Consider the following 130,419-nt stretch of genomic DNA (forward strand, 5'->3'; position numbering starts at 1 on the left):
AATAAGTGGAACAACAAATTGATATTTCCCTCTCTCTTTCTCTCTCTCTCTCCACCCCATTCCTCTGTCTCTCTAGAATCAATAAATAAAATTAACAAAATTTAAGAAGATTATGAAATAAAGGGGAGGGGGGGAGAAAACCGGAACCCACCACTCATTTTAAGACCTGGCAAGGAGTGGAGAATCACTGCTAACATTTGGCCAAACTTCTTAACTATTGACCTTCTCAAGATCAGAGTCTATATGAAGAAACAGAGAAATTCACAATTAAAATGTAAGATTATCAGGAAAATCTGCCCTGGCTGGTGTGGCTCAGTGGATTGAGTGCTGGCTTGCAAACCAAAGGGTCACCGGTTCTGTTTCCAGTCAGGGCACATGCCTGGGTTGCAGGCCAGGTCCCCAGGAGGGGGTGCATGAGAGACAACCACACACTGATGTTTCTCTCCCTCTCTTTCTCCCTCCCACCCCCTCTATAAAATAAATAAATAAAATCTTAAAAAGTAAAGATTATCAGGAAAGTTCAAACTGCCTGGAAATTCTTCAGAATAAATAACCCAATGTTTTCAGCCTATAAATGGCAAAAAGAAGAAAGAAAAAGAAAAAAGAAAGAGAGAAAAAAGAATAGAAAGAAGAAAGAAAAAGAAAGAAGAGAAAGAAAGAAAAAAGAAAAGAAAGAAAGAGAAAGAAAGATGCAGGGGGATGCCTTGTATTAAAAGACATTCAATACCAGAATGTGGATTCATTTGGATCTTGAGTTTTAAAAATTTGAAGAAATGTGTAATGTTTATGATTATGCTTCAAGTGTGATCTGAAGACCCCTGGGTTCTCCAAGATGCTTGCAGGGGATCCCAGAGGTCAATATTATTTAGTAATGATAACAATGCTTAGACATGATTTTCCTATTTCATTGACTGGACATTTGCGTGGAATGGTGCCAGAGCAGTTGGTGGGGGAGCCTGCCGGTGCCACAGCAGCAACCCAGACAGCAGCGCCAAGCTGACCTAGCAGTCACTGCGTTCCGTACTCGTGTGCAATGGCAGAAAGAAGTGTTTCTTTTGTTTAAGAATGATCTTAATGGAGCAGTCAGAAGTTCTTCATTGTATTAAGTCTCAGCCTTGAGTGTGTGTCTTTTTAATATTCTATCTGATGAAATGAAGAGCTTGCACAGAGCACTTGGGCCATACACAGATGCGTGAAGGTCGCTCCAGGAAAGTCACGTGTTTGAGTCGAGAGCTGATTGACTGCTTTCTTGTGGAACCCCATTTTTACTCGAATGGCTGACAGTCAATGAAGGATGAACGTTGGGCAGACGTTTTCTCAAAATGAATGCAGTGAGCTGTTACTTCCAGGAAAACAGCTGATTATATTTGTACGCCCAATGATAAAAGGAGCTTGCAAGTGACAAGTAAATTTTGGCAAAATCTACTTCCCAATACTTAAAGCTTTTCTGATGAGATCAATGGTGATAGTATTGTCATCCTTTGATACTATGTAATAAATGTCTCAACATTAGGAGATGTCCATGAGTCAGCCAGTATTTTTCAAATGACCAATGCATGATCCTGCAAAAATACATGATTCATTCCGAGTACAAGAGAGAGCAATGTATTTTAATGTAACAGAGTACAGAAGTTCATGATGAAGTCCCACGTTGTGACATGTGGACTATGCTCCACGGCAATGCCATTTAAGCAAGTAAACAAAAATAGAAAGGTTTTGTCAGCATCTGTTGTTGGGAACTGCCCTGCCTGGTATCAGAAGTTGTAACCCCCACCAAGGCTAAGGCTGAAGGAATGACCTTGGAATTGTAAGCCAGCCAAGGAGGACAAAAGCTTATCTTCCTGGTAGGAGCTCCGCTTCTGCTCCTTTTACTTCATCCATAACTGGCCCTCAATGCTTGGTCGCCTTAGCCAATGATGGGTAAGATTCCCCAAAGGGGGGAATGATCTAAGACAGGCACGATCATGTGGGAGACCCCCAAGGAAGGACTTGGGGGCTACAGCAAAAGGGGGTGATGGACCCTCACCCCTCAGCTTTGACATAGCCTGAGTCCTCATGTCTGGGAGAAAATCTCCTTATCCCTTGGCTGCCTTACTTCCCTTGCTCCACCTAAGCCTGAAACAATGACAGGGTGGTGCAGCTCTGTGCTGAAAAGGGCGGGTTCCCCAGGTGATCAGGCCTAAGAAAGAATACGTAAATCCTGTGAAACCTGCTTTGTTTAAAATGCTCTCAGTTGAATGATGAGGGTCCAGGGAAGGAGCAAGTTTGTTCCTTAAAGTTTTACAGCTCTTTGACCCTGACTCAAAATAGGCCCTCAGAGTTCCTTGTTATCTATTGTTTGATCCTTACTTCCTAGCAATGAGTAATAAGCTTTACCTGAATTCTAATGCAAATGAACCCAATAAAAAGCCTCTCTGGCAGGGGCGGGCACTCTCCCCAACAGAAAGAGTGGCCATTCCGTTCCTACTTCCCCACAGGACCTGGTGTCTCTATGTATGTTTTTCTCGTGTGTTGACGAGCCATCCAAAGCGTTCCGAGGTCACTGCCGGCCAGTGATCGCGACAATCTGTGACCAAGCTGCACTGTTACCTTATGTGCTTTGAGATACTGGCTCTGCTTTCAACAGTTACTTTTATTACAGTTAAATCTCCCTACATCCTGTAGCCACGCCATCCAAGCACGTACTCAGCATTGGCATGGTGCTTGTGGGACGGGTAGTGGCTATCACCACAGGTGTGGGAGGCTCTGCTGGGTAGCCGACTGAGAAGCAGTCACTCTGTGAAACCTTAGTGGAAAGTCAAAAATGAATAGCAATATTTTAATAAAAATATGCAATTTTTTTTCAAAACATTCTCTACACTTTTCTTTATTCTTTAGGGGAAGTTAATAGAAAATAATGTAGTTTTTGAATTTTGCAGGGTCTTCTGAACCATTTTTTGTACATCTCAGGAGTCTTTTCAAACTCATACATAATTTTTACAAAAATGAGGTCACATTTTATCTACTCTTGTGTGGTCTACATTTTTTATTTCTGAGTGTATTATATACCTACTCCATGTAGTTAATATACACTATCATTTTCATTGTCTTTCCCCACCTCCTATTACATATCACACAATTTGTTTACTTACATCTATTAAAAGATTTTTAGATTGTCCCCAATGTTTGGCAGATATAAGCTGCGATGTTAGACTATTATGTACATGCATCTTTGTACAAGATTAAAGGTTATGATAATTTAAAGTTTTGATACAAGGAAGCCTTCAGAAAGATTTTATGTATTGTAGTCCCATCAGGATTGCATAAAAAATATTATTCCAAATTGTACCAGCTTTGGGTATCATTATATTGCCAAACTTATAGGTCAAAATGATATTATATGTTGTAATATTGATCCTCTTCGATTTTAGTAAAGAGAAACATTTTAAATAAATTTATTGTTTTATGTATTGTTTTTTAACTTGGCTATTTATAACCTTAGCTTATTTTTCTTATTGGGGTTAAATTAACTTTTAAGAGTTAATAAACTAAGACTGTCCTTTTTTTGCATACATGTACCACATATATTTTCCCAGTTTGTCTTTAACTTTGTTTATAGTCTTTTTTTTTTCAAAATTAATTTTTTCCTATAGTTGATGTTGTCAGTTATTTCCTTTAGGAATTCTGTCCTTGGTGTCATACCTTCTCCCTCAAAGAATATCAAAAACATTCCCCTATTATTTCTTTATAACTATTTTGATCATTTCCACTGTAAAATTTAACTTAATTGTTCTAATGTAAGTCTGAGGAATCCAACCTTTCTTTCCTCCGAGTTGTCAGTTGCCCAGGAGCGGTCATGGAACGCTCCAGCCTTTCACCAGTGCTGTGAAAACAGACACTAAATTAATGCATATTCTAAGTTCTTTTTTAAAAAGCTTTCTTTTTTTTAAACAACACTTTTTAAAAAGATTTTATTTATTTATTTTTAGAGAGGAAAGGGAGGGAGACAGAGAGAGAGAAAGAGAAACATCAATGTGGTTGCTGGGGGTCATGGCTGCAACCCAGGCATGTGCCCTGGACTGGGGATCGAACCTGTGACACTTTGGTTTGCAGCCCAAGCTCAATCCACTGAGCTACGCCAGCCAGGGCAAAAGCTTTCTTTTTTTTTTTAAACTTATTGATTTTTTTGAGAGAGAAATATCGATTTGTTGTTCCACTTATTTATACATTCATTGGTTGATTCTTGTCTGCACCCTGACCTGGGATCAAAACCATAATCTTGCTGTTTTGGGGTGATTCTCTGACCAACCAAGCTACTGGGGAGCGGCCATACTGCCAAGTCTTTCTTTCTTTTCTTTTTTTTCCCTTCCTCCCTCCCTCCCTCCTTCCCTCCCTTCCTTTATTCCCAAAGCCAGTACTAAAAAGTTTTCATTATTTGTAGCTTTGTAATACATTTTTGTATCTTATAGTTATTAGTCTCTCTTTTTTAATTTGTTTTCCTTTCTGATGAAGTATGGAATTACTTCATCAAACAACAAGCAACAAAAAAACCCTAAACTATACAAACGATAAATAACAAAAATACCTTGCTGAGACTTTGATTTTTTACTAATTTACAGAATTGTGCAACTATCACTTCAATCAAATTATTATGTTAGACAATTCTGGTGAAATACACATGACATGAAATTTACCATTTTTAAGTGTGCAGTTCAGTGGCATTAAATGCACTAGCAATGCTGTATAGCCATCAGCACTGTCTCTTTTCAGAACTGCTCATCATCCCAGACAGAACTTTTTCGTCATCCCATGCCTCCCTCCCTCCAGTCCCTGGTGTCTCTATTCTACTCTCTCTTCTATGAACTTGCTGTACATGGAATCAGACAATATTTGTCCTTTTGTGTCTTGCTTATTTCACTTAGCATATTCTCAAGGTTCATCCATGTTGTAATATGTATCAGAACTTCATTCTTTTTTGGCTGAGTTATATACATCACATTCATCTATCCATTCTTCTGTTGGTGGACATTTGGATTGTTTCCATTCACCTTTTGGCTGTTGTGAATAACGTTATGAACATTGGTGTACAAGTACCCCCTTTTTTAGATAAGAGATTTGTATTTATTTCACCAGTGACATATTTACAATTGAAATAAACTAAAGCCCGTTGCACGTTAACACCAGGTCCTTAGTGTGGTTCAGTCAAAGGGGTGAGACCCTCAGCTGGCTCACCAGAGAAGTATCCACTCTTTGGCCCAGCTTTTGTAATTTTATCAGCCTTGAGCTCCTCAAAAATTTCTCCAATATCCTTGGGCTTCAGGTCCTCATAGTAGTTGTCATTTTGAACCATTGGTGCATTTACACCAGTCCCTAAACATGCCACCTCTATAAGAGTGAAAAGTTTGTCAGGTATCGTCTCCCCATCCTTTATTCCAAGATGATTCTGTATGGCCTGCAGGATGCTGTCAGCGTTTTGAAACATGCAAGGTTTAGTGGTACAGACCTGAAGGTGGTACTTTCCAACTGGCTTTGGATTGATTATACATTGTATAAAAAGTTGCTACTTCACGTACTCTCATTGGAGGTACTCATAAAACTTCTGCAACCTTGCTCATAGCTGAAACAGGCAGCCATCCATTCTGTCTTTTGGATAAACCCAGGACTAGAAGCACAGCTGCTGCTTTATGCCCTTCTGGGTACCTTCTGCATGGTTTTTATGATTGCCTTTCTCCTCTTCTAGTTTTCTGGTGTGAAACCAAATGGAGTATCTGAATTATTCTCAAAAGTATCTCTGTGTACAAGAAGGGCTCTTCCAGCTCCATTTTGTGTGACTGTCTTATGCCAATTCCTTATATGTCTCTCCACCCGGGTGGTGAGGCCAGCCTCCCAGCCCAGAGCTGGAGCACCATGAAGAAGAGTACAAGTATGTTTTTGAGACTACATATTGCTTTTTTTAAAAAGTAAGATTTTTAAAATTTCTTTTCAGAGAGAGGGGAAAGGAGGGAGAAAGAGAGGGAGAGAAACACCAATGTGTGTTTGCCTATCACGCACCCCCTACGGGGGACCTGGCCCTGCAATCCAAGCATGTCCCCTGACTGGGAATCGAGCCGATAACCTTTTGGTTCACAGGCCAGTGCTCAATCCGCTGAACCACACCAGCCAGGGCTGTATATTGTTTTAATTGAAAGCTAGTTGCTACCACTACACACCTATTAGAATGGCCCAAATCCACAACACTGACACCACCAAATGCTGACAAGGATGTGAAGCAACAGGAACACTCATTCTTTGATGGTGGGAAGGCAAAATGGTATGGACACTTTGGAAGACAGTTTGGTGTTTTCTTTTGTTTTTTAAGCAAAACTAAACATATTCTTATTGTATGATCTAACAATTATGATTTTGGTATTTACCCAAATGAGTAACTTATTTCATGTCTACACAAAACCCTGTACCTGGATGCTTATAGCAGCTTTATTCATAACTGTCAAAACTTGAAAGTAACTAAGATGTCTGACAAGTGAATGGATAAATTGTGGTACATCCAGACAATGGGATTTTGTGTGTGTGTGTGTGTGTGTGTGTGTGCAAGAGATATATTGCTCAGTTGCCTCTCACATGCCCCCTACTGGGGACCTAGCCAGCAACTCAGGCATATGCCTTGACTGGGAATCCAACCAGTTTGTTTGCAGGCCAGCACTCAATCTACTGAGCAACACCAGTCAGAGTGGGATATTTTCAGTGCTAAAAAGAAATGAGCCCTGAAAAAGACATGGAGAAGCCTTAAATGCACATTACTAAGTGAAAGAAACCAATCTGAAAAGACTACATATGGTATGATTCCAACTATTTTATATTCTGGAAAAGGCAAGAACTGTGAAGAAAATAAACAGATCAGTGGTTGCCAGGGCCTCGGGGAGAAGGAGGTAGGAAAGAATAGATGGGCACAGGGGATTTTTAGGCCAGTGAAACTATTCTCTATATATAGTGATGGATACATGTCATTACATTATTTGCCAAAACCCATAGAATGTACCATGCCAGGAGTGAACCCTGATGTAGACTACAGACTTTGGGTGATGGGTCATATACATTCAATTGTAGCAAATGTGCCACTTTAGTAGGGATGTTCATAGTGGAGGAGGCTCTACATATGTGGGGTCAGGTGGTATACGTGAATTCTCTGTACCTTCTCAAATTTGACCGTGAACCCAAAACTACTCTAAAAAAAGAAAAAGAAAAAGAAAAGCTGTCGCAGCACATGATATGTTTATGGCCAATTTTATTTTAAGGGTGTGAATTTAACACAGTTATCTTTGAAAAGTGAGATTATGGGTATTTGCTTTCCTTTGCTTTATATATATAGTCTGTTTTAAATACAAGCATCATAAATTACCTGTGTAATATTTAAAAAACAGGTTTTTGTATTGAGAGGAGATAGTGATTGGAAATCATACTCTGATCTGGGGAAAACGGATAGTCTTAGCCAAGGGAATATCTTGGCCAGGGTTCAGCTGAACCGCTAAACAAGGCGAAGACTTTCCTGAGAGTCCCTACAGCATGGCCCCGCAGGCTTATGGGAAATGTAGTCTCGAAGACCTGATGGACCACTCCTCGGAGGACCCTGGGACCGCGAGCAGTCCCTACGTCTGCGCATGTGCAGGCTGCGAGCGCGCCGGTGGCCGCCCTTCCCCCACCTCTAGCCGCGAGTGGGTCAGTGGGCCCGGGTTTTCGTGCATCTTCGCTGTCCCGTGCTGTGACCCTGCCTGACACTGAGTCACGAGTAGAGACTGCCCCTCTAGGTATGAGGGGGCGCTGCTAGGCAGCTCCGCGGGGCCGGGGGGCAGAGGGAAGGAGATGAAGGATGGGCTCGTGCCCGCGCAGGGTGGGATCCCAAACTTCGGCGACTCATTGGAGGCGGTGACCCTCGGGGCTGTGTCGGGGGGCTGCTAGCGCTCTTCTCGGCGTGGGGTTGGCGGGGCTCCGCCAAGCCGGACGTGCAAAGGCGGGGACGGCGGAGGGGTTGGGCGCGTCTGCGAGTCTCGCCTTCCTCCCTTTGTCCCGGGAAGTGCCTCCGACCTACGGCGAGGGTCCCGCAGGACTGGAGGGAGTCCGGAAGTCCGTCCGTGAGCGCGCGTGGCTAGGCCGGGCGAGTGCTGGGCGAGGCCAGGGGCGGGGCCGGACACACCTAGCTGCACGCCGCGCCTCGAGCGGCATCCCCGGGCCTCGCTGGGTGGAGGGAGAATTGAAAGGCCCAGCAAGTTTCTCGATGCACACGACATCCCGAATGAATAAGTTCCGACCTCTTGCAAGAGCCTTTTCTGTTAAGGGTTCACCTAATCCTCACATCTACCTTGGGGGCTTCGCTAGTATAGCAGTTTCAAGAGAAGGAAAACCAGCGGTCACAAAGGTGAAGTGATTTGTCCAGGTCACGCAGGTAGCTGGTACTTTATGTTTTATGAATGGCAAGCCTTTTTCCATCTGCCTTTTAATGGTTCTCACTGATAGTTTTTTGCCAGGCAGGCGTTTTGAATTTCTCCAGTTGAATTTACTGCTCTTCTCTTTTGGGGCACCCAGAGCCTTCACCACTTTGAGATTATATCCGTTGACCAAAATTCGTTTAGTTTTTTCCTTAAGATGGCTCTCTAGTAGTGCTTAGCTGTCTTGAACTTTATTTGAAACAATTTTGTTAGATTGTATTGGGACAGCTGTCAGAAAAACATCAAAATTGGTGAATTTTTGTGTAGCCATTTTAATCCTGAAGATGGAAGAAGATACGCAGTTTTCAGTGTATTGTGCTATATTATTTCAAGAAAGGTAAAAACTCAGCTGAAATGCAGAAAATTTGAGCAGTGCCTGGAGAAGGTGCTGTGACTAATTCAACGTGTCAAAAGTGGCTTGCGAAGTTTCTTGGTACTATTGACATTTTGGGCAAATAATTCTTTGCTTTGGGGCTGTCCAATGCATTGGAAGATGTTTAGCAGCACCCCTGGCCTCACCCCAGTAGAAGGCAATAGCAGGAGATAGCTAGTTGACATACTCAAAATATCCGGATCTGTAAAGTTATTGGTGAAAATGAAAAATGTGTCTTTTATTTTATCGACAAAACTAAATGGACTTTTTGGCCAATCCAATCCAAGTTTTCTGATGATTCCCAGTGGTACTTCAGAATCTTTTTTTTTTAAATGTGATGATATTCTTACTGTGATCCTGTTAATGGATACATTTGCTGCTACTCTTATCATGATCCCATTAATGGTTACATTAAATTAGGGGGAATGTACACCCTTATGATGTTGGGTCTTATAGGCCTTCCCAGTTGTTCATGTCCTCTTTTGTTTTGCTCCCCACCAGCAGTATTTTATCATCTTCATAAAAGAAATGCATTTCCCTAACTTTATTCTTACATAGTATTTTACTGCTATTCAAGATGGAATTTTTCCATTATTTTATATATATTTTTTGTATTTGATATCTCCCACTTTTTAATTTGGTATATTTGTGATTTGTCTTTTTCCCCTTACTTAGTGTACCTAATAGTTATCTATGTTTATTGTTACAAAATAACTTTTTAAAATGTCTGTAGTGTCTGTAGTAATGTCTCCTTGATCATTCTTGATATTTGTTATTTGTGTTCTCATTTTTTTTTACCTTGGCCAGTTTGGCTAGAGGTTTGTTGATATTATCTTTTTAAATAACCAGCTTTTGGTTTCACTGAATTTCTCTATATTGATTTTTTTGTTTTCAGTGTCATTAAGTTTTGCTCTTACCTTGATTATTTCCTTCCTTATGCTCACTTTGGGTTTAATTTATTTCCATTACTTATTTAGAATTCTGTTGTTTAATTTCCAGATACTTGGGGATTTTCCAGATCTCTTTCTGTTATTGATTTCTACTTTAATTCTGTTTTTGCAAAGAATGTGCTGTCAAATTTAAGTTCTTTAAAACTTACTGTCGTTTGTTTTATGGTCAAGAATAGGATTTATTTTGGTGAATGTTTCCTGTGTACGTTAATGACTGTCGTGCTGGTGGTGGGGCGTTCTTCCAGAAATGCTGAATGGGTCAGGGCAGTTGATGCTGCGCTTCAGTTCTTCTGTATCCTTAGTGGGTTTCCATCTGTTCTGTCACTGAGAAAAGAGTCTTGAAGTCTCCAACTATATTTATGGGTTTGTCTCTTTTTCTATCATTGCTTCTTGTATTTTGAAGTTCTTTTGTTAGGTACCTGTATATTTAGGATTGTTATGTGTTCTTGGTGATTTGACACATTTACTTTTATGAACTATCATTCTTTATACCGGGTAATATTTCTTACGAAATTTACTCTTTTGGTATTAATATAATATAATATAATATAATATATAAATAACTCCAGCTTTCTTTTTATTAGTGTTTGCAAGGTATATCTTTTTTCATCCCTTTACTTTTGACCTAGCTGTGTTTTTATATTAAAACATACTGCTTATATACAACATATAGTTTGGCATTGCTGTTTTTTTAATCCAATTTGACAAGTTCTGTTTCATTAAATTGATTGTTTATACCAGTATTGATTAAAATATACCATCTTGCTAGTTTTTTTCTACATGTCCCATCTGGTCTTGTCCCTATTTCCCCTCTTCTCCTGACTACTTTGGATTTGTAAGTACCTTTTTTTTTTTTTTTTTAAAGATTTTATTTATTTATTTTAGAGAGGGAAGGGAGAGAGATAGAGAGAGAGAACATCAATGTGCGGTTGCTGGGGGTTATGCCTGCAACCCAGGCATGTACCCTGGCTGGGAATCGAACCTGGGACACTTTGGTTCCCAGCCCGCGCTCCATCCACTGAGCTACGCCAGCCAGGGCTGTAAGTACCTTTAATGATTCCAACTTTTTACTGTTGGCTTATCATTTATACCTCTTTTAAAAAAATTTCTGTGGTTGCCTTAGAGTTTATAGTAAACATCTTGAGTTAATCACAGTAGACCCTTAAATAATATTATGCTGTGTAATGTAAGATGCTTAAAACCGTATGCTTCCGATTTCATTACCTCACTCTTTGTGCTATTATTTATCTTTATTTTTAACCATGTTGGAGGTCTTCACTCCTTTGTATAGATACAGATTTCTGTCTGGTATCATATTCCTTCTATCTGAAGAACTTATTTAAATATTTGGGTTTTTTTTAATTACACTTTATTGATTATGCTATTACAGTTGTCTTAATTTTACATCCATTGCCCCTCCACCCAGCACCCTTACTCACTCAGGCAGTCCCCACACCCTTGTTCATGTCCATGGGTCATGCATATAAGTTCTTGTTCTTTGGCTCCCCACGGCTATTCTGTAACTACCTGTTTGTGCTTCTTAATCCCCTCACCTCTGTACCCATTCCTCCACACCTGCTCCCATCTGGCAACCATCAAAACACTGTCTATATCTGTGTGAGTCTGCCTCTGTTCTTCTGTTTGTTTAGTTTGTTTTTTTAGATTCAATTGTTGATATATATATTTGTTGTCATTTTATTGTTCATAATCATAAATTTTGGTCTTTTTCTTAAATGAGTCCCTTTCACATTTTATTAATAATGGTTTGGTGATGATGAACTCCTTTAGTTTTTTCTTGTGTGGGAGGCTCTTTATCTGCCCTTCAATTCTAAATGACAGCTCTGCTGGATAGAGTAATCTTGGCTGTAGGTCTTGGCCTTTCATGACTTTGAATATTTCATGCCAACCCTTCTAGCCTGCAAAGTTTCTTTTGAGAAATCAGCTGACAGTCTTTTGGGAACTCCACTGTAGGTAACTAATTTCTTTTTTGTCCCTGTTTTTAAGAGTCTCTCTTCTTTAACCTTTGCATTTTAATTATGATGTGTCGTAGAGTAGGTGTCTTTGTATCCAGCTTGTTGGAGACTGTGCTTCTAGACTTGCATGTCCTCATCCCTTACCAAATTAAGGAAGTGTTCTTCCATTATTTTTCAAATAGATTTCAATTTCTTTCTCTTTCTCGTCTCCTTCTGGCCCCCCTATGATGTGAATGTTTGGAATGTTTGAAGTTGTCTGAGAGACCGCTTATACTATCCTTGTTTTTTTTGGATTCTTTTCTCTTCTGGCTATTATAATTGGTTGTTTTTCGCTTCCTTATGTTTCCCAATCATTTATTTGATTCTAGGCTTCATCCACTCTACAATTTACAGTTTCCCTGAAATTGTTCTTTATTTTAATTAGTGTATCCTTCTGTTTCTGACTGGATCTGTTTTATAGTGTTGAGGTTCTACTAAGTTCCTTGAGCACCGTTATAACCACTGGTTTGAACTCTGCAGCTGATAGATTGCTTATCTCCATTTTGTTTATAGTTCTTTTTCTGTTTTAATCTGTTCTTTTGTTTGGGCCATGTTTCTTTGTCTCCTCATTTTGGCAGCCTCCCTGTGTTTGTTTCTATGTATTAGGTAGAGCTGCTATGACTCCCTGTCTTGATAACATGGCCTAATGTAGTAGGAGTCCTGTAGGGTCCAGTGGCACAGCATCCCCTATCACCCAAGCTGGGTACTCAAGGTGTACCTTCCATGTGAGCTGAGTATTCCTCCTCTTGTCGTTGAGCCTTAATTGCTGTTGGCAGGTCACTGGGAGGAATCTCTCCAGGCCAGTCAGCTGTAAGGACTGGCTGTGACCACTGGTCACCAGCCTCTGGCCTCTGAAGGATCAACTGTGCAGGAGCAGGGTGGTAGTGCTCAGACATGGTCTGTAGCTGTCTACTGGGTGCACAGGCTCTGCTGTTTCCCAGTGGTGGTACAGGCCAAGGTCAGCCCCCACATGCGTTCTGCCAGGGGCCACCCTGCATGAACTATAAAGCAATCTCAGATGGCTGCTACTTGTGCTGGGCTTGGAGATTCCCAGGTGAGGCCAAGCTATGAATCTAGGCTGGTTGCTGCTAGTGCCAGGCCTGGAGCGAAATAGTAAGAGTTATAGGGGCGGGGGGCTCGTTTAGGCCAGCTGTTGCTTGTTTGAGAGCATTTAGGAAGTTGTGAAACATGAGCCGAGACCATATGGAAAAGTCATGGTTAACATTTTGGGTGGGCCCATAAGTTGGGCAGGATGGAGTCTCAGAGGATCTCCAGGGTGGGCCCAGGTTGATGGACATGTCTCAGATTTGGCACCCACCTGCTGGTTCTGTGGCTCTTTGTAGGGAGGGCTCAGAAAAAGGACAATGGCCTCTGCCTGCCCATCTGTCTGGGAGAAAGCTGTTCTACAGCTCCCGCCTTGATACCAGCATCTCCATTCCTCCCTGTACGCCACTGGTGCCTTTCAAACTGCTAACCCAGTGCTGGAGCTCAAAGGGAGTGAGTCTGAGTAAGTTCGGGTGTGTGGGTTCTTTTTTTTTTTAATAATATTTATTTATTTTTAGAGAGGGAAGGGCGGGAGATAGAGAGAGAGAAACATCAATGTGCGGTTGCTGGGGGTCTGGCCTGCAACCAGGCATGTACCCTGGCTGGGAATTGAACCTGCAACACTTTGGTTTGCAGCCCGCCCTCAGTCCACTGAGCTATGCCAGCCAGGGTGTGTGGGTTTCTTTAAGAGGAACTGCTTGGGACTCTGGAAGTTTCTTTCCACTGACTTAAACCCCATCTGGTGTTTCAGCCAGAAGTTATGGGGACTTAATCTCCTGGCACGGGGAGCCTGGCATAGGTTGGTTCTCCTTGCTCCCAAGATAGCTCTTCTGAATTTTATCCACCACACGTGGACGTGGGACCCAGCCCGTTCTGCATCTTGGCCCCTCCTACCATGTGGATGGATGTGGTTTCTTTAATTTATAGTTGTAAACTTCATTCAGCTCCATATCTGATAGTTCTGAATGATGGTGGTTCTATATTTTAGTTGTAATTTGATGTGGTTGTGTAAGGAGGTGAGCTGTGTTTACCAATACTGCCATCTTGACTGAAGTACCTTTGAATATTCCTTGTAGTACAGGTCTATGGCAGTGATTTCTGTTTTGTTTGAAAGATTTTTATTTTTTTTTATTTTGAGAGATATATTGGCTGGGTAATGGAATTCTGGGTTGATAGGCTTTTCTTTCCTTATTTGCTTTTGCTAAAGCACTTTAAAGATGTCAGTACATTGTCTTCTGACTTGTATATGCATATTTTCTGATGAGAAGTTGGCTGTGATTATTTATTCCTCTGTGTATAATGTCTGTTTTTCCTCTAGCTGTTTTCAAGACTTTCCCTTTGACTGGTCTTCAGTCAATTTGACTAGGATGTGTCCACATGTATCTTTGTTTTGTTTTGCTTTTTGGGGTTTATCTTGTTGGGATAAATTGTCTGAACTTATTGGATTTGTGCTTTGATATTCATTGTCTTTGGAAAGTTCTTGGCCATTGTGTCTGTATATATTTCTGTCCCATTTTTTCTTCTTTTTTAAAGAATTGATCTTGGAGGGAGAGAGAAATACTAATTTGTTGGTTCTGCTTATTTATCTATTAATTGGTTGCTTCTTGAATGTGCTCTGACCAGGATTGAACCCACAACCTTGGCAGTATCTGGACAACACTCCAACCAACTGGGCTACTTGTCCAGGCCCTCCTTTTGGGATTCCAAGGCGTATTTGTTAGGCGGGTGATATGTGCCACAGCTCTTGGATGCTCTGTCCTTTTGTTTGTGTGTGTGTTTGTTTTCCTGCCACTTTGAATTTCTATTTCAGTGTGGGGCAATTTTCTTTTGACGCTATCTTTAGATTGCCTTAACAATTCCACAGCTTTGTTGAGTTTAACAATGAGCCTGTTGAAGTATTCTTTCAACCTGGTTGTTGTGCTTTCTTTCTTAACATTTCCATCTGATTTTTTCTCTTTGCAGTTTCCATCTCTTTTGAAGTTCCCTATTTACTCAGGTTGTCCCATCCATCCCATTAAAGCTTTTAATATATGAATTATAGTTGTTTTAAATTCTCTCTCTGATATTTTTCATTAGTTGAGGCTTCTGTTGATTGCTTCTTCTCTTGGTAGTGGGTGGTGTTACTCATGCCTTTTCAGGTGTGTCTCATCATATTTGATTGAAGGTGAGGGCTGCCAGTCTGGCAGCATTTCTGCTCCTTTTAAAGAGGCAAAGTGACTGTCCCAGGAGGCGCTTTTTCCCCAGGCGACAGGCAGGGATTTGTAATTCTGAGGCAGGTCAGATCTTTAATAAACAGTGCCTTCCTTTTTGCGTTATTCCAGGTCTGCTTTCATACCCGTGCCTTTACCCAGCAGCTGCAGAAAATGAACAAATCCCAGGTGAGTTGTTTATTCCCAGTTTTGTCTCTTCAGTACATTTGAGGAAGTATATAAGGATCCAGAATATGAAACAAAAGCATAAATGAGTGAAGCTCAAGGAAACACAGTAAATATTACTGATCAATACCAGCAGCTGAAATGCAAACCAGCCTAATTAAGTGCCTTACATTGGTTGTGAACCATTATCTCGGTTGTCTAGCATTAGGTCTGAATATATTTTATGGACCTTCATTTAGTTGGTGTTTCGGACAGCATCTGCAGAAACAACCCACTTTTAAAAACATCATCAGTTTGTCTGTGGTTATTTCATACAGCATTCTTCAGTGCAAATGCGGCATTTTCATTGTGTGTATTTTATTTTCTAATCAGATTAACATGATGCAGAGAACTCAGTAAACTTTTGGGTGTGTATTTAAATTCTCCTCTAACTTCCGCAAGTATCATTGTTATTACTTCCTTGAGTAGCTTTCCAGAGTTTACTTGTACCTATTTACAAAGTACAACTATAGGTTATTATAAGGTAGGATATTAATCATACTGTTCTGTTTATATGCGTTTTGTTCTAATTAATAGACTTCATTTTTTTAAGGTTTTACTTACTTTTAGAGAGAGGGGAAGAGAGGGAGAAAGAAGAAGGAGAGAAACATCAGTGTGTGAGAGATACATCCAGCAGTTATCTTTCACCCGCTCCCAACTGGCGACCTGCCCCGCAACCCAGGCGTGTGCCCTGACTAAGAATCGAACTGGCGACCTTTCAGTTCACAGGCTGGTGCTCAATCTACTGAGCCACACCAAGCCAGGAGTTTCTCCTTTTATTACCATCTTACATTAATGTGGTATACCTGTTATAATTTATGAGTCAGTATTGATATTTTACCTAAAGTCCATAGATTTCATTAGGATTCACTCTTGGTATTGTACACTCTGTGGGTTTTTGACAAATACATAATGACATGTATCCAGCATTATTAATGTCATACAGAATAGTTTCACTGCCCCTAAAAATTCTCTGTGCTCTATCTATTAATTCATCCCCCCTGCCCCTGAGTCCCTGGCAACCACTGCTCTTTTTTTGGACAGCAGTTATTATTTCAATTTTTACAAATGGAAACTGAAGCCCAGAGTGGATAAATGCTCACCCAAGATTGCAGAGTAATTAGGAAGTATGCAGTCTAGCACTTTGAGGTTACAAGGGCCTTTTTCAAACCCAGTTCTTTTGATTTCTTCCAACATCCATATGGGTAAGGACTGCCTTGTAAAGGTGAGGAAAACCGAGTTCTGAGATAAGCTACTGGCCCAGGACCAGGCCTGCAGCACGGGGGTGGGTAGTGCTGGGCCTCAGCTGCCAGGCTTACCCATGACCACATGGACCCAGGACCTCGTAGCAAACTTCTTTTTCAGCTCCTTGGCAATGGAGTGATTGGGCTTCCTCTCAGATTGTCCCGGGGGGACCTGCATACTGTTCCATTTCCACCCAAACAGCCTGGCCTGTGCTGGGGGCTCACGCACTTGCACACAGCCAGCAGTCGCACGCTTTCCCACTGCTCTTTTTACCGTCTCCCTTGTTGTGCTTGTCTAGAATGTCATATAATTCAAATCATACAGTACGTAGTCCTTTCAGATTGGTTTCTTTCACTTAGAAATGCATTTAAGATTCCTCCATGTCTTTTCATGGCTCCAGGGCTCATTTCTTTTTAGCAATGAATCATACACATATGTGTTATATGGATGCACCATGATTTATTTATCCGTAACCTATTGAAGGGCATCTTGGTTGATTTCAGTTTTGATAATTGTGAATGAAGCTTTCTATAAACACTGTGTGCAAGGGTTTGTTTTCCATCTGTTTGTCTTCTTGGATGAGGTATCTGTTAAGGTTTTTGGCCCATTTTTTAAAAGATTTATTTGTTTTCAGAGAGAGGAAGGGAGGGAGAGAGAGAGGGAGAGAAACATTGATGTGTGAGAGAAACATTGATTGGTTGCCTCTCCATGCCCCAAACCGGGGACCTGGCCTGCAACCCAAGCATGTACCCTGACCGGGAATTGAACCCATGACTTTCAGCTTTTCGAGACAATGCCCAACCCACTGAACCTGCGAGTCAGGGCTTTGGCCCATTTTTAAATCTTATTGTTGAATTTTATGTATTTGGGATTGTAGTTCTTTATCAAATACATGTTTTGCAAAGATTTTTTTCCCATCTATGGTTTGTCTTTTCATATTTTTGTTTATGTATGTTTTTATCACTCAATAACATCTTTAAAGTCTTTCCATACCAGAACATAATTCCTAATTTTTTATTGTATAATGTAACACATATACAGTATTATAATACTCTTTGCATATATTATAACAATATGTATAACAAGTAGGTATACATAAAAGAATGATAATAAAATGAGCATCCATGTACTACCCAGGTTAAGAATCGAACATTATCTGTTCTTTCTTTTGGGGGTTGTCTTTTTTAATTTTATTTTTCAGTTACAGTTGACATATATTAATTTCAGGTGTACAACATAGTGATTAGACATTTATTTTTTATTTTTTTCAATATTTTAAAAAATATTTCATTTATTTTTAGAGAGAGAAGGGAGGGAGAAAGAGAGAGAGAGAGAGAAACATCAATGTGCGGTTGCTGGGGGCCATGGCCTGTAACCCAAGCATGTGTCCTGACTGGGAATTGAACCTGTGATGCTTTGGTTGCAGCCCAAGCTCAATCCACTGAGCTATGCCAGCCAGGGCTTGATTAGACATTTATGTACCTCATAAAGTGATCATCCCAGTCAGTCTAGTACCCATCTTACATCATACATAGTTATTGCAATATTATTGACTATATTCTCGATGCTTTACATCACTGACTTTTTTTTTTAAAGATTTTATTTATTTACTTTGGACAGAGGGGGAGGGAGGGAGGGAGAAAGAGAGGGAGAGAAACAGCAATGTGTGAGAGGTACATGGATCATTTGCCTTTTGCATGCCCTCAACTGGGAGTCAGGCCCACCACCCAGGCATGTGCCCTGACTGGGAAGCGAACCAGCAACCTTTCGGTTCACACTCAGTCCACTGAGCCACACCAGCCAGGGCAACATAACTATTTTTATAACTGGGAATTTGTACTTGTTAATCCCTTTCACCTTTTTCACACTTCCCCTCAAGCCCCCTCTCATTTGGCGACCATCAGTTTGTTCTCTGTATTTATGAGGTGGTTCCTCTTTTGTTTGTTCATTTATTTTGTTTTTTAGATTCCACATATAAGCAAACTCATACCTGTCTTTCTCTGTGTGACTTATTTCACCTACCTTGTTTGGGACTCTTCAGCACTTCCTGGATTCATGTCTCCCCTTTGCTGGTTTGAGAAGTTTTCAGTCATTATTTCTTCAGATGGGTTTTCAACCCCTTGCTTTCCCTCTCTGGTCTTCTGGCACCCCTATAATGTGAATGTTAGTTTGCTGATGTTTGTCCCAGGCTTCTCTTAAACTATCCTCACTTTTTAAAGCTTTTTTTTCTTTTTGCTGTTCCAGTTGGGTGTTTTCTACTACTGCGTCCTCTGGATTCGGTCCTCTGTTTTATCTAATTTGCTGTCCTTGATTCCCGCTAGTGTATTCATTTCAGTTATTCTTCATTTCTGACTTTTTAAAAAAGATTTTACTTAATTTTAGAGAGAGGGAAGGGAGGGGGAGAGGTGGAGGAACATCAGTGTGCACCTCCAATGGGATCACCTCCCTTGGGACCTGGTCCCCAACCCAAGCATGTGCCCTGACTGGGAATCAAACTGGTGACCTTTTAGTTCGAGGAACAGTGCCCAACCCACTGAGCCATACTTGTGGGTGCCTGACTGCTACTTTATTATGTTTCTATTCCTTTTTTATGTTTTCTATCTCTTTTGAAGTTCTTACCCAGTTCATCTGTTCTTCCCCTAAGTTCATTGAGTGTCCTTATTTTTTTTAAGGTTTATTTATTTTGAGAGAGAGGGAAAGGGAGGGAGAGAAACATCAATGTGTGGTTGGCCTCTGGAGCGCCCCCTTCCAGGGACCTGACCTGCAACCCAGGCATGTGCCCTGACTGGGAACTGAACCAGCGGACCCTTTGGTTCTCAGGCCAGCACTCAGTCCACTGAGCCACACCAGCCAGAGCACATTGAGCATCCTTATAACCAGTGTTGTAAACTCTGTATCTGGTAGAGTGCTTGTCTCCATTTTGTTTAGTTCTTATCTCTAGAGTTTTGTTCTATTCTTTCATTTGGGCTGTGTTTCTTTATTTCCATATTTTTGCTGACTCCCTGTGTGTGTTTCTGTGTATTAGGTAGGTCTGCTACATCTCCTGCTCTTGACAGAGTGACCTTATGTAGAAGTTGTCCTGGGGGGCCCAGTGGTGCAGTTTTTCTGGTCACCTGAGCAAGGTGTTCCATGTTGTTGTCCCCCATGTGAGTTGTGTGTGCCCTCCTGTTGTAGCTGAGGCTGTATTGCTGTTGGCATGTCAGTGGGTGGGGTTGACCTTCAGGCTGACCAGCTGTGAGGCCTGGCGGTGACTACAGTGGACAAGCTGTTATCTGGGGGCTGACCCCATGGCGAAGGAATCACTTCAGTGTGGCTGTGGTGCCAGTCAAGTTCACCCTTCGGGTGTCTCCTTTTGTGTGGCTGGCTGAGTGGTGCTCTGGTGTGGTCTGCGGCCAGCCACTGGGCGTAGTGGTTCTGGAGCCTCTTGGGAGGTGCTCTGGAGCAGAACAAGTTCAGCCACCACTTTTGCCAAGCTTGGGACTTCTTGGTAGGAGCTACAAAGTGGTCTGTAGTTGGTTGCCACTTGTTCTTGGCTTGGAGGCACTTGGGAGAGGCTACGGTGTGAACTGAGGCCAGCACCAGGATGTGGGCTGGGCTTGCGGTCACTGAATTGAAGCTGTATTCCAGGCCAAGACTGGCTGCCACTTATGCCAGGCTTGGGGCCACCTGATGGGAGTTACAGTGCAAGCCAAGACTGGCCACTATTTGTGCTGGACTTGGGGCCACTTACTAGAGCTACAAGGCATAGCAAGGCTGGTTGCTGCTCATTTGGGGTTTGTGGACTTTTGAGAGATTTGGGGAAAGTTCACAGCATGAACCAAGGCAAGTTGTTTACATTGTAGAGGAGCCACTTGGAAGAGGCTTGGGCCTGGTGAGCCTGTTGAGTGGGGCGGGGTCTTAGTGAATCACCAGGGCAGGGTGAACATGGCAGCCAGGGTGATGGAGAGCACAGCTTTGGCATCTGCCTGCTTTGGGCCGGCCGGCTGGGTGGGAAGAGAGTTCAGCAAAGGAGCAGTGGCACCTGCCAGCACTTTCATCCCAAAGGGAGCTGCCCCAACCCCCACCCTCTAGCCCTCATCCTGAAGTTAGTCAACTTGCTCCTCCTCCTGTGTCCCTGGATCTCTGTGTGCTGCTGCTCCTGTGCTGGAGCTTGTGGTGAGGTCCTGAGCAGCTGAGTCTCTGCACAGGCCCTTAGCACCTGCAGGGCCTCAGTCCCTAGCACCCTTGAGCTTTCTCAGGTGCAACCCCTGCTGTTTTTCACAGCCAGAGGTTATGGGAACTCTCTTTCTAGCATTGATGCCCTGGGGTGGGGAGCCATTGTGCTGCTGGGGACCCCTGCTCCTTGGGGGGATCTCAGCAGCAGAAGTAACTTTCCCGATTCTTATTTACCACATTGTGGGTTTGGGATCTTTCTGTTCCAAGTCTCTGCCCCCTACCAGTCTCCACATTGCTGTTGCTTTTTTTTTTTTTAAGATTTTATTTATTTATTTTTAGAGAGAAGGTCAGGGAAGGAGACAGAAGAAGAAAAACACCAGTGTGTTGTTGCCTCTCACACAGCCCTCTCTGGGGACCTGGCCTGCAACCCATGCATGTGCCCTGACTGGGAACTGAACCAATGACCCTTTGCTTCGCAGGCCCACGCTCAATCCACTGAGTTACACCAGCCAGAGCCACATTGCTGTTTCTTTATAGCCTTAGTTACAGGAATGTTGATGTGGCTGGAGGAGGAGGTACCTCCTCGGCCATCTTGACCAGTAGTCTCAATGCCCATTATTTCCTTTTATGACACATTCTCTGATTGAACCCTCCTACTAGGTGGCTAGTATCTTTATGTTAATCATTCCTTTGCATTTCTGAAAGATTTTACCACTTATGTATGTATCTCTAGCCCATATAAAATTCAGTTTTGAAAAACTATAGCTGGAATTTACATTGCCTTGTTTTGCATAATTTTCTGTTTGATTGGTGGAGGGTTTTGTTGTTGTTCTAGACATGAAAGATTTAAAACATGTCCTTTCATGCACCCATGTTCCCTTTGTCAAGATTCAAGGCTTTTGTTATTGTTGTTTTAAGTTACATTAGCCAGTGTTAGCTAGAGAGAGGTGAAGCCACTTGTGGACTTCCGGTGGTGGTGTGAACTGGTAGTCTTACTGCGCCCAGCAGTGTAGCAGACTTACCAAGCAAGCGCAAATGTAGTTGTGAAGTGTTGCTGGTATTGGACAAAGGCTTCTAGGAGAAGGTGAGCTGAGTAGAGTCTCTGTGTTTACAAAAATCCCATTTGGGATAGTCACTGGCAAGGTCATGAGGAACACAGGAAGACATAAGGTTGGGCCGTCTGTCAGGGTCCAAGTGTGGGTTAGGTCTGGCAGGAATACAGTTAGAGTGAGTGGGCTGCTCTTTATTTTCTGCTTCTCAGGTCACCAGTCAGCTGCCAGCTCACTTCTGTGGGATGAAATGGATATCCTCACTTGATCTAAGGTAGCCTGGTATGCAGGGGAGAGGTAGATGCCATCAGCACTTGGTCAAGATAAGCCAGACCAAGTGCAGGTGGGAGTTTGGGCGAGGCTTACCCAGGCGTCCCGCAAAGGTGGCACACAGAGGTTGTGGGCATCTCGTTGGTGACAGCACTGGAAATGCCTTCCTCTTGAACCACACCGTTCCAGGTGGTGCAGCGAGCAGTTCGGCATCACTGCCGCCCTGCAGCCTCCTTCAGGCCCCTCTCAGGGGCTCCCTCGGCTCCTTTCCCTGTCCTGTCTTTCGGATTACTGTTGTTTTATTGGAGGACACTGTTAGTACTGTTTCTTGAGAAAGGGCATGTGAGGAATACATTTTTTGAGCCTTTGTATTTCTGAAAATGTCTTCATTCTATTCCGATACTTGACTGACAGTATGAATGAGGATTTGTCCATTCCTTGTTTTAGTTCTGTCATTTTTAATCACACGAAATTTGAAGCTATGAGTACATACACACTTTTGAGTCTATGCATGTTTACAAATGTTCTGTCTTCCTGATGAGTTTACCCTTCTGTCATTTTGGAATGTCATTCTTTATTCTTGCTTATAATCATTGTCTGATACAAACATAGCCATACCTACCTTTTTATGATTAGTGATTTTATGGTATATCTTTTTCCATTCGTGTGGTTTCAGTCTATTTGTGTTCTTATATTTATAATGCATATAGTTGAATCATGTTTTTTAAATCAAATCTGACATAGTTGATTTGTCATATAGTAAATATGTAAGTGGCATATGGTAGAATCATTTTTTTAAATCAAATCTGACAGAGACTTCTTTATTTTTATTTACTTTATAATTAATTTAATTAAGGGCACAGTTGGATTTAGGTGTCATCTTACCATCTTTTTAAAGCTTTTATTTATTTTTAGGGAGAGGGGAAGCGAAGGAGGGGGAGGGAGAGAAACACTGATGTTAGAGGGAAACATCCATTGGTTGCCTCTCGCACACCCCTAACTGAGGACCTGGCTCACAGCCCGGGCATGTGCCCTGCCCAGGGGTCGAACTGGAGACCTTGTAGGTCATAGGCAGGTACTCAATCCACTGAGCCACACCAGCCATGGCTGCGCTAGGTTGAATTTTCTGTTTGGGGTGTATCCTTTGATGGCAGTAATAATATCTAACACATCACGTTATTTAGTAGTCACCCTTTTACTTCAGAATGTCAAACTAGGATGCACAGGTCAAATGGCCCGCCGCCTTGTTTTTGTGTGGCCCACAGCCAAGAATGGTTTTTAGCATTGGTATTTAGTATTGGTATTTGGTATTGATCTCAGGCATAGATGACCCATCACCTTCAGTCCATGCAAAGTGACTAAAGGTTCCTATAAGATGCCATGAAACAGTGCTGATTAGGTTACCTACAACACTTATTAATGGTTGAGGGGGGAAAATCAAAAGAAGGGTGTTTTATGATGTGAACATTATATGAAATACAAATTTCTGTGTTCATAATCAAGTTTTATTGGAAGATGGCTGTGACCTTTTCTCTGTCTTGCTTGTGCCTGCTTTTGTGGTACAATGACTGTTGATTATTTGGAGTAGGGACTACATATGGCTGGCAAAATCTAAAACAGTTACTACTTGGTTCTAATAGAAAAAGTTTGCCAACTCATATTCTATTGGATTGGCCAAAAAGTTTGTTTTTTTCTATAAGATGGCTCTAGTAGCACTTAGTTGTTTTTAACTTCATTCAAAACAATTTTGTTCAATTGTATTGTGTGACAGCTGTCATATCAGCATGCATTTTAAAAAAAATAAACATTTGGTGAATTTTTATCTAGCTACTTTTATTATTGAAGATGGAAGAAAATAAGCATTTCCTGCAGGTTATGCTTTATTATTTCAAGTAAAGTAAAAATGCAACTGAAACACAAAGATTTGTGCAGTGTATGGAGAAGGTGCTGTGATTTATCTAATGTGCAAAAGTGGTTTGCGAGGTTTCATGCAGGATGATGCTCCACAGTCAGGGAGACCAACTGAAGTTGACAGCAATCAAATTGAGACATTAATTGAGAACAATCAATGTTATACCACATGGGAGATAGCCAACATACTCAAAATATCTAAGTTAATAAAGTTATTGGTGGAAATGAAAAATGTGTCTTTTATGGGGGAAAAAATGAACAGACTTTTTGGCCAACCCAATGGTATTTTCATCTCTTTGAAAATATTCTGTTATTTTCTGGTTTCCACTATTTCTGTTGAAAAGTCAGCTGTCACTTTTACTGTTTTGCCTCTGAAGGCAATGCATCTTTTTTCCCTTGGGATTTTTTAGCCGCTTAATTATGATGTGCCTAAGTGCGGTTTTCTTTGTATTTACTCTTTTTGAGATTAGTGGTGTTTCTGTGGTCTGACATTTGCTGTTTGGGAAGATTCTCAGCCATTATCTCTTCAGGTATTGCCTTGTTATATTTTTCCTCTCCTATTTAGAGTCCAACTACAAATATATTAGACCTTTTTTATTTGTCCCATATGTCATGATGGGTCACGTTGTATGTCTCTACTAATGGTATGAGGACAATGTGTGGATGATACTACATAAATAGAGTAACCATACACTAGATTCTGAAAAGCCGAATAGCCACTAAGAGACTTAATACCCAATTTATGCAAATAAATATACAAGTATAGCTAGAATTGATCTGGGAGTCATGTATTCAGTAGATTACGAGTGCAATAAAAAGCATTTTTAAGCTATGTATTACTTCCCTTTGATCTATTAGACAGTCTACCACCCTGTAGAGAAAAAGTACAGCATTCTAACAGAATTTTTTAATGAAAAGACAGCCATACTAGATTATGCATGACAGCTCAGGGAACTGAGCTGTCATGCATAATTTTCTGGGATACTAGGATTTAGCGAATATTACCAATATTTTACACCATTCGAGTGAAACAGTACAGATGCCGCTTTATTTTATCATTTTGTGTACTTAACGTGTACTCGTGTACTTTGCGCTGACAGGAATACAATGATGAGCAAGATACAGTTTCTCTTCTAGAAATTTTTAACATCTAATGGGGAGAGTGAGAAGAATAAGAGACATTTAACCCCCCAAAAAGCAGAGTAAAGTAAGTTCCACAGGGAGATACAAAAAAAAGGTGCCCCAGGGTTTAAAAGAGAGCAGGACTTAAAATTTAGGATGCACTCTAAGCAGGAGGAGCTGTGCGTGGAGAGGGGCCATGGGGGAGAGAGACGGGAAGGAAACTGGGGTGATGTTGAATACTGGGCCAGTTGTTAACTTATTGCAGTGGATCGTGGGTATCCATTTCTAATCAAGTAGTTATACAGAGCTTTCCTTTGGGAAAATTATAGAAGCTTTAGATGTGGGGTAAGAGAGAGTAAGGGAAGACAACTAAGAGGAAGCTTTTGTGGTGGCTGGGGTGACAGGGGAAGTAGGAGCAAAGGAAAGCCTTGAGGGGCGCCTCTCAGAGTGGACTTACCCTGGTCTTTGTGTCCCTAGTCCTTAACTTCGTCCCTGGGAAACCCCCTAGTCACCCTGTTTTTTTTTTAACTATAATTTCAGAAGTGATCTGAAAATGGAGAATAAGTATTTACTGTTGGGAAAATCTTGACTCTGATTGTTGACCGCGTGGTATTGCTGTCAGGCACAGATGGCCCGTCATCACCTGCATTCTCGGCTCTTGTGCCAAATGGCTGAAGAGTCCTGTAGATGTCGTGAAATGATGCTGAGCAGGCCACCTGCGCATTCATGATGACTGAGTCATTTGCGGTGCTCAGACCGTTCTCATGTTACCTGTCCCCTCTCACTTCCGGTAACTTTTCCTGGGGCTGGCAGTTGTGAGTGGGAGGTTGGTAGAAAGTTACTGAGGGGAGGGTTTGAAGATGGTGACAAGTGTAATCTAGAATTTGGAGGTTTGTCGTCTTAGAGGTGTAGTGACAGATTGGAAGAAGTAGGAGGAGTAGGAATTGGAGGCCATAACTGAAGGTGAGAGAGATTCAAAAGAGAATGTGAACAGGTAAAAGAGGATTCTGTAGACACAGAGTAAATTTAGAGGTGAAGATTTCAGATGTATAACATTTTAAAGAGTTTAGGCGGGAGTATTAAAAGTATTGGTCTGCTCTGGGTGTCAAAGAAGGTAGGGACACCTCTATTCATGGCCTTAGACTTTCTGCTCAGAGCGCAAAATTCATTTCAGATTGAAATTGTCATCTGTCATGACAGAAGTAAGCCTTTGGAGTCAGTCATGTTTGACATCTTTAAGTCCACAGTACAGAACTGTGTTTTATCAACAATTTTTGGAGCAGTTGTTTGCATAGAATATAGAGAACAGCATTCCGAGAAAAAGTACTTTCATATTTGATGGTAGTCATTTCTGAGGCTTTGTGAATCGAGCCACAGTCACAGGTCTGTTCCCTTGTTGGTGTGACAGTGATGCAGAAGTACTTACCATGTGGCAGAGTGGGTGGAGACGGTTTTGAAGGTTACCAGTGTTTTTCTTGGAACTTCTTTCTGGTTTTGATTAAATGCTTGGTTTTCTGGTTCCTTTTGTTATTCTTTTCATATTTGTATGCTCCAGGATTTCTTTTGTTTCGTGGGGATAAAGTATCATATGTAGCAGACTATTTAAATGTACATGTCATTTACTTTATTTAGATATATGCACGTGCGCACCCATGTAGCCACCATTCAGGCCGGGAAGTAGAAACGAGCCAGCGTTTTAGAAGCCCTTGTGAAATTCTCCCTGCGTAGCTGGCATTAGTTCATTTTCAGGGCTCTATAGTACTCAATTGTTTTAATATACTGCAGGAAATTAATCCATTGATGAACATTTGCTTTGGGCTCTTGTGTAAAATGCTGCTGTGGACATTATTTTAATTTTTATAGATTTTTAAATTTTTATTTTTTAAATCAAGATGTAATTGACATAACATTAGTTTCAGGTGTGCAACACAATGATTTGCTGTTTGTATATAGTATTGCAAAATGGTCACCACAGTAAGTCTAGTTAACATCAATCGCCCAGACTTAGAATGAGAACTTTTAAGATTTACTCTCAGCAACTTGCATTAATGCAGTACAGTGTTATTAACTGTACCCATGGTGCTGCACATTGTATACCCCCGTGGCATACTTATTTTACCACTGGAAGTTTGTGCCTTTTAACTCACTTCCATCCCCCTCCCCCTCACAACCACCTATCCTGTGTGTGTGCACGCTCAGCTTGTTTGAGTTTACGTATGGAAAAATACGGTATTTGTCTTTTCTCTCAGACTTACGTCACAGCATAATGCCTTCATGATCCGTCCATGTTTTCTCAAATGGCAAGCTTTACTTTTTTATGGCTGAATGTTTCTACAGAAGTCCATTTGCCTGTGTGCATCAGGGCCCAGTAAGACTCGAATAGGAGTTTGCGGCAAAGAAAGGGTTTAGTAGTATTCCTTGCCACAGCATGGACGGAACTGGAAAGTATTATGTTAAGGAAATAAGCCAATCAGAGAGAGACAAATACCAAATGATTTCACTCATAGGCAGAATCTATGAAGAAAATAAAATAGAAATCAACTCATAGCTGCCAGCGGGGAGGTGGAAGGGGAGCTGGGTGAAAAAGGTTAAGGAATTAAGAAAAAAAAAACAACTCATAGACAACAGTATGGTCATTATCAGAGGGAAATGGGGGTGGAGGAAGGCAGGAGAGGGTAAAGGGGGGATAAATGGTGAAGGAAGGAGATATGACTTGGGGTGGCGAACACAATATAGTATACAGATCATGTATTATAGAATTGTGCACCTTAAATTTGTATAATTTTATTAACCAGTGTAACCTCAATAAATTCAATTAAAAAAAAAAAAAGAAAGAAAAAGAGCCCTAACTGGTGTGGCTCAGTGGCTTGAGTGCCAGCCAAAGGGTCTCTGGTTCAATTCCCAGTCTTGCCTGGTTGCAGGCCAGGTCCCTTGTAGGGGGCGCTCGAAAGGCAACCACACATTGATGTTTCTCTCCCTCTTTCTCCCTCTCTTCCCCTCTCTAAAAATAAAATCTTTTAAAAAATAAAAAGAAAGTAAGGGTTTATTTTTAGGAAGTGGCCACCTGGAGACAGTTCAGCTAATGCTAAAGACTTGGCTCCTCCATGGCTTCCAGGTGATGGGTTCTGGGGGCGAAAATAATGAGTCACGGTGACTAAGGGAGTTAGGGTCATGATCAGAAGCATGGCCTCTGCTAACTGGTCAGCACTGGAGCAGGGGAGTGTTGATCAGTGCATCTGGTCCTGACGTCAGCCATGGCATTGCTTAGGCTGGTCTCACCGCTTTTCTGGGGCTGCAGCTGAAACACAACTGGGGCCTAGATGTTATCTCCAGTTTGATGAAACTCTGTCTCTGGAGTCAACAGACCCCAGGCTTTGTTCCTAAGATTATCCTGTGTCAACCGGAACCTTACTGTCCTTCGGGCTTAATGATTAAGGGAGAGGTTGTGCAAGGGAGGAGGAGCCAGGTGAGTCAGGGTGCTGGATGAGGCCAGCTTGAATCAAAAGGAAAGGAGAAAAGGTCATGTTAAAGAAAGGAAGTTTCTATGCGGTTACTTGAATAATATTCCATTGTGTACAGCATTTTCTTTGTCCATTCATCTATTGATGGACACTAAGACTGTTTCCCTATCTCAGATATTGTAAGTCATGCTGTATTGAACATGGGGGTGCATATATCTTTTTGAATCAGTGTTATTTTCTTCACTTAAATACCCAGAAGTTGAACTGTAGGATCATATGGTAGTTCTGGTCATAATTTTTTGAGAAACCTCCATACTGTTTTCGATAGTGGTTGCACGGTTTATATTCCCACCAACAGTGCACATTCTTTTCTCCACATCCTTGCCAACACTTTCATCTCTTATCCTTTTAATAATAGCTGTTCTGCCCTGGCTGGCATAGCTCAGTGGATTGAGTGCGGGCTGCGAACCAAAGTGTTGCAGGTTCGATTCCAGTCAGGGCACATGCCTGGGTTGCAGGCCACAGCCCCCAGCAACCGCACATTGATGTCTCTCTCTCTCTCTCATTCCCTTCCCTCTCTAAAAAAAAAATAAAATCTTTAAAAAAAATAGCTGTTCTAACATGTGAAAGTTGCAAATGTGTTGTGATTTTGATTTGCATTCCCTGATTGGTGATATTGAACATCTTTTCATATGTTTGTTGGCCATCTGTATGTCTTTGGAAAAATGTCTATTCAGATCCTCCCCTCTTTATTTGGGTTGCTTGGCTTTCTGCTGTTGAATTATGTAAGTCCTTTATATAATTTGGATATTAATCCTTTAACACATAAATACTTTGCAAAATTTTCTCCCATATGATCAAGTTGCCTTTTTATTTTGTTGGTTTCCTTTGCTGTGCAAAAGCTTTGTAATTTGATGTAGTCCTGCTTGTGTGGGTTTTTTGTTTTGTTTTGTTTTGTTTTTTTGCTTTTCTGCCATTTTTATGGCTTGGGTATGGTGGGGAGGTCTTTATGCCTAATACTATGTCTTATAATTGGAAGTCCATCTTTTGCCTTTAAATATTCAAAGCTGAAAAGTGTTCCTAGATCCAATTCTCAGACACCGGGTATCTGAGAATCCAGCTCAACCTGACACTGTCTACCTACAATCAGATTCCATAGGCTAAGGGTTCAGTTCTACAAGACTGCTACCCCCCCCACCCCCCCACCCCCCGCCCAACACACACACCTAACTTCAGTTGCCAGTCAAAAGCCCAGGTTGTTAACTGTACTTCTAACCAGCTGGCTATGGATTGGAAGCTTCTGACTGGCTATGAAACATAGGTTCCCAGGCCACCTCCTTGGGTCCGATTACTTTTCTAGAACAGCTCACAGGACTCAGAGAAACATTTTACTTAGTAGATCACCAGTTTATTATAAAAGGACATAACTCAGGAACATCCAGGTGGAAGAGCTGCACACAGCAAGGTTTGGAGGAAGGGCCCAGAGCTGTCACACCCTCTCCAGGGGCCACTCTCGAGCAGCTCCATGTGTTTGTTTATTCACCAGCCCAGTTCTCTGAATCCAGTGACTATCGATCTCTTCTCCGCAGAGGTCACGAGGTCATGGAGTGGGACTGAAAGTTCCAACCCTCTAATCACAAGGTTGGGCCTCCTGTGATCAACCCCCATCCTTAGGTGCTTTCCAGATGTCACTTTATTAACATAGCAGATCTTTGTCACTCTCTACATTCAGGAAATTCCAGGGATTTTGGTAGCTGTGAGCCAGGAACTGTAAACAAAAATCAAATACACATGAGAAATACTTTTTGATCATCTGAATGACCAAGTATATATTTACTATAAATCACAATATCATAGTCTACTCCCTGATCTTCAAATACATTCTCTTATAGTAAAACAATCATAAAGGTCAAAATATGCTAGCACACTATTGGAATCCCATTGGATTACTAGTAACTATGCAGTCCGTCATGATATTGTATGAAAATGTCTCCCGGGGCAAGCCCACTCAGGTCTGTAGGCTTCTGTTCGAGCTCGTCAGGTTCCAAAAGCTGGATTGGTCTCAGCTGTATGTGGCTTCACCCTTTCAGGTATTGGGGAGTGAAAATTTGTATCTACTCTTCTAGGTTCTTCTGGCTGGTCTAATAAATTGACATGAGACAGATTAGCAGGGAAATACAAATTAAAATTTAGGTATACCTCCTGTGTACGTGAGAGAGAACCAAGAAAAGTGAGTATTTGTCAAAATGGGGACACCATCACCTTCAGCTAACGACAGAACATTTGGGGGGGTCAGTGTCGGGAGGTTACCAGGAAAAGCACAGAGAAGGAATGAAAGTGAGAGGAGAGAGAAAAAAGAGTGAGAGGAGAAGGAGAGAGGGAGGAGTAGAGAGACAGGGGGGAAGAAAGGGACTAGACATAGAAAATGAGTAAAGAGGGAGGGGATAGTGAGAGAAAGGAGAATAAGAGTGATAAAAAGGAAGAGAGGAAAAGAGGGGAGAATGAAGAGTGAGAATGAGTTGGGGGGAGAGAGAACTGAGGAGAAGGAGAGCAGAGTGGAGGGGGCAAGGAGACAGCTGGGTGGGAGGAGAAATGGAGAGTGAGGACCGAGGGAAAGAAGAGAATGAGGAGGGAGAGGGAATGAGTGAAGAGAGGAGAGACTAAGAGGGGGAGGAGTGGGAGAGATTGAGAAGTGAAAGATTAGAGAGGAAGACAGGGAGGAGAGAGCAGGAGTGTGAGAACACAAAGGCAGTAGTGACGGGGAGGGAGACAGCAGAGAGCGTGAGAAGAAAGTAGACGGGGAAGAGTAAGGATACACAGAAGGAGTGAGGGCGAGTAGAGAGAGAGGGGATGACAGTAGACAGGAGTGAGGAAGAGGAGAGAGAGAGAGAGAGTGAGAGGCGGGGAGGGGGCAGAGAGAGAGAAGAGAGATTTGAGAGGGGGAGGGAGTGGAGACACAGGAATGAAAGAGGGTTAGAGAGAGGGGACTAAGAGCCGAGAGAGACAGAGTGAGGGAAATAACAGACGGAGGAGTGAGAGAGAGTCGAGAGCAGTGAGTGAAAAGAAGGAGGGTAAGGGAAGATGGGGAGGAGTGAGAGTGGAGAGACAGAAGTGAGAGTAGAGAAAGTGAGGGAAGACAGGGAGGACTGAGAGTGAGAAGGCAGGAAAAAAGAGGGTGGGGAGTAAAGAGGGGTGAGGGGGAGTGATGGGGGAGAAAGGGGAGTGAGAGCAGTAGAGATACAGGACTGAGAGTAAAGAGGGGGGAGTAAGAGAGGAGAGAGAGTTACAGGGGAGTGGGGAAGACACGGAGAAATAAGAATGGAGCGACAGAGGGGTGTGAAGAGAGGAAGACCGAGGGAGCACTGGGCAAGGAGTGAGAATGGAGAGGCAGGGCAGTGAGAGAGGAGAGAGAGAGAAGAAAGACCGAGGGAAGACAGGAAGGAGAAGGAGAGGCAGGGAGTGGGAGAGAACAGTGACGTGAGAGGGGAGAATGGGAGACAGTGGATACAGCAGTCAGAGGAGGGAATGAGTGAGGGAAGACGCAGCGGGAGACCTGAGTACGGAGAGACAGAGGGAGGTCAGAAAAGAGAAAGAAGTAGGTAGAAAGAGGGAGACTGAGGGAGGAGTGAGAAGGGAGAGCAAGAGGGGAGTAGAGAGAATAGGCAAGTGAAAGAAAAGAGAGAAGGAGAGTGAGAGAAGGCAGAGGGGGGAGAAGTGCGTGGGGAGAGAAAGAAGAGAGACAGCAGTGAGGAAAGAGATGTAGACTGGGGCAGACATGAGGGGGGATGAGAAAAAAATAGCAGTGAGAGGAAATGGAGGGATACTGAGGGGACACAGGGAGAGAGCAGTGAGAGCGGAAAGGTAGAAGGGAGTGAGACAGAATAGAGAGAACTGAGAACAAAGGGGGAGAGACAGGGGAGTGAGGGAGAGTAAGTGGAGAAGTGGAGAGAGAAGAGGGAGCAGTGAGAGTGGAGAGGCCGTGGAGTGAGTGAATATGGTGAGAAGTGAGAGGGGAGAAAAAGGTGGAGTGACAGAAGACAGGGACGAAGAAGGAGTACAGGGGAGACACAGGGGAGTTCAGAGAACAGAGAGAGAATTGAGACAGGGAGAGATGCAGGAGACGGTAGATACAGAAGTTAGAGGAGATGGAGGGAGATGGAGGGAGAGTGAGGGCAGATGTCGAGGGTCGGCGGAGCGAAGTGGAGAGACAGGAGAGAGGAATAGAGAGAAGTGAGAGGAAAGGGAGCGTGTATAGAGAGTGGAGACACGGATTTGAGAGAGAAGTGAGAAGACAGGGAGACTTGGAAGACAAGGAGGGAGGAGTGAGAGTGGAGACACATGGGAGTGGGGGGAGAATAGAGAGCTTGAGAACAGAGAGGGGTGTGAGAAAGAATAGAGACAGAGAAGTGAGAGGAATGAGAGATAGAGGGAAGGGAGTGAGTTTATTCCAGAGTAAGAGGAGAGAGGGAAAGTGCGGGAAGACGAGGGAGAGGGTAGAGAATGGAGAGACAGAGAGGAGTGAGAGTAAATCGAAATGAGAGGAAAGAGGGAGACCAGGGGAAAATAGGGAGGGGTGAGAATGGAGAGCAAGAAGAGAGGCAGACTGAGGGGACACTGGGAGTGAGGAGAGAATGGAGAGACTGGGTGAGTGAGGGAAGTCTGGGAGGGAGGAGTGGGAGAAAACAGAAGAAGGGGGTGAGACCGAGGAGCATTGGGAGAGAGGCGTGAGAACAGAGAGACAGGAGAGTGAGAGAACAGAGTGAAGTGAGAGAGGGTAGGTGCAGATGTCAGAGGAGAGGGAGAGTGAGGGAAGGAGGAGCGGTGAGAGATGGGGTAAAGGTGTAAGTTAATAGAGATGAGTAAGGGAGAAGTAAGTAGAAAGAGAGAGGGGTATGGAGGGAACAGCAGGAGGGAAGAGTGAGAATGGAGAGACAGGGGTGAGAGAGAGAGCAGTGAGAGTAAAGAGGGCGGGGAGATACTGGGAAGAAGGAGGGAGAGGAGAGAGGAAGAGCCAGAAGGGAGAGGCACGAGAGGGAGGGCGAGGGGGAAGGTAGGAGGGGTAGGAGTGAGAGGGGAGGGTGGAGGAGGAGAGAGGAGTGAGATGGACTGAGAGACAGAAGTGAGCAGGAAGAAAGAGATGCAGAGTTAGGGGAGACATGGAGGAGGGAGTGCGTGCAGAGATGGGGAGTGAGAGAGACTAGACAGCTGTGGGAGGAAACGGAGGCATGAAGAGGGAACACAGGGAGAGAGCGGTGAGAGTGGAGAGAGAGGGTAGATACAGAAATCAGAGGAGAGAGTGAGTGAGGGAAGACAGGAGGGAGGAGTGAGCAGGGAGAGACGGGGGAGTGAGGGGACAGTGGGGGAGGCTGAGGGAGCACCGTGGGCCGGGAGATAGGATCATTAGAGATGAGTAAGTGAGGAGTGAGAATAAATAGGGAAGTTAGAGTGGAGTGAGGAGAGAGACAACAGAGGGAGGAGTGAGGCGGAGTGAAAGATTATTAACGTATTAACGGAGTGAGAGTGGGGGAAAGGAACAAGAGAGATGAGGGAGAGTGACAGGGTGGTGTGGGGGAGAGGGGTTGGGGAGCAAGGGGAGCAGGGAGAGCGGACTGAGACGGGGCCAAGAGAGGAGTGATGGAGCGGCTGTAGAGGGAAGAGAAGAGTGAGAAAGTGGAATGAAGAGTGGGGAGACGGGGGAGGAGTGAATAGATAAAGTGAGTCAAGGGAGCGGAGTGAGTGAAGGAGTGAGAGGGAGCCCTGAGGGAGCGGAGTGGGAGGATAGCAATGGGGAGAGGACAGAGAAGGGTAAGAGGAGGGTGCGGGAGAGGTGTGACGGGAAGGGAGAGGAGTAAGGCTGAGAGGGGGTAGTGATAGAGGGAAGAGCAGTGATGAGAGAAACCGAGAGAGGCCAGGTTAGAGAGAACAGAGGGAGAGCAGGTGAGAGGAGAAACAGAAGAGTTGGGGAGAGGGAGAGGGGCCCTGGGAGGGAGCGCAGAGAGAGGGCGTGGACGGGGGAGAGGGAGACTTTAAGAGGGGAGGGGAGCGGGCACAGGAGAGAGTGGAGAGAGAAATTATGAAAAGAGAACAGGTAAGGAGATTAGAGAGAGGAGAGACAAAGGAGTGAGGGAGGGAGGGAGAGGAAGAGAGGAGTGAGAAAGTAGAGAAAGAGGGAGTCAGTAAGAGAATAGGGAGAGAGAGGGAGCGAGTGGGGGGGAGGCAGGGAGGAGTTGGAAGGAGGGAGGGAGGGAGTGAATTGAATTTTTACTTACCAGGAGCTTCCAAGTTTTCTCCAGGGGGCGCTCTCCCACACCTCTGTGTTCACCAGCCCAGAAGTTTCCCAGAACCCTGTTCTCATGCATATTTTAGGGAGTCTTTATTAGACAATGGTGATGGTTACATCACTTACCATGACGTTTGTCAGCCTCCAACCCCTCCTCTACTCAGGGTCGCAGAGCGGGACTGCAGGTTCCAGCCCTGGAATCACAGGGTCAGGCATCCTATTGACCAGCGCCCGTCCTCATGTTATTTTCAAGAGTCACCTCATTAACATACATAAAAAATCCTTTATTACTCGCAATCCTTAGGTACTTCTAGGGGCTTGAGGGCACTTGTGAGCCAGGAGCTATGGACCGTGACCAAATGCATTTCTTATAAATTGTCATGTCAAAAAAGGTTTACCCTGTTCTTTAACACTGTCTAGTTTGACACCACAAAAACAGCACCCTGTGAGCATCAGTACCGCACTGGTAACGTTCAATTCTGCACACTAGTGTTCGTGCAGCACTTACCCTGTGGGCGTCTTTAAAGGACACACTGTGTTTCATTAATTTCGGGTGCCTGCCTCGTGTGGCAATGCCGAGATACCAGGGAACCTGCACACATGCTCTAACCATTATACACGTATTTGACAAAACTGAGTGAAAATGTATAGTTGGTTCCGGGTGTAAATCTTTGCGGTGAATGACTCTCTTACAGCAATACATGACTTTTCATGTACCCTTTCGTATCACCAAGCGCTCACCATTCCAGAATGAATAGCAATATGCCATTTCAGGGGTCAGTCTCATTCACGGATGTGACTGTGGACTTCACCCAGGAGGAGTGGGAGCAGCTGGAGCCCTCGCAGAGGATCCTGTACATGGACGTGATGCTGGAGAACTACAGCAACTTACTGTCCGTGGGTAAGGCGGCTTTTGGGAGTAGCTCTGCGTGCACCCAGCAGCGTTTATGTCCTTTTCAATTACCGGAAATTATGAGCTTCTAAAGCACTGTGGTTTTGACCTCAAGCTTCAAAAGCTGAGAGATTGTGAAGACTCTGAAGTTCTAACGTCCAGGCCATTAGGAGCTGTGTTCCATCAGCAGGTTCTCTGGTATTGTCAGACCGGCTATGAATTTTAAGTTGGAGCCACAGAGTTGTGGCCTGTACAGTTAGAACTGCCAGTTGAGAGCTTTCTGGGAAGCTATGGAGGGAGGGGGGGAGTGGGGGAGAATCGGAAGCCACTAGAGGTAACATCCCATGGGTTATGAATGAGTTGGTATCTATGAAATATTTTAAGGACTTTTTTTTTTTCAAATCTCTACACCTTTAGAGATGGCTGCAAACAGATGACCTGTCCACCTCAGATGTCAGAATATTTTCTCTGTTAGCTCATGGTAATTGGTGTAGTGGCCTCAAGGGAAACTGGCTTTTTCGGTGCAGGAACGCCGTCCTCGTCCTAGACACCAATGGCAGTGGGGTCACAGGAGTCAGGAGTGGCAGGTGACGCGCAGAGGAAAGTAAAGGTTATTAAAGGTCTAGGGGGAGGCTGGGCAGTTTGATCCTTAATGTCCCTTCACATGAAGGTAGAGACAAGACTGAGTTGGGGAAGAAAGGAAGCATTTTAAAAGGAGAAGAGAAGGATACAATGGTGAAAGTGTCACAGGTGTGCACAGGTAACCAGGTTCTTAGTGATCGAGGGCAAAGAATTGAACCGAACACACAAAGTTTATAGCATAAAGAAAGAGGGAAGATTATTAAGTGATAGTACACTCCACAGGACACGGGAGTGGGCCAGCTCTGAGCAGAGAAGGGGCACATGGGCTGGGGGATTCTATTCTTATAGGGGCAGAAGCCCCCTTGCTAGTCTTTGGCGGGCTTTTCCTGCACAGGTACAAGGAGTTGGATTTCAAAGCTACTGCGCATGTGTGGTTTCCCATGATTTTCTTGATTGGCTACTGGAGAAGGGAGTCCCACAATGTTATTTCATTATAATGATATTATAATGAATCAGGGGTAGCGCGCAGGCGCAGGCACATTCCATGATTCGGAGTTATCCCAGAAAACAGGAACAACCCGTCTTAGGGGGTCTTTGTCATGTATAGATGTTTTCTACCTCAGCCCTGCGGGGCCTCTGGAGCTTCCTTCCTGAGAGACATGGTTCTCAAAAATCTTTTTGGGGTTGTTGAAGGATGAAGATCCGTCTTCCATAGCTGCTTCAGGCTTGGATTGGACAGTAGACCCGGCCTATTGAGAACCACGGAACTCTCGCCCTATTCTATCTAGAGGTTGAAGAGGAATTCCTGAGGCCACCACAGATGCTGTATGTTGGTCAGCTTTGACATCGCTCTCAAGGATTGGTTGGAAACCTTGGAGTGTCATTAATTTGACGTGGAACTGCTTAAGTTTAGAAGAAACAAATTTAACAAGTAAATTAAATAAGCAAGGTCCTAAAAGTAGTAAAACCAGCAGTGTTATTAAGGGCCCTAAGAGGGGTAATAACCATGTTAAGCCAGGGAACCAGGAGGTGAGGGCTTTTTTAATCCCTTGGCCCTGTTGATTATACTTATGTAGCCATTCTGCCTGTTCATAAATTTTCCTTATGTTAGTTTTAATTATTCCAGAGTTATTTACATAGGTGCAGCAGGTTTTATTGATAACAGCACATACCCCTTCTTGTTCTGCTAGAAGATAGTCAAGGGCAAGGCGGTTATCCATGACTACATTTGCCAATGAGTCTACTGATCTTGAGAGTCCAGCTAGAGTACCAGCAGTATCTTTAGAAATTTCTTCCATAATCTTAGTGAGTTCCCTTAGAGTGGCCTCATGATAGGCAAAGCCTCCCCAGGGGGCTGCAGTGGCTATAGTGGCAGCAGCTCCAGCCACTACTAGACCAAAAGCTTGGGTTTTTTTGCTGAGAGATGGACTTCCAGGACCCATGGTTATATTTATAATGGTTAGGTCTTGGGGTGCCAAGGTTCCTAAGGTACAGTTACCCCCATGTTTAGAGTTGCTGAGATGTGTATAAGCAATAGCTTTTTGAAGTTTTGAATGATCCGTTAGCCAGTTATTGGGAGTCCCACATAGCCAGACAAGCCCCGGGGGTGCTGCAATAACTGTGGCGTTAGTGGAGTTATATTTGTTAAGGAGGGCATACGGCAAGGGGGAAAGGCAGTCCTTAAAAGGGCCTAAGTTATTTCCCTGATCTTTCCCTCCTGCAGGAGGTGGTAGAAATTTTGCTAATACTTCTTGAAGAGATTGGTTTAGTTTCCAAGTAACACATTTAGAAGTATTGTTTGTATTTGCATTGTGAGTTTTGTTAAAGCAGCAATGGGTACTATTAGGAATACAGTTAGAATTATAATTTGGGTAGCATACTATATGTGACCAATTTAAAGGTTTGAAAATTTTTTCCTTAGATTTTCTAGAAAGCTGGAACTTGAAAGAGAAGCCAGGGCTTGAAGTGGGTCAATGGCCCTTGCATGAGTATTATTATAACATGGGGTGCATCCCATCGTACTGTCGCACTTAAGAGAGGTGCTGGAGTAATTAAATGGCTTTAATTCTAGTGGGGTCATACGGAAACACAAAGGAGGATTTTGCTCCCATTTGACTTTTAAAGAAAAAGAGGAACGCGTGTAATTGGCGGAGGAATTCAAAGCACTGATTAAGGATTCATTAGCTATTGGGTAGACTTTTATATGAGTATTATATCTGGAAGGAGTTTCCAGGTTAGGATGACATATCCAACATTGGGCCAGGTTTTCTCCTGTTGCTAAGGTCCAAGAAGCATTCACTAGAAAATTTTCATCCCATTCCGTTATACAGGGTGCAGGCAAGTAGAGAATGGTTAATAGAAACAACAAAGACATTTTCATTTTAGACAATCATAGATATGATTCCACCCAGAAGGAAGTAAGCAAGCCTTTATATGAAGCAGAGGACCAGTACGAATATGAAGTTTTCAAGAAGTTCATCTATCCAGAACAATGGTGATCTTAGTGCACTGTTATTGGTTATTACTTATCTTTTTAGGGCTTCCTCCTTTTGAACAGGAACCTGAGGTCCTCCAGTGGCTCGCAGGTATAGTCTGGGCTTTGGGTCTCCAGCTGGTCCTGAGTCATGTTGGGATCTGTGGGGGCTAGTTTTACCCTGGAAATATGAACCCAACTATCGACCCCTTAGAGTTTCACAGCCATAGGGGTACTCAGGGCTACCTGGTAAGGCCCTTTCCATTTAGGGTTGAGTTGGTCTGCTGGTGGTCCCTCCTTCCAGGTTTTAAGGAGTACCCAGTCACCCGGCGATATGGCAGTTTGAAAATTCCCTTTTGGGACTGGTAAAACTTTATTTCCATATTCCTGTAAAGCTTTCTGCACTTGTCCTAAGTTTATTATATACTTAATTGCTTGATGGGTTTCTGTATCAAATATTAGATCTAGAGTCAAAAAGGGCTGGGCATACAACATTTCAAGTGGACTGAGTTTAGTATGGGCCTTAGGGGAGCCCAATTCTCATGAGGGCTATAGGTAGTAACTTAGCCCAGTTTTCAGAAGTCTCTTTAAAAAGGACATTAGCAAAATTTTGTCAAGTTTGATTTGCTCGTTCTACCTTTCCAGAGGACTGTGGTCTCCAGGCAGAGTGAAGATAATATTTTATGCCTAGAGCTTCAGAAACTGCTTGAGTGATCTTAGAAGTGAAGGATGGCCCATTATCACTTTGTAGGGATTGTGGAAGACCAAACCTGGGTATTACTTCCTTTAGAAGAGCCTTTACTACTTCTGTGGCCTTCTCTGTCCTTGTCGGAAAGGCCTCAATCCATCCAGTAAAGGTATCTACCAGGACTAGTAAGTATTTGTATCCTTTACAAGGAGGCATTTTGGTAAAATCAATCTGCCAGTCCTCTCCAGGATAGGTCCCTCTTCGCTGAATAGGTTCTATCAGCGGGGGCAGGGATGGCTTTTGCCCAGGGTTGTTATAGGCACAAAGAGTACAAGCCTGGCAAATATTCTTTATGGTAGTAGCTATTCCCCTACCTATGAATAATTTGTTAACCATTGTCATTGTAGCATCCCTTCCAATGTGGAAGGAGTCATGCAAAGCCTTTAAGAACTTCCACTGGGAGGCTTGAGGAAGGAAGAGCCTCTGGCCAATATATATCCAGGGTCCTTCATGGACACCTCCTTGCTCCAAAGCCCAAGATATTTCCTCAGATGTATAGTTGGGCTTGATATCTGAGACATTTACAGGGCGGAATAAAGCCATTTGTCTATCAGTCCCTAGCGCTGCTTTCTTTGCTTCTTGGTCTGCTCTCCTATTTCCCTGAGAGATAGGGGACATATCCTTTTGGTGGCCTTTGCAATGCATAACTGCCACTTGGCTTAGGGAGCCTAACTGCTTCTGATAAATTTAAGATTTCTGGTCCATGTTTAATAGGGGAATTCTTAGCGGTGAGGAGCTCTCTTTCTTTCCAGATGGCAGCATGAGCATGCAGAACAAGGAAGGCATATTTGGAGTCTGTAATAGATATTGACCCTTCTTCCTTGTCCTAGGATGAGAGCTTGGGTAAGGGCTATAATTTCAGCCTTTTGGGCCGAGGTTGAGGATGGAAGGGGTTGTGCCTCAATGGTGTTATATAAACTAACTACTGCATATCCTGCTTTTCGCTGCCCATTCTGTACAAAGCTGCTCCCATCAGTGAACCACTCATCATCAGGGTTTTCTAAGGGCTGGTCTAATAAGTCAGTCCTGCTCGATTGAGTAAGACTAATAACATCTGAGCAGGAATGGATCAAATCTGGGGACGATTCTGTAGGCATTAAGGAGGCTGGGTTTAGGGTGTTACAGGTCTTTATAGTTACTTCAGGATTGTCTAGAAGAAGGGCCTGATATTTGGTCAGTCTATTTCCTGTTAGCCAGAGGTGCCCTTTCATTTCTAACACTCCTTGTACCTGATGTGGAGTTAAGACTTCTAACTTCTGCCCGAGAGTTAGTTTATTAGCTTCCTCGATTAGCATGGCTGTGGCTGCAACTGCTCTTAGACATGGAGGCCACCCAGCTGCTACAGTGTCCAGTTTTTTTTGAGAAATATGCAACTGGTTGAGGTTCATTCCCTAGTCATTGGACTAAGACCCCTAAAGCTATTCCTTGCTTCTCTGCTATGTATAGAGAGAAAGGCTTGTATAGAGAGTTGGGGATGCCTAAGGCTGGGGCTTCGACTAGAGCCTGCTTGATTTTATTAGAAGCCTGATCACATTCTTTTTCCCATATAATGGGTTCAGTGTCTGTCCCCTTAGTAGCTTCATACAGAGGTTTGGCGATTAGCCCAAAGTTGGGGATCCAAATCTTATAGAATCCTGCCATTCCCAAAAAGGAGCGAAGCTGCTGTTTGATAGCAGGTGGAGTTAATTCAGTAATCGCTTTAATTCTCTCCTGTGATAATTGCCTACATCCAGGAGTCAAAATATACCCTAAGTAATTTCTTTTGTTTGGTAATCTGAGCCTTTTTCTTTGATACCCGATATCCTCTTTCAGCTAGGAAATTCAGAGTCTGGATGGTATTTTGATCAGAAGCCTCCTTGGAGGGGCTGCAGATTAGTATGTCACCTACGTATTGTAAAATGGCCCCTCCTTGAACCTGTAAATCTCTAAGATCCTTTTCTAATACCCTAGCAAAGAGATGGGGACTGTCCCTAAACCCTTGCGGCAATACAGTCCAAGTATATTGCTGATGTATCATCGTCTTTGGATCAGTCCACTCAAAAGCAGATAAATACTGAGAGTCAGGATGCAAAGGGATGCAGAAGAAGGCATCTTTCAAATCTAATACTGAATACCACTGAGCATTATCTGGTATCTGCGAGAGCAAGGTGTAAGGGTTAGCTACTATTGGATGTAAAGGGACTACTGCTTCATTGACTAACCTTAGGTCCTGGACTAGCCTGTATTCTCCTGTAGGTTTCATCACTGGTAAGATGGGAGTGTTGCAAGGAGACTGACAAGGGACTATGAGCCCATGTTGTATAAATTTAGTTATGATGGGCTGTAACCCCTCCAAAGCTTCTTGTTTAATAGGATACTGCTTCCTGTGAGGGTAATCTGACCTGGGTTTTAACTGGATTTTAACCGGTAATGCAGTCTTTGCTCTTCCAGGAATCCCTGACTCCCAGACTAGTGGGTTTACTGCATCCAGAACTGAACTTGGGATTTCTTCCTGATTTTGAACACTACTGATTATCATCACCTTACTTAACTCAAATGGCACTTCAGGGAACAACAAGATAGTTCCCATTCGAGCTAAAAGGTCCCGGCCTAACAGAGGAATAGGGCACTGAGGAACAATTAAAAAGGAGTGTTTGAATATTCGACTCTCAAATTGGCAAGTGATAGGGAATGTATAGAAATATGCCTTAGGATTTCCTTCGACCCCCATTACCTTAGCTGATTTGGAGGAAAGAGGTCCAGAGTAAGAATTAAGGACAGAGTAAGTGGCCCCTGTATCAACAAGAAAGTTGATTTTCTTACCTGCCACATCTAGAGTTACCCGGGGCTCCTCGGTAGAGATGTGAATATGAGTATTCCCTGGGGCCGACCTGTTCCCCGGGCACCTTCAGTCCTCAAGAGCAGCCATGGCCTTGGGAGATGACCCCTTTCCACTATGGGAACGGGGGGCAGTCTACCTTCCAGTGCCAGGGATCAGAACTGAAGTTCTTGCATAGAGGACAGGGCCTCGGAGGTGGCTGAGTGCAGTTCTTTGACCAGTGTCCAGGGCGCTTGCACTTATAATAGGTCTGATCCTTTTGCCCCTGATTCTTTTGAGGCCTCCCTGAGCTCCTCTGATGGGGCTGGTTTCCGCCAATGGCACTACTAAAGGCTAGTGCAAGGAGCTCTGCTTGCTTCTCCCTTTCCTTCTTTCCCTGTTTTCTTTCCTCCAAATCCCTATTGTTAAAGACTGAAAAGGCTGTATCCATGAGCTGATCTAAGGGGGTTTGTGGGCCCATTTGTAATTTCTGAAGCTTCCTGCGAATATCAGGGGCAGATTGAATTATAAAATGCTGTCCTATCAAGATTTGACCCTCCGGGGATGAAGGGTCCAAATTTGTATATTTTTGGAAGGCTTCCACTAGCCTGTTTCTGAAGAGAGCTGGGTTCTCTTCCTTGCCCTGAAAGATTTCCCTAACCTTTTCATAATTCACAGGTTTCTTGATGCAGTTTCTCATTCCTGCCAGTAAGCAATCTATCATTGCATCCCTACTCCGGATCCCTGCCTGAGTATTGTATCCCCAGTCAGGTTCCTGGTCCGGGACAGCTTGGGCAGCTGGCTGGTTAGTGCCAGGGTTCTGGGTATGCAGCTGATCTGCATACTTACGGGCCTCCTCCCAGATCCGCTGTTTCTCGTCTGGGGAACAGCAGGTGGTCAGAATTATGTACAAATCCCTCCACAACATACTAAATGCTAGAGTAAGAGTCTGGAAATTACTAGTGAAGGGTCCTCTGAAAAACTCCCTAGCCTGTCTTTACATTGTTGTAAATCAGTTATAGAGAAGGGCACTTGTACCCTTATAGCACCTTCAGGGCCTGCTACCTCCCTCAAGGGTAGGAGTGCAGGAGTGGTAGGGAGATAAGAAGCGCCACTTCTAGTATGTCCTGCAGGGCTGGGTTTTTCCTCAGCTGGTGGCTTTAGGTTGTTTATAGCATAAGGTGGTGGAGAGGTCGCTCCCTCTAAAGGTAGGGGCAGAGACTACAGAACTCTGGGGTTCCCTTAATCTCCCTTGAGAGACAGGTGGGGAGCTAAGGAGGGTATCTTCTAATTGATCAACACTTGGGCCTGTAGGTTTTGTCAGGGTGGGGCTGGAGCAAAACGAGGGATCTCAGTACAGAGCCATAAATACCTGCACGTAAGGAACTTCAGACCATTTGCCTTCCCTCTGGCAGAATAGATCTAGCTGTAGGATAGTATTATAATTTTTGCTCCCGTTCTCAGGCCATATTTCTCTATCCCCTAATTTATATTGGGGCCAAACAGTGTTACAAAAGAAAACTAATCTCTTCTTTTTTAAATTTTTTTTGGGTCAGATTTATCCCAGTTGCTAAGAATGCAACCCAATGGTGATTTGGAAGGGATGGAAGATGTAGTTCCCATCTCGACTGCAGTGATCCTAAGAGAGAAGGAAAAGAAACACAAAGATACTCCTTTGCAAACTAGAGGCGTCCCTCTCTTTGCTGCCCTTAGGAGATTCCTAGTGGGCCATGGGTGTCCCCTGGGATCCCACCGAACTACCAGACGTCTCTGGCGAAAGAAATCCTAGTGAGTGTTGGCTGACAGAAATCTAAGAGACTTGAGAGAATCACCACAGTCTACTTTTGTCTCTAACTCTTGGGAAGGAACCAGTCCTGCATTCTTGAGCAATTGCCTATAATCCCGACAATCCGACTCTACCCTTATGGCCCTAGTACATTTCCATTTCTGTATTCTTCATCTATGGGGACCCTCATTTTCCTGTAAGCTTTAAGATCTGGGGCAAAGGGTGTTACTAGAAAAATAATTTCTGGCCCTGTAAACCATTCAAGAAGCACCAAGATGATCTTATTATAAAATGACTCTTTTCCAGATCACAAAGAAGACCCTTAAATATTCTATGTAATTTTCCAGAGCTTTAAGAAATTGTACCTGCATCTGAAGTCTCACAGAAGGGACCTCAAGAGATGTCTAAAACACCACCCTTCATACTGGAGGTGGATCTCATAGAGGGACAATGGACTGAGAGGGGAAATTAAAATACCCTTATAGGAACAAGTAAACCACCTTAGAATTCCAAATTCAATTAATTAGGTAAGAGTGGCTCTACGCAGCCATTCTAGTAACCAGTGACCAGTAGGAGGCACCTGTTGTGCAGTTCTGAGTGATGTTGCTGCTTACAATGATAGTATACACGTGGCAAAGATGGGAGTGGCTCATTCCTGCAACTGTACTTAGCGCTAGCCTATCCATGACCCCAAGGTAGATATCTTAATACAAAGACAGCAGGAGCCCTTCATACATAAAAGGCAAGTGGGGTATGAGTGAAGGTATAAAGACCAGAAGTCAGTTGGGGAGGAAAAGCATAAAAGACTATCTGTGGGCCTGATGAGGAGACTGCAAAAGGAAGTCATAGCACAGGGGAGGTGGTGACTGATATCCCACATGGAAGGTCCGACTATGCCTATTGGGGGAGTGGCCGCGGGGTGGGGCAGTGTTTTGTGCTTTCCACAGTGTGCCTGACCGTTGTGCAGACATTTTCTTGTACCTGGCGGGGACTAAGGCTAACCCCGTTCCGCATCCAAGTTATCCTATCACAGGAGTCTTCAAGCGGCGGGCGCCCTTGTGGCTTTTAACTGCCCGACCTGTGCCCGCAAATTAGCGGCTGACCTTCCATCACGGAACATCAGAGTCACCGAAACAGAATAGGTGATAATGGAAAAGGGCATCCCGGGTGTCAGAGCAGCAAAGGGGGCTTACCATTCTGGTGTCTTCTCCTAGGCTGGCTCGCCAAAAACTGTCACAGGTGTGCACAGGTAACCAGGTTTTTACTGATCGAGGACAAAGAGTTGAACCGAACACACAAAGTTTATAGCATAAAGAAAGAGGGAAAATTTATTAAGTGATAGGACACGGGAGTGGGCCAGCTCTGAGCAGAGAAGGGGCATGTGGGCTGGGGGATTCTATTCTTAGAGGGGCAGAAGCCCCCTTGCTAGTCTTTGGCAGGCTTTTCCTGCACAGGTACAAGGAGTTGGGTTTCAAAGCTACTGCGCATGTGTGGTTTCCCATGATTTTCTTGATTGGCTACTGGAGAAGGGAGTCCCACAATGTTATTTCATTATAATGATATTATAATGAATCGGGTAGCGTGCAGGCACATTCCATGATTCAGAGTTATCCCAGAAAACAGCCCGTCTTAGGGGGTCTTTGTCATGTATAGATGTTTTCGACCTCAGCCCTGCGGGGCCTCTGGAGCTTCCTTCCTGACTATCTCCTGCCTCAAAAGCACATTCTCTCTCCAACAACTTCAACAGAAAGACAAGCAGTGTGGCCAGCAGCAGCACTGACTCCATCAGAAAGGTCTTGGACCGATTTTGTGCTTCCTACAGAACACATGAGCTTCTGGATCTTGCCATTCATTTGCAGAAGCCTTACTTTAAAGCAGTGATTTTTCAGCCTCTTTCACCTCATGGCACACATGAAGTAATTACTAAAATTCCGCAGCACACCAAAAAATATATTTTTTGCCAATTTGAAAAAAAATAGGTATAGTTTTGATTCATTCCCATGGGACAGCTATTGTGTTGGCTGTGTCATTTTTTTTATTTGGCCGTCATCTCAGGGAGACGAGGTCATTGCCCCTGAAGAAATCGTCAGGTGGTGCACACTGTAAAAGCTCGTGAGGCGCACAGGCTGAAAATCGCTGCTGCAGCGGCCCCTGCTCTGCAGTGGGGCTGGGGCGCTCTGCGGTGGGGCTGGGGCGCTCTGCGGTGAGGTTGTCTCTACCACACGAGGAATCCCGCGGGCAGGAAGTTAGTGCAGTTGAGCAGGGGTTGGGAGGGAGAGTTCAGAAGCCTCCAGATGAGGTCGGACCACAGTCATTCACAGTCACGGTTTGGGTTTCCACACTCAGATCTGCCTGCTGTTTTCCTGTAACATCCTCATGTGCTTATTTTCTTGGTCTCTGTGCCAACCGTCCAGTGTCCTTGAGGACACTGCACACTCCTTCGTCCCTGCGGGTGCCAGCCTTCCCACTCCATGTGTTTCCCGTTAGTGGCCCCGTGTTTTCCATTCCCTTCACCCCTTCTGAATGTCATTCTGGGATCTGGCAGTGCTCCTCATGTCCATTGTCAGTCTCCACTTCCTTTTTTCCCCCTTTTTCTTTCAAAGTTTAAGAGCTAGGAAAAATTTGTGCCGGGGACTTTTTAAGACTGGAAGACCGGGCCCCAAACTAAAGAGGCAGCGCTGCAGTGGAACGTTTGAGGCGTCACGTTCGGTACCATTGCAGCGACAGGGCTGACAGCGTGTGCTCTGTGTGCTCTCTCCTAGAGGTGTGGAAGGCCGACGACCAGATGGAGAGGGAGCACGGCGACCCCGAGGAGCAGGCGAGGCCATTCATCATCTTTAAGAACCAAAGCCCCGTGGAGGAGAGAAGCGATCTCTTTGGAAAACCATTCAATCTGAGCACAGACTTTGTTTCCTTGAGACAAGTACCCTATAAATTTGACTTATATGAAAAAACTTTGAAATATAGCTCAGACCTACTTAACAGTAACAGCTATATAAGGAAGCAAGCTGATGAGTACGATGGGTTTGGAAAAGCGCTTCTCTACCTAAAGCAAGAGAAAACCCACCCCGGGATGGAGTATGTTGAGTATGACAAAAGTGGGAAAGCCTTTGGCCATAAAGACGCCATTTTTAAACATCAGAAAATTAGAAATTTGGTACAGCCTTTCATTTGTAACTACTGTGACAAGACTTTCTCCTTCAAGTCACTCCTTGTCAGTCACAAGAGAATACATACTGGAGAAAAACCTTACGAATGTAACGTGTGTAAGAAAACCTTCTCCCACAAGGCAAACCTCATCAAGCATCAGAGAATTCATACCGGGGAGAAACCCTTCGAATGCCTTGAGTGTGGGAAAGCTTTCACCCACCAGTCCAACCTCATCGTGCACCAGAGAGCGCACATGGAGAAGAAGCCGTACGAATGCGGCGAGTGCGGCAAGACGTTTGCCCAGAAGTTTGAACTTACCACACACCAGAGGATTCACACAGGGGAGCGACCCTACGAGTGTAACGAATGTGCAAAAAGCTTCTTCAAGAAATCAAACCTCATCATACATCAGAAGATCCACACGGGGGAGAAACGTTACGAGTGCAGCGAATGTGGGAAGTCCTTCATCCAGAACTCGCAGCTCATTATCCACATGAGAACTCACACCGGGGAGAAGCCCTACGAGTGCACGGAATGCGGCAAAACATTCAGCCAGCGGTCAACCCTTCGGTTACACTTGCGAATCCACACAGGAGAGAAGCCGTACGAGTGTTCTCAGTGTGGGAAGGCCTTCAGCAGGAAGTCCCGACTCAGTGTCCATCTGCGAGTTCACATAGGTGACAAACCTTGAGGTCGCAGCCAGGGTGGACTGTGCTTCTGGTGGGGGAGAGACCTCCTAAGGTCCTGCCGAGTGTGGAATTCACGCTGAGGTACAATCTACCGACTCGAAAATGTGTAAAACAAAGGGTCCCCTAAGAACAGTAATAAATATACTGAGTGTTAGGTATGATACTCTAGAACTAAAGAATACATATCAGAACATATTCAAGTGTAAATGGACATACTTAACTGTATTGCATTGAGCTTTTTAAAATCTGGAATGAATTATTCAAGAATGAAATATTCTGGGAAGCAGCGGGAAAGGTCTACAGACAGTACCTAGGAATTTAGTGGTTGTGTGTGTGATTACACCACAAAAAAAACCCCACACAAAAATATACTTGGGAAAATATATCTACACATGTGAATTTAACAGTCACTGGAAGTTTGAAATTCTTGTCCTCTGCAATAACTAGGACACATCAAACAAGATTTTCCATATTAAATGTCACGTGTGTTTTCAGCATCTTTGCAACTCAGTATGTATTCCAGAGGAAACACGGGACGGATTTTAAAGTAGCATGTAACGCGTTGTCTCCGACTGCCTGCTTGCTTGTATGAGTTGGTGTGATCATTGTTACTGAGCTGCCTCCTGGTTAATGGGAGGCAGTGCTGGGGTTTTAACCTCTTCTGGACTTGAAGATTTTCTAGGCACATTATGTACGTAAATATGCAAATATGAGATAATTAGGAAGGAGGTCTGGAGAGGAAAGGGAGGCAGCTGTGGGCTGTATTTCTCAGCGTGTACCACAGAATAAAGGGGCTAGAGAGCACACGCACATCCATCATGCTGTTTTCCAGTGGGGCGTTTACATACAAATGCATGTCAGCTACCGAAATGTGTGATCCAGAAACCACCTGTATTTTCATGTTTCCCTAATTTCTCTTAATATTTTATGAATTACCTTGTAAAAAAATGGTAGAATGTATATGTAGTACTCAAATGTTAGTTACCTTTCAGAGACTTTAAAGGAAAAATAATTTATTTTTTTTCCTGTCACTGTCACGTCTTGTTGCTTTTTAAAGTTTCTGTGTGCATAGCCCACTGTGGAATAAATTTTTGCAGTAATCTGATTAGGGGAGGCATTTGTGCTCTCGAGTTTCACTATCATCAACCTAAAGCAATTCCCTTTGGAGTCTGACTTAGTGTAAGTCATGCCTTTACTTTAAAGGTTCACAAACACTTTTATAAATGAGACCTGTTCAGTGATCTCCCCGTGTATGTTTAACTACAAAAATGTATCTTTCTTTGTGTAACCATTTGAGGCTTGATTTCAGATTCACAATTTCCTTCTTTTCCTGTCAATCACAAATCAGGCCTTAGGATTGTAAATGGTGGCTATAACTGGCTTTTTTTAAGTTAATTTTTGAAGATCACTGACAGACTGTAACTACATATGAATGTGACTTTCTGAACAAATGTACTAGAACATCCATAGTCCAATAGGTGTTTAAGTTGTCTCATTTTATCTGCCAACAGTGAGGAAGCAGCAGGGGGAGATGGATTTCATACTCTGCTGTTAGAATGTGCATTGTGGCAGGCCCCTTGGAAATCATTGTGAGACTGTCTTTTCACATTAAGAATCTACATACTCTTCAACCCAGCAGTGTCATTTTGGGGAACCTATCCCTAAAGGAAAAAAAAGTGCCAGTACTTAAGATTATGTGTATCAATGTATATTGTATTTTTTGGCAAGGGCAAAAGGAAACAGTGTAAATGACCATTGGTAGGGGAATGATCGAGTACACTGAAGTACAAACATATCGTGGCTGATGGTATTCCATAGAAACAATGTGGAGGAGCAACACCTCCAGGTCGGATGAGGAAAGAGGGTAGAGTATACCAAATTTTGTAAAATAAAGACCTAAGAACCGTGTGCATGTGTGTGTATTTGTATATGACTTTATGAGCCTGGAGAATAGACTTCTCCTAAGTAAAAAATATAATTGCCATTACTTCCAGTGGAAAAATTTTCATGCATTCCTCAGTCCCTAAATTAACACTCATTTATACCAAAGACAACACCTTCACCCATTGCAACGGTCAGTTTGTTGAATAACATTAGTTAGCTCAGCAGGACAAGGCAGGCTCTAGCTCTCACGGCTGTGAACTTGAGCCCAAGTTCTCAACAAAAGCACATGTTTGACATAAATTGTGTATGCACTGGAAACCTTATATTTAAAAAAAAGGAATAATAGCAAAGATAAAAATGCAAGGAATGCCAAGGTTACTGTTACTGTAAGTTCCAAGTTATTACAAGTGCTGTGAGGAAGGCTGACAAACCACCCTCACAGCTGCAGGGCGCGCACAGGGGTGACTGTCCTCTTGGGTGCCATCAGCCCCCAAGGCCCTAGAGTCCCAATCAGAACTTCCGATTTCTGCCTGGCTGGTGTGGCTCAGTGGATTGAGTGCTGGCCTGCGAACTAACGGGTGGCCAGTTCGATTCCCAGTCAAGGGGTCCCTAGTGGTGGGCGCGTGAGAGGCAACCACACGTTGATGTTTCTTTCCCTATCTTCCTCCCTTCCCCTCTCTCTGGAAATAAATAAAATCTTTAAAAAAAAAAAAATGAACTTCAGATTTCTTTTAAATGTCTTATAGTCATACACCAAAGTGGATTTAGATGAAACTCCCTCTGAACACAGATTCTCATATCCTGACCACAAGACTGTATTTCATCTACCCTCCCAGCAAGGTCAGAGGCGGGGTCATTTCGCCAGCCGTCCAAGAGGCAGTGCAGTTCGCACGAGAACCCCCAGCTGGCGGCGGGGGTTCCAGATTCACACCGCCTGCCTGACCCCAGGGCCCACACCCCTGCACTTGGTGGCCCAGGGACCTGTTCTTTTTCCACTGATAGTTTCATGTTGGAGATTGTCTTTCCATTTCCATGGATATTTTTGGTAACTGAAGTGCTTAAATATTTTTAATTTTTCACATTGCTTTATGCTCTATAAAGTTGGGGATTACCTACTCAGTATAAATCTCACGTGGGTAAGTCCAGTTGGTGACACTCTGTTGGTAAGTCTGAGGACTGGTCAGTCATGGGGGCTACAGTGACAGCATCTAGGCAGGAGGCACGAAGCTCACAGAGACACAGAAACCTCTGGCCCCCAGCCTTTCCCTGTGACTCCCTCTGCCCCCTTCCCTAGTCTCCAGGACTGGCAGCCACCTAAACCCCTATTCTAGGAAACTAGTGGCTTCCTGAGGCTTGTCCTTTTTGATAGTATTAAGAACAGGGGCTGCCCTGGCTGGTGTGGCTCAGTGGGATGAGCACAGGCCTGTGAACTGAAAGGTCGCCGGTTCGATTCCCAGTCAGGGCTCATTCCTGGGTTGGGGGTTGTGGGTGTGAGAGAGACAACCAGGTATTTCTTTCACACACTGATGTTTCTCTCCCTCCCTTTCCCTCTGTCTAAAAATAAAATATTAAAAAAAAAATAGAACAGGGGCCAAGTCACTGTCATTCCAGGTGATCCCTCTAAATTCTTTCTACTCACGGGCATTGCTGGTGAAGGAAAGGTTACAAACGCTTACAGAGGTTTGGTTGTAACTGTTAGAACCTTTCATTCACCTCAGTTCCTTCCCCACACCAGGAAGATCTTGGGCTTCCTAGTGGGACTTGCAAATGGACACGGTGACTTTTCCTGCCCCATCAACACCCGCTTAAACGGCACTGAAGCCCAGCCCTGTCATCAAGGATAGGAGGCAGCAGGCCCACAGTCCCTCTCAGTAGCCCCACGTGGCCCGTCCTTAAGCCAGCCCCTAATGAATGGAGCTGCACCATTGACTACGGACCCCTCAGTGCTAGGTTCCCCCAGTGAGGCTCCAGTTCCTAATGTCCGAGGACTGACCGAGGACTTACACAATGGGCTCAAGGAATGTCCTTCACAGGTACTGACCTAGAGAATACAGGGTCCGGCAGAAGTAAGGCCTGCTTGAGTGTGGTTCGTAGGATATTAATATGGGTGTAACAATTTATAGATTTAATTTGAACATTTCCCCTAAAATGTCATATGGTGTACTTGAGTGTGATGTGGTTATGTTACAGGATTACCTACTTATGATTTGTAATAAAAGATTTTGTAATTAAAAAAAGGGGCATTACCCTTGTCTGGTGTGGCTCAGCGGATTGAGTGCCAGCCTGCAAACCAAAGGGTCAAAGGTTTGATTCCCAGTCAGGGCACATGCCTGGGTTGCAGGCCAGGTCCCCAGTTGGGGGAGTGCAAGAGGCAACCATGCATTGATGTTTCTTTCCCTGTCTTCCTCCCCCCTCTCTAAAAGATGGATAAATAAAATCTTAAAAAAAAAAAAAAAAAGGCGAGGGGCATTATTTGTGCCAGACCCCTGCATATTCTGTTCTGTCCCTGTCACAGGGGGACCCCAGGCCCAGTTCACTTTCATTTTGAAGAGGCTCAACACACATTTACTCGGCTCCCAGTAGAATATCTAAACAGTCCTGCGATTGCACGTGAACTCTGCCATCAGGCTTTAAATACCTTACGATGGGAAATTGAGTGCCATTTGGGGCATTATATTGACATGATGCTGAGGGGGCCCTCTGAGGAAGCAGCCTAGGCAGATTCACGCCCCCTCACCGCTTACACCAACTCAACCGGTCAGTCTCCCCCAGAGGATCCAAGGTCTAACCTCTCACCTGTCAAGTTTTGGGACATAACCTGGTCCTCTAAGGGCTGAGAAACTCAACATCAAATATCAGTTACCATTAAACCATGCACCACAGCCAGACAGGATAGCACAAGCTAGATCTCTTCATGTTCCAGAGGCAATGCATCCCTCGTCTCCCACCAATTCTTCGTCCTGTGTGCACAGTCACACGGACTCTGCCCCCTCCCACCGGGGTACAGCCCACGTACACGTTGGGATCTGCGGCCCCACGGGCAGCCCAGCAGGCCTCACCTTTATAACCCCTGGCCCCACAGTCCAAGTTGAGCTCTGGCCGCATCTAACTGCTTTCTGGAGTCCCTGGAGCACACGAGTCTCCCTGGCTTCCCCTGTGGTTTGGACTGAGTACCTGTCTCCAGTGGCAGCCTGACACACTCCCAGTGACAGCCAGCTTTTGGCATTCTGTTGAGCTGGCCAAGACCTAGGGCAGGCTGCCCCCAAATATCTGACCATGGCATGTTGATTACTTTGGTTTAAAGTTACTTAAGCCCTGACCTGTCTGGCTCAGTAGATTGGGCACCATCTCACAAAGCAAAAGGTCACCAGTTTGATTCTGGTCCAGGCACATGCCTGGGTTTCGGGTTTGGCCCCTGGATGGGACATGTACGACAAGCAACCAGTCGATGTTTCTCTCTCACATTGGTGTAGAAACCCAACTTCCTCCCTCTCTTCCTCCTTCCCTTCCCCTCTCTCTAAAACATAAATAAAATCTTTAAAAAATAAAGTCTCTTGAAACTTGAAAAATACATAGAAGAAAACCTAGACACTAAACTTACAGATCTTGGTCTAATAGAGGATTTTTATGACTTTGACCTCAGTAGCAAGAGAAGTAAAAGCAAAAATGAATGAGTGAGACTACGTCAAACTAAAGCTTCTGCAAAACAAAAGAAGCCATCAACAAAACAAAAAGCAACCAACCAAATGGGAGAAGATATTTGCAAACAACAGCTTTGACAAGGTGTTGATCTCCAAAATGTATAAAGAACTCATGCAACTCAACAACAACAACAACAATTCAGTTAACAAATACGCAGAGAGCCCTGGCTGGTGTGGCTCAGTGGACTGAGCACTGGCCTGCAAACTAAAGGGTCACTGGTTCAATTCCCAGTCAGGGCACATGCCTGGGTTGTGGACCAGGTCCCCAGCTGGGGGACACATAAGAGGCAACCACACATTGGTATTTTTTTAAAAAATGGGCAGAGGACTTGAACAGATGCTTCTCTCAAGAAGACATACAGATGGCCAACAGATAAATGAAAAATGCTCAACTTCACTAGTGATTAGGGAAATGCGAATCAAAACTACGATGAGGAGATCCAACATGGCAGGGAGTAGGTGGAAGTTACACTCACCGCTTCCCAGGACCCAAGTGGAGTTACAACTAAAATATAGAACAATCAGCCTGAGTTACCAACTGAAGACTGGCTGAATGGAAGTCTTATAACCAAGGATTTGCAGAAGCTACGTCGAGACCTGGAGGAAGGACGGTGATACAGAAAGGGCTGGCCCTGCTGCCAGGGGCAGCAGCTGAGCACCTGGAGGGATCCCTCAGCTGCAAAGGCCCCCCTGGGGAGCGTGGGGCTCCCCACCCCGGAGCAGGGAGCCTGGGAGAGGAGCACACTAATATCTGGCTGTGAAAATCAGCAGGGATTCTCTCTCCCAGAGAGAGGTGGGAGCCTGCTAGAAACCCAGGTGCCCTCCTAAAGGGCCAGCACACAAAATCTCATCCACAGACACTCACCCTGGGCTCTGGCAGAGGGAGGGCGGCTCAGAGTGAACTAGTGCTGCGAGGGGAGACCAGTTGTGTGGCTCTGGGGAGAGAGCTGAAAGGACGACTTCCAGGATCCTTGTTCTGAGGCCCTCTCCCACACCACCCCCACTTGCCATCTCTCCTGGGTCCAGCACTCCCCTCCATTCAGCATTGGCCTGGGGGACGCAATAGTCCCACCCTCTGGACTCCCTGTCACCCCACCCTGCAGAGAACTCTTGCCCTAAGGAGTCAGCTGCCTGGCCCTAGGGTGGAGAGGTTCAGGCAGACTCAAGGGGTGGTGTCAGAGACTGCATTGTGTGGCTGGGGGAGGATCCCCCCACCTTCCTGCAAGCCTCACTGACGCTGACCCCCCCAAGGGGAGCCCCACGAGCCCCACCCTCCTGATTCCCAGCAGTCCTACCCTGCTGAGCTGGGCTTTCAAGGAGGTCCAGGCAGAACAAGGAGGTGGGACAGACTGAGTTGTGTGGCCCTAGGGCAGGGGCCATGTTCCCCTCACATGCCTGACTGGCACCACTGTCCTGGGCGGGGCTCTCCCTCCGAACAGCCATACCTTGATCTGTTCGGGCCTCATGAACGCTACCCGCCTCACCCTCATGACTCCCTGAGGCCCCGCCTCCCAACGGAGGTCTCTGAGCACCTGGTGGGTGGCAGCTAGCCTTGGTGTACCCAGGGGCTTTTGCTAAGTGGCCTCAGACCCAGCTCCAGCTCCGAGTTTGAATCCGTATCAGTCTGGTGAACACCACTCACCTCTACCTGGTGCCTCACTGAGAGTCTGTCTCATACAACCCACGTGCCGCCAGAGGTTCCTTCGGTGACGGAGTCTAGCAGGCAGCCAGCAGGTGGGGGCCAGCACAAGCAGACCTCAGGGCACCCTGGGGCATTTGCTGACCTGCCCCTGGGCTGGGTGCTGGTGGAAGCCAGCCTTGGTGAACAATTACGCCCTTCCCACACAACAAACTGGATTGTTCTGTAGCTCCGGGGGCCAGTCACCGGCAGCATCTGACATTGGCCTGCACTGGAGCCCCTCCCAAGAGGCCTCAGAACCAACCGACCCAGTAGCAGGCTTCAGACCACATCCCAGCACAACCCAATGAGCTCCACACGCAGCACATCCAGAGAGAGACCTCGGCAGGCGCCACACCCTGCCAAGGCCAATTCTGCTTCACTTCATACACAGCAGCTCCTACACCGTGGTTGGGATCGACCCTCCCAGGCAGCCTGAGGGTCAGATCCACACACAGGCCAACAGCAATCAGGCCTCAGCTGCGACGGGAGGGCTCACATAACCCACACAAGGGACATTCCTTAAGCACCTGGCCTAGCTGATCAGAGGCCAACAGAACACCTACTATATAAGGCCACCCTACCAAGACTGGGAGACATGGTAGGTCTACCTGATACACAGAAACAAACACAGAGAGGCAGCCAAAGAAACATGCCCCAAGTGAAAAAATGGGACATCTCCAGGAAAAAAAAAAAAAAAAACACAACTAAATGAAATGGAGGCAAACAATCTACCAGTTACAGAGTTCAAAACAATGGTTATAAGGATGCTCAAGGGAATTAGTGAGGACTTGAACAGCATGAAAAAGGTCACAGAAATCATAAGAAAGAATCAGTCTGAAATGAAGAATGCAAGAAGGAATCAAGAGATTAGATGAAACCGAGCATCGAATACGTGGCATGGAAGACAAGGTAGCACAAAACACCCAATCAGAGCAGCAAAAAGAAAAGAATTTTTTTAAAAAGGAAGATAGTTTAAAGGACCCTTGGGACAACATGAAGCATATAAACGTCTGCATTATAGGGGCACCAGAAGGTGAAGACAGCGAACAAGGGATTGAGAACCTATTTGAAGAAAGAAATAATGACCAAAAACTTCCCTAGTTTTATGAAGGAAAAGGTTGCACAAGTCCAGGAAGCTCAGAGTCCAAGACGAGTGGGACCCAAAGAAGCCTGCACTGAGACACATCATAATGAAAATGACAAGGCTTAGTGAGGGAAGATGGCGGCTTTACTCTAGGCAGCGTTTTTCTCAGCTTCTGTGAAGAGGGGGGAAACTCGTGGATTGGTGGAGAAACAGAGCAAGTGGGCCAGGTTACCGAATCATTTTTGAAAGCAGGACATCAAAAATTATTGCACTCGCCGGAAAACCAGACGAATAGGGGGAAGCTGTGAGCACCAGGATACACGAAGGAGATTGCACCACTGAATTTCACAAATATTCTACCACAGAAGTTCACACCATAATTAAAGGGAATTAGAACAGATCAAATTAACAAACAAGAAGAAAAAAGAAGAAACCCACGAACAATGAGAAAACAAAGAAACAACCCCCAATTGAAGGGAAATGAGGAAGCCTCAGGAAAAATGCTAAATGAAATAGAGGCAACTCAACTATCAGATAGGGAGTTCAAAACAATGATTACCAGGAAGTTCAATGAACTCACAATGAGCTTTCAGAAATTAGAGGGAAACTACATCAATCTCACTGCAAACTATATAAATATGAAAAAGGAAATAGAAACTCTCAACAAAGGTCAAGAGGAAATGAAGAATACAATTTCTGAACTGAAGAACACAGTAGAAGGAATGAAAAGCAGGATCGATGAAGCAGAAGATCGGGATCAGCAAGCTGGAGGACAAAGTAGAAAACAGCATCCAGAAAGAGCAAGAAAAGGAAAAGAGGCTCAGAAAGAATGAAGAGGGATTAAGAGAAATTCAAGACAATATGAAACATAATAATATCCATATAATAGGGATACCAGAAGGAGAAGAAGAAAAGCAAGGGATCGAAAACCTAGTTGAAGAAGTAATGAAGGAGAACTTCCCTAATTTGATGAGAGAAAAAGTCACACAAATCCAGGAAACACAGAGAGTCCCAATCAAGAGGAACCCAAAGAGACCCACCCCAAGGCACATCATAATTAAAATGACAAAATTTCAAGACAAAGAGAGAATCTTAAAGGCAGCAAGGGAGAAAAAGGAAGTAACATACAAGGGAGCCCCAATAAGGCTAACAGCTGACTTCTCAATGGAAACACTCCAAGCCAGAAGAGAATGGCAAGAAATACTCCAGGTAATGAGAACCAGAGGGCAGCAACCAAGGCTACTATATCCAGCAAGGCTCTCGATCAAGATAGAAGGCCAAATAAGAAGCTTCCCAGACAAAAGAAGTCTAAAAGAATACACCTCGACCAAACCAGCTCTGCAAGAGATTCTAAAAGGACTGCTTTAAGGAAGGGAGGGAAAAGAGAGAGAGAGAGAGAGAGGAACACACGTACATAAAAGACAATGAATAAGTACCTATCAATAATAACCTTAAATGTAAATGGATTAAATGCTCCAATCAAAAGACGTAGAATAGCTGATTGGATAAGAAAAAATGACCCACATATCTGCTGTCTACAAGAGACCCACCTCAGGATAAAAGACCTACACAGGCTGAAAACAAATCTTCCAAGCAAATGGACAGGGAAAAAAAGCTGGGGTAGCAATACTAATATCAGACAAAATAGATTTCCAAAAAAGGTCCATAAAGAGAGACCCAGAAGGTCACTTCATAATACTCAAGGGAAGAATACATCAAGAAGACATAAATATTGTAAATATATATGCACCCAACATAGGAGCACCGAAATACATAAAGAAAATCTTAGAGGACTTCAAGAAAGAAATGGACAGCAACACAATTATAGTGGGAGATTTTAACACCCCACTATCAAAAATGGACAGATCTTCTAAACAAAATATCAACAAAGATATTGTGGCATTGAACAATACCCTTGATGAAATGGACTTTACTGATATATACAGAGCCCTCCATCCAAAAGAAGCTAAATATACATCCTTTTCAAATGTACATGGAACATTCTCAAAGATAGACCACATGATAGGACACAAAACGAGCCTCAAGAATTTCAAGAAAATTGAAATCATACCAAGCATTTTCTCAGACCACAAGGGACTGAAGCTAGAAACCAACCCCAAGGAAAAAAACCAAAAACAGTCAAAATCATGGAGATTAAATAGCATGCTATTAAACAATGAATGGGTCAAGAATGATATTAGGGAAGAAATCAAAAGGTTTCTGGAAACAAATGAAAACAAACTCACAACAACCCAAAACTTATGGGACACAGCCAAGGCAGTCCTGAGAGGGAAGTTCATAGCGATACAGGCCCACCTAAAAAGGTTAGAAACATTCCAAACAAACAACCTAACCCTACGTCTACAAGAACTCGAGGAACAACAACAAAGGTAGCCCAGAGCAAGCAGAAGGAAGGAAATAACCAAGATCAGAGCAGAATTAAATGACTTAGAGACTAAAAGCACAATTCTAAGGATCAATGAATCCAAGAGCTGGTTCTTTGAAAAGATAAACAAAATCGACAAGCCTTTAAGCAGACTCATCAAGAAAAAAAGAGAGAAGACCCAAATAAACACAATCAGAAATGAGGAGAGATTACAACAGATACCACAGAAATACAAAGGATTGTAAGAAATTACTACAAAGAGCTGTATGCCAAGAAATTTGAAAACCTAGGTGAAATGGACAACTTTCTAGAAAAATATAATCTTCCAAAACTCAATGAAAAAGAAGCAGAAAGCCTGAACAGACCAATAACAACAAAAGAAATTGAAGCAGTAATCAAAAAACTCCCAACACACAAAAGCCCGGGACCAGATGGTTTCACAGGAGAATTCTACAAAGCATTTAAGGAAGAACTAACCCCTATCCTTCACAGATTATTCCAAAAAAATCCAAAAAGATGGGAGTCTCCCAAACTCTTTTTATGAGGCCAACATCATCCTAATTCCAAAACCAGATAAAGACACAACAAAGAAAGAAAACTTCGGGCCAATATTGTTACAGGGTGCATCCAAGAGGGGGGCCCCAAATAGGCATTTGAAATGGGGTCCAGAACTTAAGGTGTCCAGGAGATTTTGGGATGTCTCCATCCCCCCCGCCCAGGGTGTGGGTTGGGGGAAGGGACAAATGGAGCAGGGCCATTGAGAGCTATTTAACATAGCAACAGCCTTGCAGCTAAACTCTGGCGTGGTCGTTTGGCATATCTATAACCTTTGCTTGGTTGCATAGATATGTTAAGTAGCTGTGATCAGCTCTGAGCCAGGGGAATGGAAGTAACTTCCCCACCCAGATGTAACTGGGGGGGGGGGTGGGTCCCCTGAGTTACAGCGTCTGCGTGGGAGCTCAGAGAGGATTCTGGGGCCACACCTGCCCAGACTCAGGATGGCAGCCCAGTAAAGCTGGAAGGATACGAGTTCTGGCATGGGAGGCCGAGTGTGGGAGGAGTCGGAAATGGGGCTGCAGAGGAAGATTGGCCACGGGGATTTAAAACCCAGATTTGGCGGCCATTGAGGAGGAGAACCATGCGGCCTTGACGAAGTGGAGACTCCTGCAGCCCTGAGAGAGGGAGAACCACGCGGCAGCCCTAAGGGAGAGAACCACGTGGCCTGGCAGAGTGGGGACCCCCACAGCTTTAGAAGGGGGAACCACCACCTGGTTTTAGCAGAGATCCCGGCGACTCAGCCGAGGGTGCCGGGAACCCAGGGAGGTCTCCCAGTCGAGAGGGATTACTAACTGGGAAGAACCAGAGGACTGCCTGAGCCATTGACTTCTATTTCCTTTCCTGAGATACGGTACTCTGGACTGGGCAAAGGGGGAAGGAAGGACTGTGTGTCTGTGGGTGTTTTTAGGGACTTTAGGATTTTTGATAGACATTAGGTCACTACTTTAAGTTAGTATAGCATTAAATAAACATTTCCTTTTCACGAATCTCTGGAATTGAGAGACATCTTTCCTCTGGCAGCGGACATAACGGACCCGGGGCCTTCTTTCAATAATAGTATATCATCCCAGGCCCCCCTTGTGTGTTCTGTAACAATATCACTGATGAACATTGACGCTAAAATCCTCAACAAAATACTGGCAAACCGCATCCAACAATACATTAAAAAGATCATACACCATGACCAAGTGGGATTCATTCCAGGGATGCAAGGAATGAATATTCGCAATATTCGCAATATTGCGAATATTCGCAAGGGTTCAATATTTGCAAGTCAGTAAATGTAATACATCACATAAACAAAAGCAAAGACAAAAACCACATGATCATATCAATTGATGCAGAAAAAGCATTTGATAAGGTACAGCACCCATTCATGATAAAAACACTCAGCAAAGTGAGAATAGAGGGAGCTTTCCTCAACATAATAAAGGCCATATATGAGAGACCTTCAGCCAACATCATACTCAATGGCCAAAAATTAAAATCTTTTCCACTAAGATCAGGAATAAGACAAGGCTGTCCACTTTCACCACTTCTATTCAATATAGTACTGGAAGTTTTAGCCACAGCAATCAGACAAGAAAAAGAAATAAAAGGCATTCAAATCGGAAAGGAGGAAACAAAACTGTCACTGTTTGCAGATGACATGATAGTATACATAGAAAATCCTATAGACTCTACCAAAAAACTGCTTGACCTAATCAATGAATTTGGCAAATTGATTGCCATTGATTATTCAGCAGGATACAAAGTCAATATCCAGAAATCAAAGGCATTTCTGTACACCAACAATGAAACAGTAGAAACAGAGATCAAGGAAAAAATCCCATTTGAAATAGCAAAAAGAAAAATAAAATATCTAGGAATAAACCTAACCAAAGAGGTAAAAGACCTGTATTCAGAAAACTACACAACACTGAAGAAAGAAATCAAGGAAGACACAAACAAATGGAAACATATACCGTGTTCATGGATTGGAAGAATTAATATCATCAAAATGTCCATAGTACCCAAAGCAATTTACACATTCAATGCAATACCTATTAAAGTACCAATGGCTTATTTCACAGACATAGAACAAATACTTCAAAAATTTATATGGAATTATAAACGACCCCGAATAACTGTGGCAATTTTGAGAAAGAAGAGTAAAGTAGGAGGGATCACAATACCCGACACTAAACTATACTACAAGGCCACTGTAATCAAAACAGCCTGGTACTGGCATAAAAACAGGCACATAGACCAATGGAACAGAACAGAGAGCCCAGAAATAAGCCCAAGTCTCTATGGTCAATTAATATTTGACAAAGGAGGCAGCAACATTAAATGAAATAAAAATAGCCTCTTCAACAAATGGTGTTGGGAGAACTGGACAGCCACGTGCAAAAAAATGAAACTTGAGCACCAACTTACACCATATACAAAAATAAATTCAAGGTGGATAAAAGACTTAAATATAAAACGTGACACCATTAAAGTCTTAGAGGAGAACGTAGGTAGGAAAATCTCAGATATTTCACGAAGAAACTTTTTTACTGACATGTCCCCTAGAGCAAGGGACATAAAGGAAAGAACAAATGGGACCTCATCAAAATTAAAAGTTTCTGCACAGCTAAAGAAAACAGTATCAAAATTAAAAGAGAACCAACTGTATGGGAAAACATATTTGCCAATGATACCTCAGACAAGGGTTTAATCTCCAAAATATATAAAGAACTTACACGACTGCACTCTAAGAAGACAAGGAATCCAATTAAAAAGTGAGCAAAGGATTTGAACAGACACTTCTCCAAGGAGGACATACAGAAAATCCAAAGACACATGAAACGATGTTCAATATCGCTAGCTATCAGAGAGATGCAAATTAAAACCACAATGAGATACCACTTCACACCAGACAGAATGGCCATCATAAACAAAGCAACAAACAAGTGTTGGAGAGGTTGTGGAGAAAAGGGATCCCTAGTGCACTTTTGGTGGGACTGCAGACTGGTACAACCACTATGGAAAGCAGTATGGAACTTCCTCAGAAAACTAAAAATGGATCTGCCTTTTGACCCAGCAATTCCACTGCTGGGACTCTATCCTAAGAATACTAAAACACCAATTCAAAAGAACCTATGCATCCCAATGTTCATAGCAGCACAATTTACAATAGCTAGATGCTGGAAACAACCAAGATGCCCATCAGTAAATGAATGGATCAAAAAACTATGGTACATTTACACAATGGGATTCTATGCAGCAGAAAGAAAGAAGGAGCTCCGACCCTTTGCAACAGCGTGGATGGAGCTGGAAAACATTATGCTTAGCGAAACAAGCCAGGCGGTGAAAGACAAATACCATATGATCTCACCTTTAACGGGAACCTAAATAACAAAACAAAGAAACAAGCAAAATACAACCAAAGACACTGAAATAGAGGACAGGCTGATGGTGACCGGTGGGGAGAGAAGAGGGAATTTCAGGGGACAGTGGGAAGGGTTCACAGGAACAAACTTAAAGGACACATGGTCATAAGCTAAGGGGAGGGTGGTAATGGGAGGGAAGTGGGGAGGGTGAGAGGGGGGACTGGATTGGGAGTAAAAAGGAGAAAACTGTATTTGAACAATGATTAAAATTTTAAAAATGAGAAAAAAAAAAAGAAAATGACAAGGCTTAAAGACAAGGAGAGAATCCTAAAAGCCACAAGAGAAAAGCAGGCAGTTACATATGAGGGAGCACCAATTAGACTGTCATCTAATTTCTCAACAGAAACATGTCAGGCCAGCAGGCAGTGGCATGAAATATTCAAGGTGATGAAAACCAAGGACCTACAACCAAGGCTACTTGACCCAGCAAGGACCCATGACAGCCCACTGTCCTCGCCATCTGTCCCAGGAATGCCTCCATAGCACCCATAAGGTCTCCCTTAGCCTGGACAGAGCATGCCCGGAGTTGTGATGTGTTGTGGATGAGCTCCTCCGGGGGTGAAAGGCAGCTGCCCAGCCCATCGCTGAGTGCTCCTCTGGTGACCCCAGAGGGCTCTCACTGTGCTCCGCGGCCTCCTAGTCCTCGGGGAGTCTCCTGCCCCAGCCATGGACCAGCATCCCACCTGGGCAGTCACGTGGGATGGTCACCCTCCTCTCTAAAAATGAATAAATAAAATACAAACAAACCCCCCAAACACCGTGCCCATTACATAAGATGAAGAGCCAGGCTGCTGTGCCCCCTGAAGTTTCCTTTGTTTCAGAGATCTCTGGTGGACTCAGCTAACTGGCTGCTGGTTCTTCCTTCCTGCATTTTAATTCCTACACTGATGTTTTACCTTCACCAATAAAGAGTGAGCTGGTGAGCCCTGGCTGGTGTAGTTCAGTGGATTGATCACGGGCCCGCAAACCAAAGGGTCACCAATTTGATTCCCAGTCAGGTACATCCCTGGGTTGCGGGCCAGGTCCCCAGTAGGGGGCACACGAGAGGCAACCACACATCGATGTTTCTCTCCCTGTCTTTCTCCTTCCCTTCCTCTCTGTCTAGAAATAAGTAAATAAATAAAATCTTACTTATTCCCTTTTTAGAGAGAAGGGAGAGAAAGAGAGGGAGAGAAACATCGATCTGTGGCTACCTCTCATGCGTCCCCCACTGGGGACCTGGCCTGCAACCCAGGCATGTGCCCTGCCTGGGAATCGAACCGGTGACCCTTTGGTTTGCAGGTCCATGCTCAATCCACTGAGCTACACCAGCCAGGGTTAAATAAGTAAAATCTTTACAAATTAAAAAAAAAAAGTGACCTGGTGAAGCCGTGACCCCAATAAAAGCAGAGCCCCAGGCCCAGGCATTGCTAACAAGTTCCCAGTGATGCTGCTGCTGGGCTGAGCACCCCACTTTTGAGAACCCCTGCCTGGAGGAGAAGAGCTCCTAACCTGGTTGGAGACGGTCAAGGAAACAGGTGAGCCCAGTGGAGTGCAATTAGTGTCTAATGGGATACCACGTGCCCCGTGGGAGCAGAGAAGAAGCATTAATTCTGATTGAGGGGAAAGAAAGGAAAGAGAAGCCTGGTAAAATTTGAGGTGCTGCTGAATGCCAGGTGGTTTACTGAGGCAACTCAGCCTGCTGGCCGCCTGGCCTTGGTTTCTTCTCGCTGTGGAGTGAGCCGAGCCCCGCCCGCAGCCCTTCTGTTCTGCCCCAGTGTTGCCAGGTGCCATTCACCATCGGCGTGACTCTGCAGGGCAGGACCCCAGCTGCCACTTATGATGGTAACTGCAGCCACCTGGCCCCTGTTAATTATCTCAGGCGCCCAGCACACCACGTCTCAGCTCTGTAGTGCCTCCGGCCTGGCGGGGGGCGGGGGGGCCTCGGGTGAACTTCTTAGCCCTGTGGAGGCCCCGCTCACCAGCACTGTCCTTCCTGCCTTGACAGATGGGTGTGTCTTCCAGGCCTTCCAGTGAAACAGCCACCCCCTGGCCTTCTGCCTTACCTGGCTCACCTGCCCTCCTGTGCCCACTTCACTCCGCTGTCCAACACAGTGATTCTGGCATTTCTACCTAACCTAGTGTGGCCCAGAGCTGCTTACACGCTCCTTGGAACCATCCTGACAACATGTGGCCCCCCCCCCCCCCCGCCCCCGCCCCGGGGCCTGGCCAGGGCGTTAAAACCCGCGTCCTGGGTGAATGCACCTGAATCAGTAAACTCTCCCTTGTCAGGTTCTGCCCGGCCTTGACTGAGCGCTCTCAGCAACAGTCCCCATTGTACTCTCCCGGCCCTATCTGGCTGCCCAGGCCCTGCAGCTCCCTCGCCGAAGGGCAAAGATTCTCTTCCCTCTAAGCCCAGGCCCCGAGTGCCATCACAGCCGGCTGGGAGCAGAGATGTGGGCCAATGCCAGGGTGCCTGTTGTTCTGCAGGGCCATGACCCTGGCATAGCAGACTGGCTAGGTGGAGGCTCAACCTTTGGAACTTGGCTGCTCCGTGACTAGATTCTGGACCCAGTGCTCAGCTTTCTCCTCGGTGTGGGTGAGCGCAGGAGGGGACAGCCTGTCTGTGCTCCCGGGGAGGTGCTCTGGCTTTCGCAGCTGCCTTTCAATTCCCGGTAAACCACCCTCAGCCTTTTTCTTTTCCCAAACACCTCGTGCTTAAAAACAGCCATGCCATTTGGTTGTCCCTGTAGTTTCTCCCTCCATACGTCTCAAACTCCTGATACCTGGAACCCACCTCTCAAACTCCTGATACCTGGAACCCACCGAGAGAATGCCCTTCCACCAGAATACCACCCCAGCTCATCAGTGGTAGAAGTTTTAACGGTTTCCTTACCTTGCGCCAACAGGGAAGGGTCCTCGGGGCCAGCCGGCAGCCAGGGCCCCAACTCCGGACTCCGTCCTAGCACCTGCTTCTGGGACCCAGGCCGGGGCCCCATCGTCACAGCTCCCAGCTCCCAAGGAGCAGCGTCTAGATGCAGATGAGCACGCAGAAAGTTCACAGAGCACTCCCCGGAATCAACACCCGGGAAGAGATGAAGGGACGTGGGGTCGGGTAGAGGGAGAAGCCGGTTTTCAACACTAGCCCAGGCTTGGGTTAGGGGACTGGTTATTGAAAAACCCCACGGCCCAATCAGGGAGGCGGGCTGCCCAGAAAGGAGGCGGGACTCTGGTCAAGGTGATTCCCTTCAGGTGAGGAAGTCTTCGGAGGAGACGGACAGCTGAGGGCTGTCTGCTGTTGCTGGAAGCCCTCATCCCAGCTTGTTGCAGCGCCCCCTAGGCTGTGGGTACAGACGCTGGCTGACGAGTGACGGGAGAACGGTGAGACGTTCTCTGGACGTGAATGGTGAGCGTTTCTTCTAACCAGCTCCGACGTGGTGTGCACTAGGAACAGGTGCACGTGCAGACAGAGAGAAGGTGGGGAGCGTGCGTGGTTCCAACAAAGTCTAGCTCGGAACAAGGACGGGGTGGCCCGCACGGGCCGGTGACGGGGAGCCTGTCCTGGGAGTGAGGTCTGTTTGTAAGCGGACACGGGCTCCCAATCGAATATGGAACTTTGGGCTAAACTGTACTTTTCAGTGTAACACCAAATTAAAAAAAAAAGTATATTTGGAACAACTTGAGTATGTAAGCCTACTTTTTCAACTGTAATTTTTATGCAATTTAAATGCAGATAAAGTATTCTTCACGAAAATTTAAGATACTTAAACTTAATTGAGATATGTCATAAGTGCAAATTACACACTGGGTTTCAGACTTGGTGTGAGAAAAAGAATGGAACATGTACCATTAATGATTTTAAGACAATGATGATGCGTTGAAATAATATGTGGATATATTGAGTTAAATAAAATATATCAATAAGATAAATCACCTTTTTCTTTTGATTTTTTTTTTTTAAGTAAAGCTACCAGGTGATTTAAAATTCCTTATTTCGCTCACATTAACTCCTTTGTGCCGCGCGCGGTTAGAAGGAAACGTCAGGCACAGTCACGCGGTTGTCACATTGACCACCAGGGGGCAACCTTATCCCAGGGCTGCAGTGTTCAGATACCAGGAGGCTGCCTCTTCAAGATCAATCTTGAGGAACTTGAGAGAGAAACATCAAGATGGGGAGAAAACTGAGAGAAATACCCGGGGGAGGGAAGAGTGATCTGAACCGGGGATGGTGCTTGGTCACCACGGTGGGCTGCGCTGTGGGAGGATAAAGTAGGGAAGGAACTGCCTGCGTCTCCCCCTCGCGGCCACGGGTGCCTGCCGCAGACCTGTCCATGACAGCTAGCACAGGTGTCTTCCGAATGCCTGGGTGGTGCAGAAGCTCTGTGGACAGGAAAACAACCCCCACCCCGCCCCCTTCTGCCCCTTGCCACCCTTTCTGGGTGATGCCGAGCAGGAAATGGGAGTCCAGAGCAGGTTCTTGGTGGGACAGCAGTGAATAGCTGCGGTTTTCTGGCACCCGGAGCCCGTCCACTGCCTCCTGTTCTTGAGCTCAAGGGACTGCCACCTGCTAGGGACCCTGACCTGTCTCCGTAGGTGTTGTGGCACCAGGGCCCCTGTGGAGATATGCACTCACAGGCCAAAATAATACGAATTCTGAGAACCTCGGTTACTTCAACAGAAATTCACAAATTGGTGCTTCAGTATAAAAGATAATTATAATAGACTGAAACCCTCAAATATGTTTAAATCCACAAGTACTTAACGACTCTAAAAAACAAAAGCAAAATCGCGTCACTTTGGGGGGATGTTTGAGAACAAAATCATTGTCTTCAAAAACCAATAAAGGGAAAGAATGTTTTTCTAAAAATCTGTAAAGGAAAAGGAAGAAAGCTTATACCCTGCATGAACAGGACCATGGGATAATTGGATTATCAGTGGAGAGCCATCTCTCTGGAAGGATTCCAGATGGTGAATGAGAAAGCATGTTAAAATTAAATCCCACCATGCAGCAAGCCCCCAAAGAACTGCTAGATCAGCATTGAGCATCAAAGTCAGCTGACCTCGTGGAAAAGAGAAACAGCTGGCCCTGACGCCCCAATGAAGAAAGCCAGTTCCACCTGCAGCCTGGCCAAAGGGACTGGACCGGAGACCGATCAAGCCTCTGGATTTAACCACTGAATCTCGGCAAGCACAGGGGACGGGAGGGAACAGTGGTGCCAACCTCTGGCACTGGACCGACATTTCCCAAGCTATGCAGTTTAGTGTGTGGGGACTTGGGGTCTGAAGCAGGAAGGGTGAAGACTGGACGCTTGTTCTAGGGCCCTGGGTGTGGAGGGGACCAACGGCAGAGAAAAGTACCTGGAGCACGTCAGGGTGGAAGGAGAAGCCTTCATGGGTAGGCGATTTTGGTTCCAATGACCACCCCTCAGGGCTATGAATGGTACAGCCTGGCCAGACTCCTGCCTTCCAGAAAGCTCCATTGGCCAAAGCTGGCTCTCCAGCAAGTGGGGCCTGAATTCTACCCCAGGGAGGATGAGATGCAAAGGCAGCTTTCCCAGAAGGCAGGAGGTGGGGCTGTGTGTGGAATACCTGCACCCTGGAAAGGGAATGGTAATACCGCCCCCTGGTGGTTAACAGGGAAACTGCAACACCACACCCTCTAGGTCACAAAGAGAAGGGCAGTCAGTGTTTCTGTACAGATGCTTTTATTGGGGACACTCAGGGCTGGGATGGTAAGAGCCTCCAGCTTAGTTGTTGGCCAGGATCTCCTCAACCCAGGGTATGAGCTCTGTGACGCGGGAATACACTGCAGGTGTGGAGGTGGAGCAGGTGCCGCTGCCCCAGGACACGATGCCCACCAGGGTCCAGGCTCCATCCTTCTGGCACACCAGGGGGCCGCCAGAGTCACCCTGCAGGGGGGAAATGGCCTTGTGTCCAAGCCTGAAAATGGTTGCTGCGGCCCTACTGTGCCCTGACCTGGCTGAGTCTGGGGGGAGGGGGGCATGCAGAGAAGTAAGTGTGGGCACAGCGGCCGTGCACCAGATCCTGAGAGCCAGCCAAACGGCAGCCCCAGCCCTGCAGCTCACCTCAGCTGGCTTACCCTCCCAGCGCTGCCATCAGCTGTAACATGGGCTGGAAACATCCCGCTCACGGGGCTGGTGTGAGCTGGGAGGCCCGGGGCTGCGTCTGGCCAGAGCGAGCCCTCATCAGGGCATCTGTTAGTGCTGGTCCTGGCTTTCACTGGTGCACCAGGCAAGGCGCAGGGTTAAGTAGATCATGGTGGAAAGGAGTGGCCCCCCTGGACTGACCAGGATGGGGCGAGGGCAGTGAGGGTGGGCAGGCGGCACCGGTGAGGCCATACCATGCAGGAGGAGACGCCGCTGGCGCCAGCGCAGACCATCACGTCGGTGATCTTGCTGCCCCAGGTCTTCTTGCATTGGGCGTTGGACAGGAGGGGCAGGGCTGCCTGCTGCAGCTTCTCGGGGGTCTTGTTGGCTGGAGGGACAGAGGGGGGTGGGGTCAGGGCTCTGCATTCCACCAGCCTACCCTGGGGTGAAGAGACCAGGGGCTTCCTGGAGTCCTGCCCTCCCCCTGAGTGGTCTTTAGCCTTCACGACCACCGTGGTTGTAGAGCTCCTTTACTTCCCTTAGGCCCTCCCAGCAACTGTGGGATGCAGCTCCTTTCTGATTCCACTCCAGGCCGTGGTGACTTTGCTTCACACAAAACCTGCTCCGCCCAGCCTGGTGTGGGCTAGGCCCTGCCAGCCACTGTGCGAGGGCTGTGTCCTCCCTTCCAGGGAGGGGAGCTGACATCCTTGTGGCTGGAGACCCTGGAAGGGACCCACCACTCTTGGCAGCAATTTGCGAGCACCCTCTTCCCACTGCCCTTTCCCGGCTGCTTCTGTCCTGTCAAAGGACAGTGCACCAGCCAGGGCACTGTGGCCTGGGCAGAATGCAGGGCTGCGGAGGAAGAGAATCGGGCAGAGCCAGCAGCCAGGGAAACAGAGACCAGGCCGGACTCTCAGAGGCCCGAACCCGACCCGACATCTGACTCCCAGCCCAGACTTCACGGCTGGGCGCACGGGCCCTCCTCCAGTCTGGAGAGAGGTCCAGGCTGGAGACAGGGCCCCACTGAGCCTGGTGCAGGCCAGGGAGGGCAATGCTGCTGGTACTTAGGTGTTTCTTCAGAAACTTGCTGTTCAGGTATATATTATTAAACCACATTTTTATTCATGTTTGATGGGTTGCTCATTAAGCGGGTTTAAATAAAGAATGCAAAGATTTACAACTAATATTGGAATTCAGACCCCCCAAAAGATCCCTATGGGTCCCACCTGGAGACTCTGCCGCTTGGGCAGCCCTGACCCCGCACACAGTTCGAGGGAGGAAGGCCACACCCCTCTCACCATTGTACTTGGTCTTGCCCCAGCCGGTGGTGGCACACAGGGTCCCGGGGGCAAAGTCGTCATTGGCGTTGGGCAGGCACACGGCAGACACGGTCTGGGAGAAGCGGGCGGGTGTGGCCAGCTTCAGCAGGGTGATGTCGTTGCGGACAGTGAGCATGTTGAACTTGGGGTTCTTGAAAACCTGAGGGGTGGGGCCAGAACGTAGAAGTGAGGCCCTGGGGCCAATCAGCGACCAGCCACTCCCCTGGCGGCCGCTCAGGGCAAACAGACCCCAGAGCCCAGACGAGCACTGAGGCCCTGGCTCTTCTCCCTCCTGCCCCTGCCATAGCCCCTCAGCTGAGCTTCGTGGCCAGCCCAGCAGGGCCTGGGCATACCTTGGCAATCTTCAGGACCTGGATGTCCTCCTCATCCGAGCCCTGGTCAAACTCTCCAGCCACAACCACGTCGGAGGTCCTAGCAGAAGCATCTGGAGTTAAGGACCCAGAACGTGCCTCCTCCCCTCCCCTGCCCCCTACCAGAGCCCGGCCCAGGCCCTCACTTGACGCTGCAGTGGGCAGCGGTCACCACCCAGTCCTCGCTGATGAGGGAGCCCCCGCAGAAGTGGAAGCCGGTCTTGTCCTGGAGGAAGATGGAGAGGTCAGCACTGACTGGACACCAGCAGCCCCCAGCAGGCCCACCACCCGCATGTGCCCCCACTCACGGGCAGAGTCCCCCCTCACCTGCAGGGACACCTGCCAGGGCCAGGAGCCGGGGACAGCGTCCTCCCCATTGACGATCCTGGACAGGCCACTCAGCACGGGTTGGATGGCAGGGACCCCGCAGCCTGGGGTTGTGGGGGGTGATGGGAAGAAGGGCGAAGAGGGTCTGAGGCTTGGGGCCAGTCTGTGGAAATCCTGGGTCCTACCTCAGCCCACCCAGGTCACACGGGACCCCCCTGCCGCACTGCCTCCTCCTACAGGCACCTTCTCCTGGCTCCTCACCTGTAGGCTCAGGGACACCCCCCCCATACAGTTTGCTGACCCCAGTCATCCTTCCGAGGACACAGACCTGCTCCCCTTCTGGCCCTCCTGCCTGAAGGAGCAGGACACGGGCTGAGAAACCAGCCTGCCCGGCTTGACCCCTGGCCCCTCCTCGCGGAGACTCCACAGCAGCCACCCCGTGCTCACGCTCCGCTGTAACGGGGGAGTGAGCAGCTCCACCCTTACAGGTGAGGCTCACCTGTTCCATTCATGGGGGCGTGGAATTAAAACCTGACAACCCGAGTGCGTGGGGAATGGGGAACTCGGGCCCTGCTGAGTTGAGGGTCTGGGCGGTGGTCCCTTTGACACAGCTGGGCCCGCGCTGGGCTCTCTGTCCCTGTGATTTCAGGAGCTACTCTCTGCACAAAGTTTTTGTCTTTTAACGCTGTAATTAAATGGGCCTGATTCCACACCATGAGAGCACACAACGAGGAAACAAGACAAAAGACTTGAATTGCCACGGCAACGGGAGAAAAGACAGGTGTACTCAATACACCCAGGATGCGTCTGCCGGGTCAGGACCAGGCAGGCTCCGCCCCCGAGCACAGGTGTCATCGTTTGTAGCCCCTGCAACCAGCCAGGCCATCTCGAGGGTCACACAGGCCTCGCTGCCTGCCCCTCCTGCCTGTGGGGATAGGGACACGGACCGGCCCCTCACTGAAGGTCGTTTGACGCCAAAACATCAGCATAATCTGTTTTCTTGCGGTAGCAAAGAGATAAGACGGAAACTGCGATGCGTTTACACAGCCGCGCACTTCCCGGTGGTTAAAGGGAACGGGCTGCGCGTCAGCGGGGACGAGGCTGTACCACTCATCACGTGGGTGGGCAGAGCACGCGGTGAGACTGACACAGAGCATCGCGCTGTTTGTGTGAGTTTTCACGGAGGCCGTGCGTTGCCCGTGGGCCTGGGAGTGCTGCGTGGTGAGTGCGCAGGGCCCGCACAGAGATGAGGCGCAGAAGCCGGATGAGGCCTCGCCCTCCAAGGGGAGGGGGGAGCGGGGAGCTTTTGCTGAATCTACTTTACGTTTTAGAAGAAACACCTCAAACAGGTCTGCTAAAAGGTAACATTGGCTCATCCTGATGATACATGGGTGTCATATAATTGTGTGGTTTTTTTTTTTTACAATTTCTTCTTTTTAAAAAATAGAAAATAAAATGTTAGCAAATGCCTGGCACATAAATAAAACCCTGGGTCTCCACCTGGGCGGCGTCTGGGACCACACCTTACTCTGCCCACAGTGCCCGCCTGGGCCACTGCGGGGCCCCAGACCTCGGTGGGCCCAGACCTGCCTTTTCCTCCCGCTGGGGGTGGGTGTGAGGCTCGGGAAGCCCAGAAGGGGCCCCCTGCAGCCTCAGCTGGCCGGTCGCTGCTCGGGGCCCCGGTGCAGGGTGGAGGACTCAGAGCCCCCTCTTGGTCAGGCCCTAGGGTGCACCCTGGACAGAGCCCCTCTGTCACTGGGGTCCCTGAGGACTTAGGGACCTCCTCCCCATCTCTCCCTAGGCCCAGCTGCCCGACCCGCTACAAACACTCACCAAAGGCGGTCCCCAGGAGGGCGAAGCAGGAGAGGAGCCAGAGGAAGGCCATGATGCTTCAGTCAGGGGATGTGTGGTGCCTGCCGAGAGGGCTGCCTTTATATCCCCTGGAGCCCTTCGACGTCACCAAGCCCCTCGGTCCTGCCCAGTCAGAGAGGCCTGGGAGCCCCCCTCCCTGTCGTCTAGGGACTTTGGGTGATAAGCGGTGGCCAAGCCCCTCTCGCAGCCAGGCCTGGCTCTCAGCCTAGGATGCCCCGGCCCCTGAGAAAGGGGCAGCTGCCCTGGTCCAATGTCACCCATAAGCCGTGGCAACACCAGGCATTCCCAGGGTGCCGAGGGCAAGGCCGGTCCCCTGGCTGGGAACCTGGGTCCTGCAGGGCCCAGCTCTGTGCGTCCGTGCCAGGACACAGCCACAGGGGCCTCTGCCGATCCCAGTGCGGCAGGGAGGACCCTCAGCTCCTGGTCACGGGCAGTCCCACCACAGGACCTGAGAATTAATGCAAAGGAGCCCAGCAGGTTTCAGCGGGAGGCCCCCAGTGCCATGAACACAGCTGCAGATTCCCAGCCTCAAGTGCGTTCAGTGGATCACTCCTCGGAATGGAAAGTGTTACACAGATACTCTGGGTTACCCAGAGGGTCGCCTCAGAACCAGGCCAGCCAGGCAGCTTTGTAGCGGGTGTGCGGGTCTGGATGGGCCGGCGGGCCGCCCACGGCAGCCACACAGGGGCCTCCAGCAGGTTGCAGGTTGCTGCTGTGCCCTGTGTACCCCTGGGCTAGACTGAGTTCTCCTTTCTGCGATGATTCACAACTTAAGAAACTAGTCCCATAAGATGGGGCTCTGAGTCCGTACCATTAAAGCACATGTCGAGGAGACAGAAAAGAAACGATTTAATTGTCACAGGGCAATGAGGAAAGGACAGGTGTGTGTGCATTTGCCCTAAGTGGAGGCCGAGCACCTTCTCAGCATCTGTACGCAGGTCCCTCTGCCCCCAGGGCTGGGCCGGGCCTGGACGCCGGGGTCCTCACAGGAACAGAGCACACGATGCCCGACCCCCACGGGCTGGGACCCCAGTGAGAGAGACAGAGGCTAAACAAGTAAGAATATAATGCTTTTTGCAGTATTATTTACAACAGCCAAGCTCTCAAAGCAGCCCTAGTGCCCATCAATAGACAAGTGGATGAAAAGGTGGTGGTGCATGTATACGATGGAACATTAGTCATCCCCCCACCCCCCCAAAAAAAGAATGCAATCTTACCATTTGTGACCAAGCATGGATGGACCTAGAGGGTGTTATGCTAAGTGAAATAAGCCAGTCCGAGAAAGACAAGCACCACATGATCTCAGATGTAGAACGTAAAGAACAAAATAAAAGCAAACAGAAACAGACTCATAGACACAGAGGGCAGACTGACGGTTGCCAGGGGGAAGGGGGCAGGGGACTGGGTGAAACCAGTGCAGGGACTGAGAAGTACAAATTGGGCCCTGGCTGGTGCGGCTCAGTGGATTGAGAGCCGGTCAGTGAACCAGAGGGTCGTGAGTTCAATTCCCAGTCAGGGCACATGCCTGGGTTGCGAGGGTCAGGTCCCTGGGTTGGGGGTGCATGAGAGGCAACCACACATTGATGTTTCTCTCCTCTTTCTCCCTCCCTTCCTCTCTGAAAATAAATAAAAAAAATTAAGGAAGTACAAATTGTTGGTTACAGAGTAGTCATGGGGATGTAAGTACAGCACAGGGAATATAGTCATTAATATTGTAACAACTAGTGTGGTGCCAGGTGGGTACTGGAAATATCGAGGGGAACACTTTGTAAAGTCTGTGATTGTCGAACCACTAACCTGTATACCTGAAACCAATACAAAATAAAATTGGAAAACGAGAATATGATGTTTTAAGGTGCTGCTGCTTGGGCCGGGCCGGTGCGGGCCTCACCGATGAGGTTTGCAAAGGCAAACTCGGCAGGCGGTTTGGTCTTCCCCCAGTCAACGGTCACCTAGGGAGACCGTGGCCAGTGTGAGCAGGACAGCGTCACTAGTCCAGACGTGAACTTGACTGGCTTTGACATTCTGCCTTTGGTTGTAAACTTCCTTTTTTTTCAGAGTTGTGTGCTCTCCGCAGGGGGAGCACCAGGTGAGCGGAGCTCTGACCGGTGGGAACAGTGGCCACTGCCAGGACAGGCTCCGGAGGCCCTGAAGGATAAGGGTACCCCCCCTGTGGGTAAGGGCTGAGGGGCCACATTCCGGGGGGCGTGGAGGGTGGGCCAGCCGCTGTTTACTGAGTCTGAAGCTTTCCGATGTTTGAACTGGCTGTGTGCCATCACCCCGGGGTGTCCTGGCTGCGTGTCAGCCCTGGCTTTGCACACGAGGAATCCATATTGAAATGTCAAGCCAGGGTAATTTACTGAAACATTCACATTTGCCAGGTCCCCCCTTACCCACCCACCACCCACTCATTCCAAGCAGGTAGCCAAGCCATTTGTATTTTTCTTGACTTGGGGCCTTTTCCAGAGCAGAAAACAGAAGCAGAGCCGTCGTAGCAGCCGATCCCCAGCCGATCCTCAGCTGACGGCAGTGCGGGGGGGACCACGGCCTCGGAAGGCCATGTGCACCCAGTCCGCCAGGAGACGTCTGTGCATTTGGTGATGTGTTTTTCCTGAGTGACTCCCTGGGCCCCCACCCCGCGCCCCCATTCCCACCAGACTGAGAGGTGAGCACTGCCCAGCAGCAGGGCGACCATCGTGCCAGGAGTGACAGCCCTCGCCTTTGCCCAAAGCCACCTCCTCCTCTTTGTCCACGCAGAGGGTCACTCCGCCAGCTCTCGGGGGTAGAATCTGACTGGCATCGGGCGGTGGCGGCCCACGGGGGCGAGGAGAGCCCGCCCCAGCCCACTTCGGCAGGCTCGTGGGGACGTGGGGCACGGCACTTCGGACACCACCCTGAGACCCGGAGGAGGGAGCGAGATCCTGAGCGGCAGCCACGCACCATCACTGCGCTGCCCGGCAGCGGCCGGCAGCTGCACACGCCAGGTCTCCGCGTGTGTGCGCTCATCGGAGAGAAGCAAAACCTTACTGTTCAGCCACTGTCAGCCATGCATTTTACCACAAAAAGCATCTTGAGTGATACAAAACCATCACAACATGGGTGCTACATGCCCTCCCTTCTCCCCTTCAGGTCCACTCTCTACCCTGCCCCACCTCACTGGCCTCCAGCGCCCCGACCCTCAGGGACGAGGCCGCAGGACGCTGCCCAGGCCCCCGGGCTTCCCGATGGGGCCAGCCCCGGGGAGGCCGCAGCAGGAGCAGGGCCCCACCAGGCACAGGAGAGAGAAGTGGGGTGTTCATTCTCGGGCTCCCTCCCTGAGTGGCAGCTGTGGGTTGGCTGCCTCCCTCTACAGAGGGCACAGCCCCTTCCAGGCAGCCCTCTCTGCACCGTACCCCTGGGTTCTCTGCCTGCCTGCCCCTTGTCCCTTCAGCTCTGGGTGTGTCCCCATTGTTGCCAGAGCCCTGTGCACCCCACTGTCCTTTGTTGGTTTCCCTAGATCCTGCACACATATTTGTAAAAGTTCCCTGTATTGAAACTCTTCAAGCCCTGACTGGTGTGGCTCCGTGGGTTGGGCGTTGTCCTGAAAACCAAAGGGTCCCACTTCTTTTCCCAGTCAGGGCCCCAGCTGTGGGGGCGCTAGAGGTGACCTATCAGTGTTTCTCGTGAACAGTGATGTTTTGTCCCTTTCTTTCTCCCTCCCTTCCTGCTCTATAGAAAAAAAAAAAATCTCTCTAAAAAAAAAAAAACTCCTCTGGTGTGGCTCAGTTGGTTGGAGCATCGTCCTGTAAACTGAAATGTCAGAAGTTTAAGTGAACCCTTGTGCTCTGCTGGTGGGAATGTGAAATTGTGTGGCCACTGTGGAAAACGGTGTGGTAGTTCCTCAAAAATTAAAAATACAGTCATTCTGCAATCCAAAAGAACTAAAGGTAGAGTTTCAAAGAGACATTTGTTCACCCCTGTCCATAGCCCTGGAGCGGCCTCGGGCTGGGGAAGAAGAACGGCTGGGGGAAGGCTGCTTCCGTCCCACCAGCCTCCGGCCCCTCCCCCACCCGCAGCTGCCCGGTTCCCAGCTCCCGGCCACCTGTGCAGGAGGGGTGCGGGCAGGCAGGTCCAGGCCAGATGTTTGCTCCTAGGGCCACCGCGTCCCCTCTCCCACCTGCCCTGCCTCTACCCGACTCTGGCCTCACCAACCTGGGGCGGCCAGAGGGTCTCAGGCCCTGCTCCCTGCAGTGTCTCCCCCAGGGCCCTCCTCAGTGGGCCCCCTGGCCACTCCGCCCGGGCCTGCTGCCCTCAGACTCCGGGGACGCCCAGGCATGCTCTGCCAGGCCTTTGCCCTCGGGGTTCCCTCTGCCTGGAAGCCCACATGCTCTTCGTTTTTTCGACTTCAATGCCCCTTTCGAGTGAGGCCCTCCTGCCTGGTTGTAACAGCAATGACAAGGATGACAGTGTAACTTCTTAGCTAGTGGTAATGTGTATTTTCTTTTTTTTTTTTTTTACCTTTCCCCCTAATCTCTCCCACCCCTTCCTCGTGTGAGCTTGGTGAAGGCAGGAATCGAAGTTTTGTTTCTTCTGTTTGTTCTATTGCAGCAGGGGCCTCGTAAGCGCTGGTTGAAGGTACGGTTTCGTGCAAAAGGGCCCCCAGTCCGCATCCTGTTTTGCATCCTCCTTTCCCTCCTACTACTGACACATGGTGACCGCCCCTCTCTGTCATTAGACAGTCCTCCAGACTGTGCAAGGGGCAGCAGCAGGCAACCTGAGAAGTGCAGGAGCAGCCAGAGCGGGCCCCGCGTTAGGTCTGGTCCTCGCACGTTCCATGTGGGCCCGGCCCTTCCACAACGTGGGGTGCCTACTGTCAGCAGCCCCATTTCACATTCCTAGAAACGGGATCAGAGAGGGTAGGAAACTTGCCCAGGCCCCACCGCTGTGGTGCCGATGATGCCCGAGTGGGGAGCCACCACACTGCGACCACCAGTGCAGCAGAAACAAGAACCAGCCACCAGACGCCGCCTCCCTGTGCACATTGGGCGGCTCGTCCTGCACCTGGCAGCCTCACCCTCAGAGTTCTCCCTCCCAGCTTCCCAGCTGCTGGGACGGCTGCCCGCCGCACCGCCCAAGCCAGAACCAGGCCGAGCTGTGCCCGTGGTCCCACCTGGCCTGGCCTGCACCAGCTCTTGCTGGGCGTGATAGCAGGGCCCCCCACCCAGGGCCGGCCCCTGGGCCCAGCCTTGCCCCGATGTCACGAGTTCAACTCCAGGGACCCCTGGCAGCTGGGTTGAGGCCCAGGCCTGTGTGAACCCGCAGTGTGCCACTTGCCTCTCGAAGACACACTGCAAACAGCCCGAGTGGCCACCACAGATGTCGAAGCGCGCCTTCACTTGAGTCTTCTTGGCCACCCATTCTCAGAACCCAGGGGTCACCCTCAGCCCCTGGCCATCTGTGCCCTCACCTGTGACTCTATTGTGGTACCTCCCCCCACTTGACTGCACTGTCCAGGGGTTTTTGAACAACTAGCAGACCAACTAAATGACTTGTCCAAGGTCCTCCAGACCATGAGAGATGAGGCTGGGGCCCAAACCTTGCCCAGGCCTGAGGCTGTCACAGGGCTGCTCCTGAGGCAGGGCCTGGAGGAGGAAGCTGAGTGCAGGGGGAATGAAAAACAGCCATGACCTGGCATACTCCCCTTGGCAGTGGGTCAACGGCCACCTTGATAGGCTCCACCTTTGCCCTTGGCCCTGGCCCCAAGGTCGGCCACAGCCACAGCTGCTGCTGTCCCAGGCAGGCCTGCTCCAGCATGTCCTGCCCACTCTGGCACGTGCACAGGAAAGGGACTGTCACCTCAAGGTTCCCAGATAACAGCCCGGTGCACAGGGATAAAACAGGGAGCCTACCAGGCAGGCGCCTTCCACCTCCCTGTGACATCATGGCCTTCCTCTGGCTCCTCTCCTGCTTCACCCTCCTGGGCACAGCCCTCGGTGAGTGCCGGGGCAGGCGGAGGCCAGAGAGCTGTCTCCCCAACCCTGAGGCCGGCAGGGGCCCCGGGGTCCCTGTTCCCGGTTCAACTGCACATGGTGGTGTTGTGAGCATGAGCGAGCCTCTCCCACCCTGAGCCTCACCAGCCCCTCTCTCCAGTGGGGACGCTGGGAAGGGTGGATCTGGATCCGATCAGCCAGCGCGAGGCCTCTAGGCAGGAGGCGGCTGCTCCCAGGGCTGGCTGGAGGCCTCCCATCCCGCGCAGGGGACGGGGAAGCCAAGTCCAGAGGGACAGAAGTTCTCTGAACAGTTAGTGGTTCCCAGACTCAGGCGGGGAGCAGGTGGGCAGCCGCACCAGCCCTTCGGGGCCCCGAGCCCCGCTGCTTCAAGCCCGTGTGCGGAGTGCTGGGTGTGTGCCAGGAGCACCTCGTCTGATGTCCCCCTGCTGCGCCTGCTACCTCGTCGTACGTCCCCACGCCAACTTCCGGAGTTCGGAGGGTGATGGCGCAGTTCCCATTTTGCTGATGGGAAAACCGAGACTCAGCGGTTAAGCAAGGCAGCGTCCCAGCCAGGTCAAAGCACAGGGCAGACTGAGCGGTCCCTGTGGAACTCCTGGGGTGGAGGGTCCTGAACAGGGGACCCAGAGCTGTCCATGGCCTCCACCTCTCACCCCACCCCCCCACCCCCAGGCTGCGGGGTCCCCGCCATCCAACCTGTGCTGAGTGGCCTGTCCAGGATCGTCAATGGGGAGGACGCTGTCCCCGGCTCCTGGCCCTGGCAGGTGTCCCTGCAGGTGAGGGGGGACTCTGGCCGTGAGTGGGGGCACATGCGGGTGGTGGGCCTGCTGGGGGCTGCTGGTGTCCAGTCAGTGCTGACCTCTCCATCTTCCTCCAGGACAAGACCGGCTTCCACTTCTGCGGGGGCTCCCTCATCAGCGAGGACTGGGTGGTGACTGCTGCCCACTGCAGCGTCAAGTGAGGGCCTGGGCCGTGCTCTGGTAGAGGGCAGGGGAGGGGAGGAGGCACGTCCTGGGTCCTTAACTCCAGATGCTTCTGCTAGGACCTCCCACCTGGTTGTGGCTGGGGAGTTTGACCAGGGCTCGGATGCCGAGGACATCCAGGTGTTGAAGATTGCCAAGGTACGGTGGCCCCGGAACCCAGGTTGCCCCAGGCGTGGCGGGCCTTCAGGAGTTGTAGCTCAGGCTAACTGGGCTGTACCAACAGGCCTGAAAAGCCCCTAGCCTTGGGGAGTGAGAAGGGAGCCCCAGCTCCTCCTGATGACCCCCACACCCCATCACGACGGGGCGAAGGAGAAAGCAGGGGTGGAGGTTCCGTGCAGCGGCGGCCTGGGCCTGGGCTCCCGGGCCTACCGCAGGAGCTGCCCCGCTGAGCAAGCCGTTGCCCGGAGAGGGAACCGAGGCGCCGAGGGGCAGCCCAGCCCTGTGTGAGTTTCTCCCCTGACCCCAACTGGGGCTGCTGGCCCCGCCCCACAGGTCTTCAAGAATCCCAAGTTCAACATGTTCACCATCAACAACGACATCACCCTGCTGAAACTGGCCACGCCCGCCCGCTTCTCCCAGACGGTGTCCGCCGTGTGCCTGCCCAACGAGGCCGAGGACTTTGCTGCTGGGACCCTGTGCGCCACCACCGGCTGGGGCCTGACCAAACACAGCAGTGAGTGACCCCCCCCCCCCCGCCCGTGGGCAGGCGGTGGAGGCTGGGGCAAGGTGGGGCTGCAGCTGCTGACCACCCACCCCGCCCTTCCAGACATCAACACCCCGGACAAGCTGCAGCAGGCAGCCCTGCCCCTCCTGTCCAACGCCGAGTGCAAGAAGACCTGGGGCAGCAAGGTCACCAACCTCATGGTGTGCGCAGGCGCCAGCGGTGTCTCCTCCTGCATGGTATGGCCTCGGGGTCACTCTGCACCCCTTCCCTCCCAGCCCATGGGTGGGTGGGTTTAGGCAAAAGCCCAGGCCAGGGCTCCAGCAGAGAGGAAATGGAAGGAGCAGGCAGGCTCTTCCTGGGACCTGCCGCTTTCTTCCTGGGCGTTCCTACCCGAGTAGTTGGGATCCCGGCGGATCATCAATGACCTCAGGGAAGTGCCAGAACAGGGGCTCTGGTCTTGGCGCGAGATTGCACTGATGCTAGCACCTGGGCAGACGGTGCCGCCTGGCACTGTGTGGGGTGTGGTGTGCAGCCTGGGCGGCAGAACAGGGAAGCCTGGAAGGGCTACCGAAGCAGCCCTTCCTCGCAGTGGCCTCACAGCTGGCACCAGCCACGGTTTCCTCTGATCAATCAAACTCACTCCACTGAGCCTCCCCCACAGAACCTCACCCGGGGGGCGGCCCAGACTTTCCAGGGGCACAAGACACACAGGCACTGCCCAGGTTCCTTTCGCAGTCTCTCCAGTATCCTGGCGCTGGGTCTGCTGGATGTGAGGCCCTGGGCCGGGCTCTGGGAACAATATTCAGGGGCCTCTGGGCTGCCAGGTCCAAGGCTGCATCTCCTTCCCCTGCAGGGAGACTCCGGCGGCCCCCTGGTCTGCCAGAAGGGTGGAGCCTGGACCCTGGTGGGCATCGTGTCCTGGGGCAGCAGCACCTGCTCTACCTCCAGCCCTGGCGTGTATGCCCGCGTCACAAAGCTCATGCCCTGGGTGCAGCAGATCCTGGCCAGCAACTGAGCTCCTGGCCCTGCCCTGGTCTCCCTGCCAACCCTGCTCCCATGAGCCTCAATAAACCTGTGACAAACGTATCGATGGTGTCCGTATCCTGTGTTGTGGCCTCTGAGACCTCCCTTTGCCCCTGAACTTGGGCCTTCACTGGGGCAGGTGGCATGGGGGGGGGTGTCCCTGGGAGGGGCTCTCCTTAGCCCACATCCCCAGAGAGTGGCTAGGGAGGGCACACGCAGACCAATGGGACCTTAGCCCCCACGCTCCCACCCGGGCTCGGCTGGGCTTCAGGGTCTCCCCCACCTGCCTCCCACTCAGCCTGCTCAGGGCCCGGCACTGGGGAACAGCATCCAGAGGATGAGTCTGCTGCCAGCGGCATGCGCCTCTGGTTCCAGGAACCCTCCCAGGAGGGGTCCCGGGCTGCCTCTCCCACGCCCACACTGGAGACACTGGAAAGGACCCCCTGCTCTCAGTGGTGGATGAGGGAGCCGCTGCCCTTTCCCGGCTGCCTCTGTCCTGTTCAAGGACCAGCCAGGGCCACCATGGCCTGTGCAGAATGTAGGATGCTAGAGGGAAAAAGGCAGAGCCAGCAGCTGGGGAAGGAGAGACCAGCCCGACTCCCAGACCACCGAACCAGACCTGGACGTCTGACTCCCAGGCCAGACTACACAGCGGGCGGGTTGCACCAGGCCCCAGGCCTTGGAGCCGTTCACAAACCTCGCCCCCACCAGGCAGGAGGTTCCTGGCCTTGGCTCCCTGGCCCAGTCCTGCTTCCCACAGCCTTGATTTCCTTCTGCGGGGACTCTCACCCTCCCTGAGAAGCCACCTACAGCCTCACCAAGGGTCCCTCCAATCCACTACTCCTACCCTGGGCACCCACGAGGGGGGCGAACCTACCTTCCCACCCAAGGGTCCTCTTGCCCCTCACACCTCAGGAAGCTGCTTTTCATTTTTAAAAATTTTATTTAAATGTAGACTATTAGCCAAATTATTGGAAAATCAATAATGAAAAATAGTTTTTTAGGGTTTTCTCCTGGTGCTGAGAAGGAACACATCACAGCTGCACTGACCCCTGGGTGGGGGGACGTGGCACCCCCGTGGGGATGGGGTCAGCCCCCCGGGGTCACCCAAGGCCATGTGGGTCAACGGGCCTGCATGCTCCTGGCTGGGCCACCCGGTGTTGGGACCCTCTCCAGGCCCACAGTGCACTCAGGGAAGCCCGCCAGCCTGCTCCTTGGCCTCAGCTCCGGAGGCCTAGCTCTGCTCGGGCCCCTCTGAGCCCACACCCTGCCCTGTCATAAATATGTACAAATCCCTGGGCATCCAGGGCACCAGGCCTGGGTGGAGCTGGGGTTGCCTGTCCCCCTGCCTGCAGCACCGAGACTCTCGGGGAGGGTGCCCCAGGGCAGCCCGGGCCTCCCCGCCCTCCTCCCCTGGCCTCCATCCCTCAGGTCATCCGTGCTCAGGCGGCCGCCAGCTGGCCTAGGACCCGGCGGAACTGCTGGGTGCTATGGCCTAGCTCCCTGACCCTGTCCACCATGTCCTGGGCAGCGGCGGGTGACGGGTACTGCAGGGCGGCGGCCTTGGTGGTGGCCACGATGCCACGCAGGAGGTCGCAGAGCAGGTTGCTGTAGTGAGTCACCTGGCTGCGCACGTCGGCGGCCTTGGCCTGCCGCGACAGCGTGTCCCCGATGAACACCAGCTTGTGGGCGCTGAGGATGACGAACTTGCTGTGCGCCACAAAGATCTTGGGCGGCTGGTTGGTGGCCACGGCGGTGAAGAAGGCGTCCACCGCGTTGGTGAGCGTGGTCAGGTTGGCCTCGCACTGCTCCAGGTAGAAGAGCAGCAGCTGCCGGTCCGAGGGGCCTAGGCCGCCCGTGCGCCCCGGGGCTAGGGGCTGGGCCGGCGTCCAGTTGGTCAGGTCGTGGTCTATGGGCCGTGACACCTCCTGCTCCAGCCGCTCGAACTGCTTCAGCTGGGGAGAGGGAGGGCAGAGTGAGACCGTAGACCCAGAGCAGGAAGGAGGAGTACCCGGGGACCGTGCTCGGAGCCGCGCTGCCGGCAGAGCCCGCACCCTCAGCAAGTAACGGGTTTTGTTCTAGAGATTCTCCAGGTGGCTTCCACTGATCTCACATATGATTCTACTGATGTGACATGCTCCAAATGACGAAACAGCAGAAGTGGAGACAAGTGAGCGGCTGCAAGGGTGAGGGACATCAACCCTCCAGTCGGGTGTGAGGTGGGGAGGGGCTGGGAGGCGGGTGCACAGGATGGCTCCGTGCTCTCTCTGCTACTTCCTGCGAATCTATGCATTTTCAAAATGAAAAGCTAAAAAAATGTTCTTCCTAACGTACACAACGTAAAAAGATTCAAATACACCAAGCAGGAGGGAGAAAAAGGTACCCATCACGTGGCATCCCAGGCACCCAAAATAATCTGTTAAAAAATCTGGTAGACTATCTTTTAGAGTGACACATTGAAGTTATGTGCACATAAGACAACATCTTCAAAATGATCTGGGGTAAGAGGGGCCAGACGGACAGGATCGGCTGCTGCGTCGAGAGAGGCGGATGCTGAGTGAACGGGACCCAAAGGGCTAGTTCTTTCCAATTTTATAAATGTATTACATTTTTCATAATAAAAATTCTAAACAAAAAAAAATGCCTTGGTATTTATAAAATTTCAGAAAACAAAAATTTACACCAAAAAAAACGTAAATATTGTTCAAGATTTTCAGCTCTGACTTGTGTGGCTCGGTGGACTGGGCACCAATCTGTGAACCGAAAGGTCGCTGGTTCAATTCCCAGTCAGGGCACAGGCCTGGGTTGCAGGCCAGGTCCCCAGCTGGGGGATGCGTGAGAGGCAACCAGCTGATGTTTCTCTCCCTCTCTTTCTCTCTCCCTTCCTCCCTCTCTAAAAGTAAATAAAACCTTTAAAAAATATTACAAAGACTTTAAAAAACCTGAAAACACTACATATAATATTTTATCACCTACTTTTAGCACCAACAACAGGTCAACCATTTCCTGCTAGTGAGTCTGTATAAAAGCACGTGGTAAGAAGGAAGTTTCCAGGAGCAGTAGCCGTGCTTGGGAGGCTGGTTTGACTGGCACGTCCTCACCAGAGTTGCTTCTGACCAGGGCACTGAGTGGCTGTGACCGGCTTGTGCACAGACTCAGGGGAAGACAAGCTCTGTTCTACCAGAGATGTCAAGCCTTAACTGGCAAAACCAACATGAAACGTAACTCTCAAAGCCCTCCAACTTTGCCTTAGGCAGCTGTGGTAAAACTCACCACTCAGTTCTCTTGTGTAATAAGAGAAGACACTCACTTTTGCTCTGTTCTGAACTCTGGTGGGTCTTTTCCATTTTCTGACAATTCTCAGTGCCACAGCTATGTAACAGTCTCCTATACGAAAATGTCACACTTCATGCAAACCACACTCTGAGACAGCTGTGGGGAGGGGGCTCCAGGGTTTCTGCTGATATGAAAACGGACCAATAAACGTCCTTGTCAATACATTTTATGTGCCTGTGTTTTGCCTGTACTCCATGTCTCCAGGCTAGAAACTCCAGATCTTCAGAGTTTTTCCTACCTAGTCCTCCTACCTTTTAGTCCAGCTTCCAGTGACCTCGCTAAGTGATCACTTGGATAGATACATGAAGAGAGTCACATTCAGCAAGAAAACATTTACAAAAGTAATGTCTGGGACCTAAATGCCCACTGGCAGGGGACTGGCTGAACAAACGCTGGTTGAGTCGGAGGAAATAAAGGGGATAAAGCGCATGTCACTTCTTAAATCAGTGGAGACTGCATATAGTTTATGTGTGATTATTAACATTTACCCCATCACTGGGCATCACCTATGTGCCAGGGATGTCCCAAGCCCAGTACCTTTCTTTACTCGTCATTCTCATGTCAGCCCGAGGGGGGCCCCTTGGGTCCCGCTCTGTGGCCGGGGGGGCTGCGGCTTGGCCCACATGCACCCGGGTCTCGGGGGCAGGGGGTGGGGGAAACATGATGGGTGATATTTGTATTATCTCATGCTAGTCTGTAATTTTTATTATCTTCATAATCAGAATAAAACTCCCTTATTTTAACTATCTCTTCCAAGTGACCCAAAACACGCAGGAAATCCTGTGCTGGCAGACAGTTTATCTGTGGACAGGGTACAATGTAAGTGTTCAAAAGTAGCTGTTGCGTGGCCTTTGTGAAGAGTGTTTGATGCCATGGAAAAACCCATGATAAAAGCAGACGTAACTGCTCACAAAGCATCACGTTAAACCGCCTCTGGGGAGCTTGCGTTTTCCCTTTCACACTGTTCTGCGTGTGTGCGCTAACACGGCCACGCGCACCGCGAGCACTCTGATGACAACATCAACCCAACCCGCATGCGGAGACAGTCATGCAGGCGAGTGGGGGCCGGCTGGGCAGGGCCCGGAGGCACGCCCCCCCCCCCCGCCCCCCCCGAGACCGGCCGAGGGGCTGCCGGCTCCTCTGATGGCAGATAAGCCCGTGCCGGGCCAGGCTGGTGACCCAGAGCGTGTCCTCACCTGCTGCAGCTCCAGCTGGCCCTTCCCCTGCCGCATGATGTTGCCCTTTTCCAACAGCTCCTTCTGAGTCTTCTCAAACTCCTCCTTCCCCTGGGGAGCAGACAAGGACTGAGCTGGGTGAGCCGGAAGCCCCACAGGCCCCACAGGTGGGGGCAGCTTCCTGAGGAAGCGGCTCTCCCGGGCTCCTCCATCTCCGGCCGGCGTAGGAAGCGCCGGGCACCCTCTATGGCCACGGCCACCCTCCCTGCCTGGTTCCAGTGTCAGGAATCGCATCCGTGCCCATCCCCTAGGTGCACAGGCTCACCCCCCTGTCCCTGACCCCTGGGCCTTGGCATCTGCTGGCCCTCAGCCTGGAATGCTGAGACTGACTGGCACCCGTGTCCCTGCTCAGAGGCCCACCCCACCCCACCTTCCCACCACCGTGTTTCTTTCCCCCTGCTGGAAGTGTCTGTCTTTGCGTGTACTTCAGAATCCACCTCCCCAAACACTACGGCCACCTCTGTCCTTGTCACCAGAGAAGCCCCACCCCCGCAGGTGCTCGAGAGCCTTCCCAGGCTGGCGCTGCAGGACCCTGATGACAGTAACACACTGACCCAAAGGCCTGGGGAAAGGCATCGGCTTCTGGGGGCCACCTGGCCTGAAAGGTCAGAGTGAGAGGAGAACACAGGGACTCCCGAGACCCTGCTGGTGCTAAATCCCCCTCGGCCACAGAGCCCTCTGTGCAGGGCGATGAGGGGCCCCCGACAATGGTGGAAAAATCAGAGCTCAAACTGTGCGAGGGGGCTGCCCCAGGGCCCCAGGGAACCTAGGCGGGGCAGGCACCCACCTGCAGGTGGACGTAGTCGTAATCCTCCATCCAGCCCCCCTCACTGTTCTCGTACTGCCCATCTGGGGAGTCCTGGGAGGTGAACTTGGGGGGTGAGGGCAGGGGCCGGGACTGGATGCTGCTGGCCTTGTCGGTGGGGTTGAAATGCAGGGGGCCACCTCCCTCGGGCCCTGGGACAGGGGCCTTGGTCCGTCTGAAGAGCAGCGAGGCGTTGCCGTGCAAGAAGGAGGCCAGCTGCTTGGCGTCCTCAGGCACAGCCCGTGAGCAGGCCACCAGGCGGTCTAGGTCTTCAGGAGTGGCCCCAGGGCCTCCGCGGCTACCGTCGAAGGTCTGACCGTGGGCCACCAACGTCTGGTACACGTCCTCCATCTTCTGCAGCTGCCGGCTAAGTTTGGCATGCAGTGTGCGGTCAGAAGTGTGGGCAGCGTTGCCCACGGCACTGCGGGCAAACTCTAGCAGCTCATGGACGGCCCCCTGGACGGCGGCCACAGCAGCTCGCAGGTCCGGCACCGGGGGCTCCTGAGGCTCGGTGCCACTGCGCCAGCCCCCGCACCCACCTGCACTGCCTGCCACGTCCAAGAGGTGGGCTACAGTGGCACTCACACCCTGCTGCAGCCGGGCCAGGGCCTCCACGGCCACCTCCAGCTCCAGGGGCTCGCGGCCCGGCCCCGGCGCCTCCAGGGAGGATGCCGACTGGCTGCTGCGAGTGCTGCCCGTGCTGGAGGCGGACAGGCGCTTGGCTTCAGCCGGGGCCTCTCGCTCAGCCGGCGGGGGCACCACGTACACACCATCATCGGCCACGCCGCGGTCGGCCACCTCGGGAGGAAGGACCCGCTCCCGAGGCACGTCGTAGAGTGTGCTGGGGCCAAGCCGCCTCAGGCCGGGGGGCACGTCGTAGAGGTCGGGTGCAGGGGGTGGCACGTCGTACACGTCCTCGGTTGGCGGGGAGTCTGGAGGCGGTGCGGTGAGGACCAGCGGGTGGCGGGCTGGGTCGAAGGGCTTGGCCTTGGCAAAGGCGGGGGGCACATCATAGGTTTCTTCACGCAGCAGCGGGCCGTCAGGGACGTCCTTGCTCACCGATGGAGGAACGTCATACACCTGAGGGGCCAGAGGGTGGTCAAGGCTGCCCACCCACCTGCCCCCCAGGAGCCCAGGGCCAGGACTCAGTCACGTACACAGACCCGGCCCGAGTGCGCGGGTTCATCCACGCAGGGTATACTCAGGAGCCCAACTCTGGAGCCGCAGCTGGGCTCAAAACCCAGGCTCCACTGCTGACCAGCTGTGTGACCTGGGCGGCGCCCGTCTGCTCAGCTGTAAGAAGGGGGAACTCCCCCGCAGGTTTGCTGTGGGGCCTCCATAGGTCAGTTCACTGTGCAGCCTCCGACACTCAGTGGGAGGTCGGCTATATCACCACCACCACCTTCACCACCACCAGCACTGCCACTGCCGCCGCCGCCACCGCCACCGTCACAGTCACCGCCACTGTCACAGCTGCCACCACCACCACCACCACCACCACCACGGCCATCACTGCCACCGCCGCCACCACCACCACCGCCTGTGTATTCACTACTCTGTGGCAGGCATATGACTGAGCTTTTTACGTTACTCGTCAACGTAAGGACAACCTGATATGTGCCTACCGTATTTTTCAGACTATAAGACGCACTGCCACCCCACCCCTGCCCCCCTCAATTTGGGAGGAATAATGGTTGTTAATGCTGCTGTCGAGTTCTGTTTACATTTACATTGGTGAACTATTATGTTATTGATGTTATTAAGTACTTTACTACATTTTTTGATTCAAAATTTTTCCCCCTATTTTCTTCTTCTAAAACCTAGGTGCGTCTTATGGTCTGAAAAATACGGTAATGCCTTCTCCTGGTTATTGGTTGCCCCTCCTCCACTCTCCGAAGAGCCCTGGTTCGGATGGCAAATTATGTGGTCACCTTGCTGATGGTACCCTGGGTGTTCCCCTCGAGCCCCCACGGAGAGGGCCCTCCTGCAGCTGAGGACGCTGAGGCTCAGAGAAGCCCCTGTCACAGGGCGAGAGAGGGACAGAGCCCGAGTCTGGATTAGGTCTCTCGAGGCCCCCAGCCCTGTGGACCGGGCCCCCACCACAGTGCAGCGCGCCCACTTGCAGTCCCGCCCGGAACCCTGAGCGCAGTCGGGACTCAGCCCCGAGGCCCTAGCACCGCCCCCCACTGCTCACCGCGTGGTGGCTGGATGGCGGCAGGCTCTTCTCCACACTGGGGGGCACGTCGTACACGTCCAGGGACGGGTCCCAGCCGTTGGGGCCCTTGACAGCCATGGGAGGTGTGTCATACACCTGAGGGCAGAAAGGTGCAGTGACACAGGTGCCAGGGTCCCGAGGTAATGGAAAGCGGCAACTCCACAGCACCCGTCCCCGGACCCCCCTGCCCTGGCCACGGCTGAGAAGGCCCAGTTCCCCGAGCAGGGCCAGCCTGAGTCGCCCCCAATCCAGCCCACTCCAGCCCCCACACCTACCTCCTGGCCGTACTGGCTGGGAAGCAGCCCTCGGACAGGGGGCACGTCGTAGATGTCCTGGGGTCCCGGGCCCAGCAGGTGGCGTGGGATGTCGTACTCGTCCTGCTCTGGCTGGGAGGCCTCAAACACGTAGCCTTGCCCCACGCGGGTGGGCACCACCACCTAGGGGCAGACGGCTGACTGTTTCCTCTAGCCCTGGAAGCCAGGCTTCGGGGTCCACCCTCAGGTCCTCGGGGAGGTTCCACTCCTCCCGTGAGGCGGCTGGGACACCAAGGCAGCAAGGGGGGGGTCCCCCAAGGGTGGGCCCAGAGGTCACTCTAAGGCAAGAGCATTCTCATCCTCTTGTGTTCTCTGCCCTTTCTTCAACGAAATGCCACGCCTGGCGAACACTGGGACACCAGGGTTTATTTGGAATGGCAGCTCTGGCCAGGAAACAGAGGTGGTCTGTACAGCTGGATGACCCAGGAAGCTGCAGAAGAGGGTGCCTATGGGCTAACAGAGCGTGGGCCACCCTTGAGTGGGGTGCCGGTGCCTCAGGACGCCTCCCACCTACACGCTCTTCAGAAGGGTCTGCCAGCAAGGAGCTGTCCCCACCACAGGATCCAGCAGCCACCTTCGGGCCCAGGACAGATGGAGGTAGTGGGGCCAGGCTGGGCCCTTCTCGGGCGGGGCCCGGGGAGGTGGCCTGAGCAGATCCCAGCCACCATAGCCCGGGGCCCCCAGAGAGGCAGGCAGTGGCCTGGCAGTGCGGCAAGCAGGCCCCCGTCCTCCTTTGCCCCTCGCAGCATTTCTTGATGAGACTCCTGAACAGGGCCAGGAGGGAATCCGAGGCCTCAGAGCCAGTTCTTGAGCAGATGGAGAGACAGGGTGTGGGTGTGAGGGAGCAGCCAACACTAGAACCAAGATCCCCACCCCCACACCCACAGGGCCCCGAGACCACCACTCACCCGAGCAGGTAGCATCTGCCCAGAGAGACCAGCCTCTCTCCGCCTCAGTGCCCTGCCCCTGGCCCAGGATCCAGAGCCACGAGCTGCCCACAGCCCTTCCTGTCGGCACCCTGTCCAACAGGCAGTGCTGGGCGGGCAGCCGCCTCCCTGCAGGCACCCAGCCCTGTGGGAGGAGCAGACTGGGTGGGGGTCAGCGCTGAGCCAAAGGCTGGCAGGATCTCCTAAGGCGGCTCAGGGCACACCTCCCCCGCAAGTCTCCCTGCTCTGCTCTTCTCCCACAGAGATGCCTTTTGTTTCTCCATCAAAGGGGACGTCTGGGACAGGGTTGACTCGGGCCCTCCCCACACATAGTCCTGGGGCAGCAGGGCTGAGGCAGGGCCCGCCCTCAGGCTCAAGGCCCCCAGAATCCGGTGTCCCCGCGTCTGCCCCGCCCCCCGGGCCCTGCCGGCTGCCAGGAGCAGCTGAGGGTCCCCCCAGGAGCCAGGCACCAGCACTTTTCTCCTCAGCCCAAAGCTTGGCAGAGCCTCCTGCTCCTGCCTTCCCTGCTGGCCTCCTGGGCAGCCAGCGCAGCAAAGCAACACCGGGCTCTTGGGCAGGCTCCCGTTCGCTGCTGGGGCGTGCCTCGGTGGGGTATATCCCCCGCCCACTGCCCCCCACCCCTGCGTGTCTCAAAGTGGAGTTGGCGGCCCTCCCCAGACTCATCTCCCTCCTTGAGCCCCAGACTTGAGTCTCCTCCAGATCTATTTTTGGATACGGGAACCTGCCAACAGTAGGGCAGGCAGGCGGGCGGGAGCTGGCGGGATGTGGCAGGCTGGCAGGGCCTTGAAGCAAGGCCTGAGGCGCCTCCAGGCCCCACTGGCCTCCAAAGGGCAGGTGGGGACCCGGCCTCACGAACAGGGTTGTGCACGCAAGCCCCTCTCAGCCTCCTGCAAATGAAGGAGGGCAGGTAGTGCAGGCGAAAGGGCTCTGGGGGCCGGACCCCAGGTCCTGGGCCCCGGGCAGTGTGCCACTCCTGTGGCCAAGCTGGTGACAGTAAGCAGCCATATTGGCCAGCAAAGGTTTTTCTGGTACAAAAAAAACAGTATGGAAGCCGCCAGTGGGGAAGAAATCTCATTACAAAAACCATCTCTCCAGAGAGCTGCTGAGCCCGCTAATTAGAGGCTGCTCTGCTCCCCATGTGGGGCCCCATTAGCAGGACCTCGAGGCCCCTGGGGGTGAGGGACACAGCCAGAGTCTGGGAGGAGACACAGACCCCAACCCGAGACCCCCATGCGCTCTCACACACACACCTCCACAGTGCGGACGCAGACCCACAGAAGCAGAGCCCCATTGGGGCATCTGCAGAGCAAGAGCGAGGCATGGAGCTAATGGTGCTACTGGCTACCAAGTCCCAGTGAGACGGCGCAGGCCTCCTGCCAGACTGTCTGGGTGCCCAGCAACCCCCAGGCAGCCCGGCTGCCAGACTCCCCCTTCCACAAAAGGGTCACTGCCTTACATCTGGCCTTGGCACACCCCCACCACACCCCCATCCGGAAGCTTGGTTTCCTCCTTTGAGAAATGGAACGACACTGGAATGCTGTGGGGCATCGTAGGCGACCACCTCCACTCTCACTGAGAGTGAGGGACACACCTGACATGGGTCCCTTGCTCCTGACCCCACCGAGGCCCAGCGGGAGCCTGGGGAAGAGACAAAGCTCCCAGAAGGAACAGGAATGAGCGCAGCTGTGTCTCCCTAGAGCCTGACCCACCGCCACAGCTGTTCCCATAGGCACAGCTGCAGCCCCTGCCCCAGAGACACGCCCCCAAGAGTGACCTCACCCCCCCCCCCACCCCGGCCTACCTACTCTGCCATCAGCTTCCTAGAGCCATGCTCCAGCCCAAAGGGTGCCAACCTCTCCCAAGCCACTCTGCTCCAGGATTCTGACCTCTCCTGACCACTGGCTTTGCTTGCCCTCCAGAGTCCTGGGCACCAGGGTCCCAGCCCCCCAGTCAAAGTCCTGGCAGGGTTCCTCTGTAGCCCAGCCAACCTCTACGCCATAGCCAGGAGCCTGCTCCCCAGACCCCTGAGGGGGAGGATGAGGCTTATGAAAGCACGACCTTGAACCGTGGGCACAGATTCGCACACACCAAGACGTCTGCCCCCTCACTGTCAGAGATGTGCACCCTGAGAAACCGCCGAGAGCCTGCCAGTGGGGGCGGCGGGCAGCAGGGTGAAACCCAAGGCAGCAGTCACAATCACGTTTAGGGACCCAAAGTGCTTCCGATATCTGATACTGGATTCACAGCTTCAGAATGCAGAGGAATGTGTACGAGCCTGTGAGCGGCAGACAGAGAATACGCCGGACAACGCATGCCCAGACTGCCCAGCGACTGCCTCTGAACTGGGCGTCTGCTGTCCTGGCTTCTTCACCTATCATGCATTTTTCTACAATAAACAAGCATCACTTTCACAATCGTGAAATAAAAACAGATGAGATCTCGGTGGCCTAGGCCAGGATCAATGGGGCTTCTTGGGGGAGGGCAGCTGGGCGCCCGCCAGGTGAGCCCGGCAGCAGTGTGGAAGCAAGCCCCTCAACTGTAGGGCAACAGAACCAATGGCCAAAACGTGGGCTCAAGTCCGCAGCGGGTGAGCAGACAGTCTCACAGCTGTTTCCTAGCCCAAGGGTCCCCTTGCCTGCCCAGCCTCTCTGATGCACCAGGGTGGGCCCACTGCAAAGACGCAGGGAGGGAGCGGAGGGTGGGGGAAGGGTGCACCTCCCTGGGGTGCGGTGCGCAGAGCACAGACTGTGTGTGTAGGGGGGATGGACTATGGCCTGTCCCAAGGCTCACCAGCTAGACCCTGCTCTCGGCCACCTCCCCACGGGACAGGGCTCCCCAGGCAGGGTGTGCTCCTCCCACTAAAGCTGCTTGGGAGCAGCCTTAGTCTGGGCTGTCCCCCCCAACACGGCACGCTTCTGCCACCGGCCTGTTTCTGGCCTGGCATCTGAAGGGGCAGGTAGGGCAGGAAGTGAGAGCCAGTGACCCAGGGCCCATGGGCAGCTCTCCTGGCCGCCAAGCTCCGCCCCATGGGCATGGGCATGTCTCCCGGCTCAGCCCTAGGCTGGCTCTGAGGACAGAGGCTCAGTGAGGTGAGCAAGGGTCTGTGTACGTGGTTGCTGGCTCTCCAGACACAGGAGGCCCTGGGTTACACACGACACAAAAGCAAGGCTGGGCCTGGGCCCAGGGAAGCTGATTCCAGCAGAGCCCAGCTGCAGTGCCCACCGCCCGTCCTCTCCTACCAGGGCCCCCGAGTCACACCGCTCGCTGCACTCTCCCTTTGAAGAGGGGCAGCTGGGCAGCCAGGGCTGGGAAGGCTGCGAGGGCCTCCCACTGGTGTGGGCTGTGTTTCTCGGGGTCCTCCTGGGAGAGCTGTAAAGGGCGAACAGAGAGACCGTCCTCCAAGTCTATGGGACTTCTGTTTCCGGGACTCAGGAAACTCCACTCCCCAACTCTGGAAGGGACGTGTGCAGGGGAAGACACAGGCCAAAGGTGAGAAAATGTTGTTTCTGACTCAGCCAGCCCAAGGCAGCCCGTGGGCCTAGCCTCCCACCTCAGTCCTGCCTCCTTCCTATAGGAAGACGGACTGGGGAGGGCGCGGGGCACAGAGCCTTGTCCCCTGGCCCAACATCCACTGGCAACAGCTCACACGGGGCTGGAACCAGTATCTCTCTCAGGGCGACCCCTACACCGGCAGCCCCATAGGCAGTGCCCTTTCCACAGTGCAGGAGGCAAAACACAATCACCCTAAAGGAGCCCACAGGCCCACTAACACGCCTCAGAAGAGGAGAGGGGGTAGGCACCTGTGGAACCAGGAACACCAGAAGGTGTGCCTCACCCCTACCCAAGGGGCTGACACGTATCCCCAGAGGACTCAGGGCAGCCCCCAGGCATGTGGCATCTGGCCTCTCCCCTTTGTCCCTTCCTCCTTCCCTGCTGGCTGGGATGCAGGCACGTTGGTGGGAGCTCACAAAGCAACCACTCCAGCCCAAGAGACCCAAGCCCTTCAACGAGGAAGTCAGAGCAACAAGAGGGAAGGAGCCACGGCCCCTGACGGGCACGGAGGTGCTGCGTGAGCGCTGCGCTCCTCACCCGCACACCTCTCCTCTTGCTCACTCCGTTCTCCTGGGAGTTTGGCCTCGCTCACCAAACTGCTGCACTGCCTCCCGTGCAAGATGTCTCCCCTTCAAGTGCCACCCAGCACCCCCAGCCAAACCTCCCGCCCCTTCCTGGGCTCCCTGCCCCAGCCTGGGCCCCTCGCTGCTCCCCGCACCCTTTACTCTGTGGGCAGAATGACTTTACTGGGACAAGGATTAGGCAGGTCACCCCTACTCAACACCCTCCGCCTTCAGGAAGGCATCTGGGTCTTAGGTGGCACCAGGGCCTGGCAGTGTGTCCCCAGCCTGCTGCTCTGGCCTCACCAGCCAAGCCCCACCTGCCCCCCACTTTTCCACACCTCCAGGCCTTCGACAGGCTTCATGCTCTGCTGGGCCACCCTCCCACTAGGGTCTGTCTGCCGACAAACACCGCATGGTCCAAGGCCAGCTCGACGTCTCCTCTCTGTGTTGGCCCAAGCTGTTCCCGCCCATTGACAGCAGCAAAACGAGCACATTTCCCACAGACTCACCCCCCGCCTTGGCCCCAGACCGAACACACAGCCGCTGCCAGAGCCCAGAAACCTGGGTCTGGGCAAAACCCACCAGGAGGGCTGCCCGGTCATGCCAGGGTGAGGGTGGCCTTACCTTTGCCGGTGGCTTCGTCCCCTCCCAGCTGCGTGCATCCATGGATGGAGGAACCTGGTAGATGTCCTGCCCTATCCCAGCAGAAGGTGGCACCTGGTAAATATCCTGGGTGGAGTTGCCAGGCCCTGGAGGCACCTGGTAAAGGTCTGAGGCTGGACTGGGGAACGGGTGATGGGGCATCTGCTTTGAGAACGTGGACGCCTGCTTGGCGGGGGGCGACTGGAACTGTGCGCTGGGCCCAGGGGCTTGGTAGAGGCCCTGCTGGGTCTTGCTCGGCGTAGGCACCAGGTAGACGTTGTCAGGCTGGGGTGGGTAACTGACAGGCAGCATGGGCGTGTACTGGGCGGTTGGGTTGTGGAGGCCAGGCTGGGGTGGGGCCGAGGGGGCAGGCGGGCCAGGGCCGGGCCCCGCAGGCTTCTTGTCGTGCATGCCCACCAGGATCTTGAGGCGGTTCCCGGGCACGATGCCTTGCCGCCCATGCAGTGAGCAGAGCCACCAGCCGTCCAGGCCCTGTGTGTCCCGCTCCAGCACCGTCATGATGTCGCCCTTGCGGAAGGAGAGCTCATCCGGGGACTCGGCCACGTTGTCATAGAGGGCTTTGGCCAGCACGTTCTGGGGAGAAAGGGCACAGGTGGGCATGAGGGCAGGAGCACGTGTGTGGGGCCTCTGCGGCCTGCCCAGCCCCCGTGCCTCTCCAGAGGAAGCCACTGGCCTCCGCGCCCGCCGAGAGAGGAGCGCAGCAGGGGGTGGCGCACCCCTGGCAGCTCTGTCGCCACGGCCTCCAGGAGAAAGCCCCAGCTGATCCTAAATTTTTTCCAAAGGGGCCTGGACAGCACCTCAAGATCCTCTCAACCGCAGCCCCCACCTACTTTCCAGGGAGGGCACTCAAGACACCCTTACACACCACCCCCAAAGTCACACTGCGGCCTCGGCCGGCACGGGGGAGGCCAGCGAGGATGACTGTAACAGCCACACGTTCTGGGAAGAGGAGAGGATGCACGCCTTCCCTGCTCCAACTCAACGGTCCTGCTGCCCCGCCAGTGCCGTCAGCCCGGAGGGAAGCCCAGAGACGGTGCGGAGGGGACGCAGGGACGAAGCGGCCATCCTCTGTGCCAGAACCCCAACACACCAGAAGAATCCACAACTGATGCGAATGAAAAGTCATAGAATAGATGTCACAGGATAACAACAAAAGCTACAAATTACTCAAGAATTAATCAAGCAAAGACTGCAGGGGACCTCAGAGAAAGGAATGTTTATCTCCTGTCACAGGGCTCAAGGAGAAACCTGAATTAGGGGGAAATGTACAGAGTTCGAGGTGGGATGACTAAATGCTATAAAAAAAACAATTAGCCAAGAGTACTTAAAAATTACAATTACAATCAAAGTGACAGCAGAAATTGTTGTGGTTGAGGAATCTGATCAAAGAAAACCAATCCTTCTAGAATTAAATGTAGAAAAAAGAGGTCTACCCTGGCTGGTGTGGCTCAGTGGATTGAGAGCCAGCCTGAGAACTGAAGGGTCACTGGTTCGATTCCCAGTCAGGGTGCATGCCTGGGTTGCGGGCCAGGTCCCCAGTTGGGGCTCTTGAGAGACAACCACACATTGATGTTTCTCTCCTTCTCTTTCTCTCTCCCTTCTCCTCTCTAAAAATAAAGAAATAAAATCTTAAAAAGAAAAAGAGGTCCACAAATAAATATTAATTCCGGGGGAGAAAAAAACCACCGAAGGGCACTCGGCGCTCTCCTTCCCAGCCACAGAGATGTGCCACAGCCCCAAGCCATGAGTGGCACGGGACCAGGGCTCAGGAAGGGCCCCCGTCTGGGGGAAGCTCATGGATGTCACAGGTGGTGCCTCCAAGCAGCCGGGAAGAATGAGACCGCATCACAGGTGATACTAAGAAAAATTTCACTCTGTAGGAAGAAAAATCCACTTGGACACTTGCCTCATGTTATAAACAAAGGGCAATTAGGGGTCTGACTGTGAAATGTGTAACTCTAGAACTAATAAAAGAAACAATTGTGGGAGAATATCTTTGTGACCTTGAGATGGGAAGAGATTGTAAAACAAAACCTCAAAAAACAAAGATCCCCCAAAGTCACAAAGCGTAAGCTGATGAGGACAAAGACAGGGTGAAAAGTCACCAAGAGACAAGAGAGTGGCTAATCTAGAATGTGGAGGCACTAATCCAAATCAGTAAGAAAAAGACACGAAAACCAACAAAATATGAAGAATGCATTTTCCAAAGGGGCAAGCAGATGGCCACGACCATCAGGAAGAAAGCTCAGGGCCCCGGCCAGCGAACAAGGACACACAGGCCGCTCTGCTCCGTGTGCCAGCTGGGGCCCAGGTGTCTGGGGGCTGCCGGCCACACCCTCCTGAGCTGGTGTAACCAACGGGAGATCTGTATGCTAGAGCCCTTTACTGTAAATGATAAAAACATCTACAAAACAATGCTAAGCATTTCTCAGAGACACTTATCCAGGGAGATTCCAGACGCATTACGTCAGCACGGGCGCTTCTGGAAGAGGGACAGCGATGAGACAGACATCAGGGCTAAATGGGAAAAACAAAGCAAAACTCGGAAGGGCAGCGCCCTCCAACCCCACTCTTGGCGGCTGTAACTCTCCCGTGAATCTGCACAGCCACCCAGAAGTGAGCACTGATTCGAGGTTCCGTTAGTCAGCAGACCCCACCCCCTCCAGCAGGGACATGAGCTCCATGTGGCCCAGGCACAGGAGAGGCCCTGGGGAAGGCTGTGGAGTCAGAGGCAGAAGGACCAGAGCACTGATGACACTGGGTCGCAGGTACGGAACCTCACGGCGGCAGAGAACCCAGGGGCCAGGAGGCCTTCAGTTTTCGGTGCTCGGCCCCTGATGCCCTGCTCCCCCTGCGCAGGTGCCAGGCTCACACTGGGCTCAGAGATATCACAAGCTCCCCCCAGCTGGAGGGCCAAGGTCAGTTCCAAGGAGCTAAGGAGGCGCCTGGGGGAGACAAGGTCAGGGTTGTTTTGGCCTTCTAGGGCAGCAGAGGCCCAGGCCTCACACACGGGGAAGTCAGGTCTGTGGATAGGACAGCATCAGGCCAGCTGGGCTCCCGCCCCACCAGCTAAGCCTCAGCTCTGCTGCCCTCCTCTGAGTCTCCAGAGATCTGAGGACACAGAGCCTGGTCTGGACCCCTGGCTTGGGAATGGGACCTGAGTCCTGGCCACCCACTAGCTGTGTGACCTTCCCCACCTGAGCCCAGTCTCTTCCCCAGGACTCCACCTGCAAGGAGTCAAGCAGGAGCTGGAATTCCAGGCAGAAGGAGGAGCCATGTCTCCTCAGGCTGGAGCAGGAAGTGGCAGCCGGGGCCCCTGGGGCAAAGCAGAGTGAGGGTGAGACCTCATTCAAGCCCAGGAGGGAAGACCCAGCCCCCTCCCTCCACACCAGCATCCGGGGCCACAACTGCACCCCAGCTCTGTCTCCCCTGCCTGCTACACTGCGGACCAGGGAAGGGGACCGAGCACCATCAAACCTGTGCTCCAGGCCCCAGGGCTACATGCTTGGCCCTGGGGAGTGTCACCTGGGAGCCCGCTTCCTCAGTGCGGCCCAGAAAGGGCCAGAGGCAGGAAACTTGGGAGCCAACAGGGGCAAGACCCAGGGGAGGAGCCAGCTTAGGCAGGCGGCTCAGAGTTCAGGGAGGGCAGAACTGGTGGAGCCACCCCAGCACCAAGGTGCACACCGGGGCAGACGCCCTTGGAACTGCTGATTGCTGCAAACGGCCCACAGAGATTACCAGTTACAAACGCACGTCAGTGTAGATCACGTCTCAATAAAACGCCACGCCAACTTCAATAATGAGGAGATGGTAAGAAGACCAGTGTTCATATTTGCGATGACTAGGACGTGTTTTCTCTTCCTGATTTTCAGAGGTTTCAATATGTATTTAATGAGCATTTCTTTGCTTTGGGGTTAAAAAAATACACATCCTGAAAAAGAAAACAGTGGGCTACCTCCTAGCCTCCAAGGCAGGATGGGGCAGACGAGACCGAAGCAAGCCCAGAGGCCAGAGCCCAGGGAGAAGGAGGCGAGGGCGGGGCTGTCCTGCGGCCCACTAGGGCTCAAGGGCCCCATCCCCAGGCTGCCTGCAAGAAAAGCAAGTTTCCCAAATATGGTCTGCAGCCGCCCTGAGGCCTCTGGGAATCATATCCTCGCCAGAGGGCGGGACACCAGGTCTCCCTCCCCCAGTGACCCCAGAAAGCAAAGCCACCCCACTGGGTCCCCCCAGCCCCTGCCCTGGTGGCCACAGGAAGTGCCAGCAGAGTGAGTCACAGAAAAATTCCCCTCTGGCCCAGTCAGAGGGGGCGGGGCACAGACGGAGGGGACTGCCCCTAGGAGGCCCCTCACCTCTCAGGAGGAGGGCAGCCCCAGGAAGGCGGGCAGATCGGCCTCCACCAGGCCCCAAAGACAGGGCTGGGCACTCAGGGAGGCTGGAGTGCTGTGCTGGAGGCAAGGTCCAGCGGGAGAGGGGGAAGGGAAAGCAGAGAGAGCATACCGGGCCCAAGAAGCTACTGGGACCTCCTGTGCAAGGGTGGCCACCCCTACTGCCTCGGAGTGAGCTCGAAGAGCAGTCAACAGCTGCTACTATGTAGTCCAGGGCGGCTGGAGCCAGGCTGGGAAGCACCCCTTGGGCTGGGCACGTGGCACTGGGCGCCTGGCACCAGGAGCTCCTTGCCTGTGTCAGCTGGTGGCCCTGCCCAGAGCCCCAGAGGCAGCCGCTCCACAGGGCAGCCTGTGAGTCCTGGGCACTGCTGGCGCCACAGCACTCCAGCTGGCCGAGCCCCGGCCCCTCTGGGCCTCTAAGCCTGCCCAGCTGCTCCTGAGACAAGCTCCTCCTTCCTTCTCTCTCAGTCACTCAGCAGCAGCTAGGACCAGACCTAGGGGACCTCAGGCAAGTCCTCTAGTTTTTCTGAGGGCCCAGAGCCCTTTGCTAAATTGACAGTCTTGGTTTCATAGGATTATTCGCTTGTTTAACAAAAAATTCTCCCGGCTCTGCTCTTGGCCAGGTGCTGGGCCAGGCCCTGCAAGGCGGCCCAAGCCTAGCTGGACCAGGCCCCCGTCCACAAGGGGCTTACAAGCCAGTGGGGCAGAGAGACACCAAACAACTTGCTAGGGCGGGGGGCAAAAGTGTGGTGCCAGCATGCAAGGGGCTGCTGCCCAGACCACCCAGCTGACCGAGGGCAGATTAAGAGACTTCTGGCCAAGGTGAAAGAGTAGGTAAGAAAACATGCTTCACCTCTGCGCACAACTACAGCAAAAATTACAATTCTACAAAACAAACATCACCCAGATTTGTCAGAAAATCGAGCTGTATGGAAGTCTGACAACTAAGGATTTAAAGAAGGCACATTCATCCACACACACGACTTTTCTACAAGTCCATGCTACTAAGACAGGTGGTCAAAGCAGTTCCACCTAATATACAGAAACAAACACAGGGAGGATGCCAAATTGAGGAGACAAAGAAATATGGCCCAAATGAAAGAACAAAACTCCAGGAAAAGAACTAAATGAAACGGAGATAAGCAACTTATCAGAGGCAGAGTTCAAAACACTGGCTGTCAGGATGCTCACAGAACACTGGGCACTGCAATAGTAGAAAAAAGACCCAGGCAGAAACGAAGGCTGCACTAAGTGAAATAAAGAAAAATCCACAGGGAGCCAACAGTGGAGTGGATGAAGCTGAGATTCAAATTGATGATTTGGAGCATAAGGAAAGAAAAAAGCATTTAGAACACCAAGAAGAAAAAAAGAATTACAAAAATGAGGATAGGCTAAGGAGCCTCTGGGACATCTCCAAACGTACCAATATCTGAATCATAGGGGTGCCAGGAGAAGAGGAAGAGCAAGAAATTGAAAACTTATTTGAAATAATAATGAAAGAAAACTTTCCTAATTTGTTGAAGGAAATAGACATAAAGTCCAGGCAGCACAGAGAGTCCCAAACAAGATGGACCCAAAGAGGACCACACCAAGACACATCATAATTAAAATGCCAAAGGTTAAAGATAAAGAGAGAATCTTAAAAGCAGCAAGAGGAAAGGAGTTACCTACAAAGAAGTTCCCATAAGAACATTAGCTGATTTCTCAAAAGAAACCTTTCAGGCAAGAAGGGGCTGGGAAGAAGTATTCAAAGTGATGAAAAGCAAGGATCTATATCCAAGATTACTCTATCCAGAAAGCTATTATTTAAAATTGAAGGGCAGATAAAATGATTCCCAGACAAGGTAAAACTAAAGGAGTTCATCATCACCAAGCCATTATTATATGAAATGTTAAAGGGACTTATTTAAGAAAAAGAAGATCAAAACTATGAACATTAAAATGGCAACAAATGCACAACTATCAGCAACTGAATCTAAAAACCAAACTAAGCAAACAGGCAGAACAGGAACAGAGTCAGAGATATGGAGATCATTTGGAGCATTATCAGCTGGGAGTGAGGAGGAAAACAGGGGGAAAGGTACAGAGAATAAGAAGCATAAATGGTAGCTACAAAACAGACAAAGGGAGGTTAAGGATAGTACGGGAAATGGAGAAGGCAAAGAACTTATGTGTACGACCCATGGACATGAACTAAGGCAGGGTGGGGGGGGCAGCTGCTGGAGGGAATGGGTGTACTGGATGGAGGAGGGCAAGGGGGAAAAATCTGACAACTATGACCTCATAATCAATAAAATATATTTTAAAAAGTGCGGTGCCAAAAATATGAGGTGGGACCCAATACCCCCTGGAATTTATTTATAAACAACTGTGTATTTATTATTGCATGTTTAAACCCCAGTCACCTTCAAAGTACTCTTCATTTGATTCACCTATCAAGACAATTTTTCCTGCTCAAAATAGTTTCTGAACTTGTTGATTTTGATGCCTTGTAGTGCTTCTGCTGTCTTTTGTTTCACCTCTTCCACGACAGCAAAACATTTCCCTTTGAGGGCTTTTTTCATTAGGGGAAACCAAAAAAGGTGCTCGGGGTGAGACTGGGTGAATAGGAAGGGTGGGGTAGGGGGGGGTCATGTCAGTTTTGGTCAAACACTGTTAAAACACTCAGCACAGTGTGGGCATGCCCTTGTAAATCACCCATCATGAAACGGGCAAACACACTAAGTCTTCAAAAAACAAAAATTCACCGAAGCAGAATGCGGCCTCTCACAACACTGCCAGCTGGTACACTGATACAGATGGGTTCCTAGAACACTCACCCAGTGGGGAAAGCCTGTACTACAAGGGGCATGCCCTCCGGAAGATAATTCCATGTTTTTTTATTTTGAGTCCCCCCTTGAGACAGGGCCACTGCATATAGGGTGGTCAGAGCTCTCCTCCCTGAGGAGGTGACCTCATGAATGACAGAAACTAGGCAACCATGCAACCAGCTGTGGAAGAGCATACAGGCAGAGGGGAATGAACCAAGGTGCTGAAGCAGGGGAGGCCAGAGGGGTGATGGGCTGCGGCCCTGGAGCAGCAGGCAGGCCGGGGCCAGTCACACCGCAGGAGGAGTAGGGGCGGTGCGTGGGGAGCTCAGTAAACTCTATCCAAACGGCGGTGCCCCATGGCAGGATAAGCCCATCTTGAGCTCTGGACATGTCCCCCAGAACCCAGGGTCTTGCCCCAGCTTATAAGAGGAGTCTTCTCCCTCAGGGCTTGGCTTTCCAGCCTCCCTTGCCACTGGGATAGTCAGGTGCCTCAGCCCCCAGCTCGCAAGGGGACACAACTGTAATCTCTTGGCAGGGCACACCGCCAGGGCACCATCACAGTCCTGGCAGACACTGCCAGCCGCCTGTGTCCAAGACACCACAGAGGCTGCTGCGTGAGTTGCCCTGCATCTCTGACCACTTCACACCTGCCTCTAAGAAACCACCGCTGCGCCTCACTCCTCCAAGACATGAACTAGGGTAGTGGCACTACAGGAGGGATCCCGTGCCCCTCTGCAGGCACCTGCTCTCTGTTGCCGCCACCTGGAAGTGCTGACCAATACATCTCGTTATTGGCCACCTCATGCCCCTGAACCTCAACACCCAGGATGGAAGGGGCTGTCTCCTTCAGCATGGAATTCCCACAACCCCACGAGCACCAGGCCTGGCCCAGGATGGGTAGGCTCAGGCAGAAGCTCTCTTTGCAGAAGGTGGTGTCCTGTCCTCCCTGGGAGCAGTGTAGCTTCACCCGAGGAAGCCAGGAATGCCCTTTGGGGTTTGCTAACCCCAAGGGGAGGAGGCGGAGGAGAAGCCTCAGCCAGGATGCATGGGTCTCCAGACCTGGAGCAGCTGGGCCTTGGATGCTGGTGGTCACGAGTCTGGGAGGACCTCAGCCATCCGATGGGCATTCAGGTTTCCCCACTGGCTCTGTCCACCTCAGGGACCTAGGGTGTGCTCTGGGTACCCTGGAACCCTGCCTGGGAGAGGATGCTCCCAGGTGGCCCTGAGCGGTGGAGACACGGTCGATGGGTCCCCAGTGACTACAACAATTGCAGCCAGTGCTGACTCTATGCCAGAGGCAGGGCTCTTCTGCACATTTCACTTGTCTCTTTTAGCCCTATGAGACATTGCAATGACCTCCATCTGACAGATGAGAAAACTGGGGCACAGAACAGTTATTTGATGTGCCAGGGTCACAGTCAGAGGGCAGCAGAGGCAGACCCAGGCTGTGTGACACTGTGGAGCTGGGCAGTTCCTGGGATAACGCTTAGGTTCATGGAAGCCAGGAGTGAAATCTCACAGGCCTCCCCCTCCCTGTTCCCCACCTCCAACCACACAGACATACACACACACTCTCCGGCCCCACACACAGCAGCCTTACACACAGCAGCCACTGGGGAAACACTAGTTCCCTTCATATCCAGAACCATCTCAAATGGGAGCCAAGTTTATTTCTGGGGTATTCTGTTTGCTTGTCCCAAGGAGCCCCGGTAGCCAACGGATACAGGCCCAATGTGCATGTGCCAACTGCAGTCTGCGTCCACAACCCTGCTCACTCGTGCTCGGAACACCCCTGGGGGGGCCGCCCACTGGCCAGGGTCCTGACCACCCCCTTATCTTGCTCCCCCGTCCCTGCTTCAGCCAAGCTCCCTTCCCAGACCCCCCCACACTCACATCCTCAGTGGAACCTGGGGACCAGCAGCCTTATCGTCACTTCTCTGATATCCCAGGGACAACCGAGTGGCCAGAACCTGGGTTCAAGTCCTCAGTGCTTGGACAGCAGCAGGCAAGCCCCTATTCATGCAGAGCCATCCCCAGGGGGCATGTCCTGCCTACCTCAGGGGCCTGAGGCTCAGAGGGCGGAGTCTCATGCCTGACACTCAGCAGCCAGAGGACAGGGCTGCAGAGTGAAGGACTAAAAACCCACCTGTAGGTGGCCACAGCCAACACTCCTGTAACAAGCCACACGTGGCCGCAGCAATGGCAACAGCAGATACCCTGGTGTCCGGGGCCAGCTCTGGGCCAGAAGCAGGCCACTTCCCCCACCCCTGCTAGGACACCCCAGGCGCTGTCCTGGAAGGCTGGGCGGAGGGGAGGTAAAATGGGGAGGGTCCTCCTGCTGCGGGACAAGGCACTACAGCCCCACATATCACGGCAGCGCTGGGCCAGAGCACCCAGGAGCCTGTGTGGGTGGTGTCAGGGCACAGCCCTACACCCTCCAGGCCATTCAAACTGCTGGCAGCTTGGGAATAGTCCCCATCCCCCTGAGAACCCACACCACTGCTACCCAGCCCAGGGACTCGACCCAGGCTGGCAGACCCAGACCTGTGCGCCTGACACCCTGTTGCTCTTTCCTAGTCTCTGGGGTCCCGATGGGAGGATTCACAAGTCTCCCAACACAGGGCTCAGCATGAGGCTGGCTTTATTTCCTTCTGGGGCAGCACCAGGCCCAGAGTAGGGGTAACCACCCATAGACCCAGATTTGTCATCATGGAGGGCAGAGGTAGAAGGGACAGTCCAGAGGGGACAGTAGGGACTTGCTCCCTACAAGGCTCTCCACTTTGATATCTAAAGCCCCGAAGAGTTCTGCCCACTCCAGTCCTAAACGAGAACTTTCAGCAGCTCTTAAACCACCACCTCTACAGCCAAAATGGAGAGGGAGATGGACGATGGCACATAAAGTGTGGTACTCTGGCTTACAAAAAAAAAGGGTACAAAATCCCTGATTTCTGGGCTGTACAGTGAAGATGGGTTGGAGATGGAGCCCTGCCCCTTCGGCCCTCTGTGGTCCCTTCACCCCAGGCAGGTTCTTCACCCTGCTCCTCACCTAGAGAGCAGAGGGAGTTAGGGCAGCAAGACAGAGGTGGAAACACCTCTGAGGGACCACCGGCTTGGAGGAAGACCACCCTGAAGCCCCTTATTTGGGGGCCCTAAAGGCCCAGAGGAGAAGGAGCTGGCTCAGTGTCTTTGCTGGAACCCCACCCTCCAAGTCTGACTCCAACACTGTTCCTCAGACCTCCGAGAAGTTTCCTGGGTACACAACCGGCTGATTCCAGCTGTGGGCTCCTGGAAGGGCAGGGATGGAGTTCTCCGAGTCCAGGAGAAAAGGGTGGTGGATCCTAGGAAGGGGCCATAGAGGCCAGAGGGATCCCATCAAGTTGGCAGCTCCAGCAGAGCACGGAAGCACCCCAAAGACCTGAGTGCCCCCAATAAGGGCACACACGTGGGGCGGGGCAGAAGACTTCTGGATACAATCCTGTGCCTTGGTCTCCCCATCGGTGCCATCTGTATGACTGGCAGAGAGGGAAGCTGTCTCAGGGGCCTTTCCTGCTCCAACAGGATGCCCTAGTGGCACTGCCCTTACTTCAGTTGCTTTCTCAAGTTTAGAGAGCTGGAACCCGCCCACAGCGCTCCCACCTGTGCTCAGCACAAACATCCATGGCCAGAGGCATCAGGTCTCCTCCCTGAGCGGAGCTGAGAGTGACTGTCCTGCCCTGCCTCCACCCAGTTCCCACTGGGCTCCTTCCTTGCCCAGGGCAAGCGGGTAGTTGCTCCCAGTGCCAAAAGGCCATGTCAGCAGCTCTTCCCAGACCTCCCTTCTCTGTAGGCTCCACCTGTGCCCAACCCCACTCTTGCTCCTCGAGAACCCAGCACACACCCGCTCTTCCAGGTGTCAGCCCTACAACCCTCAACCCCCAACATCAGTTCTCCACTCCGAAAAATAATGGGCAGAGAGAGTGTATCCCCAAGCCCAGGTAGATGAGGAGTATCTCCCAGCCTGGCTGAGCTCTGCAGGGGAGCTCAGAGAGTACCTTCCCATTTAGTCCCTTCCTCACCGTAAGGGTGTGGGAAAGGAAACTCCATGTTCTCAAGATGGATGAGGGAGCCCCAACTTCCAATCTAGGATCTGAGACCCCAACATCTCCCCCCAGCTCTAATCCTCCCACTCTCCCGACACACCCCCAGAGCTCAGCAAATCTCAGCTTCTCCAACTCCCTGCAACGGCGCTGGGCTCTGCCTAGTGTAGCTGCAACAAGGGGCTGGAAGCCTGGGTTACCGGCGCCGGAAAAGAAGTTCGTGTGTACCCTGGCCCTGAGCCCCGCACTCGACCTGCGGAGGCTGGAACCCTGGGGTTGCAGTGCGCCCCGAACTCCTGCAGCTAGGATCCAGCTTCTACCGCCGCTTTTGCAACCAGGGTAGGTACTGGCCATGTTTCCAGTCCTGGAATCCAGCACAGGCGGGCCGGAGTGAATCATTAACCGGCCCCAGACTGTCGCACCCGCCACGCCGACAGCTCTGTCGACGCCACGCACTTGATCGCCCAGCCTTTAACCCCTAACCTGGGGGCAGTGAGCAGCTCGAAAACACACAGATGGACCAACTGACTGACCGTCACCCCACTTCCTGGAAAGTCAAGCCTCCTGGAAGTTCACGCTCTAGTGACTTAGGACCCCTCCTTGTAGCCAAGGAAACTGAGGCCAGGGCTCTAAGGCCCAAGGTCACTGACAAAGCGGCGTCTGGCAGGGGGAGAGAGGGTCTCTGGCCAGCAACTTTCCCCGGACCCAGGAACTTTCTGCCGGCTAGTAGCCCCTGCGTCCGGACCCCTTCCAACCGCCCCCGGGTGGCGCAGGCTCCGGGATTCTCAGCAGTTCTCGCCTCCCGGCACTCGGTCAGGGACGGGAGGCGGGTCCAGGACCTTGGACCCCAGCTTTCTAGCGCCCCTCACGGAGGCTCTGGCGGCAGGCGGTTCCCAGGACCCGAAGGTCCGGCAGGAAATGCCACTCGCTTAACTCTCTCCGGTCTGGGCCTGCCCCGGGCGCCGGCAGAGCTGTAGCCTCAAAGCCGGTCCGCGGACCCCAGCCGGACTCCCGGGAGCAAGTACCCCACCCCGCCCACCGCACTCACCAGGTAGTTCATTCTGTCCTGCCGGCTGGCCAGAGGCCCCGGCTCCCCGCAGGGGCGCACACCTCGCTACCACTCTCGGAGTTCCAAGCGCACCGCAGCCGCCCCAGTCCGTCCGCTGCCTCGGCCACCACCGCTACTGCCACGGCCGGCGCCACCCAAAGCGGATCCCACCTCGCTCCGCCCGCCGCTAGGCCTGGCCAGCCCAGCTGGCTCCCGGCATGCCCAGCCGCGGGCGCCCATTGGATGCTGTGGCTCCCTATGTAAATGAACCGCCAGCCCGTAGGGCGCGGGCCCGCGAGCGGCTGCGGGAGTTCGCGGGCACGCGCCACCTAGTGCCTGGTGGGACCATCCCCCCACTTCCCACAAGCACCAAGTTCTAGGTGCCTTCGGAATGCCAGGCTTCAATCCCAGTACGCGGATATCTCCTTTTCTTCAAATGTACTTCTCCAACCTCTACTATCGGGAAGAACGAGCCCCTCCTCAAAGGCCTAAGCAAATGCCCCATCTCCTGGGCAGACTGGCGGGATTGCCCTCCTCTGTGAACCACTGCAGGCCTTGATACGCCAACCTCAAGTCGACTTACGCCCTCCGCGCCCACCAACCCCAGGCGTTCCCCTTGTGTCCTTGCCGTCGGACTCCGATCCGATAGAGCAAAGGGCACAGCCCTACATCCTCCAGCCCTAATAGTAATTAATAATAACAGCCACCACAGGGACTCAGGTCAGGCCTCCCATATAAGAGCCCGGGAAAGGAGGACTCAAGGCAGGAAGGTTGGAGGCTCAGGCGGGTCCAGTAGTAACCCAGGGAGCGCAAATCTGGGACTCATCCTGTTCTACCAGAGGAACCGTGTGGGAGGCTCCAGTCCATTTATGGACTGGGGCTCACCAACTCCCACCTTCTCCACTGAATTGAACCCAGCCTCCTTAAATTGTCCCCCCACGGTCCCAGTTCTGCTCTAGGAGCTCTGGCCCCATCTCAATCCCTCAGTCAGTCCCGTCTAGGCCTAACACCCTGTGCCCCAACAGCTAACTCATTTGTTTCAGCAACATGGGGGGGGGGGGGGTCTGCAGAGAATGAAAGGGAGAGAAGCACCATCGCCACTGGGAACTGAGTGGAAAGCACTCTGGGTCTCCTGAGTCCCCACTCCCTAGGCGGAAGGTCAGTGACTGCCACCCCACACAGCAGGACCAGCATATACTGGTCCCTGAGCTGAGTCCAGGCTTATACAGTGGTCTGCAGGGAGATCTTCGAGGGAACCTGCTCCAGAACCGGTCAGTTTGGTGCCTTATCGCCAGATGCTTGGACAGTCCACATCCTGGGCTACTCGCTGCGTGCGTGGACTCACTGTCAGGGAAGCAGTGGGGGCAGACTTGGCTCTAGCCTATAAAATACCTATAAACCCAGTGGATCCATGGCCCCTCCACCTGACACACACACCGGACACCCAGGCCAGATGTGCCACCTTGGGCAGGCCCTCTCCTGTCCGTATGAAGGGGCTGGGCTGAGGCAGCCCAAGTCTGGTTGGTCATAGGTCCCCTGGAGAGCTTGTTAAAAAACACATTCCTAAGTTCTCCCTCCAGAAAAACCATGTGGGAACCAGGACATCTGCATTTCCTCAAAGTTTCTCAGGGAAGCATTAGACAGAACTCACAGCATAAGGACTGTGGAAGAGGCAGTGGGATTCGGACACAATGTGACCCAGAGTCCTCAAGGAGCAGAAAAGCTGGCTGCCACTCTGTGCCTTCCCCAAGACTTGCCCATTTGTTACCTCAAAACAGCCTACTTTCCCGCAAAAGAAGAGCCAGCTCTGCAAGAAACACTGCCTAGGGCATCCCTTCCTGCCTGCTCCCAACAGCTGTGCCCCAAAGTCAGGCAGGAAGCAGTGGGCCCCTCTACACTCTGACCCCCACCCCCAAACTGGCTGGTACCCAGGTTCCAACGGAGCAGATCAGAACCAGCTGGACCATGCGTGAGCATCTGTCTGTATGTGCCGGGCGGCTGGAGGGAGTCTTTGGGGTTTTCCGAAGGCCACACTCCTGTGAGGGGAGGGGAGCAGGCTTCACAGCCAGGCAGTGTCCTGCAGTCGGGTCTCTGCAGGGATGGGAGGGGACATAAATGTCCTGGCCCTCAATTCTGTCCTAGCTGGTCTAGGCAGGGGAGGAGGTATCTGGCTGGGAACGAGGGAAGACCCTCCAGTCTCTGGAGCTGGATTAGAGCAGCCCTGGGGGCGGGGCTGCCGGTGTGGGGGCGGGCCCGGGGAGGGAACCCAGCTCTGGCTGAGGCATTTCAAAAATTTGCTCCTTTTCTACTTAAACTCCCTCCCCCCCAGCCTGTGCCTCCCAGAATGGCATTTCCGCTTTGGAATCAAGGCCCTAGGATCTGTGCCCCACTGTGCTGGAAGGAGGAGAAGAGGAATGCTCCTTCTCAGGCCTATGGGGGGAGGGGCATGGAGGATGGGACCCAGTGGGCAGGCCATGGCTGGGGTGTATGGGGAAGCAGACCCTCCTGAGCGGACTGCTAAGGAACTCAACTGTGACACAGCCCACAGGTCAGCCTCCCTGCGGCCCTGGGCCAAGGCTCTATGATCACATGGTCATTTCATGCCTGCAGCAGTTCTGCAAAACAGGCTCCACAATTAGCCCCATTTTCCAGATGAAGAGGTTAAGACCCAGTTTACAGCCCTTTGCTCCATCCCACAGATTCCCAGCCAGAAGGGGCAGGGCTGGTATCCAGGGACAGAATGGTGGGACTACCAGACTGCAGGTCGCCCTGTCTGTTCTGCGGCACCTTCCGGACAGGGCAGGAAGGGGATCAAGGAGCTGGAGCACTCAGGCTCAGAAAGCCAAGGGCTCTGTAGCACTCAGAGACCCCGAAGGACAGGCAACTGAGAAGCAGGGCCAGCACTGGCCCCCACACAGGGCCAACCCCACATGGGTGCAGGGGAGTGTGCGGAGAGGACAGAGAGCAGCTGTGTGATAAGGAGGAGCTGAGGAGGTGCTGCTGGGTGGAGACACAGGAGTGCTGCGCAGACGCCCACCCCGGGAGCAGCCTGGCACCTCCAGTCAGGCTGGAGATGAGCCCACAGGCTAGAGGGTGATGTCACCAATCCCTCCCATTGGGGCCTGGAATGGAGCTATCTGTACAGGGAACACGGTGGGCCCAGCACATGGGGACACTGGATCTCATCTGTCCATTAGAGTGTCCACCGGGGTGAGGGCTGCTGCTGATCCCAGGCCCTAGGTGGGAAGAACTTGGGACCCAGCTCCCACTCTCTGGGCTTTCTAGGTCTTATTCTTCAAGTGAGACCCATTGCACAATGAATAATTCTTGCTTCAGGCCCAACAATGTCTGTTGGCAGCATTTATAACTGCAAACAAAGGGGGCGGGGCTTTCCCTAAACGCCCAACTATAGGGGACTGGTGAGGCAACCATGGCCTCTCAATGGAATATTGTGCAGCTGTTAGGATGGCTACTTTCGAAGGCCAAAATCATGCAAGACAATGCTTACGACAATGGGAGTGAAAGGAGTGGGCTCCAAGGTCTTGCACGGTGACTGCGGGAGGCCCTTTCCCCTCCTGCAGCCTCGGCTTTCCCAGTAGCACAGGAGAATGGCTAGATGGGTCAGCGGATGGCCGGCTCTGGGAGTAACGGCAGGAAAGGATTTCCTGAGACCGGAGGTGAGTGCTGCCAGCCCCAGGGACAGGAAGAAATGATGTATCTGGAGGCCCACGGAGTGAAGCCTTCCCCCTGGGCCCCGCCATCCAACTTTGGCAAGCTCAAAAGGAGCCTCGGAGGTGGAGCCAGCTCTGCATGGGGGACCCCTGCCAATGGTCCGCATTGATGGCCTGGTCAAGAGCTGAGCCCAGCAGCGTCAAGAACTGCTAACACAGCCCTGACCTGTGTGGTTCAGTTGTCTGGGCGTCGTTCGCAAAGTGAAAGGCTACAGGTTCGATTCCCACTCAGGGCATGTGTCTGGGTTGTAAGTTAGGTTGTGGGTTTGATCCCTGGTTGGGGTGTGTGCCAGAGGCAACAGATTGATGTTTTTTCTCTCACTTCGACGTTTCTCTTCCTCCCTTCTCCTCTCTCTAAAAATAAATAAATAAAGCTAAAAAAACAAACAAACAAAAACGTTAACACAGGCTGGACATGGTCCTTGCTGCCACCCTGGGGACCAGGACAGAACTATCCCTACTCAGAGGTTCACAGGGGGCAGGGCCTTGCCCAAGTCACACTGCCAGAAAGTGGCAGAGCTACAACCATAACCCAGCCACCCAGACACAACCCCACGGAAAAGCACCCAGGGGACCCCAGACAGAGCAGCACATGCTCTCTAGGGTGGGTGTCAGAGCTGTCGGCCATAAAGAGCTTTCCTACTGTCCCCTGCTCCTCCAGGGTGGAGTGACCGACAGAGCAGTTGTCATTACAGTGGGGACTCTGCCTCTGGGAAGTGGGCATACCCCACAGTCGGAGCCAAATCCCTCCCCAGTCACCGCCTCCTAGGGCAGGGGGGCTCCAGTCCTGCCCTTCCCCTCAGCATCCACCAGGCCAGTCTGCAGAGGCGTGGATGCAAAGGCAGGGCCAGGACCAAAGGTGTGGGGGCTGAGAGCCCAGGTGCAGGGATGTCGCTGGGGGAGGGGACTGGGTGTGGGCAGAGGGCAGACTGGCCGCCCAGGCCCAGGCCTGCAGGTCAGCCACCTCAGCGCCCCCCACCTTCCTGCATTTCCCTCCCTACCCACCCTGGCTCTTTTAAGGAACTGGAAGGAGGAGCATTCTCTCCTAATTGCTTTTCCAATTTGAAAATTAAAGAGCAGCAAGGTACCTGCAGGAAGGGAGGGGCCTGTTTCAGAAAGGGGCTCTGCTCACAGCAGACCCAAGGCTGGGTGGGGTGGGCGGGCAGGCTGGGCCCTGGGGCACTTCCCAGGGGCTCTTTGCCCCACTCAGGATGCCGACCCCAGTATTCTCAGTGCCCCCCTTCTCTTCCGTAGCCCCCTCTTCCACTCTCCAGGTGGGGGGCCTCCCTGGGAGCTGTCACATAGTCAGGAGCCCCATGTGTGCAATGAGAAAGTTGGGGCCTGGGTGCACTCACCCTGCCTCTGGCACTGGGGCGCCGCTCCTGGTGCCCTCACCCAGCACCACCCTTCAACTCTGCCCAGCGGGGAATGGGGCTGGGTCCTGGCTGGAGGACAGGGAGGTGGGAGAAGGAGAGTCGTGGAGACAAGCCCCTGTCCTCAGAGAGAAGGCTTTACTGGTGGCTGTCCAGCTCCGGCCAGGCTGGCAGGGACAAGGGCCTGGTCAAGAAGCTGGCCCCAGCCCGCCATCTGCTCTTGCCTCTCCCCATAGCAACCAGCCCCAGTGCATCAGGGCAGTGGGGGGGGGGGGTGACTTCACTTCACATGCCATCTGCTGTCCCCCCCACAGCCTGCTTCCAGAGGAGCACAGGTGCCCATACCCACGGAGACCCACAGAGACTCACAGGGGCCCAGAAACACGGACAGAGGGGCAGAACAGGGCTGCCCAGCGCTCAGCTGGGACAGGTGGTCAGGGAGCCAGCGGTGTTGCCGGAGGGGACTCTGGGGATAGCGGGCTCTGAGGGCAATGGGAATGGGGTGAGAATACAGGAAGCAGTGGATACAGAGCTAAGGCAGCCATTGGGAAGGCGCTGCTTCTTCTCCCCCCTCAGGCCCCACTGTGGCACATCCCACCTGCGCCTGCTCCAACCTACAGAGAAAAGCTCCATGTGCCCCAGGAAAGAACGTTAAAGATTCCAGTGGTGGGGCGGGGGGGGGCCCTCTGCCCATCACTGCAGCTTTCCGAGCCTCGGTATGTGCATCTGTTAAGTGTGACCACCAGCAGCAGCCCTGCCCATCACCAGGTCACCAGGCTGAAGGCACGTGCAGGCCGCACAGTGCACAGCCGCACCCCCGTGTCCACAGCACGTCCCTGCCCCACCCCATCATCACACACCAGCCCCGCCCTGCCCTGCCAGGAACCAGGGGGCGGGGTGCTCTGCACTCAGCCCTCCCTGCTCTCCTGGCCCCTGCTCAGGTGCCCTGAGCTTCCCCAGCCCCTGAACCACAGGAGGAACAAAACCTCCGAGCCCTGGCCCCCTGCAGATCCGCCAGCCAATGCGGGGCGTTGGGCAGGGTCTCCCCGGCAGGCATGTGGGGCGTGGGGAGTGGCTAGTTGTGGGCTCTGTCACGTGATTACGTGTGCTGGTCATTCCCTCGGCACCTCTTCACTACTAGGATACAGCTGCCTGGAAACCAGGTCTCTGGGAACTGACACTCCAGGTGTGTGTTGGTGGGGCGGGCGGCGAACACAAACTCTCGAACGTCTGCCTGGCCAGGGATCTGAAGGAGAGCAGAGGGGTGGCAGCGAGGGGACTTTATACAAGGTGCCTGGCGGGGGGCTCTCTGCGGAGGTGGCATTTGAGCAGATGTGCGAATCTTTTGCTAAGACTCATTATGCAGAAAAAGTAACAGCAAAAATTTGTAAAAATAGCATAGGCTGCCAACTCCCTCGGTGTGAAGAGCAGAGCTTGAGGTGTTAGGGACTCAGGGAGCAGCTTCCAAGCCACCCCCTCCCCCAAGCTGAGCTTCCCAAGAGGGGGGGTCTCCACTGGGCCGGGGCCTCCTGGGGTTGAAGCAGGTGCAGCCAGGGGTGTCTGCCCGGTGCAGTGTCCAGGCAGGCGGCCAGAGACAAAGGGGAGGGAGCCCAGGAATCTGGGGAGGGGGGAGGATCTGGTTGGGTCCCAGGACAGCCTCCATCCTCTTCTACCCTCTGCTCTTCTAGAAGTCTCTCCCCTCTGGGATCTCTGGAGTGGAAAGGGGCCTCAGAGAAACACGGGTGACTCAAAAATCTACGATGCTTCCCCGCCATGGACAACCTGGGAAGAGTGAGTCCAAACCCCAGATACCTGGGGAGAGCTGTGAACAGAAAGGTGTGTGGTTGCACCACTTTCAGGACAAGCACGTAGCAGGGCAGCCAGGATTTGGTGGCACAGGCGACTCCCTGGCATGCCTCACCGCACACATGTAGAATACCAAAAACAGGTATCACAATCCTAAACCCACCATGTTACCCTTTTTGCCCTGGCTGCCAGGGAGCTTAAAAATTAAACTTGTATGTCTACTTTCTCCATATGCTACATAGTTCTGGATCTTTGGATGATCTCAGACTGTTTGTGTCTTTCACCATAATTTGCTTTAAATCCTTTTTGGAACTTGGAGGGGTTTAAATAACGTAAAATGACTGAAAGCCCTCTGAGCCTCTAATTTCCCTTAGAGAAGGGATTATCCCTAGAGCCAAAACTTGTGACCATCTCTCCTGCCAGAGGGCACCCATCGCCACCTCTCCTGAGGTTGCTAGCGTGTCCCTAGATCTTTTTCCTTTTCTTGGAGACACCGGCCACCACACAGTGACCAGGAGTAAGGTGAAGAAACGATGGTTTGACCAGGATGCAGCCACAGCGAGCAGCTGAGATGAAGCCAGGAGGAGGCTGGGGAAGACAATGGGCACAGAGAGGGGAGGGGACAGGCGCAGGCGCAGTGGATAGTGGGGAGCACAAACGCCCACTGGGCGATGCGAAGTGGGGCCAGTAGGCACCACCTCACAACCTCGAGGTCTGCCTGCCTTACCTGCAGGATTGAGCCCCTCCCTTAAGGTACTGGGACTCACCTCAAGGGTGCTCTCCTTCCCACCAAGAGCCCTGACCACCCCTTGCTGACCAGGCTGCTGCAGACCACACCTGAGGACAGGGCTGCACAGCCCCAGTGGTTTCCACCACCTGCAACCCCATGCCCACTCCTGGAGGACGCAGGGCAGGGTGGACCAGCTGGTCGCCCCACTGAAGGCCACTCTGTCGGCAGGGTGAGGTCAAGACCTGTCCATCCAAGGCTTATCCAAGGCTCAAGAGGAAGAGGTCCTGCAGGCAGGCCAGGGCAGGGCAGGCATGGGCATGCCACCACAAGGCCTTGGGAACCACACGCGGCAGAGAGACAGGGGCACTGCAGGCCGACTGCGCAGGCAGTGGAGAAGCGTGTGGGAGCCGGGAATAGGTCCTGGCTGCTGTGCCAGCCGACGGTGGCAGGATAAAGATGACAGCCTCAACAACAGTACCTGCTGTGACCGATCCTTCTCTTACTAAGAGCTTTCTGCTTGCCAAGTTTTCACAAAACCCCGAGAGCTCAGTGCTGTTCACATCCCCATACCACGGATGAGGAAACAGGTTCAGAAACTCACTGAAGGTGCAGATGATCCAGCACCGTGCGGTCTAGAGCCTTTGCCCTCAAGCCACAAACGTCCTCCCCATCAGAAGCAGCCTGTCTGAGGGTCCCACTCAGCCTCCCCAACAAGGCTTCCGGAGCAGCGGCTGAAACAGCCGGCTCTCAGTGCAGAGACACAGCCACCTGTCTGCAGGGGCCCCTCGGTGCTCCCAGGGACACATCCTTGGCAGGCAGGCTGGGCAAGCTAGGGCCGTGAGGCGAAGAGAGAGGAGCCAGGCCAGCCTGGGTCCTACCCTGAGGAAGCCTGAGCCTGCGGTCTCCCGAGGGAGCCTGACAGCAACCGAATGACCTCAACAATGAACACACAATCACAGATGCGGGTCCCAGAGGACTTCTCAGGAACGCTGCCCTCAGCCTGAGCACTGGAGAGTGAGTAAGAGCAACCTGCTGACCTGCAGAGTACGGCAGCAGCGGGAGATCACCTCCTGCAGAGGGAGGGCCAGGCAGAGCCAAGCCAGGTGGCGGGAGGGGCATGCCGGGTGCTTCGGAGACTGAACCGAGGACTTTGGACCTGGACACTGCCTCTCCCCACTGTTCCCTTCTGAGCCCGCCCTACCAGGCTCTAGCTGTCCATGGCCTGGCTGCCCCGGCCAGTGCCTCCTCGCTCCCTGGCCAGCTCTCCCCTCACAGCACTGGCTGGCACAGAGCCATGCACAAGGGGCCCGGGATCACTGGCAGAGGTTCAACCAGGTGCCACACCTGGTCCGCTGGTCTCCGTCGACCACTGCTGGGGCTGCACAGAGCTAGACCCACTCTGCTCCACAGCCCTGGGCAAGGTGCCTCATCTCCCAGGGGTGCCGAAGGGGTTACACGAACTCATGAGTGGTAAGCCATAAGCAGGGGGTCGGTCTCTCAGCAGACTTGGCCTCTGTGGACAACTCAACAAGCCACAACCCCCACAATTAGAGAGGCCACGCAGGATGACGCGCACTTTCTGGCTTCGGATCCTGCCAAACTTTGTTCCCACCCTGGCTCTGTCTCTCAGTGGCCATGCGATCCTGGCAAGACACAGGTCCTCCCTGAGCCCGTGAAGCCCTGAGCCCAGCACCTGGCACTCACGTCAGCACCCTCACTCCTTGAAAGGACCCATCATCCCTCAGCAAAGGAGCAGAGAAGGGGCTAGAACGGCTGAGCCCATTTCATAGGCAGGAAACAAGAGGCAGAACAGACAGCAGGGAACTTCTCTACAAGCTAGAAGCTGGGTTGTTACCTGACAGTGCCAGGGGGCAGCCAGCACCTTGTCACTCGTAAACACAGATCATGCCAGTGCCTGCCAGGGGTCTGAGGTGGGTGGCACGGCCCTTTCCCTTTCACGTGCTTCCTGCCTCCCCAGAGGCGAGAGACAGGCCCGAGGCACCAGTGGCCATGCCCAAAAGGAAGGCAGAGGTCAGAGCTCGGCCAGGAGGAGCGTCTCCAGGGGCTGCGTGAGCCCTGCCCTCAGCTCGGGGCATAGGAAGGAGCACTGCACAGGGAGTCAGCAGGACCCCGTGTGCCTTCCCCTTGCTGGGACCCAGACCCTGTGTGGGTTAGAGGACAGAGAGAGATCAGCCGATCCCCGGAGGGGTCCTCATGCTTTAACCTGGCCCGCCCCAATCTCTTCTCTCCCCGCCATCACCTCCCATTCCATTCTGAAGCATCTTGTAATTTCTGTGAGCCAAAGTGCCTGCGTCAGCCCCATCCAGGAAAAGACTGCCCAAATGAACGGGTGTGCTTAAAAGCCCAAACGTGTCTGTGAGCACCGCATGGGAAGTCACTCTTCTGGGTTCCCAGAGCAGGGCCGGAGCAGGCAGCCTGGCCTGGAAGCCTTCAAGGCGCCTCACCACTTACCAGCACATGAAAGCAATTTTCTGAACATTTCATCGCTGCTCCAGAACTGAACTTGTCCTCCCAGCCCCACCAGCTAACACTCTGCTCAAGGTCCGAGGTGAGAGCCTGGGTGATCTGACAGCCCAGCCACGCAGGAGACAGAGGGAGAGGCCCCTGCCAACCCATGTGGAACCCCCAAGGGCGAAGGCTGCAGGCAGGAGGGTGGGAAGTGATTTGGAGCTGGCCACGGTGTGGACAGACCAAGCAGACCTTGGCTGCGGGTCTCCACAGAAGGTGTTTCCACAATGCCTGTCTGCCCAGGTCACACCCGGACCCTGGCCCTCTTGCCATCCCTCTGTTGTCACAGATGGGGCCAGTGAAGCACACAGCTGAGGAAGGTGGCCCAAAGTTATGTAGGGCAAGGGGTCTGGGTGCCATCCAGGCTCCACGTCCAGACCTCTGCTGCGACTGCCTTCGGACGACCAAACCAGGTCAAGTGCAGACCTCCCAGACGGAGGCCCGTCCAGGCTCCGATGTGGCCTGAGTCACACTCCCTGTTCACTGCTGCCCTAGAGACCCAGGCCCCCAAGCAGTCCACCTCATCCCTCCGGCCCGTGCCCACACTGTCAGGGCAGGGCCCCAGAAAAGATCCAGAGGTTTGCAGGAAAGCAGAGCAGGAAAGAAGGACCTGGCAGGCATTTTCTGTCTTCTCTCTTTTTTCTTTCTAAAGAGGAGGCAATTATGCTCTGAACCAGAATAAATTGGGGGGGGGGTTCCCATCAGCACCGCCAGGAAGCCCTAATTTTTTCATCTGTAACTGTGCATTACCACTTCTGGAGGCGGACAGGAGTTGGGCATCTTTAATTCCATAATAACAATGCTTTGCACTTACACAGCATCTCTCCTCCAGTAATCCCTAGGGTGGTTAATTAAGAGGCCACTTGCCCTGCCAGAAAGCTCCAACTGTCTGCGTCACCGTTAAGGATGGGGTCCCCCAGGTGAGGAGCAGTCCCGGAAACAAGGCCCGGTAGACAGGCGTTCTGGCCCACTGCCCCATCCTGTCAGAGGGAAAGGCTCATCAGAGAAACAATGGCTGGAGGCCACAGCTCCCCAGACTGCAGACAGTACCCCTTCTGTGAAGGGCTCTGGGTGTCGGCCCCCACCTCAGTCTGTCCCCCTGCAAAGCAGGCTGGGGCCTGCACCTGAGGTCCGGTGACTGCGGGTAGGTGGCAAACTTGCCACCTTCTGGAGGTGGGGCCCAGATGCCTCCAGATGCCACTGGCCTAAGTGTGGAGCCCCGGCCTGGAGGCTGCCCTGGCTTGCCTGCTGGACCGGGAAGAGGGGGTGTCAGGAAAGAAAAGCTCCCAAGGCTGGGAGGAAGAAAGGGAACTGGCCCTGTATCCTTAGGGGTTTAGCAGCAGAGGAAAACTTCCCGGGAAAGTGAATGCATCAGCCATTCTGGGGACCTGGCACAGACCCCACAGGACCACGCCACCCGGGGCAGTCCTGGGGGACGGGTGTCTCCGGAGAGAGACCTGCAGCCAGGCTTGGCCATCCTGGTGAGGTCCCTGGAGCACAACAGGGCAGCTATCCCTGGGAGACGTCACAGACCTTCCCCCCTCACCCGGCCTAGGGGCCCTGGAGTGGGGCTCCCAGAGAGCGGCAGAGACCTCTCCCCAGTGGGTCTGGCCATCTTGGTGGAGAAGGGGGTCCTGGGGGACAGCACGGACTCCTGCCTGGCCCAGCTATCCCAGGGGTTTCCCGGGGGCCAACAAAGCAAACCCAGTCGTCCTGGGGCTCTCCCCCTGGGGACAGCACGGACCCCATCGACCTCTCTAGGGACTCCATCCACGGGTCTCTCCAGGGATGGAAAGAAAGGCAGGGGCAGAGAGGCCGGCTTGGGGAAGACACCCCCAAGCTGGCCCCACACCCTGACTCAAAAAGGCCCAGGTGGGGGGCGGTGGGCCACCCTCAGCTCGGGAGCCCAGGCGACATTAGGCCTGCAGCTGGCGGCGAGGTCGCAGGCCCGGCCAGGCGGCCGACCCGGGGGTCTTGGCCGGCAGTCGGTACTCACCGGCACGGACATCTTGGCCGCTGCTCCCGGGACCAGACGGGCAGCGGCGCCGGCTGGCTGCGGGCTCCCCTCCGCTGCGCCACTCAGAGCACCCGGCGCGGATCCCGGCGCTCTCCGGAGTCCCCGCGGGCTCCTGCGCGCTCCCGGGATCGGACAGTCCAGAGGCTCCCACCCTCGCTGCGCATGCGCTTTCCGTGCTATCCCTCCTCCCCTCTCCTCCGCCAGGCCGCTTAAAGGCGAGGACCCTGGACCCCGGCATATTTATGTCGGCCCAACGAGGCTCCGGGGCTGGGTTTCCACCCCTTACTCATCCTTCAGGGGTCACTTCGAATTGCACTATCTCCTGTTCGCCCACCCAGTTCTGGAGATAAGAACCCTCACCCTCCACGTTGCAAAGCCCAGGGTGCTGGGCGCCCGCTCTGTGTCTAAAGGCGATTGCATGTCAGCAGAGCAGGGCTCCTAGAAACCCTTCCCACCGCCTCAGCTGAAAGCCAAGAGACCCCGGGTAACCCCCAGATGCCGACTACGGCTGTTCTGCCTGCTCTGCGTTCCCCACACTATCTGTCCTCTAGGGATGAGGAGCTCTGGACACCCCAGGAACAGCCTGGCTTGTCGTCAGGTCACCCTGACAGTTGGAGCTGGACTGGCTTTTAGGGAGGGTTCTGCTTCCCCATAACCCCCACAGAAGGATGACCACAGACAGGGTGCCTGCACCAGGGTCCAGCCCTCAGACACTAGAAAACAGACATTCGCCAGCCAAGCTTCCCTTTGCCCAGGTTTAATACCCCCAATTCCTTCCCCTGTTACACCTCTGACATGGTGTCCAAACACATGTGCGTCCTAATCCCCCACCCCCTGCCAGGTACACCTTGCTGTTCCGATGACACATTTAACAGACCGAGGCTCTGTGATCCCTCAGCTACCCAAAGGCAGGACAAAGGGTCTGACCACTCTGTTCTACCACCCACCACATACAGCCTGTCCCTGCTCCGTGGGAGCCCTTCCTGGGCAAAGCCTAAGGGGGGTGGGAGACTGTTGCTACTGTGCAGGGCAGGTGAGCCCCAAGGTCAAGGTTCCAGGGGCCAGGGCAGTGTCTGAGAAGGTCAGAACAGCAACCACCCAGGGGAGGAAAGACGGGGTTGGTTCTATGAGGCTGGCACTAGCCTAGGCTCATGGGACACCTGGGGGCAGACAGAGAAGAACCCCAGGCCCCTAGGAAATATGTGGGGGCAGGTGCCCAGGGGGACAGGCTCTTTTGTCTGCCAGGTGTGCAGGGCCAGGAGGCCCAAGGTGATTGAACAGAGGGAGGAAGCAACGGCAGGGGTGTTTTCCAGACACCCAGACCTGGCCCTCAGCTCCTAAACCTTAATATCCTCCATTAGCAGGTCATTCGGTGGAGTTAAAGTGGCTTTCCAGCCTTCTTCTCCAAGGGGCGGGGCTGCCTTGATCTTTCTCCCGAGGGTCCTGAGGAGAGTCCTAACAGCGGCCACCAGCAACGAGATGGGAAGCAGATGTGCAGGCGAGGGGGAGACTGAGGCCTGCTGCCAGGCCCAGGGGCCCTTCCTGCTCCAACTGATCAGGGTTGCCCCCGCTTCGCCCCTTGAGTAGGAGTTCCCAATTGTGGTACCTCAGTTTCCCCTGCCCAGGGCTTGGCAAGGGGTAGTTGGAGGGGGCAGACAAGGCCACAGGGAGCAGAAAGGGCTCTAGGCTGACAGCTGCCACTTCTTCAAAGGGCGCTCTGTGTGTGTCTGGCAGGCAGCCCTGCCCGTGCCCACCCGCCTGTGTCCAGCTGGCATGGGAGTTCCTGAGCTGGGAACAGCAGCTCAGCCTGGCGCCTGGGCTGCCAGCCACAAGCACTCGCTGTCTCGGAGGCCTCTGAGGCCACCCTGATCCCTCCCTTACTGAGCCTTCCTTGCCTCCTTCTTTCTCTTTTACTTTGGCTAAAATTTTATCTCCCACTCTTTCTGTCTCCTCTCCCACCAACCCCATTTCTAGGTGCCCGGGAAAGGAAAGACCCCTTTCACACCGCTACGTATGGGGTAGGGGGGATGAAAATGCAGGGGAGGGGTGCATTGGGCGCCAGGACCTGGAAACCACCTAGTCCTCAACTCCAGCTGACCTCCAATGTCTGCTTACAGCTGCTTATTGGGAGAGGCGGGGGCATCACTAACTTTCCCTTAGCCCAGAAAGAGGGATCCCCGGCCAGCCCCTCACTTACTCTAAGGCAAGAGACCCAGGGCCTTGGGTGTGGAGTTGGGGACAGGCAGAGGAGCCCTATCAGGGTACTACGTGCCTTTCCCCGACACTACCAGGTGTCTGTGGAAGCAGGAATGCTCCTCTCTTATCACCCCCCACCCCCACTCCATCCCCCAACCTCATCCCCAGCGGGCAGATCCTGCTGACTCACTCAGTCCTGCAGATGACAGGCCCTGGGTCCTCCGGACTAGCAGTTTGCCCCAGAAGCAACAGCTGGGCTGCCTGAGCAGGCACCAGCACCCTAGGAGGATCCTTGAGGGCTTATCGGGGCCCCAGGGAGACAGGGGTTGTGGCTGCTCCTGGCACTGGGAGGGAAGGGCATTTGGACACAGGCACAGAGTAAATCTGGGCAGAGACAAGCTTCATGCCTAGCTCCCCGGCCTTGGTCCTCTGGGCCTTTCTGAGTCTAGACAGGCTGAGGCCTGGGGGGTGGTTCCTTCTGCTCTAGCCCCCCAGTGTAACCAGGGATCCTTCTGGCAGAGGAGCCCCAGACCTAGGAGGGTACATCGAGTCTTCGAAGGTGCCTGAAGGCACTGTGTAACAGTCCTGCATCAACATGGCGCCCTGTCACCGCTGATGAACCAGCACTGACACATCCTTGGTAGCTAATGCCATGCTCTGTGCCGGTTGCCTTAGCTGTCCCTTACTGTCCCGTCCCTGTTCTAAGATCCCATCCAGGAGCCCACATCACATTTAAGCATCATGTCTCCTTAGGCTCCTCCGGGCTGTGACGCTTTCTCAGACGTTCCTCGTTTTCGATGACCTTGAGGAACACTGGTCAGGGACTTGACAGACTGTCCTTCCGTTGGGGTCTGTCTCATGTTTTTCTCATGGTTAGACTGGGGTTGTACCTTTCTCATTGCATCATATCAAGGGTACGTGGTATCAACAAGATTTATTGCTGTTGATGTTGACCTCGATCACCTGGCTGAGATGGTGTTGGTCCGTGTCTCCACTCTAAAGCGACTCTTCCCCTCCCACTTGCCATGCTGTCCCCTTCCGGAGGGATTGAGGGGCTATGCTCCACCTTCTTGAGGAGGCAGTGTCTACATACACTGTTTGTAATTATTCTGTAAAGGACATTGTGTCTCTTCTTGATACAATCATTTATTTATATCGGTGTGAACTCATATTTATTGTACACTTTGGATTACAATCCCATACGACTTCATTTTCTTGCTCAAATTATTCCTGCTTTTGCTATTGAGAGTTCTTTCAGTTGGTAAACAAGATTTTTCAAGAGAAGCTAGAAATCCAGATTGTTGTTTTTTTTTTTTTTTGAAAGGTTTTACTTATTTATAGAGAGGGGAAGGGAGGGAGAAAGAGAGGGAGATAAATGTTGATGTGAGAGAGAAACATCAATTGGTTGCCTCTCACATATGCCCCAACCAGGGACCAAAACAGCAACCCAGGCATGTACCTGATTGGGAATCAAAGCAGCAACTTCTTGCTTTGCAGAACACTGCCCAGTGAACTGAGCCACACCAGTCAGGGTGAAATCCAGATCGTTTTTGCAAAACCTCCGGATACTGAAATGTCGCCTGAGAAAGCCTATGGAGACGCTTCCGCAGAATAACCCCAGACAGCTCTGGGCCCGGAGTCGTCACCAGGTTGGAATCCTGCTCTGCTACGTGCAGCTGAGCGACCTTGAGAACGAGCTGACCTGCCTGGGGCCCAGTTTCCTCTTCTGTGGAACAGAAGGATAGGACTCTTCGGTGGTTGAGGGAGTCTGTTTAATGATTCAAGTACGATTTGGGGCACTAGACCTGGTACAGACCCCTTGCTTATTAAACATTAGTGCCACATGCATGAGCCTGGTGTGGTTAAACAACTCCCATTGGAGTGCAAGAACTAGAGGGATACTTCAGGGCTGGGGGTGACCGACGAGACCCTGTGAACTCTGGAGTGGGTGAGAATGGGAACGACCTACCCCAACCCTGGTTTTTAAAATGAGAGTCGATCTCTACGTACTCTGTAGTAACACCACATTGACAGGCGGGACAGAACGTGGAGCCAGATGTCCTATTTTCCTCACTCTAAAGTGTGAATGACTACCTCTCCCCAGGAAGACTAGTCAGAATAGCACAGAGAGAGAGGCTGTAGTTAGTGGAGTGGGTGGGAACACACTGGGCCACAGGCTAGACCTTGGGGTTTGGTCGTGGCACAACCTCACACTTAACCTTGTGACTGTCAACAAGTCCAGTGCTCAACATCCTTGAGGGTAATTTCTCAGTCTAGTCAAGGGTGGGCTCTGGGGGCTGGGGCAGGGTACCTCTGTGTCTGTCCTTCATGCACAGAAGCCTGGGGACACCTGGTCAGGGGAGAAGGTGATATTCAGGTCATGAGGCTGCTGGCCACAGACCGGGACCATTGTCCCTCCTCAGACACTGGGGCTCCAGGACCTAGTGGCAGAGGGGAGATGTCATTAGTTTCTTATTGCTGCCATAACAAATTACTCTAAACTTGTGGCTTAAAACAATACAAAGTTATCCTCCTACAGTTCTGGAGGTCAGAAGTCCAGAAGGGACGGCAGGACCGCATTCCTTTCGGAGGCTGCGGGCAAGAGCCCTTCACCTTGCCCTTTTCGGGTCCCAGAGGCTGCCCGCATTCCTCACCCCCTGGCCCTGCATCCCGGCCCCACATCACGCTGGCCTTTGCTTCCATCGCCGCATTCCTGTGGCTCTGGCCTCCTGACTCCCTCTTGTAAGACCCTTGTGATGGCATTGGGCCTGCCAGGAGAATCCAGGCGAATCTCCCCGTCTCAGGATCCTTGATTTAATCACTTCTTGCTTTGTGTGGTAGCCTAGTCCTAGATTCGGGGGATTCAGGCATGTGTGGGGGGACCCCTGGCCCCCAGGTTGCTTGCTCCCCGGCACTGGGCACCACAGCTTGAACTGCCCCACAGCCGAGGCTGGCCAGTGTGGGAACCTTCTCCCTCAGCCCAGGCAGCACCTCTCACGGCTCCCTGGAACAGCTGTAAATGGGTGCCGTCTGGGAGGACGAGGCAAAAGCCCCTCAGAGGCCTGAACCCTTTGACCCCAAATTCCAGGAATTTATCCTAAAACACGCACTCACAAGTATCCAAAGATATATGTGTAAGAACAGAACTTGCAGCTTTCCTACTGACCAGGAAAACGTGGGAACAGTTCAAGAAATCAGAGAACATTCACATGACAGAATCCAGTCCTGGGCGGCACCACAGATGACAAGGAATGACAGGGAAATACGTTTACAATGCGCTGTTAAGTAAGGAATAGTCTTCCAAATAATAAGCAGAGTTGGATCCTATTTTCATACAAATTCATATATTTAGCCCTGACTGGTGGGGCTCAGTGGGTTGGGTGTTGTCCCACAGAGCAAAAGGTCCGTCTGTGGTTCGACTCCCAGGCGGGGCTCATGCCCGGGTTGCAGGCTCTGTCCCGGTCGGGGCGCAGACCAGAGGCAACTGATCTATGTTCCTCTCTCACGTTTACATTTCTCTCTCTCTTTCTCCCTCCTTTCCCCTCTCCATAAAAAGAAATAGGTAAAATATTTAAAAATTCACATATTTATTATGTTTATGTTATATATTTGCATTGGGAGAAGTGTGGAAAGAAAAATACCATAATAACAGCTATGGTTATCTTGGTGTGGGGGGAGGATTTCATTCTTTCTTTCTTTCTTTCTTTTTTTTTTTTTTTTTTTTGCAATTGTGTAATATTTAGGGCAGGCCTGCTGGGTGCTTAGCACTAACCGTGCTAGTTAGGAAGTAGAGTTTTTTCCATCTCTGTGGATTAGAATTTCACAGGAGACCAGTTTGTTTGTTTTTGGAGAAGGGGAGGGAGTTTTAATATAAATAAGATTACTTTCTCTAGTTTCTAATGTTTGAATGACACTCATTACTTGTACAACTTTTTTTTACAGTAAACACGTTTTTAAATTGTGGTAAAACATACATAACATGAAATTCGCCATTCAGCTATTTTTAGGTGTACAATTCAGCATCATAAAGCCCGTTCGCTATGCTGTGCGACCACCGTCACCACCCATTTCCAGAACTTTCTCGCCATCCCACACAGAAACTCTGCCTCCCTTAAACAGGAGCTTCTCTCCACGCCCCTCTCCCCCCCCTCCCAGCCCTGGTTACCACCATTTCACTTTCCGTCTCTGACTTGGCCGCTCCGAGTACCTCACAGAACTGTGATCATGTACTATGTATCCGTTTGCATCTGGCTTACTGCGCTTTGCAAGATATTTTCAAAGTGTAATTTTTTTTAAAGAACACTTTCTGACAAGTTCTAGAAAAGGCAACCACCCTGGACAGGTTCCCACGAACCCCCTGGGGCCCGGTGCCGGGGTCTCTCCCAGAGGCGGATGCCAAGTGAGACTGGGCAGGGGTGCAACCGAACAGCGAGCAGAGAGAGGCCCTTGGTCACACACAGGTCCAGCAGCCCTGTCACCCCTGGGCAGGCAGGGCACAGAGAGGGAGGTGCTCGCCAGGGGCTCCCAGCACAGCCCAGCTGAGCTGGGCAGAGCTGCAGGCTCTCACCTCGGCTCCCAGGGCCCTGGCAGCTGGCCTCCAGGTCTCCTAGGCTGTTTGTAAACACCCCGAGGCCAGAGCCCCTTCCAGGAACAGGCCTGTGTTCTCCACTGTGACAAGTGGAATTTCACTCTTCACTGGAAACAGTCCCCAAGGCTTTGTGTTTCTGAATCCAGAGATGAAACGCCCAGCTGAAGAGTATACGCTCTCTAAATTATTAAAGAGCCCGAAAGAACGGCTGCCTCACTGGGGTCCCGAGTCCCCAGAGCAGCAGTTCTCCGGGAGGCAGGACCCACAGCCACCCGCTTAACCCTCCCATCAGCTGCTCCGCTGCCTGGAGGCCAGGGACCCTCGGCCCAGGGGCGCTGGGAGAGTCTCCCCGCCCCCCGGGTGAAACTGACCCTTGTAGAAACAGGGAAGTACTCACTGGGAGGGTTGAAGGCTGCACTGGGGCAGGAACCAGGCTCTGTGCCCCCTGTGTCCTCCAGTGACAGGCCAGGGGCATGGGGCAGAGGAGCGAGGAAGGGGAAGGACAGGGTTGGGCCCAAGGCTGGCCTGGGTCTCTTGCTGCCTTTCTGCCACGTGACTTCAGCTCCGTATTTATACTCTCTAAGCACGTTTTCCCCATCTGTCAAATGGGCTTAATAAAGCAGCCAAATACCCACAGCCCCAGTCCATCCCCACCCCCTTCCACCAGGGAGCTCTGAGCGCATGTGGTGCGGGGCCCCCATTCAATGTCCCGGGAGGAATGGGGTGTAAGGCCCGTAAAGGCTGCTGCCGTCTTGGTCACTGACTCTCCGAATCCCCGCCACCAGCCTGCCTTTCCTGGTTCCGAGCTTCCTGCTTCCCATGACCCCCAAGGCAGGAGACACCTGCTCCCCCTGAAGGGCACACCTGGTTCCCCTGAAGGACGCCCCAGCCCCTTCCCTGTGTTTGCCTCCTTCCCCTGTGCTAACCCCAGGGCAACAACCATGCTGGAGGCTGGCCCAAGGTCTAGCCTTGAGTCTACTCTCAGGCAAGTTCTTTACACAGGGTCCTCGGGCTCAGTGTCTGACAGAAAGAATGAATGGCAGAAGGTTCTAGAAAGACAAAGCTGCCTGTCATCGCCTGTTCAGTTGACAGACCTCTCAAACACCAGGGTAAGACCCAGGGACATGGCAACAGACCCAGATGGGGAAGCCGAGCTTGGGCTCTGCCCTCCTGGGCTGCCTGGGGTGGCAGAGGCTTCCCAGAGGAGGCGGCTCTGGAAGAGGAGCTTGAAGCACGAGTGAGAGCTCAGGGGCTGTGTGGGCAGCAAAGCCAGTATGGAGGTTGGTTCCTCCCTCCCCCGCTGGGGCCAGCAGCCTGAGTCCCATGTGCCCCTGGGAGAGACAAGCCAAGTCTCCAGAAAGCACAGCCCAGTGGGGAGGCCTGCGTTCACCTGGCTCTGCCAAGCTCTGATCTGGGCCAGCCACCCCTCTCCAGACCCCGGCCCCCTCTCCCATGCCCTGGGACAGCTGTGTGGGGCGGGGATGGTGTGGAGGGTACTCAGAGAGGGTGCTGGGGGAGCTGGGCTCGGCCCTCTTGGGATCCACTTCTGTTCCCTCTACATATCACTGTGTACTAATATGTGCGAGGCACACCTTTCCTGGAAGCAGAGCCTGAGATGGGGCTTCTTTAAACGTGGGGGCCAGGTCTAAACCGGGAAGTGGAGGCCTAAACTCTAATCCAGCTCCAACCGGGAGCTCTGGGGTGTGGATTGCAGCACAGAATCGCTCTCACCTCGGGGCAAGGGCTGGGCTGTTAGACTCCCAGGCCACTGCCTGGCCTGGGGTGAGGGGTAACCTCTGACTGGTTCCCCTCTGCTAAGGGCAATTTTCCAGAGACAGAGTGGCTGTGACTAGTTACCAGTCAGCTCTCCCAGCAGCTGGGGGATGGGTGCACCTGCGGAAAGGGGTCTGGGCCGGCTAAGGCCAGTTCTGTTACCTTCAGCACCCTGCCCAGAGGGGGATGAGTCAACAAGTCTGCAGTTTTACAGGCTCTTTTGCCCTTAAGGAGCCAATAGCTATGGGCCGCCCTGCCCTCACAGACCCTTGGGTGTATTTGGGGGGTTGCTTGCAGGAAGGCCCTGAGCACAGGTGGGGTGGACTCCAGACAACCTTTCCTGTGCCCCTGCCCCCGACAAACACAAGCACACACCCCGAGAGTCCCTGCAGCACCCTGGTAGGGTGGCCGGTGACGTGGGCTGTGCCAGAATTTACAGAGAGAACAGAGTGTAGAGAATAGAGTTTTGAGTCACTCTCCAAGAAAGGAGAGGGGCATGGTGTGGGGAGATACGCCAACCTTGAGGGGTGGGGGCTTTGAGCTTTTATTGGATTAGAGTTGGATTAAAAAACATGGGGGTGCTGCTGTGTGGTCCCCGGGCTGCTGGGGCGTTGTAACCAGAGGCTGCAGTTCATTCCAATGTTATCTTCTGCCGTCTGTAGGGAGAGGTTAGTTCAGTTCTCGTTTCCAGTAATTTCCAGGCCTGGGGACATACACTCAGAAGAGTACAATGGCAGTCCTGTTTAGCCAGGTCCTAGGCCTGCTAGGTAAAAGGTGCCATGATAGCAAACGGGGCTGGCCATGTCCTTTCACACCCCACTCTGTGTCCATGGGGGGACGTCTCAGTCCACATCCCTCCCTGCGCAGGGAGGGGCCCCGGGGGAGAACTAGGGACTCTACCGAGACACTGAAGAACTGGGGCCGAGACCTAGGCCCTCTGACTTTCAGGTCTTCCTTTGCCCGCCCGGGGACAGCCCGTGACAGACCCCCTGTAAGGAGGAGCAGTGTCTCCCTTGTGGGGGTGAGGGTGGGGAAAGCTCCCCTGAAGTGCACAGGCAGGCTCCTGTCCTGCTCTCTGCACAACCCAGACCGCAGTGAGCCTGGGGAACTAGGACACAGCAGCCCCTGGGCCGGCCTGGAGGGAGACCACGCGGGTGGCTGAGCTTGGTGAGCAGCCGGCAGCTGCCGGAGAAGCTCCGCCCGTGGAGGGCTCTGCACGTCTGGGGTTGCCGTTCTTGCTGCCAATGTCTCAGGCTTTTTGAGAAGGACATGACTTTTGGTTTTAAATGGTTCCCTTCCCAGACAATGCCTTCACCTGTCTGCAAGGAGGGAATCCTCACCAGTTCTAAGGCCTGCGGTAGCCTAAGCCCTGCTCATCCTGGGGGCCCCCCTGAGGGGGGCCTCTCTCTGTCTGCAAGCCCAGGAGCCCAGGTTAGCCTGGCTCTTGGGCTGCCCCGTTACCATCGGCTCCCTCTCGGCCAGGGTGCACTGGATGGAGCCGTTGCCACCAGTCCAGTCTGTGCCGCTTCAGGATGGTCCAGAGGCGCCCTCATCTTACAGACAGCAATCAATGGTGAGGCCGCACGAAGCAGCCAAACTCACAAAAGAAAGAGCGGTGCCACATGTGACGCTCAGGGCCTGAGCCACGGATCTGGAGTCCCGTGTGCGGGCCTGATTGTCCCCAGTCAAGGCCTTTCGATAGACCTGGAGAAGACACTGGAAAAGGCCACTGGAATGCGAAAGGGGGCGGGCAAGTCATCAAAGGAAGAAGAGCCTCAGTTTGGGAGGATAAAGGCACAGAGGGGACCAGATCTGCGGCTCCCCCGCTACCCCGTTGTGAGTAACAGCTTGAGGCAAATGTGGACCTGCTCACCAAACCTCGGGAGCACTTGAGACGCGTGAGAGAAGTGAAGTGAAGCCCACTCCCCACCCCCTTAACTGACCAAAACTCACTTGCCGGAGAGGTGGCGGGATACCTGGATTCAGATGTTCAAAGCAACTCATAAGTGAATGGACCACAGCACTGGGTCTGTGATGAATCGGAAGTCATCGGGGCATATTTTGGAGAAGCAGAACCACCAGGGTGGATATAGGTAGAATTCCCACGATCCACCCTCTGCAAGCTGGAGACTTAGGGCCGCTGACGGTTCCGTCCCAGTCCAAGTCTGCGGGTCCTAGAGCCAGGAGTGCCCGTGGGCAGGAGGAAATGGACGTCTGAGGTAAATGAGAGAGCAAATCTGCCCTTCCTTCACCTTTCTGTTCCATGCAGGCCCTCGTGGTGACAACTCAAATGCTAATTTCGCCCAGAAAACCCCTTACAGGCTTTATTTCACCAGCTACCTGCGCACCCCTTAGGCCAGTCAAGTGGATGCATAAAAGTAAGCGTCTCGCCTGCCCTGAAATGCCCCTTCCAGAGACAGGCCCCGGGCTGGTACCGCAGACAGTGCTGGTGCTCAGGGGGGGGGTCTCGTCCAGCCTTCTCCGCAAGTGGTCATGCTCCTCGTCATTCTGGACGCATCTTGC

General features: G+C 51.3%; 4 protein-coding genes and 1 pseudogene across 10 annotated transcripts; 2 read left to right on the forward strand and 3 right to left on the reverse strand.

Annotated features, from left to right (window-relative positions):
* Positions 1-4,964: 4,964 nt before the first annotated feature.
* Positions 4,965-7,718, reverse strand: LOC114488391 (annotated as a pseudogene).
* On the forward strand, positions 7,493-58,553 carry ZFP1 (ZFP1 zinc finger protein). 4 transcript variants are annotated; one of them, XR_004900064.1, is made up of 5 exons: positions 8,180-8,389; positions 15,160-15,216; positions 35,520-35,646; positions 46,786-48,372; positions 58,542-58,553. XR_004900064.1 is itself a non-coding variant. In XM_028502127.2 (4 exons), exons 3-4 carry the CDS (start codon positions 35,496-35,498, stop codon positions 47,862-47,864), a joined length of 1,230 nt encoding a protein of 409 aa, XP_028357928.1. In that variant the 5' UTR covers positions 7,493-7,781; positions 15,160-15,216; position 35,495; the 3' UTR covers positions 47,865-49,770. The 4 variants fall into 4 exon arrangements, 3 of the variants coding, with proteins under 3 accessions (XP_028357928.1, XP_028357930.1, XP_035868114.1); XM_028502127.2 differs by lacking the exons at positions 8,180-8,389; positions 58,542-58,553 and adding an exon at positions 7,493-7,781 and having other exon boundaries at positions 35,495-35,646; positions 46,786-49,770; XM_028502129.2 differs by lacking the exons at positions 8,180-8,389; positions 58,542-58,553 and adding an exon at positions 7,494-7,781 and having other exon boundaries at positions 46,786-50,099.
* Positions 58,554-68,239: 9,686 nt separating this feature from the next.
* On the reverse strand, positions 68,240-72,976 carry LOC114488303 (chymotrypsinogen B2). The gene is made up of 7 exons (XM_028502015.2): positions 72,509-72,976; positions 70,676-70,779; positions 70,495-70,574; positions 70,331-70,409; positions 69,957-70,137; positions 68,913-69,046; positions 68,240-68,460 (listed from the first exon to the last, which is right to left on the reverse strand). Exons 1-7 carry the CDS (start codon positions 72,558-72,560, stop codon positions 68,299-68,301), a joined length of 792 nt encoding a protein of 263 aa, XP_028357816.1. The 5' UTR covers positions 72,561-72,976; the 3' UTR covers positions 68,240-68,298.
* A 5,399-nt stretch (positions 72,977-78,375) lies between these two features.
* On the forward strand, positions 78,376-81,265 carry LOC114488329 (chymotrypsinogen 2). The gene is made up of 7 exons (XM_028502042.2): positions 78,376-78,519; positions 79,207-79,310; positions 79,412-79,491; positions 79,577-79,655; positions 80,010-80,190; positions 80,284-80,417; positions 81,035-81,265. Exons 1-7 carry the CDS (start codon positions 78,468-78,470, stop codon positions 81,194-81,196), a joined length of 792 nt encoding a protein of 263 aa, XP_028357843.1. The 5' UTR covers positions 78,376-78,467; the 3' UTR covers positions 81,197-81,265.
* Positions 81,266-82,127: 862 nt separating this feature from the next.
* Positions 82,128-119,496, reverse strand: BCAR1 (BCAR1 scaffold protein, Cas family member). Of its 4 annotated transcripts, none has more exons than XM_028501768.2 (7): positions 119,319-119,496; positions 94,796-95,407; positions 89,071-89,232; positions 88,775-88,891; positions 86,563-87,660; positions 85,737-85,826; positions 82,128-83,159 (listed from the first exon to the last, which is right to left on the reverse strand). In XM_028501768.2, the coding sequence occupies exons 1-7, from the start codon at positions 119,328-119,330 to the stop codon at positions 82,647-82,649; spliced, it is 2,604 nt and encodes an 867-aa protein (XP_028357569.1). In that variant the 5' UTR covers positions 119,331-119,496; the 3' UTR covers positions 82,128-82,646. The 4 variants fall into 4 exon arrangements, with proteins under 4 accessions (XP_028357569.1, XP_035868116.1, XP_028357570.1 ...); XM_036012223.1 differs by having other exon boundaries at positions 85,737-85,844; positions 119,319-119,487; XM_028501769.2 differs by lacking the exon at positions 119,319-119,496 and adding an exon at positions 107,154-107,543.
* Positions 119,497-130,419: the final 10,923 nt, after the last annotated feature.

The sequence above is a fragment of the Phyllostomus discolor genome, chromosome 12 (assembly GCF_004126475.2).
Source record: "Phyllostomus discolor isolate MPI-MPIP mPhyDis1 chromosome 12, mPhyDis1.pri.v3, whole genome shotgun sequence".
In the NCBI taxonomy this organism is placed as follows: Eukaryota; Metazoa; Chordata; class Mammalia; order Chiroptera; family Phyllostomidae; genus Phyllostomus; species Phyllostomus discolor.

Excerpts from the sequence above, each read along its gene's own strand:
- ZFP1 (XM_036012221.1), top strand. The coding sequence starts at position 8,249 with ATGCACACGACATCCCGAATGAATAAGTTCCGACCTCTTGCAAGAGCC. Across the intron at positions 15,217-35,519 it reads AGAAAATGAACAAATCCCAG|GGGTCAGTCTCATTCACGGA; the intron begins GTGAGTTGTTTA and ends ATGCCATTTCAG. Across the intron at positions 35,647-46,785 it reads CAGCAACTTACTGTCCGTGG|AGGTGTGGAAGGCCGACGAC; the intron begins GTAAGGCGGCTT and ends GCTCTCTCCTAG.
- LOC114488329 (XM_028502042.2), top strand. The coding sequence starts at position 78,468 with ATGGCCTTCCTCTGGCTCCTCTCCTGCTTCACCCTCCTGGGCACAGCC. Across the intron at positions 79,492-79,576 it reads GCTGCCCACTGCAGCGTCAA|GACCTCCCACCTGGTTGTGG; the intron begins GTGAGGGCCTGG and ends TGCTTCTGCTAG. Across the intron at positions 80,418-81,034 it reads GCGGTGTCTCCTCCTGCATG|GGAGACTCCGGCGGCCCCCT; the intron begins GTATGGCCTCGG and ends CTTCCCCTGCAG.
- BCAR1 (XM_036012223.1), bottom strand. Across the intron at positions 89,233-94,795 it reads GGACGAAGCCACCGGCAAAG|GTGGTGGTGCCCACCCGCGT; the intron begins GTAAGGCCACCC and ends GTCTGCCCCTAG. Across the intron at positions 88,892-89,070 it reads CCAGCCAGTACGGCCAGGAG|GTGTATGACACACCTCCCAT; the intron begins GTAGGTGTGGGG and ends TTCTGCCCTCAG.
- LOC114488303 (XM_028502015.2), bottom strand. The coding sequence starts at position 72,560 with ATGGCCTTCCTCTGGCTCCTCTCCTGCTTCGCCCTCCTGGGGACCGCC. Across the intron at positions 70,138-70,330 it reads AGGTCCTGAAGATTGCCAAG|GTTTTCAAGAACCCCAAGTT; the intron begins GTATGCCCAGGC and ends CCCACCCCTCAG. Across the intron at positions 68,461-68,912 it reads GCGGCGTCTCCTCCTGCATG|GGTGACTCTGGCGGCCCCCT; the intron begins GTATGGCCTCAC and ends TCCCCCCTGCAG.